The sequence below is a fragment of the Pelecanus crispus genome, chromosome 3, assembly GCF_030463565.1.
Source record: "Pelecanus crispus isolate bPelCri1 chromosome 3, bPelCri1.pri, whole genome shotgun sequence".
Lineage (NCBI taxonomy): Eukaryota > Metazoa > Chordata > Aves > Pelecaniformes > Pelecanidae > Pelecanus > Pelecanus crispus.
Genome location: NC_134645.1, coordinates 68264646 through 68408824, shown reverse-complemented (window position 1 = coordinate 68408824; position 144179 = coordinate 68264646). Strand labels below are relative to the sequence as shown.

The window sequence follows — 144179 nt, the reverse complement described above, 5'->3', positions numbered from 1 at the left end:
GTAAAGCATATCCCCTCGATCTTCTATGGAGCTTTTAAGCAATCGGCCTGAGAATAAGGTTATTTATTTATCAGCATTTATAATATATATATTGCATGTACAAGCAGATCAGAGCAGAGAAACACAAATATTCCCATGTTATGGATGGACCACCCAGAGAAATACAGAAATCTATTAATTTTGCTTATCACATAGACTTGAATTTAACAAAACATCTAATAGTGTCATGAATTTTTCTGTCATGAAGGAAGTGTTACAATCATCTAATCTGACTTCCTACATAATGCAGACTGCAGGATTTCCCCAAGCAATTCTGACTTGCATGTCCATGCATTTTAGTTCAAACTGTAAAAGTTAGTAGCAGCAATAAGAATACTTATCAGACTTAGTTTGATGCAATTACTAAATCTTAAACGGTTACCTTCTTAACACATTGCCTTTTGTGAATGGTGCTGTGCTTAGCCATGCCCCAAACTACACACCAGTCTGACTACAGACTCCGCATGACCTCTAGACAGGAAAATCTCTCTTCTGAAGCCTTAATGGAGGTGTTGTCTGAGCAAGCACAGACCCTGAGTGACATGCGCATTATTCTGTGCATGGATGAACATCTGAAAATTTGGCTCTCAGACCACACTGGGCAATCTGTGAGAGTTGAACTTGACACCTAACAGCCAGACTTACTTGTAACTTTGGTTTCACAGCAGTGGCGATTCTTGCTATACGACTGATGTGTAACCCATTAACGTTAGTTAAGTGGCCAGTTCTAGTTGGCATAGGAGACTCGTGGATACACGGTTCCTTTTCCCATGTTCCTGGTAGCAATTTTGGCTTGAGGAAAAGCTATTGTCTTCCCCTTCCCCACCACTTCTGCCTTGTGCCACTTTCTCATTTGTGCTTATGCAACTGTTTACAGGGTTATGAAATAAACTGGATGAAGCTTAGAAGTAAATGCATCTATTTTTCTGTTCTATTAAAAAAGTGATAGCCCTTCTTCAAGGGGCATTGATAGATTCAGAAAAAGTATGATAATTTGGAGTCAGTATGAAAGGAATTCCTATTTTCTGCTTTTATCACTGTAATGAAAAATTGAAAATTATTTGCATCTGAAAAAAATAATTGCAATAGGTGTACAGGCTACTTTCACTCCCTGGCACTATTTAATCAGTTTCTAATTATTCTATTTAGTTCGTGTTTGAAATGAAACTGTTTCCAAAGAAAGCGCTGAGAACACAGAATTTTGAAAATGGAACTTCCCAATTATCCTGCAATTTCTTTTCTTAGCTAAAAAAATTATTTTAATTAAATGAAAGATTATTATTTTTTAAAAACTTTTTCTGAAAATGACCCATTTGCATCATTTATATGATTATTATTATTACTTTTATTTGCCTAGACCTCATTAAGGGTAAGTAGTACCTCAAGAGGTCAGCAGGCAGTAACAAACACATATATTTGTGCACGTGCATATATATATATGTATATATAGTTAGGCTGAAGATAGCTTAACAGGTTACTCTGAGGAGGAGCTCTCACTTACTGGTCAGAGAGATAAGGATACCAAGGTTACTAACAACTCCAGAAATCATTACCAAAAAAACCCAAACCAAACCAAAAAAAAAACCCCAGCAAAAAACCCAACAACAAAAATTAACATACTATCCTTTTTAACTGAGATATAAACCTTCCTCTGGTCAAAAGACTTCCTTGTCACTGTCTGAGTGCTGCTGTAGGGTTCTGGCCAAATTCCTTGTGGCACATTTTGATTTTGGGGCTGTGATGCTCCCCAGATGGGGCTAGATGCAGCATCCCACACTTTTTTGCCTAAACCAGTTGTTTTGTGTGCTGTCCATCTTCAGGTTTGCCCCAGAGTTGGCTGCATTTTAGATGACCAGGGAAAGTGGTTCTTGTGTTCACATTTTTATTTAGCTGGACAAAACTGTTTTCTGTTTCTCTAGGACAATGCTATGTAATCTTTAAATTTTTGTGGCTACAAATGCACCTCAAAGTTAATCTTGAGTAATATTTTGCTGTCCTTTTCTTCATCTTCTCCTTTTCTTTCTTGTCCCTACCATAACTCTGTCTTTTGTTCTTATTTGAACACTTCTTGCCCCACAGGTTTCTGGCATGACAAGTCAAATTATTACCTCTCTTTGTTCCCATGTACAAGAAAACAAGGATGTTGTCCTTACTTGGGGAAGGGAGGACCAGACAACACATTTGGATAAACGCCTTGCCAGCTTTGAAATGTCTTGTAAAATTCTGTTAATGTTTCTCTGCCATGCATGAGGCTTGCATCAAGTGCCTTTTTCAACAGCATCACTGTAGACAACCATTTATCAGGTGTATATTGTATGGCAGCGCGGTGTTTGGAAATTCCATTTGCCATATGTTATTCATGATCCTTGCTCACAGCCTTCATTTGTCAGGGGATTTAGATCTCAGCTGTGTTTAGTTTTTGGGGCTTGAGAACAAGTTGACCCACAGGCAGACACCTAATGATATAATTTGTTCAGTGCAAAAGGTTTGACTGCCCTCTATCAACCTTTATGCAGACAACTCCTTTGAATACAGTAATGGATGACAATATCAAAAGCATAAATCTCGGCAAACTTCAAGGTTTCCTGGAAAACATGACTCTTAAACTTTAGGCACATAGACATTTGGCACAATGTCAGAAACTTTCTGGACTATTCATTTATCCAACTCTGGCCAAAAATAACCAAAGACTCTATGTGTCTGTTGATTTGTTTTGAAATCCATTCAAAACGGCAAAGAAGTTAAAAAGTAAGAGACCGGCAATTGAGAAACAAGACTTCTGAAGTATGAAAGATCCTTTTCTGTATCTTACAACATGTGGTGCTAACAAGCCGGGTCATGTCCCTCATACAAAATGCTTTCTGTGAACTTAGTGTCGTTAAATTAGCAAGTAGAAATGACATAGTTCAGGTTCCTTACGGTTTTAGAAAGTAGTAAAGGCCTTGCTGGAGGAGCTGCTTCAGAGGAGAACAACACGCTGATGACTGTGGGCTCACCCCCATGGGCAGGACAGCACAGCTAGGGTAATGGTTGTCTTCTTAAGCCCTGTTGACTTCAAGGGTCCCAGCTTCCTGTTTTTTTAAATCTGTCCCACTCTTAACTTTATGCCTCCTGTGTGACATCCCCTGGTTTTTTATTCTTCCTCTTCTATGTATGCTTCTTTTGCTTTCCTCTGCACTATCCCTACTAGTTGGAGGAGGAGAAACCTATCCTCCTGTTATCTACTCAGCCTCCCCTTGTCTTTCCCCTTGGCACGCAGCCTCCTCTCCTAAGCAGAGGGGGTGGTCAGGAGACACTGTAATGCTGCTCTTTCTCCTTCCGTTTTGTCTTGTCATTCATGCCTTTTGTTGCCCTGCCTGGGATGACCTGCTGCTGTGCCAAAGAACATCCTCAGCTCCAGACTGGAGATGTGCCCTTGATAGCACAAGACATGTTGTCACTGGTTGTACCTCAATGCTTCCATCACTATCAATTTTCATTTAAAATTATGAGAAAATAGGAGAAAATTAAGCTTTTGTTTGTTTGTTTGGGGTTTTTTTTGGTTTTGTCAGCACAGTCGCTTTAGGCAACGTTAGTAGCACCATAGACAGATGAAGCTGGCTGCACTGTTCCTCGTCTTTCCTGCTACATACCCAGCATCCCTTTTAACAGCTTGAAGTTTTCTTCATTAAATCCTTCTTCACTCTCATTCATGCCAGAATGCTTACATATCCCAACAGGAGTGATCAGAAAAGAAGAGCAATTATTATAATTTATGAAAAAGTCATTTGCTTTGTTACTGTTTCATGCTATTCCTCTTGTTACTGAGTAGGTGAAGGAGTTAGTTACAGTATTTTGCATCTGCAACAGCCTTTTTGATTTTTATCTACACAATGTCTACTGAAAAAAAAAAACCAACCCTTATTTCTGTTTGGACCCCTTGGATGCACTGTGTAATCCCTATAATAGCACCAATAGCAGTAATAATACAATAAAACACAGAGCAGTTTTCAAAAAAACACAGTGCACAGACTGCACAAGTCCTCACAAGGGATTTGTGACAAACTGGCTGGCAAAAGGAATGAAATCTTCTGAGTTTCAGCTGCTTTTACAGATGCAGATCTGAAAATGCAAGAAGGTCCTTCTCTGAAAGCCAAAATGCCTATGAAAGAGGCAGGAAGAGAAACTATGCTCTACTCTTGGATAGGAAATATTCTGTAGACTGCCAACATTGGAGTACGGCCTTTAGGCACCTTAAGGGAAATCACGCTTTTTTCAGTGTGACTGTTCTACATACATGAAGCAAAGGTGGACAAGGAAGGCCACCTGGCTGTGAAGAAGAGGTAATAGAGAAGAAGTAAAGACAGGAGCAGAAAGATTGGAAGGGAGATATGGAGAAAAGAGGGAAAGTGGGCAGCAAGTTTTAACTTTCAGAAGACAGGGAAGTAACTCCCAGCCTGTACGTAGCTTGGAGACTGCTATGTCTGTCTCAGAAATACATCTTCAGCACTGCTGAAGAAGAGCTTCTGTGTTCAAGAGCTTTTCTGTTTTCTCCAGCTATAGGAGCTCCTTTTCTAACAATCTAATGAAAAATACTTATTACTTCTCCCAATAAAAGGTGCTTAATTTTTTAAACAAGAAACAAAGATTATTTTAATAAACATATAATGGCGATACACATGCATGAGAGATGGCTACTCTTACTTTTCCACATCAGGTGCTTATTGCAGCTGCTACAGCTGGGTTAATAATTCATAGCTGGGCTTGTGCAGGAGTGTGACATCTTCACTAAAGAAATGGTCTGGTACATTGGGCCCAGAAGAAGCAGCATCCTGTTGCCAAACAAAAATATACATCTTGCTGTGTGGTCCCATCAGGTAATTCACTCTTTTACCAAAACATCAGGTTTTGAGGTGGGAAGATAATGAACCCATCAGCTATTGTGAGGATAAATCAGTTGTCAAATGCTTTCAACATGTAAGTAGCTAATTAAGAAAAAGCATCATTGCTGAGTTTTGACATTTGCAAATGGGAGATGTAGAGCTCCAGAATTTGGCACATCTGAAACTGCAAAACACATGTGTAGTTTGGCTTTGCTCAGAGCACAAGTTAGCCCAATCTTCTTCTCTGAATTATTTGGCAGGCCTTTTTCCCCTGCCCCCACAAGACTGTCAATTTTCAATAGTAAATCTCAGCTCTGAATACTCCATCCTAATTCTACATCCAGGCCCGATATAAATCAACTAGTTTCCTCCAGTGGACCTATGCTAGTTTCTGCCAGCTCAGCATCCGGCTCCAAGTATTTCCTCATACACATTGTTCCTTCTGGTTTGACCAGCTCTTGCTCCCCTCGCTAACTAGGCAGAGTGATAAGTTGTAGTAGGCATGCCCTGATTTCCTTATCACAAAGGAAACTCCTTCTTTTCCTTTCAGATTCCCCGTACAGTCTGGCACCCTGCCCTCATTCATCTCTGTCTCATCTCGAAACCCCCACTAAGGCACAGTATTGCCAGGCAGTTTCATATGTTATGGGGAAACCTTATCCCAGAAAACAGATGACTCTGTGGTAATTGGTTTGGGGTAAAACATTTCTCCCCCTGGCTAATCTGTCTCAGGGCAAAACCGAGGTGCACTGAGGGTGGTCCATTGCAGAGCAGTGGCTGCTAGCCCATTCTCCTGTAGAAGGCTCTGGTCTCTTCCAGAGAAAAAGGGAAAACTCACTGAGAAAGAAAAAAAAACCTATTTATTCTTATAAGTGTGAATGGGAAAACTTTAAAGTGAATCAAGATGAGACCTGAAAGGCTCTTGCAGTGTCTGTTTCATGAGAGGTATTAGAAGGTCATATTCATTCAAGATATCAAGCACTGAAAGATGGTGGAGTGACAGCTGGCAGCAGAAGGGATTGTGTCTACTGCTGCTTATGGAGACCAGGCCAGATCCTCCATCAGATCCTAGCCCCAGCAGTGCTTTCTTTGAGGGTTGACTACCTCTGCCTTCAAAGGGAAATGATGGAAGTTGCCACCTGCAACCTATAAGAAGTCAAAAGAAAAGAAAATCTTCTTCCTGAAACAACCTTTGGGAAGGCCAAAGTGAGGGGAGTGAGCACAGTGGAAGTGGAGGGATGAGAGATAAGAAGTATGGTCCTGCTCAACATTTCTGCTCTGGACTTAGTCTGGCTAATAGGCCTAAAAAACTTGGGTTGGGCCTATTTGCAATTCTAAACAAATGTTTACTCTGTCTTGTCAAGTTCATTAACTCTTCATGCATGTATCCTTATGCAGTGTACAGCCAAATCATCAGAAGCTGTTGGCTGAAGACTGATAAAATGAAGAGTGAGCTCATTTTTAACATATATCTGTCAGGAAAGTGTAAAGTTTTATTTTCACCCAGCTTTTATTTAACAGATTTGGCATCTTTGGACAATGGTCTGTAAGTTGGCACACAGCACTGCAATCAATGGACCTAAGCCGAGAAGTTCTTCTCAGTAACACAGGCTTTGGCTGTTCACTTTTCAGTGTATAGTTACCATTTTGAACTGCTGATGCCTACTGCATGGTTAACCCCATCAAACTTTGCTTTATTCTTCAAATCACTAAGATTGTTACTTTAGCTAAGAATCACAAGTCATGACAAACAGAAATACAGTAAATGTGCCATCATAAAGTAATCTGTAGAAAATCACATTAAAATATTTTAAAAGACCCAGAAACATGCAAATTTAACACCTATACATTGAATGAGTGTGCCTAGGAACAGACTGTTACATTGGAGCCTAATCAGAAAATCCTCCAAAGGAAAGATTTCATAAATCGTGCCCTACCTTAATGACCTGAATCTGGGGAGAAGTGAGCATTGGGAAGCCTTGCTTTAGTTGCTAGCCATGAAAGGAACTCAGCGCCTCATCCTGTGGAAGGATTCTGTAACAGAAGAATATTTATTTTTCTATGTCCTTATCTACATATGAATTCAGTTGGATCCTAATTGTGTGTGCTGTGGAGGGTTGAATATATTATGCAGTTAGTAGCTATTGATCCCCAACTTCAATTTTTCTTCTGATTCATACAAAACCAAATCTTCCCTTCAGAGGTCTGCTGCAGGAAGGACGCATGGTGAGGCAAATCCTGAGGGCAGTGACACACAGTAGTTTACAACCACCTTTACTAAAGCAATGAACTATTGGCAACTTCACAGAATCATAGAATCATAGAATGCTTTGGGTTGGAAGGGACCTTTAGAGATCATCTAGCCCAACCCCCCTGCAGTGAGCAGGGACAGCTTTAACTGGATCAGGTTGCTCAGAGCCCCGTCCAACCTGACCTTGAACGTTGCCAGGGATGAGGCCTCTACCACCTCTCTGGGCAACCTGTTCCAGTGCTTCACCACCCTCACTGTAAAAAATTTCTTCCTTATATCCAGTCTAAATCTCCCCTCCTTCAGTTTAAAACCATTACTCCTTGTTCTGTCACTTATGAAACATACATTTCATAACCTTCCAAGGGAAGTTTGGAGGATATTCTGTGGAGTTGAGTGATGTTTTCTCTATGTCTCTTTTGACACAGAGATGTGAGCTAGATTTTTTTTTTTTAATTGTTCTTCATCTTGTTTGAATTGGCTAATTCTGTTGGAAACTGCAAGGATCAAACCTATATTTGCTATAGAAAATGCTCTGTCTCCTGCTGTCTCTGAAGCGAAACAAGTAATAGGATACGCACACAGGCTGTGAATATTTTTTCAGCAAGGGCTGTAGGAGCTCTAGGAAATTTACTGTAGGTTCCCTCATGAAGATGACTTTCAGTGGGACATATAATAAAAAACAGAGCTTTTGTGTTCAAGCTTGCTCCTCTGCTGGGAAGTCCCTGTCTCTCTCTCCAGCTGGTGTACCCTGCTCCTCCTTCCCTCACTTTTTAGAGGACAGTAAATGCACTTTAAAACACAGTTCAGCAGGATGGAGGCAGTCTTGCCATGCAACTCAGTGGGTACCTGTCACATCTAAAGGTATCAGTGGCAGGTAAAAAGGAATATTTGGGGCTGGTGACTATAATTTTTTTATCCTCCTATTAAATCTGAGGCTGAAGTATACATATGCTCACAGGTATGTGATCAAAAACCCTCTGGAAGATTCCTATGGCATTTGTAGCATCTAGTCAAGCCCGTAAGAGAAGATCTGCAGGGAAATGAGGAGGGAGCATGTGTGATGGGGCAAATAGCTGTGATTCTTGAAATAGACCACTCCTCCCCACACAGAGAGAGAATATAACCAGTTCAAAGGTGAGTAACTATAACCAGGTCCATTTAATACCTTGGGCAAGGTGGAATTTTTCCTCATGGCCTTCCATGAGCCTCTGACTGCCCCTGTATCCTCACAATCATCCCACAAAGAGGGCAGCCACCCTGCCCTGCCAGGCAACTCAAGCACCAAGGGCTCTGCCTCCTCCAGCCACACTGAAGGGGAGGGAGCCAGGAAGATGATGTGCTGATACAGGGGAAGTAAAGGAAAACAAAGAGAGAGAAATGTGAAACCTGATCTATCTAATAACATCAAGACTGATAGTGATTTTCCACTCTATCTAGTAGGTCAAATGATCTTATAATGCAGTGTTAGAGAGAAGGAAGATGGAAATATTTTCATTTTCTCTCAGAGTCAATTTTTCCCTAGTTGGAAATTAATCACTGTAAAAGAAGTTTAAGGGGAGTCTGTCAAGGTTTATTTAGGCTTCAAAATAACTTTTTAAAACACTGGCTTTTGTTGTTGTTGCAGGTTTAGAGGTCAGAGTTTCCCTCCATAGCATTCTTCTCTTGACAAATGATCTGGGCAGCAGCCAGCCAGGTATTTTTTTATTTTAAAGCAACTTCTTGTGTGTCCTGTCATAAGCAAAACCATGCAGATACAGTGGAAAAGGTACAGCATCCACAGACAGCTCTATTAATGTCTCATGAATCAAACAAGATGTCTTACTTTTTTCAGATTTTTTTAAAAGATCATTGGTAAAGGAATCATTATATACATTCAAAAAGATCATTAAAAGATCATCTTTTAAAAGAATCTTCATCTAGCAACCTGCCATCTGATTCTGAAACAATTCACTTTTGAATTTAGGTAATGTCTTCTGAAGTTATTATTAACCCATGGGAAAACTCCAATAGAATGCCTGGATTAATGGCAGCTGGCCATTACCTGTGGATGTGCAGGTTATTGAAGTTTGTCACCTGGAAACTAGTTTTAAAATGCAAGCTGAGCCTGGAAGAATATATCTGAAGAAAGGGTGAGAAGAACTTTTCTATCTATGAAATAGTATTAATCAGTCTTTTCACTAGACTCTTTGCCCCTTTCAGACACAGAAATTCAAGAAGAAAAAGATATACCAAAACAATTAGTCTCTCTCCATCAGTGACATCTAAACTGGATTACTCAGGCAAAGTTTGGGCTCCATTATATGGCTGCTTTTAGAAGCAGCTTGGATCCGAAAATGAATGGAGTGCCTCAAGGAAGCATCAAACAGTGCAGTTTTCCCTCTGTAGCTTCATTCTTGAAGCTGAATCAGATTCTACCCCACACCCCAGAAATAGCCCCCCCAAAAAATCTGAACAATTCACCAGGAGGGCTGTTGAAATCAACAGCAGGAGCAAAGCTGGCTGCACCTCCCTGTGACTTAACCACAGTGGAAGGCAAGAACCTCACTGAGGGCCTGTGACTCTGAAATGTTATTTCTTCTTATCATACATCAGAACACATCTGTAGAGGCTTTCTGGTAGAGATGCCAGATGTTTTGGTTCCCTTTATCATCATGCATGGATTATTTCTTGTTTGTTCAAGGCTTGTTTATGGTTTTACATTTTGTTTCTTCAGTGACAACTTTAATTATTCGGTGATAGGCACTTGTTGTTCTGCTAGACACTTTTAATGTTCTGCTGTTATACTCCAAGGGAGCTTTGCAAGTTAGTAATAATAAAAATATTAATGAGTAAATAATGTTTTAACTCTAGCTATTGTTGCTGCAATTTTTTGGCACTCCTTATTTAAGGAACAGTTTCCCTTGAACATTTGCCTAAGAACTACAGATTTTGGTCCATGTCTTTTATGAATTTGGTTCACTGAAAAAGTACTGATCTCTCTTTATCCTATATACACTGGAAGATAGTAGATCTTTCCCTGGGAGGCAACTGGGGCAAATCACTATGACATTTCTTATCTGGAGGCTCAGAATCAAACTGGGACACAAAGTGCCTCCCAGCCTGCCAAAGACTCCCTTGACCACAGCACTGTGCAGCTTCATACAGGTTGATATAAAATCTGTTTTCTACAACCAACAGCCACTGTTTTATGCTGAGGGCTTAAAGTCTAATCTACCGAAATCCAGATACGCAAAAAGATGATAGCATGTGCTCCCGTGCATGTCTTGTTTGTTTTGTAAATATTCATCTATCGGTGAATTACTGACACCAGGCAAGGAGGGCTCTCTGTCTCATAGACTTCGGCAGAGTATTGCCTGTATTTGCCAAACATGCTCAGTGGGTCTGCACGGTGTACGGGTGGGCTGTTTGCCATAAAGCACTGTTACTCTGTAAGGAACACAGTTTCGCCTCTCTCTAGTTGGATGTGGGCAGGGAAGGGTGAAATGGGGAGCACGGGAAGGGTTGAAATGGAGGACCAGACTTTGAGTTCTCTGGAAACCAGGGATCACAAGCCATGAATCATGCAGTAAATACAGAGCCAAACGTTTGGATGAACAGAGCCCTTAACAATTAATTAATTGTTGACTTTAACTGCCTGTGCTGCAGATGTGCTATCATGTCTACAGAGCAGTCCCTCACCAATCTCTTTAAGTTGTTTACAAAGTAATTGGTAACTGCAAAAAAGAAAAAAAAAGTTCGTGTATGAAAGTTGCTTCCACAAATGCATGGATGCGTAGGCGTGCACACAATGAAAATAGGAGAAAGGTTGAAATCTGCATGATGTTTGGTTTTATGAGAGTTTATGAATGTCCCTTGGAAAAGATTTCATGTCTTATTCTCCCATGCTTCCTGGATTTTGATGTTTCCCATAAAAAAAGCAGAATATCCCTTCATTTACAAAATGAGTTGGATTTAACTCTATAATTTGTAAATATTTATACATATTTCCAAAGAATACATGGGCTGAACTGCATTTTTTCCTGATTACTTATATGCCTCAATATATCATCTCAGCTCCCACATCTTGTACTTGCAAAACTGAACTTTCAGATGAAAAGTCGGTACAACATGACAACAAATTGGCAGACTGTTGCAAGAGGAACAATCTAAGTGGCATGCAATTTAGACCTGAACAAATGTGATATGAAGTTATTTTCCATTACAGTTTCTCAGGTCTGTGGCTGCAAAAGAGCTTTCTGATATTAGACCCAAGTCCTACAAACACTTATGCACATGCTTAACATTTTACACTATATTCAGAGACAAAGCTGTCCCACTGCATTCAGCAGAATTACTCTTGTGCAAAGTGCCCTCAAGATAAACGCTCAAGTGATTTGAAGCTTACATGCAACACGAACTACAGAACAGTCATTTCATTTTTTAATATACATTTCTTCCATTGATATTTCCTATGCCACTACAGCATTGAGGCATGATTGCTTTTTTTAACTTGTAACACATATATGCAAATGAAAAACATTACAAACAATGGCAAGGGGAAGTTGAAACACCCAAAACTCTTTGAAAGGGAGCTGAGGCAGGTGTTCAGAATCAAAGACATCACATATGCTCAGTCCAGGATTTGCACATAAACTGTGTTACTCGAGACGATGTCTGCTTAGAGTACCGGGTAACCTCACTGTAAGATCTTAAGGCACTTAATTCCTTTTTCACTGAGTCACTCTGCAAATCCTTCTGAACAGGATAGGACATGGTAATCAAAGCATTTACTGAAATACAAAATCATTTCACTTTGATTTTTACATCATCAGCCTATGACCCTTCTTTCACTCCAGGTTTTCTATTTCACTGTTTTCGTGTGTTTTCCCTCACTCCTAATCATTGAAAGGGTATCAGTGTACATGTGCATAAATGTGCATTTCTGCTAGATTACTAACAAATGGGTAGAAATCTGAGGAGTTTTGGTATTCAACTTGAAAGGTATTCATGAGCCTGACTTAAAGGAGACATAATTTACAGAACACTCACGACATTTGGAAAGTCAGATCATATTTGCTAGTCAGTTTGGAGACATTTTAAAATAGATTAGGAACCTATATTTGTAACCACTTCAGAGAGCACCCATCATTATCTCCCTCTTTCTCCCCCTTGGTACATGTATGCAGAGGAGGGGACGTCTCATGACTCACTGCGCTCGCTCCTGCAGTTCTGGACTGCACAAAAGTTCACTGGTGTTTATAGGATGTCTGTGGTGACCCCCTCATAATGAATTTCAGACCATCTACCCAAGCCTTTTGACTATCTGTCTAATCTCACTGAATTCTTAACCTCACACTTCCTCCTACTGCATGTCCTTCTGGGAGACACTGGATATTCGGGATGAAACATTTTAAAGCCAGTGCCCACAGCCTTGTCAGTACATCCAACACAACACCCTACTTTGTTGTTTATTTTAGCATAATTCTCCACCCCCTTCACTTGCTTACAGGAAGGGCTTTTTCTTACAGATTGTAGCCCCGCACTTGAGAGAAATCTTCCTTTCATTTTCTGGGTCTTCTTTTTTTCTCACCAAAAGAAAGAGAACACTGTGTAAGAACAGTTTCAGATCCTGTTTCACTGGGATACAAGGAAAAATATACTTTTTCTGCTACTATATTCATCCTCAGAGTCAATTATTATCATTTTAAAAAGAAATAACCTCTGCATCCTTACTTCTTCACAAAAGCCAGCCTTTAGTAAGCTGACCTACCAGAAACTGGAAGCCCTAACTAATCCTTTGGTTGATTCATGATTTATCTATGCCAGGGTGAAGTGTTCCACATATTAGCTGGAGGAAATACACTTCTAGTTTGTAATCTTGATGAATAGTTACTGAATTTATTTATTTTTTAATGATCATTTTAGTCATTCATCATTATTTTGAAGACCTTTTACAAATATTGCCTTGAAACTTCCGATGAGTGATGTGTTTGTAAAAGGAAAGCTGCACAAATGGGCAAAGTTAGAAAGAAAATTCCCTCGAAGAAAAGAGCTGATGCCATCCGACTAGACAAATGAACACTAGCGCAGGACAAAACAGACTGCACATAAAATACATTAATGTTGCAGGTGGTTTTCTCTGGTCATTCTTCATATTACATGCTTATTGTGTCTTATGAAGGGTTAATGGGCTACTGCAACACCAAGCCAGTGTAGCTTCCCCCCAAACCCAAAGCCAGTGAACAGGAGGGGAGCGTATGAGAAGGGAAGGTACATGACTCTGGCTTTATGGAGGAGCACTCACATGGAAATGATTAAATGATGTCTATACCCAGGACTATTTTTTTTTTCCTTAATGGCTTATTAATAAACATTTTTAGAGCATGGACCAGTGTCACCTGATTTCAGCAGAGTACTATAAGCATCAGTAATCTGTGTGATCAACTAGCAGGTTTTTCAAACCTTTACAAAAATGCATTGTCTCACAAAGCATTGTTATTTTCCTGTAGAGAGCACAGATTTGAATTGGGTCTACTACCTGTTGCTTTTAAAGCAAATGATGCAGTGCAGAAGATGAAAATGCTGAATGACCCAGCACAATTTTTAAGTGTCTGTCAAAAAATCAAGTTTAACTTATTTCTGGATATGAAAGAGAGAGTTTCTAAGCACAGAGTGGTGGAGAGGTTCCCAAGCCATTATTTTCAGGGAACACTTTGCTGCCTGATATGTAAAAGATGGTGGTAAATAACTCTAAATCATTCTCTTGTAATCAACTCTGCAATAACAGGGAGAGAAGCTTAGACATTAGAAGGACTTTTTTCTCCTCCACCAAGAATAACGAATTGATGAAATGACCTCAGGGGCAAAGTTGTTGGGACAAGGCAGAAGGTCAGTCAAGGAGCAATTAAATGCTGTCCTGTGGGAAAACGGTAAGTGCAGTCCCAAAGAGTGAGCTAAAAAAGGGCTAAGAGTAACAGAGGTAGAGGAGGAGAACATCCCCCTGCCAGCACCATTGCATAGTCTCATGATCTTTCAGGAAGAAGCCACAGAACAGGAGGTCTATTAGGACTGTAATAAATACCGAGTTATCAGAGTAAGAGGGAATTTGGATATAAACTCCAGATGGATTTAAAACACAGGCTCATTACTCTTACCTCTCACAAACTGTGAAATAAGCCAATGCACATGAGTCCCGGACATCAGTCAGCTGTAACTGTGCACGTCTGTACACCACAAGCAGGTAGCTGCCTGCAGATGCTTGGTCTGTCTCAGTCCCTTCAATCTCAGTGACCCTGCCAAAGACAGCATCCATAATTCCAGAATTAAAAGCCATAATGTAGTGGTAGACACTGCTTCTGCTGCAAGGGAGAGGCTAAAGCAAGTCAGCTTTGTTTACACTGAATTTGCTTGCCCAGAGTTACACACCTATGCAGGGGTAAGGAATACCAGAGCTATACAGACAAAGTGCATGAGGACTCTGCAGTCTGTGCCCTCGATTACATAGCCATATCTATATTAGTAAATCAATGCTAAGGACAGTTCCTGCAGACACAAGTCCAGTCAGCCAAGCTGTTGTTACAGCTGTTCCTGGCCATTTGCAGGGGCCTGATCCAGCTAAAGCCACCCCTCTCCTCTCATCTTGGACATTACCTGGAAGACAGTGTGTCAGAGAGCACTCCCAGGTACCCTGGGGGGGATATGAGGGAGTTCAACCATCCCAGTGCTCCCTATTGTCCCCATTGCCAAAGAGTGGGTTTAGACACTTACAATCTACCTGTGGCAGGCATAGTCAGACACTGTCTAGGAGATAAGACATTATGAATCCTGGTGTGAAGGTGAGATTAACCTCAGCGAGAATGGAGAGAGTGCTCTGCCTCTCTGTGATGAGAGACATAGGGCAAGAGCAAAAACTCAGCCTGGTCTGGAGTTTGCTTGGTTCAGTTTTTTAAGAATTTTGAACCACCTGCAAATTTTTCTGACTGGTAACTCTGGTATTACAGGGCTGTCTTTGGAAAAAAAGGCTGCATCACAGCTTTACTTTAAAGCTAAGGGATAGCAGGATGGGAAGAACACCATAGCCCAGTACTACCACTCTAGATGGACGCCAAGTCTAGCTCTCTTCAGCCACCAAGTCTAGTTAGATCCACAAACCAAGATTTAGGTTAAGAGAAACTTGCTTCTCAGGCAAGGTAGTCCACTCTGTTACCCTCAGCCTAGCACAGAGGTGATGATCTAATAAATAGCAAAGCCCACCTGAGAAGAAACACATACACAGAAGCTGTGACTGGTCCTCTTGTGAGCAGCTAGCAGACCCTGAACTAACCTGTATCAAACTAGGTCAAGAGCATCCCCATTACACTGCAGTACTGATACACCTCAAAAGCTCGAGGTTTCATCAAACCAGTTAACACTTAGAAGAATGAGTATCGCTACACTTTGGATGATCAAAACCCTGACAGCATATTTATTTATGCAAATATTAACTTTCTTCCCATTTCTCCCTCCCACCCAAACCAAAACTAAAAAAACAAAAATACATGGCTTAGTGTTCCCAGCAGGCTTCTTCCTTCCCATGGAAAAGGAGAAAGTAACCTAGGTATTCTTTAATTCAACTGTTCACTAAGTTTTTCCCCTAAAAGTTCAGGGGCAGATAGGCATCTGGAGAGGTAGATGGTCACCTACATGCTGTTAAAACTGCTGCCATGTTCTCCATGGTGTAAGAAAGCACACACAAGAGAGAGTAAGAGCTAGAACCTCCCCCAAGCACAACTCTGGGGACCTACCCTCAATATCTTCCATTTTCTTTCCCCACCATTTTTCTGGTGAAGGACATGTCAGGCCCATACTACTACTACAATCCTTCTATATCAGACTACCCCACTATCACTCCCACCTATGAACTAGAAAACCCTACCTATAAAGATGCACCTTCATACTTACACACCTAAGTATACATTTGCCAATGCACCTTCACAACTCCAGCTCTTACAGATTTCTGGAATTTAAAGCCAATAAAAAAAATTGGCACAGAAAGCAGCCAACAAACAAATCCAAGCTCCCTCTATTGTCTGAAGTCCCTACAAAAGCCTAAACAAGAGTCCCTCTAAACAAAAATCCAGTCTCTCCCTACCAGCTCTTAATCCAGTTTCATCTATTTCCTTTTCCTTTTTCTAATCCTCTTTTATGCCCATCAGCTGGTCCTTTTAGTCTAACACGGCCCAGCTGCATCTGTGCCACTACTATTTAACCCCTCATTGTCCAGTTCCACACTTCAGTATGTACAGCAAAGAGGACAGAGGCAAAGACCTATGGGTGCTATAGGCAGTCTTATTTGAATTATCATTTTTTTAAAATACCCTGAAGGTATAGGCCATTTTCTCTCATATTTTAGTATTTATAGGAAGAAAAAATAACCAGTATATTTGGGCATAGATAAAAATCACCTTAGATATGAACCATGGGTGTAAGAACTGGCTGCCATTGTTTACTCACAGGCTGGTGATGCCCTCAAAAACAGGGGAACTTAATCACGGATTTGGCTGCTTGAGATTTTTCATTAATTCAGTTTGTTAGTCTCAATGTGCTATTTACTCGCTTACAAATTTCTGCCCTTCTTTGTCTATGTCACAGATTTAACAAGTAGAAAATAATCATAAGCAGTCACTAGAATATACTTGGACAATGGATTTTAGAGCTTTTCTTCTCTTCTGAGGATTCACTAGGAAATTTAGGTCCAGTTAGGCTCTTTCCTGGGAGGAACCATTTGAATGTTTGTTTGAAGCAACCCTGGATTTGACAAGTTTTAATTGTACTGTAGTCTGTCCAGACTAACAGGGAAGTAAACATTTCACATATTGCTATAAAGCATTGACCTCTTCTCATATCATTCTCGCTTTATTGTAAGGATTTTATTAGTAACTTAGCAACAGATAGTATAGCAAGCACGTTAGATACGTGTATCTGATTAAGGTAACAATTGAGTAATTAGATGAGGTGAGATGTGAGGTTTCCTGGGATGTGAGTACTAAAACTGATCCCAGATACTTAAGGGAAGTCTTAGGTAGTTACATAATTTGGTAATCTTCACCACCAAGTCACTCCACACCTGAAAGTGAATCATTTTTGGGTGCAGGGTTCATGCAATCACAATTCAGGGAGCAAATTTTCTGGGTTTTATTATTATCTCATATTGTACCTCTACTTTTGTATTTTGACAATGCTAGGGTTCCATAGCACAGTTTAAGAAACATTGAAGAAATCCAGAAATACAGTCCTGGCTCTGGAGTGTTAGTTTGAGCTCCTCATTGTGTAAAGATTCATTCATTTGCTTAACACAGGGGTTATGAAAGGTCCTTTTTGTCCACCACAACACTTCTAACTTGCAGAGTAAATCCAGGTATGAATATAAGCAGGGCTCTAATAAGATAGCCAGAGCTACTGACTGAACTGAGCTCTAACCAAAGATTGCTGTTTGGGGATTTGCATGTTTTTAACCATCAGAATACCTGAAGCCAGGTATTATAGTCATCAGATTCCAGCGCTGTTCTCAACAATCTGAGTGTTCTCAGATTATTCTGAAAGATAATCAATGCAAAAATGTGTTGCTCAGGTGTAGGTCCTGACTTGCTAATTCTTCAGCACATGGGTGTGATTTTTTCCACACGATTTTTCCCTTCTCTGCACTGTACAAAACCCCGTATAAACAAGGGAGAGCTGATCATCTTCACATGTATAACAGTGACCTTTCTATACACAAAATGCTCTCAAATGTATAATACAAAGAATTTAAGAAAGATATTTCTTAGCTAAGTTATACTTATCAGCATTTTAGTTGTAAGATAAATGTTATGTTTGTTATGTTTATCTTGTGTTCTAGATAACTAAGGAGTTATTCTAAAACCTTCAAATAAACTAAATTTAATCCCAATCAAAAAGTCACGCTTTGAGTCAGATGTGATGTCAACTTTGAAATAACAGTGTTTCATTATGAGGTATTGTTTATGTTTTATAGAGTTCATAGGATCTTTGTGAAAGCAAAAATCATGAAAGCTCCTTTCTGAAAGCATTTATGTGTATTATATTTATTTAGAGCTAAGCTTTTAGTTGCTTTCCGCTGCTCTTTTCATCAAAAAGAATAGCATGCTCTGATTTGAACAGCAAAAATATCATGTTGCCTGAAAGGCAGGCTCTAGTTTTCCATTTGGAATGAGTAGGACAAAGTCTGTTGCAAATATACTTGTGCAGAGATTTAATCAGCTCTTTCATAGTAAATTATGAAGAAAGATATTCTCAACAAAACTGAGATACAATATTAGAGTGTGATCCACCCACTCACAGCTGTCTTTTAAACCATGTTTCCTGTCTAGAAGCTACTGTTCCACTGAGTTAGCATGACTTGATTGTGAACAACCTTTTGTTATTTGCCTTTTGTGATTTGTCCTGCATTAGAAAGGAAGTGGAGATAGCAGGAGTCCGTGGAAACCATCCTGAAGCATGCAAGATCGCAGTAGCGTCACTGCCCATATGTTAATAAGAACTCACTATAAGGCAGGACTGTTACAGAACTAATGATTGCCTGACTTTCTGAAACAACCATCTCTTTAGACAAACCTCAGTGTTAGTCTGTAAAGGCAGAGAGTGCCCAAACGGTTATGTAATCTGAACAATTTAGAGCAATTTCTGAAAAATAAACCTTGAAGAGAAGGTGTCCTGGAGGTTCCTGTAAGCAGAATGCTATTACACAATATGCTGCGTAGTGTACCATGGGCCAAAAAATGCCACAAAATCAGCATCTTTTAAGGATTTTTTTTCTTGCTCCCTGTTTCCTTTTCCTTCTAGGAGCAGTAAGCCAACTACCAAGCACTGGTATTTTAACTTCTCTGGCAAGAAATGCCCCTGATGAGGAGCATAGAAACAAAAGCAAGCTCTGAAGATCTAAAAATAGGTGAATTCACTTTAGATATTTCATGAAGGTTGTGGCTGACTGGGACTTCATTCCCCAGGCTAATTCATCCTCCTCAAGAAAAACAGTGTGTTTGTTATGCTCCCTCTAACTACCACTTCCAAGAAAGTGAAAATAAAAAAGGCAACAGCATCCTCAAAGGGAGGACTATTACATATTTTTGGCACTAATCTGCTTCCAGATTGCATCTATTTTTTAAGTATTTTCAAGGTCCAAGAGTAGGGGGACTCCCAGATCCCACATTAGTTCAAAGAGTTAAAACATTCAGCAAGCTAAACTCCTTGCTTTGGCATGTCTATCAAAGTCTTTGAGCCTTTAATGTAATTGAAAACAATTGTCCCAGTGGGGAGGTCTAACACTCTGACCAGTTGCAGTTAAATGCTTGAACTGCCTGAGAAAACTAGAGGGATTATAAGAATTCAAGGGTAAACTACATGACATGGTTCTGGTGATAATAATGTTCCAGAATTTATATTTATTAATATTGCCTTCTTTTGGTCAGACTCCCACAGGAAATCCTGAGGAGTACATGTCTCTGGCATGTTTTATCTTAGTTAGTCCCATCCTTGCAGTATTGCGTGCTGATAGCAGGACAGAAGAGTACCTTTGAAAATCTCTGGTCTTTATAGAAGTTGCGGATGACAACAAACAGGACCTTCAACACTCTGGGAAGACAATCCATCTACTTTCCTTAGTTATCATTAAAATGTCTTTTAGACATAGGTCATAACTGGAAACCTATAAAGGATGTCTGTGTATTAGGCACTTCCCACAAAGCCTGGTCCCTTGCGATTAAAATTTATCACATTGTTCTTCTGGTTACAAATACTGCTGATATGTGTCATTACTGCAGAGCACTGCTCATAACATTTTGACTTTAGTCCAAACATTTTTTTAAATTCTGAGTTTCCCATAATGAACACACTCCTGAAGTTTTTAAAGACACCCATTACTTTAAAGTTTTTAAGCCTATTTTAAAGGTTGTTAACAATTTTATTTTCCTGTTAAATGTTCACTTACACTGACAAATAGCTTGATGGGAAGCTTCATGTTCCCCTTTCTGGTCCCTGGGATGTAGCAAAGAGCAATTATGGTGCATAAAATCATACAACCTTATCAGTTTATAGGGTATTTTATAAATACTCCATCTTCTTAAAAGCCCTGTCTTGACTAAGACCAGTGTTGCTAACACTGCATCTTAGTGGTGTTCTCTTTGAAAGACTTGCTGGTTTTGCTTTTTTAAAAATTTCAAACAAATTTTTAATTTGCATGTTTACTGGAGAGGAAACACAGCATAATTATTGTTTTACTCTAGCCTCCTTGCTAGAGTGAGCTTATTTGTTGTAAGCAATGCTAGATCTTTAGCCATTGGCACTGAAGTCCATTTTTTGCCAGTCTTTCTAAGAAGAAAAGGTTTACAACATCATACCACGTGTTACATTTTTGTGTATGTGCATATGCAAGCGTGTGTGCCTCTGCCCAACCCCTTGCCCTTAGCTGTTGAACCCCTTGATCAATTTTAAGAAAAACTGACCGTGCAGGAACAGCCTCACAAAAAAAAAAAAAACCAACCCAAACCCTTCAAGTTTCATGGACATAGTCTTCTAGGTAGAGAAAAGAAATTATAATACAATTTCTTCTCTCTACCTAGAATACTATTTCCATGAAATAGCCTGTTCCTGAGGAGAAGGCTGACGCCTGGCTTTGTCTCTTATGGGACACTGAAGAACCCACGTCACAACATAAATCTTTCTCTCGGCCGCTCCTGGACCTTCTTTATCTGCACAGCTGGAGCATGTAAAGAATCAGCACAAGTGTTCCCTTTGCCTGGTTTGTCCTGCTGGAGACAGAGGGGTGTATTTCAGTATTGTTTACTCTGCTGGTACCAATTTACTTAACCGCACAAGTGGTTCACAGATTTCTACACCCACACTGTGGCATTAGATGAGGTTAGGCCTGGATGCCCTTAGTGTCCAGACTTCACTAAGCTACCTCTGTCCTGAGCTCATAACTGAGGCATAAAATACTTGAGCATATGCTCAGGAATCTGCATCTGGATCAGCTGGCTTTAGGGACTCTCTGCTGATGTGTCTCAGGTGAACAACTGACACCTTGCTTCCTGGGACCTTGTCCCATGGGCCACCCTGTAAGGAGTAGCTGAGTCTGGCAATGAACAGACACAGGACAAAATAAGGACTGACACTGGAAGATAACAATCATTTCAAGAAGTATCAGTTTGCAGGTGTGAACAAAGGAATGTTACATATGTGAAAATCTGCTGTAGAAACCAAGTAAAAAAGCCCATATTTTGCGTTCAGCACTCGTCATCTTATTCTGAGAAGCACTATAGTCAATTTATTTCTTAGAAAGCTAACTTCTTGTCACTCACCTTCTCATATCTGCTACTTGCTGTCTCATCCATCTTTTCTACCTCTTGGTTTTCTTCCTTGGACCAAAAGAAGTCACAGTTCCCATCAGAAAGACATCTTGTCTTGTGCAAGCTAAGGGAGTACTGCATGGGGTGGGGTGGGGGGGGGAAGCTGAAACTGAGATCTCTACCCCATCTGTCTAATTCTTCTCACTAAACAGTATATTTGAGAAGTATAGAAAAAATGAAAAACAAAAGATGAAAGTTAAAAACCAAAAGATAAGCTGTGCTTTCAGATATCTGAGCAGATATCTGGCTCTTCTTGCATCTTTGGATTTCACAGCATCTTAAAACAAAAAAACCTTCACCTATGCTCAGGAAATTGATATATTCCCTCTCCTTGTTCCTAGATGGCACCGCAGCAGTTTCTGTAAAACTAGTGACAGAAAAAAAAAAATTTTTCCTGATGTGTGAATAGGCTGAAGCCTGATCCAAAGAACACTGAAGTGCCTCTGGCAGGACTGCCAATGCCTGCAGCGGGCTTTGGATCAAGCTCCACAGGATACTCGAAAGCATTCAAAAGGAAATTATTTTCTTCTGTCATGCCCTCCTGGCAGCAGTTCCCACAAACAGCACAGCTCGCTGCCTATTTTGACAGAAGCCCTGGAAACAGCATATATGGTATTAGAAAGCCAGATGATAGAAGGCGCTGGATTTTGCCCTTTGATACATTTCCAGTAGAAAGGTGTTGGTTCCCTTCCCCTAAATGTTTTTGGATCAATTTCATGTAGAATTAGGGGCCTTTACAGGGACAAGCAGCCCCTCTCCCTTTACACCAAAGGTGCTCCAGAGCAATGGCCATGCTGAGCTCTGTTGAGAAACACAGTGGATGGTGCCTCGAGGACAAAGGCTGTGTGATGGTAGGGTCAGGAGGTCCAAATTTCAACTCCACCCAGAAACTCCAGGGACTTACAATGACTTAGACTGGAACAGGACTGCCTCAGAGAGAGAGGAAAATAAGGTGGATGTAAAGAAGAAAGGGAAACTCAGATCCAGGCTGGGTTGCATGGGGGCCCCCAGCACATGAATACAAGAATTCCACTGGCCTTGTGATGTTTTGAAAAGTAAACTATGGAAGAAAGACCAGAAACTTCAAAGAAATTCCTGATTTGGAAATTGTCTGATGTAAAAGGTGTTAGCGTAGAGGAGGGTAGAGAAATAGCCTGTTCTCAAAGGCACTCTACAAGAGGTCAAATGTTGGTCTGGCTCATATGGCCATTTTTTCCAGTTGTACAGTATATTGTGTAAACTAAATATAATGTAAAGATGCAAAAGCTTCCAGAAATGTCATCTTACAGACATTTGCTTGGATGCAATCCATGATTATGTGAAAACATTTACTTTGAGATCTAAAAGCCATGGGTTACGTGGGTGTTCTGTACATTTTGCATTGGAACTTACACTATAGAGCCAGAAAAGACTGAGAGTTTTAATTTGAAATTACTTGTGTTGGTATACTGGCCTGTGCTGAACCCAAATCTAAATGTAGGTCAGTGTATGTGACAGAAGAAGAGGATAGTTCATGACCTATTGGAAAGGACTACCAGAAACCTTTACATGTGGCTGGGACCTCAGTCAAATCTCTGCTGCCAATCTCATGTTTGCAATTGCCCCCAACAATTGTTACTAAACAATCTCTAGACCAAGATATGGGTAGGTTTTTTGAAAAGGATGATACTTTTTGTCTGGCTTTCAAGCTGTTCTTACCAATAAGTTCTCACATGACAGGGCATGCATGACATTAGGCTCAGGTAAGGTTGTGCCCTTCAAGGGACAGGCTAGGAAAAGCCTTTTTAGAGACCACAAATGAATAGCAGAGTTATTCTATTAAATCATTACCTCGCAACTCCTGCAACAAGCACCAAAACAATCTGCAATCCAGACTTCACTGTTTCTCGGTCTTAAGCATATACTTGTGATAGGCTGGACCAAGCAGCTGTGCTGCAGGGGCAGCAGGTTGCAGGGAATGACGTACGTATGTATCAGGACTCAGTGACTCATCTGGCTTCGTTCTTGAGGCTATGGAATTTCTCATTTATAAAAGTATCTGTTTAAAATTTGCTTTATATTTAATAAAAGAAAAAAGTTAAGGAGCTATCCTCCCCGTGCAGTCAATACAGAGATGCCCTAGAGCTGACTGTACTAGTTCCAGAATTGCAAGCTGCAGAGCCACATCTTTTAAAGCTCAGCTAAATAGATCATGCCACCATGGTTAAACATACAGAGACCTCACCTAGCATGATTATACAGAATTGTACTGCTCTAGGTAATATAACTGTTGTCTTGTAGCCAGCTGGAGGTTCTACAGCACCTAGTGTAAAGGTGCCATGAAAAGTACTCAGTAGTCTTCAGCACTGGCCAAAAGCATGTCGTTGGTTCTCCTAGTGGTTCTGGACCTCAACTATTCTTAACATAATCATACCCACAGATCATCTCTGCACATCCTGAAAAGTCTGCTCCAATGAGTGAGAATAAAATGGGTTGGAAGCCAGTTTGCATCTCCCTGTACTCTTGAATGAACACCAGAGGTACTGGGGAAAGAGAGGTTATCTTCTAGCAAAATGTATTTCGTCATTATGCCCTCAGCCTGGAAACAGGCTGGATTGCTATGAAGTCACTGTACCCACCTGTGGCATGGAAGAAGTAAGAGTTTAGGGTTCTGGCAGTTTTAAAGACTTCAGATATAAACAGAATTCCCAGAACACAGATTTTCGGAGTGAAATGAGCACAATAGTAATTATTGAAAATTGAAAACAATGAAAGAAATGGGAGGATAGATTTAATTAATGCTCATAAAATATCCAGAAATCTCATTTGGATAAGGTTATGCAAGCCTTATTGCTTGTGTCAGTGCAGTTGCGTGTGGGATAAGCTGCTACACAAATTGAACCTAGGAGCTGGGTCCTGGCCCTTTGCTATCTGCATGCATGCAGCCATGAAGTTTTAGCAGAATTCAGACTCTTCCAGGCATCTGAACATAAAGCAGATTCAAAAACTGCAGTCTCAATATCCTGAAAATTCAAACACGAAAAAGGTCATATTTAATCTATTTATAGCAATAATCATCTAAAAACGTCAGGAATAAATTTTGTCTCTCTTCTAGTCAAAAGATTCTTACCATTTGTGTTAGTAAATAGGGATTCACAGAGGAACTTATTTCAACTTAAGAAAGTCAGTCACATGGCTCGGCCAGTATATACTCTTTTTTAGTATTGTTTATGCCAAAACGAGAATCAGACAATTAGGAACAGAAACTTAAGCATTTTGTGTCTTTCAACATCAGAAAACATATTTTCCAAACCCAAACCTGAGCAGCCTAAGGAATATAAAATCAATGAGCCAATCTCTTTCCTGATGTCATAGCTAGAATTTATGTTAGAGGTATGAATTTAGCCAAATAGCTTTTCTCAAGCTGATGAATAAATGAAATAGCATGTGACATAGTTGAGAACTTTACTGCATAAAAATTGATCACCTCTTCAAATGCTGGTTGTCAAGAATTCCTATTCACGTCTGTCTTTTCTCTTAAAAAAATGCCACTGCATCACAGATCTCATCAAAGGCACCTCTGCACTTACTGGCAGTGCCTGTACTGTATTACAGATAGCTGGTTTTTGGAGAAGAAAGTCAGAATTAATTAAAACCCCAAAGGCATTGCTTTAATACATTAACCACTTATCTTTGCAACACACTGGGGCAACCATTGTTTACTTCACGTCCTCAGAAACGGGTCCTGGATTTCCTCTGGAAGCTGTGTGAAGATTTAATCATAACTGTGAAAACGGGCAGCATAAGTGTGCCCTTTCATTTAGTGAATGTATTTGTGACAGGGAAGGGGAAAAAAAAAAAGAGCCCAACTGGTGCAAGTGAATGTTTTGAACTCCCATTTTACTCAGACATATATGGATTAGGTTTCTAATAGAACAGGCTAAAACCTATACTGAGACCTTTGTTTTATGTTCACTTTAACATTTTGAGCCAACATTAGCTGAGGTCGCAGCTGAAAATAAAACAGTCCTGTACTACTTCTTCATGCCCCAAGAACATTTTCACCTTTTGTACCAAAGATGCAACAGAAATCTAATCAAAATGAAAATTATTTTTTTTATGAAGTAGCAAGGGCAGGACAGCACAGGACTGCTGGCTCCTGTGGTAATTCTGTCTTATTTGGTTTGGTGTACATGCAGCTAGAGCCTCTGTTACACCAACCTGAAATCTGTTGATGTCACAGTGGCCGCAAGGTACTCCCATTTGCTGCATACTCTGGTAATGACTCCTCCTATTTCAGGAGCAGATGGCTGTTTCTCAAAATTGATATCTTCTGTGGAAAGGGTTCTACTTAGGGGGGAAAAAATTACCTCTAGAAATTAAGAAATTCATTAATATCTGAAGGGCTCACTCTCTGCAAGGAAAATGGGAAACTGAGAAATAAAATTTGATCCTTTGGACTGACACTAGCAACACTGCTGATGGACATGAATCTCAGAGGGAAGTCACTGCACCTCTGTGTCTAGTCAGTACCACTGGTAGAAGCATAGGAAACGGCAGGGGGAACTGGGTGTTATTAAAACCTTCATTAGTCGAGTGTTTGTTTAGTTTCAGTTTTCTGAAATCATGACCCCCACTTGGCTTTGAAATTGCATCTGGATCTCAGTTCTGTGTAATTTCATCACTTCTTAATGGTGCCAACCTTGTGTTTTCACTACCTGTATTGTGAAGTTTGGCATTGCTATCAAAAACCTGGTTCTAGAAATAGCTTGCAAGAAGAACAGCTTACATTAACACTAACCAAAATAATTCTTACAGTGGCAAAGAGTAATTTGTAGGCCAAATGTTTCTTTCTCTTCTCTTTGAGGCTTGGAGACCTCAAAGCATATAAGGCAATGCCATCTAGTTATCACAGCTGATATTTCCCTACAAAATACAGCAACTCAGATAACTATTAATGGTTCTAAGCTGTATTTTCTTCCTAATTTAAAAGTGGAGTAGAAAAATTACTCTTCATTTCGTAGTTTATCCTCTTAAGTGCTATTAATTAGGCATTTTTAATGTTTATTTTACAGTTATGTATAAACACTACTACTTTGTGCTTTTAATGATCTCTTTGCGGTTTCTACATTTGCATGCATTTTACAATTATAAGCTTTCATTCCTGGCATTTCTATCTGCTTCCAGACATACATTTCTATTGCCAATGCCAATAAATCTTTCTTCTTCCATTGACACCGTGGAGAGGTAGTGAATTCCTTTGAAGAGGGCCAGCCCAAGACCTATGAACCACCTCTGTTCTGTTACTTTAAGGAAGCTTTACAGGGTTATGTAGTCTTGCCCTCTGCCTAAGGTTTAGATCCACACCTAATACTCAGTGCAAAAAGGCTGCATTCGTTATCAGTCAGTGCAACCCCACTCGTGTCCACACTGGCTGATGAATGCACACATTCCCTTTCTACAGTAGCATCATTATGCCACAGAAAAAAAGAAACATGCCAGACTTCTTTCTTACTCAGTTACAGATCTAGGCTTATAGTTTATTGCAGGCCACTCAGCTACCAGTGGTCTCTGAAAGGATGACTAGGCTATAAACCAGTCAATGGATGGGAGATGAGGTTAGGGCTGGTCCCTGATCATCCACACAGCTTAATTGCTTGCTCAATCCCTAATTTTGGTTTTAGATACCTCCAGTGAGCTTTCTCCAGGGCTCTTGCCTGGCACAGTTGTGTCAGCTCTTCACTTCAAGGACCACTCCTAAATGCCTCAGGATATACCACACCTGCCCTCCCTTTTGTGCTCTAAAGCACCAGTCAGGTGGCCATCACAACATTTTGGACTCCTGAAATGAAAAAGCATATGAAAAAGGACATTTCTATGACCAGCTGGGTTAGCTCAGTTGGTTAGAGCATGGTGCTAATAATGCCAAGTTCACAGGTTCAATCCCTGCTTACTGCAGGGGGGTTGGGCTCGATGATCCCTCAAGGTCCCTTCCAACCCAAAGCATTCTATGATTCTATGATTTTAAGGCCATAGGGGACACATAGAACTGTTATGTTTTGTGGATGTGGTCCATCTAATCCAGAGCAAGCAAGCAAGCCCTGAGCAGGGCAGACACAAGTTTGTGCATACTGCTTGGATTCTTGATCTTCTTACTTAGCAACGTAAACGTAGCCTGCAGACTATACAATTCAGTGCTGAAGCTCTCACCTTGGATATTTGCAGCATTAAGAATTCTAAGATTTTTTTTGGTACCCCATGAGAAAACCTTTTCTTTCCTTCCACTATTTTTTCCAAATAGAAATGCTCCCTATCTATATACTTAGCACTCTTCTACTCCAAACCCTTGATTTCCATGACTCTGATGGATCATGTTTTTCTCAACTCCTTCCTGAGCTTCTGTCTTATCAGGCTTCAGTGCAGGTCATTAGTACCTAATGAATTTTATAGGTATTCTGGAGAATGTTTCTAATATGTTACAAAGATTCTGATAAGGTCTTTATTCATTATCCATCCTAAAGCGTGACTCTCCGGGGGTGAAACCACTTCTCAAGGTTGTTAGGTTGTTTAATGCGCAAGTATTTATTTCTTAAAGGTCAATAAGAGCAAGCTGGCTAGCTTGTAAAGAAGTAACATAATTGCACCCATTGTTTAAAACCTGATGCAATACTGATTGCAGTCAATAAAAAGATGGAAAGCTCCAGTCTTCTTTCAGTGAAGATTTCTAAGAACAATTACGGGTGCATGGAGCTTCACATAAAATAATAAATGCTCTCTTTTCAGAGAGATTTTCACTTCCTTGTGTTACATGCTGTACAGAATGGACTGAAGCAGTCAAACGAGTCAAATGACAATGGGTGATTTTTCCCTATGTATTTTTTTTCAGTGGGGCAGCACCACTTACTTTTGACCCTATCCAACAAGCTCTCTCAGTGACTTTTTTTTGTTTTTTAAATGATCTGAAGCTTGAAGCTGTGAATTGGGGGAAAATATAGTTAGTAACAAAGAGTCTCTAACTGATTTTAGTTGGGAAAGGAAAAGTTTTTCAGAGTTTGTTCTAGTGAGACATCTAGCTGCTTTTGTGTGCTAGTATCAGTGTGAAGCAGAAAGAAAATGGTTGCATCCAAAGCTGAAAATTTCAGATGCAATTAGGAATAATTAAATTTTTATTTATCAGTAAGAGTAAACTAAACAATCACATTCCTGTTGGGGGCCATTTAAGTCTAACATATGCCTAAATTCAAATGCACAGGTTCCAGCAAAAATAATCAGATTATTCTCGTCCTTAAGAGTTAAGTGCTTTTCTGGAGTAGGATCTGTGTAAGAGAAAAAGGGCCAAGTCTACCCAGCTGCAAGCCTAGCAAGCTTACGCCAGGTTTGAATCTGCTCCAGGAAAGATAAATGGCTGCGTATCCATAATTTACAGGACTATAAATATCAAGAACGCTGCTGATGTCATACTGGAGGGCGCAGTCCTCCATCAGGTAACATTTCCGTTAGCTATGAGATGAGTGCCTTTTAGAAAAGGACTACAGGACTGAGCTGTCACAGCTTATTTTAAAATTTTCTCTTTAAAACCACGTATGTCCCAGTTAATATCAGTTTTCCCATTGATGTTCTTTAGTTTATTTTAGCGGTGCTTTTTTATTACATGGTGTGACTGTACCAGCTTTAGCATTCAGAAGATTAAATGCTGTCTCTCCTGTTATCCACATGGGTCTTTGCACTGGACCCTTTATTGAGATTGCTAAGGGCTAAATTTTGGCCTGACCCATTTAGTTGTTGGGCTCATAACAGAAGCACGGCACCTGGAGGGGAAGACAGGCACAAGAAGGGTAAGGGGGCAAGTAATATTTTGAGCTCATTCATGGTCTGAAGTTACTAAATCTTACTTAGTTAATGACTGCTTTGGTTCCGGTTCTTGGCAAGTTCAAACTGTGCCTCCAAAAGAGAACGTAAGAGGTCAAAAATCCAGACATTACTTCTTCATTATAAGGATGAAGTTTTAAAAAGTCCAGGGCTTTTATTCTGAAATTTATTATGCATTTTTTTATTTTGGCAGGTCTGAGATAAACCAGCAAACATACTAATGAAGACAAGAACTGTCCTGAGGAAATACCTCCTATTAGTTAATAAGCAGACACAGTGGCCTGGATTAGGAAGGAACATGACAACATTGTTGAAAATGAAGATGTGTATCCTAAGTGAAGCCAATGGGTTCACAGAAGCCAGGGCTGTATAACCTGCTGCTGCACATCAGGATTCCAGAAGAGGAAATGAACATTACACATGGTGAGAGCAATAATACACCAGGGTGAGATAAAGTTACTTCTTAACTGAATTTCATCTTAGAAATTTTAAAGTAGCATTTCCGTACTGAGAGAGACTCCAGAAGATTGGCTGTCCAATGCAATGCTGCCTTCCAAATGGAAAGATGATTGTCAGCTCTCTGGTTCGCTAACTTTTATCTTTGCTGATAAATGAACGTCAAGTGGTCAGTTGTTGACAAAAGCCCTCTTTTTAATTGGATATGTGAACTGGACCTTACATAACCTGGCAACGTACTATCATCCCTGGACCTTGTCACTCAGATAAAACCATCTTGGCTCCTTCAGGAATGTGGGTGTTCAGTGCCTACATTTTTGCTGCTTGGAGGGGAAGATCACAGACGTATATGCTCTGATATAAAGAGAGAAAATCTTCCAAAGTTTTGGGTCAGTAGGGATTTGCCCAAAATAGGCAATAACCGAGGAAACCATATTTGAACCCAACTAGATAAAGTTGCATAGCTCCCACGTTGTCCCATTGGAACTGATTTGTCCATAGGTCTGGAGGAAGATCTGACCAAGGACACTGAGAGCTGTTTGTAAGAGACCAGGGAAAGGCCAAGAAGCCCCTTAGCTGAGGAATGCTGCTGTCACTCAGTCTCTCCATGGGCCTCCTGGGGAAAAGAAGTTCAAGATGTCACTAAAGAGACTGTGCCAACAGCTGCCCAATCCTTCTTCACTTGTGGTGGGTCCACTAGTAGAAGGAACTTGCCAGCATTATGTCTTTTTTGAACAGAGCTCCGAGATATATTCTAAGAGAATCTCAACTGCTGTGAAAGCTAGAGTTCATGAACTGCATATTTTTCCTTCCTTTTTGTTTTGTCTTCTAGATTTCTTTGTAGCTGTTGATTTATCTCTAGCTGGGAAATCTCCCAGTTTTTTTAAATACTTAATTTTTGTTGTGGAATTGCTGCAGGTCTGTATGAGGGTCAGTCAAAGTCCCCATCACAACAGATAATACTGCAGAGACTCCTCCTTCAGCCTCAGAACAGCTTCAGCTGTTCCCTACAGAGATGACATTTCCAACCTAGTCCCAAGTCCTTGCCATCACCCCTCTGCTCAGTGCTACACAGGAGGTGGCAGGCTGCCCACTGAGCTCTCCTCACCCAGAACTACTTAGGACAGCCAAAATAAAACTGGTAGTTTCACACATATGTCATTGCTAACTTAGCCCATTTCATGGGAATTGCTCACACAAGATGGACCACCAGAAGACCTGAAAGAAGCATACCTTCTGGCAGAAGAATGGTGATGAGCAGCTGGGGGACAGCAAGGGCAGATCCCATCTCCCTTAACATAGCTGGAACTGGAAAGGACCTACGTCCATGGCTGAATTTTCCCTCCATTTGAAACAATCCTACACATTCACTAGAGAGAACTCAGCCTGCCTCTCACTCACAACATGCTGTTGCCTACTCACACCTCATCATGACGTTTTTGAGCTCCTTGGTCCTCTATCTGTAAGACATACTTCACAAGTTAAGAAGGACTGAGATAGGGCCTGTTTTATGGTTTGTGTTAATAGTCCATGGAGTTCTGAAAAGACAGCTTCTGGGAAAGAAAAGTTACCAAATTCGGCTCATCAAGAGGGCTCTCCTGGTGTATGTTGTGTAATACCACTGCTTGATGTGGTTCCAGGAGGCAAAATCATCATAACCAGAACAGAGTTCAAAGAACGATAATTGGCTTGGTCTTGATTTGATAGCTGCATTGCTTAATTCCTAATTTATTTTGATGTTAGCTTTAATGGCCCACACTGAGTGATAGTCTGGGGCTTCTTTGCTAGCTGATAATGGATTTAAGTTGTTGGGGTTTTCTTTTTGGTTTTTGTTTGTTTTTTTTTTTAAATCTATTTTGTTATATTTCAATTTGTTTAACATAATAAAGTTATTCATAAAGTTAAATCATTTCTGTCATTGAACAAAATGGTCCAGAACCTTTAAAGAACTGAGTAGATTTCATCCAGCCAACTTAAAAGCTTATATTTAAATCTTACTTCATAACCTCATTTAAATCACATGTTCTTACATGTTCTGTTGCTTGAAAGTTGTGTCCTTTGAAACTTTCCTTTTTATGCTTCCATGCAGGAAATACGATAAACTTGTTTACTTCATTTGTCAGTTTTGTGTTTCTGAATTTCTTAATCAAATCTGTTATCTTCTTTAAGTATCCAATTCTTGCCCAAGTTATGTGCAGAGAGGGGAATGGTTTTACTTGCCGTACTTGCAGCACTGGAAAGCAAGACAAGAAAAGAGCAAGCAGAGGTGCTGGCTTCTGAGAACTAGAGGAAAAAGAAGACATTAAATGGGCATTTTATTTTGGAGACAATCCTGCAGGATGAGAAAGCCAAATATTTTTAGGATCATGGGATAATTCAGGTTGGAACAGACCTCCAGAGGTCAAATGTTTCAGCTTTTCCAGTCCAGTGATGCATCACAGTCAAATACTTGCTTATCACTTACTGCTTTTTCTGGCCTTTTATTTTCTTAGTTAACTCTATCTTCTATCACTTTTTAATTTGAACTGGCCTTAGCAAGTCATTAGCATTTGCATAACAGGAGTACATTTTATTTATCAATGAATTGGAAGCAGCTAATTAGAAACAAACAATCTATAGGCTGAAGATCTGCTGAAATCAGCAGTAAGGCTAATCTTTTAAATGTGCTTGTGAATGGGACCCCAAGACATGTGGAAGCCTCTCTCTTGAGCAGTGTGTAGTTTTTCAAATTCTTCAGAGAATTTGAATTGAACAGAGGGGAAGAGGGTGGTAGGACTCAGACAGTAACAAGGCCAGATGAAGAAGGGCAACAACAGCTTTTCACAGCTCCAGTTTGAAGGGGAGGGAAGGCTGGAAATCCCCAGGCTCTCTTCAAGCAGAAACAGTTAGGTTTAGAAGAAGTAGACGATAACTGGTTGAGAAATATGCAATTTCAGAATGTTTTTATCATGCCGTCATTCTCTAGCAGTGAATGTATCCGCTTATGGCCCTGAAGAAGGAGGCATTTTTTACTATGGAAATGCTGGTAGCGTTATCCATAACTTTTGTTCTTTGGAAAAGGCAAGAAACACTACGTGTAGCTTTAAAAAAGCCAGCCTTATTTGCTAATGCCTGGTTTTCATAAAGTATAGATGTCTTTTCCAGGGTCTATTTTAGTGCTATCATTTCTTCTGCTGTAATGCCTCTGGTGAGTTTTCAGAGGTGAATACCAAAGTTGTCTCCATTTTCATGAAAGTGGCAGGGAGCGAGTACAACTCTAGTGTAAATTAAGTTACCGAGCTTACTATTGACCAATGCTAGGAAGAAACCTCCTGGCAAGTCTGTGCTCAAGCAGTCCACGAGCAGATGAAAGGTACCAGAAGTGTTCAACAACTTGCACTGACCCTCAGCTAGTTAGTGAAGCAAGACTGTCAAGCAAAACTGGGCAAACTGCACCCCCATGATTTTGTTTTGTATTGTGTAGGTCAGCCTTGGTGTTTCTGTTTATGTGGCTGCCAGCCAAAAGTGTTTAAAAGGCCTTTTCAGACTGTGGCAAGGAAAAATATTCCCTTCCCTGCCTGAACTTGTGAGTCTAACAGACTCACCCTTTCTGTCTAGATGGCAGAAATTTGGGATTAGGACTGCCCGTTTCCTTACTATTTGCACAGTTTATATCACAAATACATATTAATTAATGCCTAGGACTCTACACACAGAACCAGTCCAAATTTAATAATGGTTGTAACAGGATTTTAACAGTCATTAACTGTAAGTATCTATTTCTACTATAAGTTTTCTTTCCCATGCAAAACACATACATGTGGATGCATTTTTAAGTAGTTGGGAACTATTCAAAACAAGAGTTATTTTGAGGGTTAGGAAATAGCTTGTCTTGCGGTTGCCAAGTGATTTTGGAATAACTCTTTGCATGATGGAGTGGAGGGAAAAATGGAGATAAAAACATCAGTCCTTCAGTTCAAGGAGACTAGATGCTTAAAAGAAAAACAAAAAAAAAAGAAAGAAAACATTTCACCTGCTTATGCTTCTGCATCCAGATCCCCCTTTATTTTCCATTCTGAAGCTGGGCAGAGGAGCTCCAGCCACATTCTCCTGAGTGTGCCCCTCAGCAGGCTAGACAAAAAAGGCAGGCACCCCTTCTCCTGTATTTTCCCCTCCTCCACCTTGAGCAGGTTTGCAAGAGAGAAGGAACATGTTCAATGATGGGCATGTGGAAATGTCATAAGTCACATTTAGATAAGCTTATAAATGTATGAAGTAGCTCTCTGGGCCAGACATAGGGTTGAGGTGAAACATCTGGGCAAAAAACTAGGGACCTTCAGCTGGTGTAAATCAGATATCGTGATAAATCCCAGCTGAGACTCCAGTGCCAGGACTCATCTCCACAGTCTGTAAAGTTCCTGACTTATATTTAGGGTATTATAAAATGTTCATAAATAGCTGCAATATGTGACCACCGAGTAACAGTGAAATGCAGCCCTCCCTTTGACTTATTTTCTGCTTTCTTTGTATTTTAAAACAGGAAATAAAGGATCCTTTCCTTTACCTTCAGCACACTTTGCTCTTTCTCCACAGGATCATTAGCTATCAAATTGATCACAGGGGCAACTGAGAGATGGAAACTCTTAGGATGGGCAGAGCCATCTATGCTGAACACTTGCTGTATCCAGCCTTGCACAAAATGAATGTTGCATACAGATACCTAAGTTTTTATAAGGCTTGATGCTGTTTTAACTTAATATCTTGGACTAAATTAGGGGGTAAAACAACAAAAATAACCCATCACCCTTCCTTTCCTTTCTTCTTTCTCTTGAAAACCAACAGGCATTTTTGAGACAAGGTACGATAAAACTTGTGCTTTAGTGGTGCTTACCTGAGTCCAGGACAATATGTTAGAACTTCCCCAGAATAATATTTTCTTCTTAAAGCACCTAAAAATACAAAAGACTGGACTTTAATAGTTATAAATATTACGGTATAAAATTGTTAAAACTCAAAGTCATGCCATCTGCAAGTCTTTTGCTTTCCAGATATTATTATGCAATTATTATGCAATCTGAACCAAATCTTGGTGACTTCTTATGTCCCAAAATTATCTTTTTCCCCCCAAACATAAAAATATACTTTCTGAAGGTGGATGATACATTTAGGATTGTTAAGCCAAGGAAGCCTGTGGACAGGTTAATTTTAAAATACATATTCAGGCAGTCAGATTTTCAGAGAAATTGGTTTTGAAAATACTCTCTTTTACTCCCCAAAGTTATCCAGAAAATTAAGGTCAGGGATAAAGTTTATCAGTATAAAGTTTCCGAAGGTTTTCAAAGGAAAAAGTGAAGAATAGGAAGGAGAAAGAGTATGGGACTGGAAGAAGAACAAGCAAGCAAGCCTTTTAAAATTGTGCTTGAGTGTAAGGTGGATGGCCAATACTTGGTCAAACAAAGCAGTCATCTCTACTCCTTCTTGATATCAGGGCACATAGTTTATGGTGAAATCAACACCTTTGCTTTGCCATTAATGGGAAACAGCTTACGTGGATGTTGCTGCAGAGCCAAAAGTCAGGGAGAAGAGACATATTCTAATTCTGCAAGCACGTAGGAACAGGCATGTAAGGCCTCAAAAGAAATCTCACTGAGTCCTTTCACCTGGCATTGTCAGGCCAGGGGAGATGCTACGCTGTAGGAAGCCCACTGCATGGCATTTCGTGTTATCAAAACCAGGCCCCACGTGTGAAATCTGACCTGTGGCAGACAGAGCCCTGGCAGAAATTGTGGGGACAGTCAGTGTGGGGTCTCAGGCCCAGCGTGCTGCTTACACAGTGAAGCACTCCTAGCCCTAGCAGCTGCAGCCTATTTTCACAAACATCTGACAAGTTTCTTTGGCTCCCTGCCAGCTTGAGCTGCACCCAACACTTCCAGTGTCCTTCCCCTAGCTCCACAATCCTTCGTAGCTCCTGCTCCAGACTTAGACATGTACCAAACGAAGCTCCTTTCCTCCCCTCAATGTGCCGACATCCCACCCCAATTAATTAACCCAACAGTGGCTTCATCTCTACGAAGCTGTGACTTCCCACACCCTATCCTCCTCATTCAGCTTAAAGACATCAGCACATTCCTGACTTCATCACTTGTTAACTCCCTTTTGCTAATGGCCAGTGCATACTCTCTCGCTGGCCTGCTCTGATTTGATATGACTTGAACTCTCACGCAAAAAGTCTTGAAGGCTGCTTATGTGCTCGATTGCTATTATGGCACATAAAAATGTCTAAAGTTGGTGTTTTAGTGCTGCTTCTGTATCCAGAATTTCAGACCTTCTCAGACTGTGTTGCCATGCTGTCCACCTTGCAAGCACCTCATAACGAGCAGCAAAGCCTGAGTGAGAGCAAGGCCTCTGCTGTTTTGTGTTTGATTAGCAAAGATTAATCCCTTGGCAAAGTGCCAGAGGATTTAATGAGTCTGGTAACAGCATCATTATACAAAAACGTCAAGTGAAAAGTTTTCTTCGGTAGCTATTCCAAAAACAGAAGAAAACATGCAATGTAGCAGAATGATGTGTCTCCAAACACATTTTTAGGTATGCTACCAAACTCTAGAAATTATGATAGTTTAAAAAAAAAAAAGTGGAAATTAACTCTTTATTTATATTTTAGAATGATATAAAGCATTTCAAGAATCAAAGGGATCTCCAGAGATCATCTGCAATAGTCCCCTGCCTAAGTACAGGTTCAATTACATCTGTTTCATTCCAGACATTTGCTTGTTCAACAGGTCCTGAAAAACCATCACTGATGAGGATCCTCCAGTCTTCTTTTGACGGAAGTCTCCCTTTTTCTTGAAATAGATTGCAAAGTGTTTAACATTGCATTCAATAGAGAGATTTTAAGCTGTTTGCTCAAAGAAGCTAGTGTGGAGGTAGACAGAGAGCGGTAATAGCTGCTAGAAAAGAAGTCTGGATGACAGGAAGCTAGGAAACTGTAAAACCATCGAACATTGAGAAAATCAAGGTAATAATATTCTACAAAATGTCAGGCATATCCAGCTTGGAAATTCAGAGGAAGGACCCAAATGTCTAGCTGTTCGTTTGACTCCAAACCTCTTTGATTAAAAGTACTTAAATGATCAGACAACAACAAGCATTCCCATAAGATTTCTTTTAGCAATCTTCACATTCATAATAAATATATAATAAAAAATACTTCGCTTGAAGTAATCAAAACTAAAGTTCCTGGATTCAGGAATGTTTTAAGGTAAAAAATGAGTTCTTGGTCCTTTTCACACTACACAAAAATATTCCAATCATTTCTTGAACTGGTGCAATGTATACATGACATTATTCTAGCTGATTTTTTTCACCTGTTCACAGGAAAATCTAAAGAAGTCAGTATTTGTTTCTAAATCAATAACCTCGAGTTAGCACAGCTACACAGCCCTATAGTCATTGAAGGCTGTACTTAAGAAAATGTTTGCTTATCTCATTTTCTCTTCTTATAGAACTAATTATATTCACACTTGAAAGTCACTAATTATATTCACACTTGAAAGTCACTTCAAAATCAATTGAATAGATGGCATTTTAAAGCAGATGCTAGAGCTTAATAGATTTTAATAGATATTTTAGTACATGACCTGCTCATCTCCAAGCCAAATGGTCCACACTACTCCAGTGCTTTTCATCACTCCCTATGTTTGAAGGACTCTTCATTTCATACAGCATCACTCACTGTATTTCCCAGCTCTCAATATTTATTGCAATTTTGCAGGTATTTATCACATCAATGTGACCAGACTGAGTCGGTACTGTTATTAGCCTTCCCTTCTGCTGTGGGCTCTCTAGGCTGCTTGGAGGGGAACAAACTGACTCTGAAGAGGGTCACCTCAAACCTTTACCTTTCTTTCCTTTAAGCCTTAGTTTCTGCCAAAGGCTGGATTGGAAGGAGGAAGAAACACATATGGGAAAGCTAGCAGTCCTGCGTGCTGGTTGCTAAGAAGCCTTCAGACGGTTGTAAATTAGAGCAGCCTCTGTCTGTTATATTTTACAGCAATGTTCCTTTGAGCAAGCCAAAACCTGAAGATGAGAAGGTGCAACCCCTCACTTTGGGTTGTGAATAGAGGGGCATCACAGAGCTTTAGCCCAAAGATCCTGAGAAATTTTTCCCCCCTTCTTTTAAGACAAGAGATTGCCAGGACAAAGCTGTGAGGGCTGAGTGGTCGAATATTTACACCTTTCAGCCCAAAATTTCCTCAGTTTCTAGCATGTGCTGTGACATTTCTCAGAAATGATTGTACTCATGGTGCCACCAGTTGTGACAGGAACTAGGACTGCAGGAAGAGGTCAGAAGCTGCCATGCAATTTGGGGAAAGCTTCTGAAATGCAGTTTGTGGAAAGCTTCTGAAATGGAAAAGGTATGTCGAGACTGAGGTCCACTTCTCAGTTCCTAAACACTAGTTGTCAGGTGTTGAACACAGATCCAGTTTGGTTTATGCTCCAGGCAGCCAAGGCATTTATCCCTCCAGCCATCCCCCTTTTGAACTGCTGGAAGATTCAATTTTGCATGTAGTTGCTAAAACCATATTTTTCATGTGATACTGCAGAGAGCACCAGTCAGAAAGCTTTTAATGACGAGCGTTTCACATCTGTAGAGTGAAAATGAAGCCCATACCCTCAAAATGCTTACTTACACTCTAGGCAGATTTTGCCCTATGAATAGTCCTTCACATTTATACTTCATTCTGCTTCCTTTGAAACCAACAGGAAAACTTCTAACTAAATGAGAGTTGCACACTGTTCATAACTTTTGTGCTTTCTGTCAGAAACAATTGGGCTCAACAGTAAGAAAAACTTTCAACATACCTGTAACTTATACATTTGCTAGGAAGCAAAAGCTGAGTTTGACTTCCAATGGTCAGTATGTTGCCTCTTCATTGTAAAATGTAAGTAACAATAACATAAACCAGCCCTGTTTAAACTCTTGTTTATAAAATTCAAGTAGTATCACATTTTTTTTAATAGCTGGCCTAGAATAAGCATTAAAGTAGCTTTCATACAACCCATAATGCCAAAAAATAAATGCAATTCTGCACATTCTTTCCTGAGAGCATCCACAAATGACGTGCAAGGCATACACATTGGCTGGAGGCCATAAGCAAAAGCATTGTGTTAAAACTTTGCATGACATCAAGCCAAAAAACTACTTAGCATTTGTATCTCAGATCTCAACTGAATTATGAATTAAATAACCAAATCAAAACAAAAAGCATAAAGCACACTACATCGTGCAACTTTGGTTATACACACACACACACGCACGCGCGTGTAAGTGGTGTGGATCTGTGGTGATTGATGTAACCTCAGTGTGCATGTGTGTGTGTGCGCATGTGTGTGCGCACACACATGCAAATGCAAGACATAGAGAAAAAGAGAACTATTTGGAGAATATATTCAGAATAAAGCACACTCCCTTTGCCAACAGGTGGATGATATCCCAGATGGGCTCCCTCTGGTGTTGAGAAGATAATATATTTCCCCATTCAACCTTATTTCTTTGTGTCCATCAATAAGCGTGTTAAAAAGTGCCAAATGCAATCATGGTATTATTATGGCAGAGTCCTTACTTCACATAGGCCCTTATGGATGGGATAGTATAGCTTTTCTATTATTTCTCATCCAGTGTTCATGAATACTATATAGGGCATATGCATATATACACACATATATATGTATATATAAATCTGTGCACCTTATTACACTCAAACAGCACATACAGATCACTTCTAACCCTGAGAGCCACTGAAAGGTCATACTGTGAAACTTGTCACCCATAAGTCAGCAATGTAACAATTTTATGATAGTTAAAGACGAGAAACCGAATGCCCAGAGAGTGGCAGGCCTCACAACAGCCAGGATTTGATTCTCGAATGTGTGGAGCATTTTTATAATGCCTCTTAAGCTCAAATCATGCCAAGACTCTTGCTGAGACCTGTGCACTTGTGCAAGTCCAGCCTAGGAACCATGTGTGGCACCCTGGCAAGTGGGGGAATACACAATTATCTATTTAACTGCTAGATTCTTGATTTTTGAAACATAGGACCCACCATTACTTAGGAGCATTGTGGCACAGGCAATGGGTGGAATCGTTTTTGCCATGAACATTAACTAGGCACTTTAATCTTCTTCCACCTTATTTCCCACCCATTTACCACCTTCTGCTACACCTAAGGCAGTAGTCCTGTAGGCTACCCCGTCCTGCGCTGCACAACTATCATTCAATGTGAGAGCGCAAGTACCATCCTTTACAGTGTTTTCTGGATGGTAAATGCTTAACTTTGTCACCTGGATGCCCTTTTGACATAAGTCTGTTTGTTTTTTGATGCAATCCCTTCCTTGGAAAAACATCCCCTCCCTTTTTGTCCTGAGATGCCAGGAGGTGGAAGCAGGGTGACCCCAGCTTGGCTTGCTGGAAGAGCATGACCCCCTTGCAGCCACAGCACATCTCTCCCCGGCTGAAGTTCGCAGCAGAGATGGGACACTTTTTGCAGAATGAAACAGAAGGGAGGAGACAACAAGAAATCCACATTTCCAGTGGATGTTCACAGATGTTTACTGACAGCAGAGGAGTAAGGAGACCACCCTCAGCTCCCAGCCCAAGAGGGAGCATGCCCTCATGGTCCTAGACCTCTGCTCCTGCTCCCAGCTTCCCCAACTTCCCCTCTCCTTTTCCCCAGTTCCTGCGAGCCCTCCCTCTCCATTTCATTCCTCCCTTCCAGCCCGTGGCTCATTCATTGCCACCCACGCCCTGGCTCCTGCCTCCTCCGTCCTCACACCCTGCACTGATACGTGTTAGCAATACAACGCTTGGGCCAGATCCCAGGCCTGGTAAAAGCAGAGAAAAACTCACATTCACTCTAGTGGCCTTCTTGGACCGGGTCCTGAATGCACAAAAGCAAAGCTGGTGTTAATTTTCCCTTTCCCTCGGACAGTGCTGTTAGAGTTGGCACGTTCTCCTTCGACCAGTGAAACAAGAAGCGGGGGGTGGGAGCTGGGGGAGCAGGAGCAGGGGAAGAACAGAAAGCATACGTAAAAGGAGGAATGATTGCACACATGTGCTCTGAATTCTTCAGCCCAGATTAATGTTTTCCTGTGAATTTAATAGGCTGCTTTCTGGTTTCAGCCAGATGACCAGTTACATTTCAGGACAGCTATAAAGTTGAATCTAAATGAAATATTTGGACAACGGGAGCCAATGCCTGTGAACTATTCCAGAAAATTATTAAATAAACAAAAAACACTGGAACTTCTAACTGCAGAGCATAATAATTATTATTGTTCATTCACATGTAGTACTAATTCCTACTGCATAAAATTGACTGACAAAAAAACCAAAACCATCCCATTGTAACTTCAAAAAGTAAGTTGTCCTTGCATCTCTGTCACATGGATGGCAACACAGCATTTCTCAATGAATAATCTAGCATCATTAGTTGGAACATCCACAGGGTTTCATCGCAAATTAGCTAAATTTAAACTTTCTTGTTATTTAAATGTCCTTCATCCCCAGCACCAATCTGTTGTCAAGTAGCACTGAAAGAAAAAACTATGCTAATGGTTAGAGTGGTAGGACTATATTTGAGACCCAAAGGTGACAATAGGCTTTTCACTGCTGTCTTCACCTGAATGCAGATTTAGTCCTTTTCAACAAGCTGTCTGCTCAGTTATGCTGGCAGATTGGCTCTGGTGTAGCCTATTTATCTTCATGGAAGTGTCAGCGTGATCCACCTATGGGCCAGGTTCTCCCCCTTCCTCCCCACCCCTGTCTAGGCTGAACTTAAATAGCTACTGAGAATTCATCATCTGCAAAGGAAAACTCCCAGTTGGCATCAACCCAGCACAGCTCCCTCCTAGGCCAGCTACTCTCCTTGCTCTGCATGGAAGAGAACACATGGCACAGGGCATTTTCTCATGCCTTGCCAATTCTTCACTGGCTTGTGGCATAATCCACTGTGGAAAACTTCCCTGATCCAACTCACAGTCTGTCCTGGCCTCATGAGCTAGCAGGACTAAGCAACACAAGACAGCAATGTGGAAAGCAGCTCTTCCTGCCTGGGGACAACTATGCACAGGAGTAAAGAGGTCTGAATGCCTACTCCTGCATCTGTTATGAAACATCCTATCTACCCTGCACACTAGGTCCCCAGAGGTCTAGCAACCAGGGCAAGGCAACTGATCCCTGACAGCTCTTTTGTCCCCCCTCTGGCCTTCACAAGACTGTGGCTTTTTAAATCAGGAAAATAGACCAGGAGAAGAGGTAGTGCCATAAAGGGTTATGGAGTTATGTTTCACCATTTAAATATTCTCCTTGCTGCTTGTCTTCCACTAAGTTTTTTGAAAACCTGTCTTCAATTTCCAGGCCCGCCTCTCCCAGTGGAAGGTGCAGCAGTGCCTATAGCAGAAACCAGTTCAGGGATCAAGCATGCATGCTTTGTTCTTTCCCCTGGTCTTTGATCTTTGATTCTCTCTTTCTTCAGATTCATCAAGAGCTTCCCATCCAAAGACTCTTAAAGAATTAAGTCTCAAGAAATACTCAGGAAACTCTTCTCAGTACCAGTTCAGTTTCTGTTACAAGAATGACCAGCACAGGCTCAAAACTTTCTGGTCTTTCCTTCACCTCAGCTGAGGACAGAAGGAAAGGAGCCTTCCCACAGAGGAGATTAGCCAGCTCAGTCACCAGGCAGTGGAGGGCTAGATAAATCCCAGATTTCCCGGATTGCAGGAAAAAAAGGGCAGAGTATTCATGATCAAAGGGGACAAGGCTCAGGAGAGAAGTTATTGGTGTACAAGATGCTGGCAGCAGCCATATCCATAGCTGAAGAGCAGAGGCCAGGGAGCATAACAATAACTAGCCAATGAAATCATTATATGTAACCATAAAATTAAAATATTATGCGTAATCAGATCAGAAAGCATCATCTCAAGTAAATATGGTTCAGTGTCTTGTGGACATTGCCCTAGAAAGGGTAAAGTTACACAATACCATCAGAGAGAACAATTAAAAAGGCAAATTGTGGGTACTTGCTGTGCCTTATCATCCCAATCTAGCTCTGCCATCTTTACATGCTTCCCTGGGTCTGGACAGTGTTTGACAGAGCATCCTCGGGAAAGTGGTCATCACAACAAAGACACATCTTGTAATATCATGAAAGCACCTTTCAGAAACAGATCTCAGGTCCCTTTATCAACTGTAATTCATACATTCATAACACCAGAAGTATGATATCTGAATTCACTTTGGCTTCTCTTACTTGCTGAATGCTCTTTGCAAATAAAATATTTTGGTTTAATTCAGTTGACAACAATGGCAAATGTGGGTCCTCTGCAATTCTGTGTAACAGGCCATTTCTCATTTAAAAATTTACCCAGTGATCCTTAAAAGCATCTAGTGAGAGTTACGTTTCCACAGGTACTGGAAAATCATATGCCTGTGGTTCAAATGACAGCAAATGTAAACAGTATTTGGAATGATAACAAATTATGATCTATTTCTCAGAAAACCTTCATATGACTGTTCAGACCCCATTTCTGCTCAGGAGGCAAGCTGACTGAAAATAGCTCTAAGTGATATATATGTGCCTAATTACCGCCCCATTCTCTGAGCTGACTCTTGATGGAAATCTAGGGTTACAAAGGCTCAGCAAGGATGAGAGCCAATGGCTGGGAATTGAAGCTCAGCAAATCTAAACTGAAGTACGATGGAAATTTTCTAACAGATGGGGTAACTGACCATAAGAACAGTTCATGGGGAGTTGTGATGAATTCTCTCCACCACTCACAATTCTTAAATCAGGACTGGATGTTTTTCCAGTAGACAGACCAAACAAGAATTAAGTCAGAGAAAGCTAATGGCCTGGGTTGTAGCAGAGGTCAGACAAGAGGATACCAAAGGCCTCTCTCGGCCTTATAGTCTTTGAGTCTCCTAAATAAAAAGTTCAGGGTTTGCAAATCATAGCATAAATCCTATTCTATTTCAGGCTGCTTTCAAACTTGGGCAATGAAAGAAGAGGGAAAATAAACAGACGCTGCAAGACAGAATCATCTGAGTGATGAACAAAAAGCCCTATCCATGCATCAAGTGTGGCAGAACATCTTCCCAGGGGTCTGTCTTATCAGTGATCTGGTTTACTTTGGCCTATTTGTCAGTGGCAGAAAAAGAAAACAGCCCCAAATCTTGATAACTATATAGGACTGATTGTATCATGCAGTGATAATGAATTTGAATAGCTCTATTAGAATAGCAGTGTGGCCTGAAATATCCCTCCCCTTTTCATGGATGGGGGCTTTTCTGGGTTGCCCCTTATCTAATAGGAGGGTGTTTTTCCAGGGCACAAATTCTTTAAAAGCAGAGAAGTGTTAAGGGATTCCTTCCTTGCTTGACAGGGGTTCCCTCCCCTCAGTCATGCTGATTTGATGGCTGGGGTGGCTGAACTCCAAACCAGACCTGAGGAATGGTCTGATTTTTTAAATAAGTAAGAAAAGAGACATTTTTCTCTGTTGTTTTGAACACAGGCACTATGACAAATCTGGCTGGGAGCACAGCCACCCAAACAGTTGACTCATCAGAGTGGAGCAGACTGTGAACTCCGGCACTGCAGGGAGAAGGAAGGGAAGGGGCAGCAAAGATGAAGAGGGTGGTGAGGATCTCTTCAAGTGGGTCCACCACCACAGGGTTTGGCATGCGGAAGAACCACATCCCAGGTTGCAAAATGCACTGCTTTATAAGGGTTCCCTCAGAGGAGGAAGCCTTAAAAGCTGATGGCTCATGGCCTGTTTCATTTGTTGGTGTTTTCTTGTCATAAATTCCCCCCCATGCATTTTCCAAATGAGAAGGGCTTGCTCACAAATGTTAAAAAGGCTGGGAGAAGATGTGGATGTTTCACCCCGCTCCCTGACAACCCCTGTTATTCTGCCCCTTGTGTTCCCATCTCCACACCACCAGCATGCACAGCGAGGAACTGTGACATTTATGGGGGTGTTTGGGAGGGGAGCTCTTGGAGGACAGTTTTCTGAACATCCCTTATGTACCTGCTGGAGGATGGGAGAAGGGAGAAGGAAGAAGGATATGGAATTTTACACAACTCAGAACTGTATTTTTGGGATCCTTTTCACTATTTCATCCCCGAACATCTTCCTTGAGCAGTGAGACGTTTAGTAGATTGGTGCCACAAACTAACAGGCTGGGTGTACCTCTGAAAGTCTAGTAAAGATCAAAATTAAACCCATTGATTGCAACAAAAAGTTTTGCATGAGTAATCCCCAAAGAAATTCAGGATGCAAGCTGTGTCTTTCTGTCAGATATTGTATAAAATTGCTATAAAAGTCCTCAACTAGACAAGCTAAGATGGAACGATGGGACAGAAAGACACTGGATGAAAGAAAGCCTATTCTTACACTGATTTTGAGAGCAGAAGTGTAATGCAGCTATGCATGATTTACTCATGATCACATTGCAAATGTCTGGGCATTAGAATGTGAACCTATATTCCTTAAATGCCAGTGCAGTGCCAGAACCACAGCACTCACATTCAGGAAACTTTCTAGGAATGGTAGATTGACCTCATTACATTTTCATCGCAAAAATGACAACTTACAACCTGCTAATGGCACCAAGCCTTCAGACATGTCCACATGATGTGAACAGTTCCAGTTCACATCAAACCCTTGAAATATTGCCATGGTCTTTGGTAGGAGCAGGTACAAGCAAATAGTCTGGTATCCCGTGTCTAATGGTGCCCTGTCTCTTAGGTGTCTGAAGAAGGATTAAAACCACCTATCAGATAACTAGTCAATTATCCATCTTTCCTGTGTCCCAAAGGGGGTTTATTCTATGCTGTAAAATATGAGGTTGGATTACTATTATCATGATCTTCGTTTGCATAGTTACAGATGTTGCTGATGGTCATAAAATTATCTAGTTCTTTTAAGAGTCAAGCCACAATATATTATCTTGATGACCACTTATGGCAGTGAAATCCACAGATTAGGTAAATGCTGGGAAAAGTGGGGATTTCCTTTTATAGGGACAAAATTTACTACCTTTTAATTTTATTGGGCAGGGGTATACCTCTCACAGTTTAGATTACATGAAAAGGTATGTCTCATTTCTCTGCTGGATCAAAAATCGTTTCAGAAACCATAAATGCAGTTTGATATTTACCAGACCAAAACCCACACTAATTTGCCAAAGTACAAACCAGAATGAGACTTACAGCTCCTCACACGCTGGTGGCCTCCTGGAATGGGTTTGCGTCTCTGACACCACAGCCCCCCTGCCCTCTCCCCCTTCACCGCCATCTCCCCCGCCTCCAACCTTTTGCTTGTCAGCACTAAGCTCTGTCCAATTATTCACCTTTTCAAAAGTGATTTATTTTCAGGATAACCTAATAATGTCAAAACCAACACTGTTATGCTCTATCACCCACCAGGATGGGCCGGAGAGAGAAGGGGGCAACCGTATTGATTCACTTTGCCTTGCACTTTTTACCTGACGGTCTGATGAATTGTACGGCCAACAACTTAGGAATCATTTGGTCAGGTTATCATAAACAACTCCCTTCTACTCCTTCACACTTCCTAATAACACTGCTCTATAGCAGTTGCAGCACTGTTCCCTACCTCCTGTTTCAGAGGTAATTATTTTTTCATGCAACTCTGTGTCTGCTAGTAAGGCATTAGACAAGCTGACTAACTGTGCCACTGAAGTAATTAGGTGGAGTTTGTCAGATTGTTTGTTTGTCTTCCAAAGGCTTTGTTAACAAAAATGAGAGCCCTCTTGGCAAATTCTTTCATCTTACAAGGGACTGGTTGACTCTCAGCTCTAAGATGGGCAAACTAGGAGTTTCACCTCCCAAAGAGGTGTTTTGGGAAAATCAAGGACTTGCAGAGACATGGTGCTTTCTCTGCTCCTGTTTTCTTCCTTGGAAGGAATAATTTCCACCGCTGGCACAATCTCCATCCATCCCTACCACATGCGTTACCTGGCTGATACTGGCAGAACCTAACTCAAGGCTGTTTACTACTCCTCTTTTTTTTTTGGCCGGTGCCCACCCAGTTGTTGAGGGGCGAGGTGTAGCACAAATGGTGCAGCTCATGCTCCCTCTGCTCATTTCCCAGGTCAAACGTGGCACATGGAGGAAAACCGTGCTCTCCCCCTGCTCATGGCTGTGCTAAATCCAGGCAAGACTCTGCACAAAGATATGTGTTGCTTTAAAAAAAAAAGTGTAACTGCAGCTGAAAGAGGGCTGGGAGTACTTAGTAATGTTACATTCAGTTATATATACAAGCAAAATCCCATGAACTCTTGTTCCATGACTGTGTTAATTCCTTCTTCCGTGCAAGAGCCAATTCACACAGTGGCAAGAGTGTCCTTAAGGCTGCATGGATATAAGGGCTTGCAGCTCCTGGAGAACATGGAGAGATCCCTGTGCTCTGTTTTAAGTAGGAGTCAGCAGATGACTTGGGATAATCTAATTTGTGCAAAGAATATATTTCATTTACATTTTGCTCTCAGAAAAAGAGAAAGCGCAGTAAACAACATCTTATCTATACCCATATATTCAGCTCAATTCCATGGAGTTTTGCCATTGACTCAACTGGAACAAGATCAGTCCTTAATCATTAAAAAAACACATTTTTACTCTTGTTCTCCTGCACTTTATGCAATATATTATGTCAGAATGGAAGAGACTTTTTAAAGAAGTGAACAAGCATTCTGGCATATTCTGCAGGATTTTGGATGACAAATTTCTAGTGCAATAAATTGCCCACTCTATAGCAAAGTGTTACATGCCACCATTTTGTAAAAATTTCTTTTATGGGATCTTTTTTTCAGTCACAGACAAAAGAATATTTATTTCCTGACATTCTCGGTATATTATTTTTTATGTAAAGGATTGGAAGGACAAAAAAGTCAGCTATTCTATTTGTTTCCTTCATGAGGAAAATTTAAAAAGACAAAGTTTATTAAATAAAATTCAATTGCAATCCAGTTATAGGGACCTGAAATGAGTCCTTGTTATTTTATCCTTGCACTTAGCTTCATTAAACTTACATAAAAGGTAGGATTATCTATTTTACATAAATAAATAATCTTAACTGTTTTCTTCAATTATCATCCTGGAGGTATTGCCCATATTATGCATTATAAGGCTAAATGAGGAAATGAGCACCTAAAATGTCACTTTAAGAGGGTGCTTATTTTCAGTCCTTTCTGAAGAACTCCTTCTCATATATCTCATATGACAATTAACAAAGCTCGTTATATTGCAATATATTAATATAAAGCAATTTGCTGATTATCATGTAAAGTGTATGAACAGCCAGAGAGCACAAATAAAAACCAAAAACAGAATGGGAAAAAGTGTCGAACCAAGAAGTTCCTGATCAAATTCCAAACACTGATCCACTTCTTATTGCCAATGCGTTTCCCTAAACAAGTGATGAGGAACCATCGCAAATGAAATGTTTCTGCCTTTTTGTTTCAACATGAATGATACCGAAAACTGCTTTTTAATTAACCATTTTACCTGGGACTGGATGCTGATGCACTCACTTACACCCTACCACTGAAAGATGCTTCTTAACTTTATTAGGCCTTTGTATTAAGTATGAGCCTATTTGAAAACGTGTCACCAGTCTGATCATCATGAACACTTTGGGTTGGGTTAAATTACTCTCTTTCTCTTTCTTTGTTGAACTGTGAGCAGAGGTATCTGCCCAGCAGCCTGTTAACCTGACATAAATTATCAGATGAGGCTACCACAATGGGAGGAGGAAGCTGAGGAAATGTGTGGGTTAGCAATCACCAAGCCTATTAAACTGCTCAGAAATCCCACCCTTCAGATTCACAATTTCTCATGTTTTGGCTTGACCAAAAGGCAGGTTGGTGAAGCAAGAGGATCTGTGGGGGTGTGAAAGGGATGACCCTGGAAACAAAATATTGGTTTTACATCGCAGGGTATCCGTTACAGCAGAATTTCCTCTGGCGCCAGCAGGTATTTGAGTAGGCATCTGGATGGATCCCAAAGGGGGAAAGGAAATGGAGAAGGAAGTTTTTAGAGGGGATCAAGATGTTAAGCCTTAAGACTGTTTGAATGACCCACAATGACTACTTTGCAAGGTTTTATCTGTGTGATGACTTCTGGTGGTGGCGGGGGTTAAGGTTGATTTTTTTTTCTCTTCTTCCTTTTCTTTTTTGTGTTGGTGGGGAGTTCCAGCCAAAAGTGCAGAAGGGCACTAGTAAAGGAATGCAAAGTCCATCCCTGATCACTGATGAGGAAAATCATCTGATCCATAGCAGCCTCCTTTTCTCTGCACTGAGCACACTGGTCATACAGATCCTGAGAACTCTCTGCTGCATTCCCAGTGCTCTTGAAAACACTGTTAGTGGTTTTGGTAACTGCAATCACAAAATATCACAGGCTGGACTGATAGAGTTTTACCCTGAAAGCAAATTTTGGCACTTATTTGTTCCCCTTGGGCTTGGGAAAGAAAATCTTCCTTGGGGGTCTGAAGGCTGATTCATTAAATCTGAGCTGTCTGCTGAAGTGCTCAGTAAAAGTGACTCTGATTTATTTGGATTTGTCACTATAAAGGTCTCTGGAGACAGCTATTTATCCTATGGGATTCTTGACAAATTGGCCGAGTGGTCTGGGAAGTCCAGAGGGAGGATGGTCTTCTCTGACCCCTCACATGGCCAGAGAACAGGTAATCACTCCCCCGATCACAAACATGCACAGAAATCACATCATTGCCAGGACTTCTCTACCCACCCAGGAGCTGGTCATCTGTGCCTTAGACAAGGACTCAAATCTATGCTTGATCTCACTGAAAGGCAAGTCTGAGCCAAAAGTATAGTCTATAGCTATAGGAATAAGCGGGTAACAGAGAGCTCATGGGACAAATTTATGCTGATGAGGGTACATCCTGCTGAACTGGAGCCTGGCAAAGGTGTTTGTAATACTGTAAGATCAACTTTATCAGTATATTTTAACTCCCTCCCAGCAATGCGGACTAGTCAGACATCCCTCTAACTGCAAAAGAGAAGAGATTGAGCATAACAAAAAGCAGAGGAGGGAATCTGCTGCTGTTTTCTTACGATCCCACTTGTGTGACTTTCCCCATGCCATAGTATATAAGGTGGTGTAGTGTCTAGTGTCAGTTCTTCCCTTTAATTATCCGCTAGTCTGCCTAAGAGCTGTATAAACACATTACAGTCACTTGCAAGTAATAGATACTGCAACTGCATCCATCTTTCCCTTTTAACTCTTTCTGTCCGTCCTGCCTTTAGTGCTCCTCTGAATTTTATCAAACAGTTCAATAACGTGCACACTGGCCCAGTTTCTTTGGAGCTGACTTAAGTACTGATCCATTTATAGTTGTCACAGGGAAATAAGTACCTTCAGAGCATGATTAAGGCCACTTAAGATCTGCATTGCCTCTCAGATGTAGATGGAATAAATTCAGGATGCCATGTCCAGAAGTATCGTTTCAAATGACTGGAATGGAGGTGCTAAGAAAAATACAACTAAAGGGAAGTGCAGGAGAAACCTGGGAGAATGCCAGCCCACCTTGGAGTTACCTTGCCGTTACTTAGAGATTTTATCCTCTCGCCACACAGTTCTCCTCCCCGTTCACACCAGTGCGGTGAAAGAGCATTTTGGCTGATGCCCGTATAGTAGTGCAGGCCTGAAAAGTTCAAACTGGAGGAAACCAAGTTCAGTGGCAGCTGAAAGAAAGTATGGGGGGGATTAAACACAGCACGAGCGGGGATTCTGTGGCAGGGACTGTTGTTTGCAAGAGGTGCATGAGGATGAGCTGGTCTCAACCTGTTTAACAGCAGAGGACTCGGGCCCCAAATGAATCATTCCAGAATGTGTTCAACATAAAAATGGTGTGAAAGTAGCTAAAGTTCATGTTACAACCTCCGAAAGAAACACTATAGACTTTTAAAAGGTACTGGGGGTGGGGGTGAGTACTGGAAAGGTAACAGCAATGGTCTCTTGGTGGTTGGATGACTTCAACCCAGGGGTTTTGCCTGGCAATCTGTCTTGCTAAAAGTCAGGGTAAGATAAACTGTACTCTGTCTCTGATTTCTGCAAGAAAGAAAACAATTGAACGACTGGTCATTCATCACTGAACCACCCTCCCCCCTCTCCAACACCTTGTATAGGGTTGTATATCCTGGAGCTGTTTAGCTTTCCTCATCCATTCTTAAAAGGAAAACAAAGAATTTCAAGTAGCAAGATACGTATTTTACAACTTTCCTGTAATAAGGATAGTTCAGAATTGGAAGGGACAGATCAATAAAGAAATTACTTGGCTGTTGTTACAGTTGCTATATTCAACACATGTATCAGTACATGCTACTTATGTTAAAGTAAGTTTAATATCAAAGGGCCTTCTTTTTTAGCCCTGCTTCTACATAAATACACTTACCTATTCATAAAAAAAAAGTATTCATTTTTGTGTACCGAGGAGCTCAAACTCAGCTCCGTTGCAGCTTACAGAGTTACAAATCTGCGCTTTTACCACTCATTTGTGGAAAATGGAGACTATTATTTGAGCAGTTCCTTTAACAGTTTGAGTTAAATCAGCTATTTAAATTGCTGAGAAACAACCTTACATGGAACAAGCTACAAAAATTACAAATCTGCTGCGAGACAAGCAGACTGAAAAGGGGACAGGTTGCATACAGAGATGGGAAACAAAAGCAGTTGGGATATATATGGTCGTAGGAAAAAGCAGTAGCTTGGGTGAGAAGAAACAGCTAGGCTTGCTCTGATGAGCTGAGTGTATGCTCTGCTATCAGGGAAGCAAATGAAGCTGTACGCCTCCTCCTAACAAATCCGGCTACGTGCTGCTTGTGGTACAAAGCACTCTGCTTCAGGTGCTGAGCCTGCCTGGCTGCTTCCCACAGCCCAACGAAGAGATGCTTCAGAGCACGTTATCCTGCACACGGCTACCGCACAGGTAAGTACCAAGGGAGCGTTAGAAAGCAGTGAGGTGGAGCGGGGGGAACTCAAAAAGAAGACACTGAAAGAAGATGGGCTTACAAGCTGACTTCTCTGCAGCCCCATTGCACCCTGAGAGTCTGCATTGGCTCTTGATTCAAGGAAGTAAGACCCTTCGTGGAAGAGACAATTAGTTACAAAAAGGCATAAAGAAGCCTAGTAATGGATTTAAACTCTCCTAAGGGAATCCTGTGTTTTTACTGAGGAAGGATTACAGGAAACCAAAGTAACACTTTATTTTTCTTCACAGAGAGCTTGGGGACTTTGGAGTAATTTAGTCAATGGTGATTTGCTACTTGTGCTATAGTGGATAGTACTCGTGGTCTGTTTATTAAACTTTCAGCTTGTCACTCATCACTAACATGATCAAAACTCATTGTTTTTCTTCCTATAAAAGCAACTTTTCTGTCTTTCAGAATTACTACGAGGTTGAGGGACGAGTGCTTTCATCTAAAATCAAAGTCAGGCAAGTATCCATTTTGTAAGACATGTGAACGTAAAAATGTGCCAATGTAAACATCAGGTATCTGAGTGAAAAATGTTAATTGGCATTTCAAGAAATGGGGAGACATCACAAAGATATTTTAGGCTTTCAACATATTTGTAGTATTCTAACATCAATCATTTTCTTGCACCTAACTATCAGGTTATTTATCTTAGCTACCCTCAGTATCCATTACCATAGTGCCTAAGCCCCTCACAATGTTTCTGTAGGGCAGGGAAGTGTTCTTATCCCTTTTTCACCACTGAGGAACTGGAGCAGAAAGGAACCCCCTTTTGTGGTCACCTAGAAAGCCGGTAACATAGCAGAAAATCAACCCGCATACCCTGGGTCTCTGGCTAGCACCTTAATCAAAGAGTCTGTCTCTTTTACAATTAGCCCAGTTTGCACTTCATTAGTTTGCACCATAAATTGTAGAAGCAGGGCTGTGTTACACATATCACTGAGCCATTAGCTATAAGACTAATTCCACCGACACTTGGAAACACAGGAACAACCTAGGGCTTGCATCCCAAAAAGGGCTCTGGCTACACACTGCCAAGGAGAGGTGAAAGACTACAGTGAGCCAGGGCATGGGGAGAGGAGAAATAGAAAGATGGCATAGTGTATTGCCATGGGTGCTGCACAGGGCAGTTCACAAAGGCTTTACCTGGAATTGCTTGTTCTTCAGGACAGAACATGACTCTCATCCTGGGAAGCCCAAGCTGGCCCCAGACATCCTGTGTGCATTGGCACCCTATGGAAGTTTGCATCATGAGTCCCCTCAAAGCCCTTGTGCTCAAACAGATTGGCTAAGTAGCCCCTTGGTGAGGGTTTTGCATACATGGAAAGTCTTTCTGAGGAACCCGTCCGCAGTGTTGAGCGAAAACTGGTGGTTGCTATGTCACACATATATGTCATCTTTTCCACTCTGTGGAAATTACAGTCAATACAGCTCATAGTGACCACATGTACATCTTTGTTCAGTCCTTACAGAGTACCGATCAAGGTATTTCTGCCACCAAATTTTGGTATATGGTAAATGGCATGGTATATGCTGTCTGGTAAATTTGCTATATAATCAAGATGGTCTGCATGACAAAGAAAGATCTACCTTATTTTGGTGCAAAATTTAGCTAATAGAGATCTATTTTGCAGGGTAAAACAAGATGAAATTATATGGAGATTGAAAAAAGGCATCAAAATGAGAGTCCTTCAGCTAGCCACAAAATCCTTTGTTACTGTTTTCAACCAGGAGGTTCTGGATAACATAGCTCTCTTCACACCACCCTCAGCCATCATCAGGTCTTAAAACATAAGCAGATACATACCTGAGTCCCATACCACTCTTGCTAAAAAAACAGGCTGCTTTCATGGTTGGTCCCTTGGAACAGAGGCCTTATCTTGCCGGCAGTTTTTAAAAACTTGGCTTTTCTGCTTTTGATGGACTCAGAGCAGCTATTAGGCATTGTTTTCTATTTCCCCTCACCGAACTGTACAAGCATGCAGGTCCTGCTAGTCCTGGCTAGACGAAGATCTGAAGGCTTGTCTCTCTGTTTTCCTCCTTTAACCAGCTTTCCTTGTGGGCTAGTCACACCCCTGGTTAAGAACCGAATACTAGGCAGTCTGAGCATCGCCCCAGCTCTGTACGCACAAAGGAAAGCGGAGGAGTAGGGAGGGAAAAGAGAGCAAGACTGCCTTCACAGTGCATGCTTGGGGCTTTTTCTCCCCTCGCTTCTGTAGTTTCAGTTCTTTGGTATTTTCTCAGTCTCATGGGACTCCACTGCAACCCACATTTATGGTCTTCTTTTTATGCTATCCCCTGGTTCATTTTTAAAACTATTTATTTCCTCCAAATTACTTAAATAGACTTTTATTATGTGCTTTTGCAATACCACTTTCTAAAACAACACCATTTTCTATATGTATTATGAACGCTGATACGCACCATAAAACCAAAGGACTGCGCTGTGGCAAAGTGCCATGACCCCACTTTGGGGATGTTCCAGGAGCTCTCAGAGTCACAGTCTGTGAGGTATGTATAAGGCCCGTCAGAGTCAAAAGAAATGCACAGTGACTGTGGTTTTTCTATGTCACTTGAGTAGGATGTGTAATCTGCTTTCTCCTTTGCCTTGCCAGCTAACGTTCCCATTTAAGACTCATCCGCAACACATACTATCTTCAACTAACTACCGTGCTGCGTGAATCCCTATGTGCAATCGCACATGTCGATAACTGAATATTACCAGTTTGCCATTTTATTACAGCAGTATTTTTGGCCTAAATGTTTTTTCCAGCTATGTATGGTCACTCCTTTTGATGTCACTGCAGTCAGGCATTTGTATTTAAAGGTTTAATGTAGCCACCTATCAGAGCTGGTAAAATGCAAAGCCCCATGACAGATGGAGTGCAGGGAGTCCAACAGCACAAACTGTGGCCAACTCGATCTGTAATAGCATAAAGCAGCCCACAAAGAGTCTGGGTCCCAGCATGTGATGTTTCATTTGGATGGAAATGGAGGATGTAGGCCAACCTACTGCATTTAATGATGGATGCTGTGGGAACCCGATGTTCAGAAGCTGTGAGTGCTTTAAGTGAATAAGAACTTCAGAAAATCTGTGTCTACATGCATGTATATCATGCCATAAACCGCACAAGTAATAAAAGCTCACCAGAATAGTTGACATTCTTCCTGCCACTCCCCTACAAAGTGTTCTTCTTTTCCACATTTCCCTCTGAAGCAAAAATCTTTTATTTCCAAAAACTTTATCCAATGTGCTAATTATTGGAAGGCAAAAGAGAACTTATTTCTTATCGACAAATTTCATCATGTCTTAAAGCCACAAAAATGCAAAGGATTAGCCAACAAAGAAACATCACAGAAAGAGATATTCAAAACAAAACAGTTATGTCTGCACTTTAATCCTTCAGTGATAATTTTGCATAAGATATATTGGCTTTTTTGCATATTTCTCTTTTGACCACTTCATAAAAGAGTCTGCAGTTTACAATGTCAGCTATCTAGTAATATTTCAGAGATGCATCCTGGAAGCAGCGGATAGCAATAGTCCCTGCAACAGAGATGGAAGAGGATGCCTCTCCTCACTCTCTGTGAGTCTCCTTTTGTATAGGAATAAATGTGCATTATAAAACAAACATGACTCAGCCACTTAGGTTTGCTTCCTACAAGCATCCAGCAAAAGGCAATTCACTTGCATGTCTGTGAAAAGTTAATTGAAAGTTTGGTCTCAGCGCTCATGTCAAGGATTAGCTGTCTTGTTCCTGCTTCGATAGCTTCTACAGCTTACACGCTTCTTGCTTCTGCTGTACTCAGCTTCTAGCTGATAGAACCTTTGCAGGACATTGCTTAATACAGCAGCAGTACCAGAAACCCTCACTAGAGACCTGGCATAGGAGGGGGAAGTGAGTCACACCAGGATTTGATGCATCCTTCATGATTAGGACACTGCCCTTGTTGTCAGTATCTCTCTTAGGCGTTAGGATATTTAATCATGACTTCATTTCTACAGAGGCAGCTTTTGCCATTCTTGCTCATACAGTCTGTTTTGCTCTGTGAGCAGCCCTGCTGATTTTTATGAAGCTACTCAAGGGAAAAGACACCAGATGGCATAAGTCAGGGTGGTAGAAATCACCCAGTTATTACATGTACAGGTACTCCAGGTACAAGAGCACTACTTATACGTGTCACAGATTTTGTCATCCATGTGAGAAAAAGGATTAAAATATAAAATCTGGAATGAAAAGTTTTGGGTTTCATAAAATATTTTTTCCAATATCCACTAAAGAATTTTTTTTGGATTTCCATTTCACAGAGTTTCAATGTTTTGGGATTTGTGACATTTCAAGGTTTAAAAAGTCACATGAAATGGAACTATGGCTGCTGCATAACTTTCTACATGAATTTTCTTGAAACTGCAATTTTCTTTTAAATTTTCTAATCTGTAATCAGTAAGACTGAAATTTTTCCATTCTAGGTATCAGCAAAACTTACAGATATTTCTAAATGAGAACAGAAGGAAATATTGTCGGGTTTTTTCCCCACAATAAACTATTCCAGAAAACATTTTCTCAAAAAGCTGTGATTTCTCAGGGCTTTGAAGCAAGACATTGGGATTTCTTGGGGAGGGCTAGTGATGCTGGTATCACACACAAATATGCCTCGGGCCAATTCTCCAGGACAGCCTTTTTACTGTCTTGGCAGTGACATCATCTTTTCTCTTTGCCTATTGCTTTATGTTATTTATCACAATGTCTTTTACCTTTCAAACCAAAAGTGTGACCAGAAACAGATACACAGCACTGGAAAGGAGCCGTGGGAGGGTTTCAGTGCCCTGGCTCTTCCAAAAAGCACCTCACTGTTACAAACAACTTTGATCCATTTCCCCAGCACTGTCCATCCTCTATAACAGACAAGACAGAATCCTATCACAAAAATATCACAGGATTATTATATTATTAGTAGCATTAGTATTATATTATCAGTATTAGTTAGTATTATTTATATATAATAGTATATTTTTAGTATTATTTCATTTAAGGTATGTAAAAGTATGCTTCTGAAGTCCCTCCACCATTTTACTTAGTTTCCAGAAGAGACCAAGAGTGAGCAGGAAAAATCTCAGTGCAGCCAGATTTTTTTTAAAAAATTGCAACTTGAAAACACTAATCTGGTTGTACTTTTATTCCTGATTATTCTCAAATCTGACTGAACACGATTCATGATCAGCTGGCTGCCTGTGAGTGACTTCCTTGGTTATTCTCCAAATATAGGAAAACACCTGTATTATATTGGGTGAGAGTTTTAAAACCAGCTACTGATTATGTTTTCCTCAGCTGTGGACGATCTGAGGTTTTCCTTTGGTGATTGGTCAATGCACAGGGAAAATATGGTGCCTCAATAAATGACACAGAACATCAAACTCCCCTCCCCACAAAACCATGCCATGCCACGCAAAATCATGAGGCACTTGCAGAAATCTTGGCCTGAAGTTCCAAAGCTGTTCTCAAATTACATTGTTATTCCAGCCCAGGGGAGGGAAGGTTGGAGGCATAAAAAGTGGGGCTTTTTTTTCCAGGGGGAAATCTGTAACCTGCCATAGACCAGCATAAGCCTGTGTGTGACATGTCCCCTATCTGACACTCTTCAGACCAGGCACCCCGAATCTCTGGCCCCAGCACCCCTGGCATGTCCTAAATGACCTTATGGCTTAGTTGGTCTCAATTAGAAGTGAGAGATGCACTTTCCTGTGTAGCCAGAGCAATGCAGAGGAGAAAGTCACCTACAGGGCAAATCCACAGATTTGTACTGATGTTCCCCACACCAGTATTTCAACTTCCTTTTTAAAATACGAATGAAGGACTGAATGTACGGGAAAGGCCAAAAGGACTTTAGCTCCATCTGTCTTTCCCAGCCAGTTATTAACCCAGTGGCTGGTCTGTGGTCCCAGTTGTTTAACCGGAGAAGTAAGTGGCCACACCATTGCCGCGGTGGCTGCAGCCATCCCAGCTTTACCCTTCCCACAGGACTGGGTTGCTCTCCACCCCGTTGGTCTCTACCCTAAACTGGGGTTGCAATTCAGAACGAAAGTCAGGAGCACTGGGCAAGGCAATTCAGGTGAGGGGAGAGGGATTGAAACCGGAAGCCAGATTAGGGGTACTAGCCCTGGGCTTGCCAGGGGGGACATAAGGAGCAGGAAGGTTGGAAAAGGTGAGGTTCAACTCCTGTAACAAACAAATAAGGAACCAGGAGTTACCTGGAGATGAGAGGAAACAGTTTTTTAGGTCTGCCCATGCTGGCCCCTTTGGAGAGGGAAAAAGGGACAATTACATTGTTAAAAAAGTGTGTAATAGTCTGTATGCATAAAGGACTCAAAGCACATTATACTACACATATGTGAGTCTATATCACACACACACAATAATCTCCACAAAATTGATACAAAAAGGTGTCCTGTGTCTCCACAAAAGTGTGTGGTCTGTATTAGATCAATTTTACTGGCTCTGAGGACTCAGAAATGTAAGTCAGTAACAGCTACGAACGTGTGGCAATTCTAAAGGCTCATAACAAATGTGTATGCATACCTTGATTTTCAGAACACACATGTAGCAGCATACTAAAGGCGTTTTAAGAAGCCAGATCATTCCTTCTGCTTTTTACAACAAATTTTTAGAAATTAGTAAAATGAAGTTAAAAATAAGTGATAGAAAAGATGTGAGTATATACTTTTTTTGTTGTTTTGTTCTTCTGAGAGTTTCTGATGCTGAAATTTTGATGGGATTTTGTATTCTCTGGCCATTCATGCTCTCTGGTCATTCGTGCTTAGATACACAAGCAACTTCAACTTGGTTTTCTGTCATCCTTGCTCCAGTAAGAGTCTTATAGCTCATTTCTAACATCAATCACTTGGACTATAAATCTCTGCAGTGGATATGGCCACTTAAATCTCCACCTGCACAAACAACAATCAAGCCTAGAAAATAAGGAGGCTCATAAATCTCTGTGCTGGTGATTAGTAATATTTTGGAACTGCAACAAGGATGTTATAAAGAAAAAAGAAAAAAAAAAGCTAAGCTAATTCATTAATTAGGACTGATATGCTGACAGTTTATACACAGAGAAAACACAAACAGGGCACAGTTAACATAACATGACGTTAGAGGTTAGTGAATTCCCAAGAGCCCAGGGCATGGAGATATGATATCTTAATGTACTGATCCTATTGTGAGTGGGAAGGTGTTATCTTCCACCCAAATGGTAAAGAGCTGGTTTAAAGTTTAGATCTGCCCTTTTTCTTCTGGTTTATGTGAGCCAAGGAATCAAGATGGATCAAGAGATAAGAAAGACTTCCTTGCTAGTTATCAAAAATGACACTCTACCTCCTACTGAAACTTTAATCTGCAGACAGTACATAGCGCTTGGCAGACATACCAGTTTGGGCCTCCACAATTTTTGTTTGTTTGCTTGTTTTTTGTTTAGTGCATGCAGAAAACATGATCTGGTGCTCACACAGATAAGTAAAAGACTTTCCTGTGGCTCCAGTGACCTTTGATTAACTCCAAAGCCACTGCGTGCCATGATGACATCTCAGGCTGTACATTTTTGTCCAAAGCTATGTGAATCCTCAGGTAAGCAGCTGAATAAGTGGAGTTGTTCCTGCAATCAGATCAGTCACTGTGTCCAGAAACGTCCCACGTGCAGATCATGCCCTGTCCTTCAGTCCCCCATGTTCAAAACCCAGGCTGCTGGGGGACCTGCGAGGTTTTCGGAAGCATGTGAGGAGGGAAGCAGCTACGGGAACAAGTTCATGCTTCACAGGCCTCTTCAGGCTCCACATGTGGGTTTAGGAGAAGATTTTATATGGAGAGGAAGAAGAGCTAGGCCGAAGTTAACTGCTTTTAAAAGCCTGCTCTGCAGAAACTGAATACACATGTGAATAAAGATTGTAACTGCAGCGTACGTCTGCTCATTCAAACTACGCAGCAACGCGCTCATTCACACTAGTGACAAAACGATTGGGAATGTTTGGCTTCAGTGGTTGCAGAGTACGGCCTGATGCCCTTACTCTCAGCGCTGGCACAGAAGGGGCCTTATTGCCTCTTTATTCAGGCAAAACTCCCTGACTTTTGAGCATGCATGAATCAGGAGACAAAGCACTCCACGGGTACAGCAGAATGGAACACTGACATCTGCTCTGCAACAACACGCCGAGAAAAGGGGGGTTTTCTGTGCAATCTCAACTGTCCAATTACACCCCCCCCCCCTTGTCCTTCATTTCAGTGCTCAGCCTAGCTGCCCCATCTGCAGCCACACTGACCCTCCCAGGTGGCACGGTGCTCTCCCTTGGCTCGGTGGGGCTCCACGGACCGCCGGGATGTCGGCCTCCTGGCACACCTGAGAATAGGGCAGCCTCTGGGACGCTTACAGCTGGGGGGCCTCAAAGAGTGAGAGGGGACCAGGACCTGTCGGAGGTGACCCAGGAGGGCTGGAAGAAGTCAGACCCTCCTGCTTCCAGCCCCTGAGCTGTGACGGCAAGGTCCACACTGCCGGCTGGGCGGCGGAGCGCTCCCTTCCTGGAATACACTAGTAGCTGGACAGGATGCATTCGCAAATACAATCATCCACAAATCTCCCCCAGATTAGGTTACAGGACAGCGTTTCGACAGCACGCATTACAAAGCTCCCTGGAAGGCTTGGCTGGTGGATGTGCTGCTCTCTCTCTGCTCATGACCCATTTTGGCTTTCATCAAGAATCATGACACCAGCTGCCTGGGTCATCTAGGAGGCAGGGAGGGGGAGAGCAACCCTGGGCTGGAAAGGGAAGTGGGGAAGGAGAAGAGGAGGAGGAGGAGGAGGAGGAGGAGGAGGAAGGGGGAGGATAGAAAGACAGAGGGGAGAGCGAGAGAGAGCAAGTTGCTTTCCTCCAGTGGTGAAGATTTGAATCCCAGTTCCGAGCGCTCGGCAAAAGCTTGCCGGGATACCTCATTCCCAGTCCTGTGCAAAGGTCTGTGATTGGGGATGTGGTGTGCTCAGCGGGCAGGGCCCCTCCCCTGGGCTGGATCCGCCTCTCTTATCCCCCAGATAAATTACTAGTGTCCTCACTAAATTCCTCGGCTTTCTCTCTCTCTCTCTCTCCCCTCTCTCACACAAGCTCACTCCCTCCCTCAAACACGGGCAAAGCGGGGTTGGGGGACGGGAGGGCAGGGATCCTCTCTGGACTGGTGTTGCGCCTTAGTACTGGGGGGGGAGGGAAGGGGACGAAAATACTGGCACCCCTTCTCTCCTCCGCCGCCTTGAAGTAGGTTCGAGGAGCTGCCCTTCCTCCCCCCCCTCCCCCTTTCCCGCTGGTCCTTTGGCATCTTCCAGACCATGTCCACTGGGTCCCTCAGTGATGTGGAAGATCTGCAGGAGGTGGAGATGCTGGAGTGCGATGGCCTGAAAATGGATACTAACAAAGAGTTTGGGGCGTCCACCGAGAGCAACGAGGAGGGATCCAATGGCGAGAATGGCTCCCCTCAGAAGGGGAGAGGGGCCTCGGGCAAGAGGAAAAAAGCTCCCCCCAAGAAGAGCCCTTTAAATGGAGTGAGCCAGGAGGGAAAGCAGGTCCAGAGAAACGCTGCCAACGCCAGGGAGAGGGCGAGGATGAGGGTCCTTAGCAAAGCCTTCTCCAGGCTTAAGACCACCCTGCCCTGGGTGCCCCCAGACACCAAGCTTTCCAAACTGGACACCTTGAGGCTGGCCTCCAGCTACATCGCTCACCTGAGGCAGATCCTGGCCAATGACAAGTACGAAAACGGCTACATCCACCCAGTCAACCTGGTAAGTCACGGCCCGCCGGGGCCAGGCACCCTGCATGCGTGTGCATGGGGAGAGGTTGCCGAAGAGCTGGGATGGGACGTGCGCGGGGAGAAACCTTCGCTGTGCTTCTCGCAGAGAGTCTGGTGCCAGTGGGGTGGCAAGGGGTACTATGCGAGGGGACAGGCTCCCAGCCGCCCTCCCGCCCTGTGCCTGAAGAGCTGAGCGTCCAGGGCCCCATCCGCTGCTCCTGGCAATCCCCTCCAGGGGACAGGCTGGCCACAAATAGGCAGGGACAGGCTTTACTGCCCCAAAAAGTGCCTGAGAAACCTCAGCGGGTTGATGGAAGCTTTCTACCTGCAAGCGGGCAGGTATAGGAATTTGGGTAGACAAAGGTACATTTTACGAAGGACCCAAGCCAAGGACTCAGGATTTATTCTTATCCCTCCTCTCTATCCTAACATTTCCTGCCATAATAATCCTCAAGCCCTAGCTTTTTAAAGACAGAGCTCTTGGGGCTCTGCGCTCAGCCGCTTGGATTTTCTGGGTCCAGGATGTTTCTCCTATCTGTGTAAACTGGCAAAGGAGAAATAAATACCAGTGCGGACTCCCCAGGGGGGGTGTCTGCCCCAGGCACACTCCACAAAGCCACCCTGGGCTGCACGGCATCCTTCCTGCTGCTCCCACCACCCACAAAAAGTTTTCCTGAGCAGCTGGGTGTCTCTCCACCATACCGGGCCACCAGGCACATCCAGTTGCCAGCTCTAAAAATATGTGCAACTGATGCAAACTGGGGGTGGTCAAGGTCTGCCTGGGCTCTTTTTAGACATACAGCCTTTACATTGCCCGCCTCTGTGGTCCCCACCGGATTAAAAGGATGGAAGAGGGGATCTGGGGACGTTTCACAGGGGTCTGGTTCTGCCTTTTGAGTTCTGGACTCTGCGGGGAAGTACATTACCCGCTGTGTCATCTGATAAGGGCCTGGGAGAGATTTTTTTGGCTAAAACCAAAATCCTCAGCACAACAACATGGGAAAAAAAAAATACAGTCAAACAAAACCAACACCCAGTCCAGATATAACCCCCCCCGCCCCCGCACAGAGGCACACCAAAACGTGCCCCCCGAGCCACGGGAGGCCGGGGCGGGCGGCCGGGCTGCTCCTGGCCCGGGGCAGCGGGACGGGAGGGCAGGGATCCCCTCGGGACCGGCGGGGCGTGGGGCGGCTCCCGCGGGGAAGAGCCCCCACGCCGCCCACGAGCAAAGCGGGGGCGGCGCGGCTGCGGCGGGGTGCCCGGGGCGGCCGCGCCCGGGGGACGCGGGTGTGCCGGAGCCGCCGCGGCTCCCTCCTCCCTCTCCCTGCCCGCCTCCCTCCCCCCCGCCGCGGCTGAGAGGGGCTCCGCCGGCCCGGGGGAGCCCGCCGCGGCCGGGGGGCCAGGCGGCCTGAGCCGCCGCCGAAAGGCAGAAGGGTCCCGGCCGAAGCCAGCGGCCGCTGCGCCGGCCCCAGCCCCGCTGGGCGCTGCCGGGAGCGGGCTCAGGCGCCGGATGGCGGCCCCCGTCCCCCGGGGCGCTGCCGAGCTGGACCCGCTAGCGAAATAAGCGTTGCGATGTGCATTTTATTCCCGTATGTAACCCCCTTCCCACCCGTGTCTTTTCCTGGCTACAGACTTGGCCTTTTATGGTAGCCGGCAAACCCGAGAGTGACCTGAAAGAAGTGGTGAACACAAACCGCTTGTGCGGCCCGACGGCATCCTGAGCCCCGGCGGCCGGGCCAGCAGCGTCCCGGCGCGGCCGGGGAGCGGGCGGCGGGGCGGGCAGGGACACGCCGCGGCCCCGCCGCTGCCCCGGGGCCCGGGCAGAGCGACGGGGAGAGCCGCTCTCCCGGCGCAGAGGAGACCGAGCGTGCCCTAGCAAAGACTCCACCCCGAGAGATCCCGACTCTATTTAACTTTATTAAATGCGTGTACAGTCGAGTGCCCTGCACCAACAGCCTTGCTGGTTCAAGCGCTACTAGGGAAAAGACAGCGAGCAAAGAAAACTCACCACGCGTGTATCTGCTGTCTGAGACCTGGGAAATATGTAGATGCCTAGAAAAACCGACTTTGACAGTCATCTCTATGAAGTAATTCACCCCAAAGATATATAGATATATTTTCTTCAAGCAGGTTTTGCTCTGTTTTCTGTGAATAAACCTTCCTTTCCACTGAACACGGAGCGGTGTAATGTTGGTTTCCGACTCTCGGGCTCGCCGGGGGAAGGACCGCGCCTCCGCCGGCGCTCCGCGACGCGGGCAGCCCGCCTCTCCGCCCCGGGCCCCGGCCGGGCCGCTTCCCTTCCCCGCAGCGGGAGCAGACCCCTCGGCGAGGGGGCGGCCGGGCCCGCAGCCCGTCCCCGCCGCGGGAGCCCGGCCCCGCACCGCCCCGCACCGCTCCGCGGGGACGGCACCGGTCAGCTCCTGATGAAGTGCAGTCGGACGGAGGATTCCCCTCTGGCCCCGCTCCTCGGTGCCGGGAATTTTTAACTTAAACATCTCCCCCCTATCGATCAGCGCGCCCGTGGGAGATGAGGCCGCGATAAACAGGAGTGCGGGCCGCTCCCCCGGCCCCGGCAGCGGCCGCCGGCAGCTGATGCGCCAGATCCCACCGCGCTGTTTAATGTTTCAGGGTTATGACCGCACTGTTTACAAGACGTCTTCGGTTATTTATACTGTTATTATTAGCAGAGGGGCTTTAAATTTCCGCTTCACTTGCTCTTTCAATAGCGTCCCTCCGTTCCGTTTGATACCTGGCTACTTTTCTGCAGGGAAGCAGCAGAGCCGGCAGCGCGGGGGCCGCGGCCCCTCCGGGAGCTGCCTCCCCCCGGGAGCTGCCTCCCCCCCCGGGAGCTGCCCCCTCCCCGGGGGCTGCCTTCCCCCGGGAGCTGCCTCCCCCCGGGAGCTGCCTGCCCCCGGGAGCTGCCTCCCCCCGGGCACCCTCCGCAGCCGGGCGCTGAGCCGCCCCGGGCAGCCCTGCGAGCTGGGTGATGGCTCTTCTCATGCCCCCCCTTCCCCCCGAGATAACTGGGTGAGGTAGCGCGTCCTCCAGGCGACCCAAATTCACCAGTCGGGTTCATGCGTGGGCTAGGTTTAACTAAAGCAGCTCGCTGGGAGCCGAGGGCTGTGCAAGCATCTCGGCCCTCATTATGGAAAGGGCCAGGGCCTGCTGTATCATCCTAATGGTTTTGAAGGGGAGGGCTGTTTGATTTCACTTTTTTCACAGCTTTATCTCCATCCCACACAATTAAAAGCAGACCTCCTCGCCTGCCCTAACCACACACACCCTCGCTGTCGTGAGCGGGGCTGCGCCCGTCCAGACACGCCGTTGCACGCGCGGCCTGGGCTGACTTTACTGCCAAACACGGCACCTTGAACAGCCAGAGCTCTTGCTGAAGAGATGAGCAATGCTGGTAAGCATGGCTGGAAGGGCTGATCTCTGCACTGCAGGCATGGGGAAATTCAGTGGGAATTGCTCTTCTCTTAAAGGGAGACAGAACAGAGCCCTCCGACCTTAAGCTAAGTACAAATGACTCGTACAGCAAACATGCAAATACCGTTTTAACCACTGAATTTACCCACTGGATTGAAATTAACCGTTGGATTTAACCGCTCAAAATCTCGACTTAAATCCATACTAACTAATGCTGCTCAAGACTCTCAGAAAGGTGCTGTTTTCCTTCTAGAAAGCAGAAATTGATAGGCATCTGAGCTGTGCGTAAAGTTAAGAGTTAAATTCTGAATATTCTCACACAGGCTTCTTTGCCACCCTGCTTTGCAATACTTACTCATTGCACTCAGCATCCTTCCCACTCTTTTGAGCTAGCCACGTTCACTCTTCATTTGCCCCCTGGAACACAGCATGGGGAAAGAGAAGGGAGAAATGCAATAGTCCCCCGTGAAATGCGAGGAACACAGCCGTAACCACGTGCCAAAAGCTGCAATGTAAGCGGAACGGTAAGAGGAGGTTGTAGACACCGTTACTTCTCATGCCGCTGCTATTCACTTTATCTCGCAGTCTGGATTGCAAGCCTCGTGGGGACTAAACTATTCCTGAAGCATCCTCTTCCTCAGTCCTTGCCTCTGAGCAACAGTTCAGCAACAAACAAAAAGGCAAAAAGCAACAAGCAACAAACAAAAGCAACCAGCAGTACACAGAAAGGTAAATAACGGCTTTACTCTGACTGTAAAACCATTAGTGGCTTTATCTCCATTTTGAAGACAACGAACGTCTTTTGCAGAGGCTGGGAACCCTTGGTCTACTGACTCCTTGTGCAAGGGCACAGCCCTGACAGCACTGGCGGTTGGCTTCAAAAGCCCAAGTTTCTTAGATGAATTAAGAGTCCTACCGTGTATCTCAGGAGAACAATGAGTGAAATCATTCTTCCCCTTTGCCGAGTGCAATTTTACAGAAAAATATTTGCAAACAGAAAATGTATGTTTAGTCTGACTGAAGCAATTAATGATTTTGAAGGGAATTCGCGGATGTGCTAAGGGAAAAAAGGGAACCGGTTTAAATATTGATGTCAATGATTTTAAAGAAAATATTTTGTTTGCTTTCTCGCTTTTCTGTACAAAGTGATGCATTTTAATATTTACAGAAATATAGTTATACCTCTCGTCCATGTGGAAACAAAGCTCACTTGATTTATCTTTCTGTATCTACATGGATGTAGATGCAGCTGCTTGAGTGTCTGTATACATTCCCTCCTAATAACGTTTGAACTCATTGCCTGATTTCAACTGAATTTGACAGAGGTCTCAAAGATAACTAAATTGCTACAATTTTTTTTTTTTTTTGAGAACAGGCAGCTGAGTAGAGAAAAGAAAAAATCTTTAAATTCTGCAACTAAAGGAAAGGTTTCAATGTGAACTCAGCCCTTATCAGATACCAGAGCATACAGAGCAGAGTGCCAGCTGTAGATGAAGCTTCAAACGCTGCCTGAACCACAGGATACAAGTTCATAGAAAACCTGCTTATGGACCTATGTGTTTTAAGATAAGAACTCTCTAAAAATAGTTTAGTCCCATCTCATTTTAATACTATTCTTTTTTTTTTTTTTTGAAGGAAACCCAGTTCCACCCAACTAATTCACGACCATTTTTCAGTTCAGCTAGGTACTAGAAAAATCCTTTATTCGCAGAGCTGCACTCAGTGCTCGGGCTCCTAGGTTTGGTGCTCATGTACAGCTTAGCAGCAGTTCTCACCGTCCGTCAGGTCTTTAAGAGAAAGCATTTTTCCATCTCTTACAGAAAATACATTTTAGGCTTATCTTACCCTCTCGCTGGGATGGAAATCTGGCAGCCTGAAACATCAACATAGCAAGAAAGCCACTTTGCAGACACCTGCACAATGCCTTGCTGTCCTGGGCACTGACTGGGGCAGCGAGGCCACAGTGATGGTCATGTCCCCAAGCTGCAAGGTGCACAAGGACAACATATGATAGATAGCTTATTTTTTGAAGTGCCTCCAAGGTCGAAATTCCCAGCTTACCTTGGAAATTAAAAGACAGAAAATCTGTGTGGTTTCTTCTGTAGGGAAGCTGGTTTGAATCACGGATATAATGACAGAATCACAAGCACAGGTTTGTTTGAAGCATTTGTATTGGTAACCCCATAGTTGTGTCTGCCTGGAAAAACATGCTTCCCTGTAAATTAATCGCATATATTTTTCAAAAGGTAATCTTTCCCAAGACACCACTGTCATTGCCATTTGTTATTATTTGTAGTAAAAAAAAAAATGCAGAAGACACTAGCTAATTGCAGGTAATAAGCTGTCTAAAAGAGAATAAAACTCACATATATCTGGTGTACAAGTGAAGGGTATAATGTGATAAAAGTGCAAGGTATTTCTAATTTCTGTCTGGATATCTGAATGTAGATTATCGCTCATAGTCTCCCAAAAGGGACAGGATTTCAAAAGAAATTTCAATGACATCAAAATGAAATTCGATTTCAATGTGTCACGAATGCAAGTCTGTGAATCCTGCTGATTATGTCAATTTACTATGAACGAGTGACTTTACACAGTTTGATTTAGTAACAGTTAGGATTTACTTGTAGCAAATCGCAGAATTTGATTATAATATTTTTAATAGCACTCAATCATCAATGATTAATAAAGTGATTAGACAAAATTGATCAAAACAGTGACTTAGTTACAGATTCAAAGATGGCAAGGTTCACTCTATTACTACATGGAAGCGCATAAAAGAAAATTAAATCACACTGAGTTAGAATGATTCATAAAGGGATTGCGTATATAGGGAATAAGGGGGACCCTCCCATTGAGTCGCGAGGTTCAGAATGGACCCCCTTGCTTTCTAAACTCCTTCTCAGAGAGGAGCCGAGGTGCGGCTGGGCCCACTCTTACTCTCAGTCTTGGTCAACGGTTTAGGAGAGTAATGCTATAAGAATAATGCAGCAATATAAAACTCCTTTTAAAATTAAATCATACATCTACAGACTACTTAAATTGATTCACGCATGCACACTCACAAATATGAATGCATATATGAAAATGGTATACCTGTTAAAAATTCCCCTCGAGTTTAGTGAAATACTCATGTCTAATGTCTTCGCATTTCTCAACGGGCGAGAGCAGAGCCTCGAGGAGTGAAGAATTTCAGCAGCCCAGGCTCCGTTGTCGATCTCCGGCAATGGAGTTCTGGTGGCAGCAGACTTTCGGAATCTGCTAGTTTTCGCTGACTCTGGGAGATGTTTTGATCAGAGGGAGATGCTGGTGCGGCCCGCGGCAGTCCGGGAGAGCTCCAAGGGCCTCACTTAGGACTGCCGTTTATAGGATTGTGAGATGATTGACTTTAATCACCAGTAAATTTCCATCCGAGCCACAATTCGGGTCGGCTTGTTGTTGGAATTCCAGCAGCGATGATACCACTCTGTTTCAAGGCTGTCTGGGGTAACTGTTTGTTCTTGTTCCCCTCATTAGCCATGATATGAGGATCTTGATAAGGACAGGGCCGCTCTCTGCTTCAGCCACGTAGGAGTTTCTGGTACAAATAAGGGGCGCTTAACTGACCAACTCGCTACACAAAAGCTGTGGCCTGGAACCCCTGAGATTGTAAAGCATCTGAAGTGAAAAGAAAAAACAGAACAGAAAAATAGGGGGGGGGGTGTACCACCACACAATGAAATTGAAATTTGCGGCAGCAAACAACAGAGTATTCTGTAATTTCCATGTATATACGCACCTAGAAATACCTCCAAACAGAATTTGTCCCAAGAAGCAGCGATTCAAATTGTCCCTATTCATTGCTAGCCATGTAGCACTGACTGTTCCCGTATTAAGGCTGTGCTGCCAAATGTAGGCCCACGGGGTAAATACAACCTTTTGCTCGCTATTCAGCCATGGACTGCTTCATGCTCTGCAGCCCAGCGCGCTTTATGGATGGGAAGTGGCACAACCAGCAATAATGGCTTTTTTTGTCTCTAATGCTGCAAAGCTACTGGTGCGTTATGGCTTGGTGAATTTCTGCAACCCTGAGAAGATGTCATAGGTCTGACTTAAAACTTACACTTGGGGAGGGGTGGGAAAAAAACATGTTGGGGAAAAAAAATGTGACGGGAAAAAGGCTTTGTGAGGACTGCTGCCGGCAGACTCCAAACCCAGCAAACTTCTGTAAGTAACTGATCTTGCTTCAGTTCACTTAAGACACTGGTGTATCTGAGCTAGCTGTATAAAAGCAACTTTCAGTAGGCCTAGGCATGTAGTCATCGCATTTCCGAAATGTGGTGTGGATATACCCTAGGGTCACAACAGTCCTGTGATGACGCATTTTCTTGCCTTAGGGTTTTGCCCTTAAACTGAAACTTGTAAACAGATGAAATGCATTTTCAAGCCAATGCGCATGTGCGCACACAGCTACACCGTCCCTGCACGGGGAGTGGAAAGATCCAAACCTCCTTGCAAGGGAAAAAAAAGATCATAACAAAAGCAGGAGAATAAAAACCAATGCAAATCCCTTCTTCACTTAAATTCTAAGAGGCCATTTTCCTTAAGCAAGGAGAAAAACCCCAACCCTTATTTACATCTCAGGCTGCTGTGTAAACTATGAGACCATATCCGACTATAAATACGGATTATTTACACGCTCGAGTTTTCTCTCAGCTGTTTACATGCTGTTTAAGAAACGGGGATCAGGAACACTAGGGAAAAAAAGGGAAGGGTACAGCTACACAGCCAGGAGACAAGAGGAAAGGGGGAAAAGGCACAAAATAATTCCTCTTCCTCTGACTACTACCGCTCAGTCCTTGTGAAAGGACGGGCTGGGGAAGGGACAAACAATCAGCAGCTCCATCACAGCCGGGTGGAGCGAGACCACCGGGGAGATGGAAACCGGGAGGTTGAGAGCTGCAGCTGCCCTCTCTGGGAGGAACATCTGCGAAATCCTGCGCGGCAGCAGCAGGGGAGGAGGAGCGGGCACAGGCGGCCAGCGTTCCCAGGGATGGGCTCACGCAGATAACCGTCCCACTGGAGGGCTGCCCAGGCTGCTGCAGCGGCACTTCCCTCCCCCGTCAGGGACGAGGCAAAGACCATTGTGTGGGACAAGCAATCCAAGTGTCAGTGTGGCCTCTTGCTTCAGCATCCTGTTTCTTGTGATGCTTTTTGATGGACGAGCTGACCAGAATGGGAGCATTTCTTCCTCACCGATAACACGTTGTTTTGTTCTTGCATAGGGGCTTTTATACCGCTGGCACCTCAGAGTCAATGCAGAAATTAAACAGAAGACGGCAGTTACCTTGGAGCATTTGCCGTCACCTCATGACCAAATGTTTTTCTCTAGGAGGTCGCTATCATTATACAGATGAAGAGGCGTGGAGCTGAGAGCTGACTGGCTGAAGGTACACACGTAAGATTGCTATAGCTTAGGGCGCCAGCTCTTCTGGTGCACAAGCTTACGAGCTGTTCTCCTAGGCATGCTGAAATCACCAGGGATCTTTGCTCTTTGAATTTAGTGTGAAGATAGGAATGAGAAGGGTGTGGGGAAGGATCCTCTCTCTCAGGCTGTATTTCTAGGCGTCACATCCACACGTACCCATGTTTTATTCCACTCTCACCAAAGGCTAAGAACAGTTCCTGGCACATGCTATTCCCAAATCATGCTTGGACACTTTCTGGGAGAAAGTTAGTCAGGCCAAAGGCATGCCAAAGACCCTGCTAACAACTAAGCACTCTTAAAAATAAGCCTTGTCCCTGTTTTATTTATCAGTGCCACTGCAGCCTTAGAAGCTAGAGCGATAAAGGTGCTTGATGCCTTTGTCTCACCCCAGCCTCGTGCTCTTCTCGCTTGTTTTCTAGATCAACCTGCTATGTTCTTTTATGGGCCAAAAATTCTTCACGGGGAGCCTCTTCACTATTTGTATCTCATAACTAATATATATTAAGACTAGAGGTCACTAGAAGCAAGAGGCCAAGTTCAAGAACAAACATAACACGAGATTTAAATATTATATCCTAAATTATGACATTGAAAACCCCTGTTCGTTTGTTGCCCAACTCTACTAAGCTCTGCAGTACCTTTTCTACCCGAGTCATGAGTTCCCTGACGCCAAAGTTTGACATAGGCCCTCAGGGTCTCTCTTTCTTGCCATTGCCAAGCAGCATCATGTTAACCTCACGCCAAGATCTGGAACTGAGATATTCCCCTACTTAAGTCTACAGGAAGGCTTCAGTCAGTAAGTGCTGTCAGTGCATGCCTATCATCGTTCCGCTGGGGTAGGAAGCAAGCTGGCAGAGTGAGCCAAGGCCAGCACCCCCAGATTGCTTGGCTATAGCTACACGTAGCGCAGCAGGGAGGCTGCTGAGGAGCCAATGTTACTATCTTCCCGTAAACTTTTCTCTCTGATTTGCCTCACACTCGGTCTTCTGATTCTACTACTTTCACCATGTTTCTCTATTACTGCCAACAAAGGTCGGTATGCATAGTCTGTAAATACCGTTCAGTTGTAGAGGCTGAAAGTACAGATATGTATTAAATTATTGTAAAGTTTATTAAAGAAAAAACTCATCCTGGTCTTTTATTTTTTTTATATTCACTGCCATTTTCTTCATATGCTTATATTATATTCAGTAGTGTATCTAGCTATACATATATTACACAATATATACATACACACACAATGTTATATACACTGTATGAAAATATGGCATAAATATTTACATATTATATAATATCTATATTTATTTTTTTATATAAATACAAATATATAAAATAATATATTATAAAATTAAACAGAAAGTTTGACTATTGTGGAGCTGGTTTAAGTGCCACTTACGGCAGAGGGGTAACAGTTTACAGTGCTGGCATGAGTTACCGCACTGTACATCATCAGAGAAGTGTGAGAAGGCACAGTCGAGTTCACAGTTTCACCTGATAAACTAAGCCCTGGAGCAAATGATTCCCTCCCTGACTGATCTCCTGCCACAGGTTTAAGCTCGTTCCCTGCTGGCTGCCAGCTTGGAAGATGTCTCGTAATTAACCTGCAGTATCACATGCGTGTAGCTGACAACCGTTCCACAGAATGTCATTTCTATGGAATGTGCGAGATACGGGTTGCTCCTAGGTACCTCCTCTTCAAACACAAATACTTCAATAGTCTTCTGCAGAGAGCCCATAGCACTTAAGACGCAGCTATGTAAAACTCTTCGTCTAGCCTTCACCATGGGCTGCCTCAAGGGGCTGTCCATCTTTCTTCTCTCCCCCCTACACTTTCCCACAGTCTACCTTGCACTGGATCTTACCTGATTGAAAATGAATCCTGTAAAAATAGAAAAATCCAGATAACCAAGCATTTGCTTCAGTTTGATGAGTGATTTTTTTACCGAAACCTGCAGTTACAGCTGAATAACAACGTAATGAAATTGCATCTTTGTTCACTCTCACTGCTGTAATTACAGAACAAAAATATGTGCAGTGTCCTAAACTTTGGTGATCCTTATCTCTACTGCGCTAGTACTGGTGGTTCCAAGCAGCCCATGATTCCATGCTGCAGAATGTCCAAGCACGGGACACAGCCTCCCCACACCTCCATCTCCTCTTTACTTCCCAAACAACGGATTGAGAAACAAAAGTAAGGGAACATGAAACCACATAGTAAGGAAGCGACAGTGTCAGAAATGGCCTCTGTGCCTTCCCTGTTTGATGTCAGTATGGCATCTGGTACGTTACAACAAGCAATAGCAAGAGGCAGATGAGGACACAGTTCCTGCAGGTGGGAAATCCTTAGCATCTCAGTCGTACTATAAGACAAAGTCACAGAGCCAAGTCAGAGTTGCATGGAGGGATGGAGACCAGGAGGGGGAGAACATAAGGACAGGATAACCAGGTTTGTAACTATGTAGGTGTAGAATAAAATTGCAGGCACAACTGATAAACTTAGATGTCAGATTAGGTAGGTGCGCAATCACCTTATTTGCATTCCATGTTAATGTGATCATAACTACTTGCATACATTTGCACTTTTTCCAAACACATTATTTAAAGATGCAGTCTTCAGAACATGTCCTAGTTGAAATTGGAAAAGCTCAAGCTGACAAAGCAGCCAAAACTTTGAAATGGTAAGCGTTCATCTCTTCAGCAGTAAAAATTTTTTTCTTAATGTCCAGTGATGACTGCACATTTCTGTGGAACACCTGCTAGAAAAAGTTATATCCTGAAAAGAGCAAGCATACAGAGGTAGACAATGGATGTGTATTTGCTAGCAGACATTTTGTGTCGAATTTATGTAGAGCTTTATGAGTATGCTAAAAAAACAGCAGCTCAGTCAGAATTCAAGCAAAATCAGGGGGTATAAAGCTTTTCTTCATAACTTGCGTATGTGATCAGCTATTCAGAAAAAAAAAAAAAATCAGCATCTGTTGTGATACAGCTATATAGAACCTTGAAAGAACTGTCAGGGAGAAGACATCGTAATAATCTACCCCACATTGGCAGCGTTAATTGTAATGACTCAGAGCCTTTAGGCTGAAGCCCATAAAGAATTAAAACAGCCTTAAGGCGCTCCATAAAAATGCTGGCGATCCCGTGCAGAGTTACTGAACTGTGGTAACGGTTGCTCTAAATTCAGAATCCCTGTTTCCAAAAGCACGCCTCGCTCGACCATCTTCACCTAGATGCGGTGGATCCGTTTCTGTAACAAGTCGCAGGGTGGCAGCGCTGCCGCGCACTGCTGCGAAGCCAGCCTGCTAACAGGGAAACAAAACCGGCTTTAGCAAGCAGTGCTGTCACTAATGTACTCGCAGCTGATTTGAAGTGAGAATCTGAAATAATTATTCTTGACAAGTGAACCTCGTAATGCATTTCAAGGATTAAAGTGAATCTAGCAGAGGAAAACATCCCAACTCTAAAGACTTCAAAATTTAAATTTCATACTGTTCCCTCTATCCTAATTAAAGCTATTCTCCTATCACTTCAGATGCAGAAAGTACATAATTACAGAACCTCAATTTCAAAAAATTGTCAATCCAGTAAATACTTTGCACTACATACATATAAATATGTATATATATACTTTTCATATGAAGACTGATGTGTCTTTATAAACCTAAAGTCAACCTGACAACTTTATTTCATTCTTCAATCTGGGTGCTGGGTCCTTAATTGGCCACACTGCAGCCAAACTCATTTGTTTCTGGGTTCCCAAGTGAAGCAAAAGAAACAGCTCTTCCAAGAGAAAATGTAAGTATAGCTGAAAGGCAGTTCATCACAGGCTCAACTCCCTACAGACAGCATAGGTGGGACAGTGCCAAATTTGGAGGACTGTCCTGGACAGAGAGAACCGGTACCATCCCAGCCACCCCCACTGTGTCCTCGTGTCCCCTTCCGTCTCTCCTCAAAGCGTGCACCACGTGCCCACTTTGCAAAAATGAAACAAGCTGTGTATTGGGAAAGTGCAAAGCAGCAGTCTTAGCCATTTTAACATTAAAACTATGAAAAAATGCTGAGGGCCACACAGTCCTCAGGGGACTTGGGAATATTTGAGGCTTCTCAGTCACCTGCTCATATCTTTGTTTCACTTGGGGTCAGTAGTCTGCTCACACACCAAGGTAGCACCGTTTACTGCTGTGGACACTCCCTTCAGTACCAACCACCGTTGCTTTAAATTTAAAAAAAAAAAGTCTTGAAAGCATTTGTACAACAAGAGGCAGTGACCAGAAGCCTGCTGCAGCGCAACATGCATGCACACAGCAGCAACAGTGGCAGCATGTTGTTGCTTTGAGCCCTAGCTAACGATTGCTGGATTGCACCCAAGAGCGCTGCTGACCGCCCGGTTCAGAGAGGGTGCGTGGAGCAGCCAAGCCAGCCACCAAGGCGCAGGTAGCAAGCTAAAGAGGTCTGAGGGCGAGGAGCCTCACGGAAGCGCCAGGTACGTGCCAAGAGCGTTCACACCACCCGATCTGCAAACTGGTTCAGACCTCCTGCTGCCTTGCTGGCAAAGGTGCTACCTCAGACAACATGGTCGGGATCAAGCCTGTACCAGTTGGCCAAAAGCCGTGTTACCACGGGCCCACCGGCACCAGGCGTGCAGGCAGGGGCTTCCAGGCTGGCCCACGGCCAGCCCTGGCCGCTGCACAGCCGGAAAAAAAAAAAAAAAAAAAAGTCACCAGAGAAATTCTCCGCCTGCTGCGCGGCCTCGGCAGCTCCCCAGGGAGCGCTGAAGCAAGGCGGCTGCTCAGGGGCGTTTCACCAAGATAAAGCCTCGCCGCGCCCGGCCTGGGGCGCTGAGCCAGCGCCAACACCGCCGGAGGCGGCCGCCAGCGCCGGGGAGCGAGGGCTGGGGCGGTAACTGCCCGGCTGGGCCACGGCGGGGCGGCCCGGAGCCGGCGGCCGGGAGCCGCCCGCCCGCCTTCCCCGCCCCGGGCGCTGCCGCCGCCCGCCGCGCCTCAGGGGGCGGCAGACGAAAGCGGAAGTGCGCTGCTAGCGCGGCCCCCCCCTTCCTCCCCTCCCGCCGCCGTGACTTCCGGCTGCCGCTCTAGCCGGCGCCGCGTCTATGCCCGCGGCGCTGGGGGATGTTTATTGTCGCGGGGAGTCGGCCCAGGACCCGCACCGCCGCCGGGCGCCAGCGGCGGGGCGCCTAGCAACCGGCACCCCGCTCCGCCCCGCCCCGACCGCCAACCGCTCGCCCGCCCGCACGGTAACGGCTGCCGCCCGCCGACGGGCCGCGCTCTTCCTCCTTCTCCTCCTCGCCGCCGCCTCGGCGGGCCCGGCCCGGCGGGACCTGCAGCCCCGGCCCGGGGGGACGCGGCCCCGCCGCCCGCCGGCGCCGGGGCGGCCGTTGCTCCCCCCCCCGCCGGCTCCCGCCGTCCCTTCCCGGCTGAGGTGAGGGAGGCGGCGCGGGGCCTCCCCCCGCTCCTCGCCGCGGCCCTGCCGGCTCCTCCCGCCGCGGTGCCGTTCCCCCCTGGGGCGGGCGGGCGGTGAGCGGCTGGGGCCGCCGTGTCCGGGAGGGGAAGGGAAGGGAAGGGAAGGGAAAGGGGGCAGAGCATCCTCCCGGGGAAACGGCCTCTGTTTCCTGGAAACCCGGCCAGGCGTCCCCAAGGGGCACCGGCTGCTCCGCGCCCGAGTCCCCGACATAGCGTGCCCGGCCCCGGGGGCTGTGTCACAGCCGCGGCCCCTGCAGCGGCGGCCGGCGCCGCGCCGGCTAACGTAGCGCAGGCGGAGGCCGGCGTGGCTAGGCCGCTTTGTGCCAGCGCTTTGTTTCTCCTGTGCTGGCCGGAGAAGTTTTCGGCTGGGGTTGAAGGGAGGGGGGGGGGGAAATATTTGTTAACCTGAGTGTTGTAGCACTGGTAGGGGTAGGGCTTTGAGTGAGATTCCCAGCTGTGTGAATAGGAAGAGTACTTCTGTTTCCTCGGTGGAGATGCGCAGATGGTAAACGTTTGTCTGGGAGGGGGGATGAGAGGCTTACCTGTTATGTTAAAATATTTGGTAACAGCAAAACATATTTTTATTTTTATTGCAATGTTTTATCAAGTTGGAATGGCCTCCTAACGTGTTCGAATTTTTATGATACTTGTGACAATTTTCCACATATCATAAAGACCTAAAGGATTGTTCTTAATGCCTGGGATTCGACTGTTTCTGGATCTTATAAGGGAAAAATGGCACAAAATTGGATGCAAGTGATTCTCGCTTTGAATGTGAACGAATCTTTTTGATGAGAAAGATTTGAGGAAAATGGCCTGTTATGAATTAATTGAAGAATACACTTCCTGGTCCTGTTCTATAAGGTGGTTGGCTTTATTCCTGCAACTGGATTTGTGTTGAAAGACCCCAGGTCCATGGGGATACAGTAGGCTTATCCAAGAGATTTGACAGCAGGATTGGGCATTTGTGTCCTACTTGCTTATGGTATAGCTGGTATCATCATTCTGTTCATTAGTCTGATTAGACAAATCCATACTTTAACACTGGCTTTATGCATATTTGTAAATTTTCTCCTTCTCTATGATATATTTGTTTCAGTGTTGTAGGAAATAGTCATGACTCTGCAAATCTCGAAAGGTGAAATACTAGCTTCAGGATGGCCTTTCGCTTTAGGGACAATTTAACTTGCCCCTGGAGACAACAGAAAATAAAAGTACACTTTGCTGTCTCTGTGACCAAGACGAAGAAAACAACTAAGGAAGTTGTTTGGATCAGAAGATTTTCTGTACAGACAGTAGTAGCTATCTTGCTCTCACTTCTGGGGAGTCATCCACCTACCACCGGGACTGTATTGTATCTAAGAATTCAAGCAGATTTCAGAGGTCTGTTTACCTCTAGCCTTTCATATGGACCTCTTTCCTGACGGGCTGAACACAAATTTTAAAAAATGCACCTTCAGTGGGAGGATGTGATCGACTCTCTCCCTGTTCCTGATGGGCTTTATTTTGTACATTCTCTGTTCTCATATGGAAACAGCGTGGAAGTTCATGTTAACGTCTTCAAAAATGGTTTTCAAGCCATAGGTTGATGAATGCCTGCTGGCGCGGTAGTGACAGCTATCCCTTCAGCTGGGCTGTTGGGGGGTCAGTCAGTTGGTGAACTGCTTTAGAGCAAGGTTAAAAATAACCAGTAGAAGTTGCTTATACTTGTGCTGCTGGTGAAAAAGGTGTTTGTTAAACTGTTCTGACAGTAACATAACCGTTGTTAGATACCCCCCATCTACTTTGATAGCCCTGAGTTTCTTGAATCGAAGGTAGCCATAAGCTTAAAATAATACTTTGTTTATATACCCCATCCCAAGTGCCTTTCCTCTCTCTTTGATGATGGTGGTGTTGTTGGTTTGGTTTGGAACTTTTTGAAGACAGAGCGCGCTGGCTTTTTTTAGCTTGTTAAGATTTCAGTGCGGGGTGTTTGTTTTCATGTGTGTTTATATAGTACCTAAAATAGTATGGCCGTGGTCCTAACTGGGGATGTATGGGTAATGCTTTGTTTAAGAACTTGGGTGCTCATTCCTTCCTCCAAAGTATTTCTTATTCTGGGAAGTTTCTGTAGTTTCAGTGTAGAAACTTTACAGTGTCAAATGTCCTTGAGTTAGCTTTTGTTTTTGTTTTTATTTTTATGTTCATTATCATGCTTTACCTGTTTACCTTTTTTTTTTCCCCTTCCTCTTTTTTTTCTTCTTAGGGTAATATTTCAGAGCTATCCCTGAAATCTACATTGAAAAGAAAGAACAAACTTTAAAAATTTCCTTGATAAAATAGAATAATGCAAATTTGTACAGAGACATATTTAAGCTTTTTTTGTCTGTCGGGGTAGATTGTGTTACGCTGGTGCAAGAGAACATGAAATCAAAGTTGGCTAGTTTCTCACACTGGAGAAAGCTGAATGAAGTACACAATTTAAAAGAAATGCTGCACATATAGACAAGTAAATGATTTATTTTCAATTTTAGCCTATTATTCAATTAGCATTAACTGGCAAAACATAATTTTAGAAATGAGATTTAAGCTGCCAAAATTCTAAGGTTCAAATGAGAGAACCTTTGGGCAAAACTGATCAACACCACCTAAGCTGAGCTCAATAAAATCGACTTAGGCATTTGCAGATCCAGAACTGGAAAGAGCTAGGTGTTTGGTTTCTACTCAGTCCCTCTGTTCTGCAAGCATAACTGCATAAATATGGAATAGTAACAGGCTTATATGTAAGGCTGTTGCTTGATCTCAAAATGTCGTTGTAGAAGCATGGGAGCATTATTCTCCCCGTTTTGCAGATAGGAGACAGAAATGCAGAAATTCAGGTTTTGGGAAATAACATAATGGGTCAGGGCTACGCAGCAGGGATACAGTAGCGTGTGTCAATAGCGCACAAGACGAGAAAACTGGGAAAGAGGATGTTGTTTAGGACTCCCGTGTTCCAACTAGTCATGCTACTGGAGATATGTATAATAAGAACATAATCTGTCTTTTTTATTATTATTTTTTAAAAAGAACATTGTTACACCTTTTTTATAAACATGTTCTTCAGATTTCTTTTTTCTATGTAGCGCATGTATTATTTTTTTAGAACATTTAGCTTGCTTCTGTTCACATGGTTCCTATGAATTCAGATTTCTTTGAGACATCCCAAAGAAAGGTAGCAAGACATCTTTTCTCTAGATTTTTTTATTTGTTGTCAGTACAGTGTGAGACATTAAGGGGAACGCTTAAGGCAGAGGTTGTAATAGGTTATGCTCGCTCACTGCTTGCACAGAAGTATCCAAGTCTAGAAACTTTTTGGCTTACCCAGTATTTCTAAACCATGCCTTAGAAGAGGTTAACATTGTATTTGTACATTAAATGGGAATGGGTGTATTCAAAATTGTTGACACTTAGATTCAGGGTCTCAAAGAACAGGGGCAGTATTTAGCAGCAGTGAATAAAAGAGTTTTCTCAATACAAATTGAGAAAAAAACTTGGTAATTAATATTTGAAATGCTCAATATTTGAGTGAAAAATTTAACAATAGAATAAAGGCAGTTTTCAGTATTTTTACACTGGATTCAGATACTGCTTTTATAACAAATTATGTCCCTTTTTAACTGAATGTCAGAAAACATAGTCTAGAATATTAGCTGCAGCTCAAATTAAATTTCAAATTAAAAAGCTCCTCCCTAAATATCTGTTTTCTTGAACTTTCAGGACATGGCTACTGAAAGTGGGGGCACATTACTGTAATGTTGTTATTTTTTCTCCCATTAAAATCTATGCAAGTAGATTATGCTTCTAACCAGGATACACCATAACTGCTGAAAACATCCTTACTGACAGCTCCACGGCATATTAATGTTCTTTTTTCCTGTAGATCCCACTTCAATGATAGATCTTTTCCTTTCAAATTGTAATTTTCCCCTCTTTCAAACACTTCTTCCTTTGTCCTGAATGAGCATGTGTCTCTCTTCTCCCCAGATCTGTTTAAGACAAGCCATCAGAGTTTTATGGGGACATTATTGTACAGTATTATGGTTTGCTGAGAGGTTAGCAACCTTTCAAGGGTGTTATGCATAACGGTGTTATTCTTTCAGAATGTAGAGATTGAGGATGCCAGTAGAAACTTGCTGATAATTGGGAGACACGCTGATTGGAGGTATCTTGTTTTCTTATACGGCAGTCATTCCTGGCTTCCAGTAAGTAGACTCACCAAGAGCCAGGAGTTGGAGCCAGGGTGGAAAACAAATGCCTCTCTGAAGATGCCACGGGTTCCAGCTCCTTGCTCTGTGCTGGCCCTGCCTGCATGCCGTTCAAAATCTGCACATGTGCTATCTTTGGATCCGGTGCCATAAATTGCTAACCCAATCTGTAGTAGTCCATCAAAACCAGATGGGATAAGTCATTTCTAACTTTGAGGATTCATATAATTTTTGGTTTAAAAAAAAAAAAAAAAAAAAGGATCTGGGAATACTAATTAGTTACTGTTTGTTCTCTTCTTCTTTGCCTGCTTTCCCCCACACACATAGCCTTTGGTTTTTCTGGTTTTCTCTTGCTGTTTCTTCATCTCCTTTCTGTTATCACCCATCTTGCCTTTTCTTATATTGGACAAGCCAGCAATTACAGAATATTTCTTTCAGCTGGGAACAAGTTGCATGGTAGAAGCAGCAACCACCACAGCAGTTGACCCAATACATTATGCACCTCTGCTTTGTAGCTTATTACTTCTATATTGTCAGTGAGTTGTAGTCAAAGATGTACCTTGAGTGAGTTCTTGAGTAGAGACTATGGCGTGATGTTTAGGAAGTCATAGTCAGATGAAAATACTGATGATAATAATGTTAATTTTGTATCTTGAAAATTTCTGATATAGAACGTAAGGCCAAACATTTACAGTGATAGAAATGCATTACAGTCTGTTATAGATGTTGTTCTTGAGGCACGGTCGCCTGCTTCTTCCATGGCAGTGACCATGTAGAGTATTTCATATATCTGACTATTTTTCTTTTATTTTGCTCTTTGCTTTCTGTTGTGTTCATTTTGGATTAAATACTACTAAAATTTTAGATGAATAGATGAAGATAATATTGCCTCTTATCTCTTAGGCTGTGCTCTGCTTAAGCTACTTCTCCTGGAATAAAACTAAGATTTTCACATTCTTCTACAATGAAAAATTCCTTAATGAACTACAGTATTTTGATATAAGTCCTTTTCACTGTATACCAATGTTCTTGCTCTTTTCCCCTCTCCTTTCCCCAAATACTTCACCTGAGATCTATTTGAGATATCCGCTCTCTTGCTTTGGTATGCTTAGAGAATGGATGTTGGGCGGTCTCGGGCTGGGCTGAGCGGTAGCCCAACTCCCTGTCTTATGGTGCTCCGCCCCCAGTTGAGACGTGTGTTAGGAGTGTCACCTTCGGTGTGCATGGGCAGGCTGGATGCTTCCTGGCTGCCTTAGGTTTGCTGTGCACGCACTGAGCAACCATTCTGTGCCTTCACAGTTACTCGTGCTTTTCCTCAGAAACACTCGCTTTTACTCGCCATGTAGAATACATTCATTCTGTGCAGTTCCTGTGGGCAGTGCGGAAGGGGATGAGAGGCCACTGCGGCTCAGCCCAGGCTGTTGTTGCCACCAGGACATTTTGTATTGTTCACATTATGCTATTATATTGGGAGAGATAGGCCAAGACTGCTGGATGAAGATGGGAAACCTGTGGTAGCAGGCTGTCTATGGGCTGCAGTTTGTGTAACCCGTGTTAGTTCAAAGTTATTCAGCAGGCTCATCCATTCCAGCACAAACGTCAGGCTGTTCAGAATTATCAACTTCAGCAGTCAGAGAAGTGCATTTTCCGGAGGTGTCTAATGACATCCTTGAATGAGCTGAGGAAAGATTATCCACTGGAGCTATGGAAAAAGTTTCAGTAATCTTTACTGTGTTCTAACATAGTTGGTAAGAGTTGTAACTGACAGTTTTAAATATATTTTTTTAATATATGTATATATGTATACACATTTTATTTCTGTTAAGTCTGGCAACATGTCTTCAAATGCATAACCTCCTTTCTAGCATACAGCATGCAGACACCCCCTCCCCCCTCCCCACACACAGTTAACTTAAATGAGTCAGAGTGTAGTCACCTCTGCTTCTTCTCTCATTTAAGGGACAGATGTATACAATGGCATTAATAGGCAATTTTCTACTGGGTATGTTAAATTTCATCATTTTCCTTTCTCAGGATGTGATCTTCATGGTGAGCTGGTGGGAAAACTGAGCTGTAAATCACCCCAATGGATGCAGACAGTGATGTTGCATTGGACATTTTAATCACAAATGTAGTGTGTGTTTTTAGAACAAGATGTCATTTAAACTTGAGGAAGATCGCATTAGAGGGAGCAAATGTGATATACAAGCGTGATGTTGGGGTAAGACATTCAACATACCTCAAGTAATCTGTTTTTATGAATGTTCCTTAAGCTAAACATTCTTGTGTCTGATATCTGTGTATGGTGGATAGAGAAGAACATAGTTTTGTTTCTGTATTTCTGTCTTGATAGGCATTTAGTCTGTCATACACTAAATGTACAGTAAGGGGCAGGGCTAAATATTGTCTCAGAAGACTGTAGCTAGTGATGTGAATATTGGGTATAAGGTGTGTGATGAGACCTCTTACACCTCAGGGTAATAACGTTGATGGTTTCGTCAAGAAAATATATCCCGATAAGGAGTCGGCAATGTGGGAGTCACTGTAATAAGAAAAAAACTAGCACAATACTCATGGCTTTCAGCTTTTTATTCAGAGGATAATACCTTCATTTAATCTGTTTTGTGAACACTGAATCACTGGCTGAGATATTCCGTGCTTATTTTGCTCTCCTCGGGAGCTGATATTTTTTTAATTACTGAAAGAGATGAAGGAACACTTCAAGGCTATCAGAAATAAAGGATTATTAGTGTAACAGTTGGGGTTGGTTGGTTGGTTGATTTTTGGTGGGTTTTTTTAGTATGAAATTGAACTACCACTAATTCCCAATTCTTCCACTTTTATTTTTCTTTTTAGAAAGTATTAATGAAGCTTAGGAAGCCTAGGATTACGGCCACAATTTGGTCCTCAGGAAAAGTTATTTGCACAGGAGCCACAAGGTGAGATCACAAAGATTCTTTCTCTAGCTGTAAATTCTTGTGTATTGTAAAATATAATGTTGTAAATGAAGAAGATGGCAAGAGACCATTAGTCTGCCACTGTTAGGATTCACTCGCACTGTATCACACGTAGATCCTTGCCAAGCTATGTGTTTGGGAGGAAGTTTTCTATGTGAAGTGTCTGCCTGAGACTGAGTTGAAATCTTAGGCAACCTCAGTTCAGCCTTCTGTGAGAGCATCAGGGAAAACTACTTGATGAAGAAAATCCTAGATATTTCTTTTGAGAACTCTTTAAGGAGTCTATGTTTTTAGCCAGAACTTGAACCTTGGGAAGGGATGATCTTTTTTGAGGGATATTTCTTACTATTTCACAAAAACCCACCTGAATTTAATCAAGTTATACAGTGGTGAGGGACTGGAAAGAAGCAAAAGCAAACTCTCAGTTCAGATACATCTGAGACTCGCTAAACTCTTAACAGCTGAATTCCTTTAAGATATGTCTGCATTGTGGAGTAAGGTTAAGGTACAATAGTAAATTTGCATACTTTCTGTATATGATCTCTGTCTCAAAATGGAAGATGATTGTTCAGGATGTTAACTCCAGACTACCCGTGATCATACTTGTCTCTAAAGAGTATTTAGTGTCGTGTATGATCAAAATATGTCTCCAACATCAGCTGGAGCCGAGTGCCAAGGTATTCTTCAAACAGGGCATAAAGAACTCCATTTGAATATCTAGATAGTTAAAATGTAAATGTATACAGCACGATAAAATGAAGGCTGTCCATGTGATCGTGGTTCATGCATTACATGATTTAACTGTTCCTTTTGTAGTCTGAGTAGCTATTGTGGTATGTGTGCATGCAAATATACACTCTATTTCTGTTAATGCTAGATTCTTTTCTTCCTTCTTTATAGTGAAGAAGAAGCTAAATTTGGTGCCAGACGATTAGCTCGTAGTCTACAGAAACTAGGTTTTCAGGTAATTTAATGAAAAAGCACTTGTATGACTTAAAAAATGGACTGCCAACATTGCTTTACTAAAAAACAAAAATGAGGGAGCATAACAATTTAGCAGTAAACAATATTTTCACTCAGATGCCCCTTTTGTGTCGGCATACATTTTCCAGATGCTGGTTAAAGAGAAACTGTTTTATTTTGTGGATTTGAGTTTTGTTTGGCAGCTCAGAGTAGTGCTTCTTCACTGGCTAATGAACAACAAAATTTGTTTAATAAATGAACCACCCACAGACGTTTCTTGGATAGAATTTACAACATCTTGAAAGATTTATTCAGAAGAAGTGCTGAAGAGTATAAACCTAACTGTCATTTGAACATAATTTTCCCTCGTTTCTGATGGAATAGCAGATACGTGTCCATCTTGTTAAGGGCAAGTTTGAGCCTCTTTAAGTGGGAGGAAAAGGTGATTCTGTGCTGCCAGGCTGCATAGCAGGAAATAAGCCAAATAAAATCCTTAGGACATGAAACACCTCTTTTTTTCTGGGTTTGGATTAACATTGCCAGTCAAAAACACCACTTGCATGTCATAGTAAAGGTTGAAAAACAGCAGTGTGAATTACTTAAAATGACATGGTTTAGTACTCCAAAACTTCCTGGTAGTCCGTTGCGCTGTTTACCCACAGTTTCAGTTTACAGACAGGCAATTAAATAGACACAGTGGCTGTCCTTTGGCAGGGAGAGGCTCCCTTTGATTGTAGTACATAAAGGCAGTGGTGGCAGGCTGTCCTGGTAATGCTGCATCAGACCCAAGCAGAAGTTAGACACTTTTACTGTTATGAATGCATATATTAGACCCAGCCTCTTAAAGTTGGAACGGAGCATTAAATCAGTGAGGTAAACAGTGCTTCCAGGGTGGATGCACCAAGTTTATAATAAAGCGAGCAGTTTAAGTAGAATATATTTTGAAGATTAAATTGATAGTTGACCTTTTATAAGGATAAGTTTCTCTTACTGGTAGTATACTTCTAAAAAGTTTTGACTGGGGAATGGTCACATTAAGTTTAGGCAATCTCAGAAAAAGAACAAAAGTTTATTCAGTGATATTGCCAACACTGACTTCTCAGCAGTGCATTTGTTTAGTTTAGGAGTTGTCTGTTGGCTATTTTATTGTCATCTAATAACTGAAAGCCAGTAGTTTGAGCTGGGTTTCAGAAAGTAACGGAGTAGAAAAACAGCTTGCCGTAGTGGCCACTGGAGATTTGAAACAAAACAATTTTCACCTTTTTTCTTATTCTTAGCTTTAATAAAAATGGTGTATATCAACAAGGCATTAAGGAAGTTTTCAATTGCATAAGATTCTTGTAACAATGAAACTTAAGCTTTTTCTCTGCTTATTTTGATGTTTCATGAGCTATTTAATTTAGTTTCTTTTCAGTTTGGAGGTGTTTAGTACAGCAATGTGAGTTATTTCTGTGTCTCATTCTTAAACTACTATAACCATATAATACAACTGTGAAGTATCTAGTTTAACAGTTACTGTACCATAGAAGGATAAAGTAAACAATCTGAGTCCATAAAGTATTGTTTAGATTCCTATTAGAAATGTATCGATCACAAGGTTTTAGTTTTGAAATCTCATCTAAATACTCTAATTAGTATTCTTTAACTTGTTTTGCAACCCATACATCTGCCTCACTGTAAACTGAATTTCTAATGTCTTTTTTTCCTCTCTTTTGAAAAGGTAATTTTCACAGATTTTAAAGTTGTGAATGTTTTAGCAGTGTGCAACATGCCCTTTGAGATCAGATTGCCAGAATTCACGAAGAATAACAGACCTCATGCGAGGTACGGTAGGATTTTAAAGAATTACATTCTTGGTATATTTCTTAAGCTTTTCTTTTTCAGTTCTAGATCTATCATTTTTACCTTTTATTTTGTTTTCTAGTTATGAACCAGAACTTCATCCTGCCGTGTGTTACAGAATAAAAACTCTCAGAGCTACCTTACAGATTTTTTCCACAGGCAGTATCACAGTTACAGGTATTTTGATGTCAAAAATAAATATTTAACTTCTTGGGAATATTTAACTTTAGGACCAGTAGGTTTAGGAAAGGAAGATGTTTAAAACAGTCAAAAGATACATTGAAGGGATTTTGTTTCGCAGTGCTAGCACCTAGTTTCATTTTGAGTGAAAGTGCCAGAAGAGTTGTAGAGAAATGTTTTTATTGGTAGGCTCAAAAATTACTTTGATTGAATGTACGTCGTCTGTTTTTTACAAAAAAAAAAGTGAGATAAGACTTGAGAATGCAGGTATTTCTTGTTTATGTAAATATTTGAATTTTCTTCCTTTTTTTCATCTTCATAGTACTGTAAACTACACTGCATGTAGCATTAACATCACTTTCATAAATACATGCTTCCAAACTGGAGATTTACGGAAACATATAGGATAGCATAGCATTTTGTCATAAATGAAGTTGACCAATATTTGCAGTTCTTCGGACTTGTACTCTCTTCCATTAAAGCTCAGCTGAGAGGACCACCACCTGAATCACAGGCATCAATGATTTTTCCCATGTGATCAGACACGTGATTGTCCTGGGTCTTGGAGATGCCATGCCATGTTTTTTCCTCTCTTCCTAATTTTAGTTTTCCATTCTTTGTTATGTTTGCTTGTGATGTGTCCACCACAGATTTCCAGATACGAGAAGTCAGTTTTTTTAGAGAATACCCGTTAAAATGCTACAGAACCAAAAAAACATTGCTTTATATCGCTTTAGTGGGAATTCTGTCTTGCGGTTGTTAGAGCTGCTGGTATCAGAAGTTGGGTAGGGATTTATATTTTCACATCTTAAAGCCTAGGTATTTGTTAAGGAATTACGGGGAACGTTTCTCACAAGAGACGGGGAGAAGTGTTTTTTAGAGAAGACAAACTCCATCAGATTGGTAATCTGAAAATACAGGGCTAAAAAATATTTCAAGATTGCAGTATATGTTTTGAACAGAGCAACTGGTCTAGCCAAAACTAGAAACTAAATTTAAATTAAGAAGCTTGAGTATCACTGCAGTAATAAAAGGCTGTCACCGTGTCTTGTCAGCCTCCTAATGAGATTTAGCCTTTCTGTAAGATTATTATTACTCCATATATGGGACAAAATCACTTTCATATTTCCAGAACTGTCCTTCCAAATATGAAGGCAAATATGGTAAACATAAAAATCTTACTTACTTCTGGTTCACTTGTTACAGTGAGTTTGAAATATGTCCGACCTCTGTTGGTTTTGAAGACTTCTGTTTTGCCTAGGCCTTTCTTCTAGGGGAAAAAAAGATGTTCACAGTCTTGCACTTCTTGTTCTAAAAATGGTTTAAATTACTTTTCAACCTTACTCTGTTCCCTCTCAAGTGCATTCAGATGAGGTTCCTTTTGACCATTCATGTTTCTGTAGTACTAGCACTTGTCATGCCACTAACTCAATTTTATTTGAGATACATAATTAGAAATGTTATAAAAAAACAGGAAGGTGGGGTTGTTTTTAGTGGGACAGTATAAAAAGGTTTAGAGTTACATTGAGATAAGAAAATCAAAAGAACTGATATGTAATAGGAAGAAGTAGTAATTTTTCTTCCTCCAAAATGAGCGATGAGGGGGTTGGGTTTGGGGTTTGTTTTGTTTTGGGGTTCTTTTCTTCTCTTATACTCCCTGCAATGACAATCCAGTTTTTACATCTCTTCAACCCTACAGGGAGTAGCATTTCTTACAAGAATTATTTGCCTACTCACACTCTTGCTTTCTGAAGGCTTTCTCTAGAACTTGCATTTCTATAATGGCAGACAAATTTAAGGAAGGTGCAGTATCTGCCCAGAAGGCAGGTGTCTTTCACCAGGCTTGTTTTAGGTGAGTGCTTAACTCAACTTGACAAGTTTGAAAATACAGGAAGGATCCTATTCCATTCCATTTTCTTTCTGACTGAGCACATAAATTAAAACAATATTTCCAGAATTACTTAAGTAATTTATAACTTATTTGTGGTTTTGGGGAACCATTTTGAACAGTTCTCTATACTTGGAAGAAACTTTTGAAGTCTAAAGTGATGTAAAAAAACCCTGAGTTCACAGGCATCAAAGCACGTGAGAAATTGCTATTTTCATTTATCTGCATCACCAAAGTTCTATCCAGGATTAATTTCTTCTGGCATGTTACTGCTCACTTATCTGCAGTCTTAATTGTTCATTGCATAAAATGGTCTAGTACCATTAGAAAGCATTACTAGTTCATTCTTCCTTTTCTTTCTCTAAATGCTCATAGATCATGTTAGATAACCTTCAGATGCTTCATCCTGAGAAAATAACCGTTCCCTGGCTTGCAGGTTTTGTCCTGAGATCAACGGTGGAGCTATTTGCAAAATCCAGACTAGAAAGTAATAATTTTCAAACATAAATAATCTTGCTTGAAACATACTTGCGTTAAATCCAGCATTATTTAGCAGTAGTTTTTGTTGGTAGGTTTTTAAAAAAAGAGATAAAAGTGGCTAGGCTTTGAGTAATAGAAATTCCTAGAAGATTAGCATAAGTAAAAGTATTTCTTTTACCTCTGCCACTCAGCCTCTGCTGCCTTCTCTGGGCTGACTGTTTAAGCCAGTAAATCAAAAAGCACCCAAGTTGTTATGAAACAACTAGGTTAGTCTAGCCATTGAGCAGTGTAGAACATCTTGCAGATTTCACGCGAGAGTCTTGTCTTGTAAGTAAAAGTGATAAGAGGAAGACCTTCTTAAGTTGGGAGTAATGGGGGAGAAATTATTTTTGTCTGCAATACAAAGTTGTGGTAGCTGCAAATACTAAGGTTATTTTAAAGATACTATTGTTTTAATTTCTGATTCCCTGACTTTTCTCTTCCTACTGCTTTTTTTTTTTTTTCTCTTAATATGTCTCAGGGCCAAACGTAAAGGCTGTTGCCAGTGCTGTGGAACAGATTTACCCATTCGTGTTCGAAAGCAGGAAATAAATTTTATAATTCACCACTTGATGGTTAGGTTCCCTAACCAAGCACCTTTAAAGACTGCTGCACATTGGACTAAAAGCAAAAAGGAAAACTGGACCAACCATAGCAGAGGAATACAGACTCTTTTACTTGCTCATGGCCACAGTATAAACTCCAGTTCTTTTGGATTTTACTCTTAACAGTGCTGTATTGTAAAAACAGAAGTTTACAAGATATGAAATTGCTGCTTTTAAAAAGACATTCTATTTATTTTTGCAGTAATTTCTGTGTATTCATAAGCAAAGCTGTCACGATGTGCACTACCTTTAAAACTTTTTTTTTTTTTAGTTTGAGCTTGTGTTTTATTTGTGAATAGTCTTTTACATTTTTGTATGCTGAATATTGGGCACCAAAGAAGCTGTAAAAGTTATCTTTTTCACCTTATGAATGTGCACAAATAAAAGTTTGGAAAATATTTCTCTTCATACCTGTTCTGTTATATTCCTTTCCCTTTTTCTATTAAAGTTAAAATTGTATAGTTGCAAATTAATTTGAAACAATGTAAGAATAGTCTTTTGCTGATACCTTCTGTTTCTATTTGTAGTATGTGTAAAACTTTGTGCGTGGGTTAGATTGAAATCTATAGTAGTTACGTATGTTTATCCGAGGATGAAATTTGGTTTGTTCCCAGTTCTCTTAACTACGTGCCAGACTTCAAGTATTTTCTTGCTGTTACATGAAGAGAAGACATTTCTAAATATAAAGGTCTACAGCAAGTGTTTTCCTATAGATGATGAGGAAATCTTATCAACTAAAGAAGCTACTGTAGAAAAAACAACTGCCTTGTCCACCTACTGGATGCAAAAGGAGAAAAGTTACTATGTGAGCTTCAGCTTTCAGGAAAGTGTTGTTGTGCTTCAACTCGAGAAGATGGTATGGTCACGCTAATCCATCCCAAGCTTATTGCTGAATGATTAACACAGACCTTTTCTACACTCTTCTTACTGTATAATATTTTCATGACAGGAGCTGCCAACAAGCAATGAAGCTTGATTCTGGCATGTATTATTATTGGTATTAATCTTGGACTTGGAAGCCAGTAGATGTTTCTCTCAATAAGTGCACATTTGGAGCAGAAGAGAGGTGAATGCTTAGAAGTAACTGCAAATGCTACTTTTAAAAAGATACAATAAATATGTATAAATGTATGTATGTCTTTTTTCCCTATCTCACTGGAGAGAAATGTAACACTACTATTGTGTCCTGCAGGTAATATACAGTCTTAGTGGGCGCTAAAAATAGTAGACCATGAGTTGTTACTGTACAAAAAGTCACAGTTGCGAAAGAAAGGTGGAAGAACATCCTGAAAGAGCAAATGCCTGGCATAATGTATTTAATCTGTCTGAGGGGATGGTATAGAAGTTGGGGCTCTCCGTGGTGACTTCATGCAGGAATTACAGAAAGGAAGGAATAGTATGGGAAATGCTCGATCAAACCCTTCAGAACAGAAAGAAAGAAGCAACAATTTGCCACAAGCCTTAAGTGATATATTCATAAAAACCCTTTTAAGCTCAGTGTAGGTAGGAAAGAGAGGACTTATAACCATGAAATTACTAAGTTGAGTTCAACAGTCACAGGATTCATGATATGCAAGAGCGATATGCAAGCTTTCCAGTTTGTACAGAAAAGACTATGGACCTCAGCACTTCTGATACTAATGAGGATTTTGTGCGGTCATAGAGAGGAATGGACAAACTACCATTAGGGAACACTAGTGTATTGTTATTACAATTCAAAAAAAGAAAAAGCAGAAGGTATTTGAACAATGAGCAAAATTGTAATGGGTTTTCCAGGAACAAAGTGTAGTCCTAAACTGATGAATGAGGATTTGGCCATTATAACTACAATAGCTGTCTTAGATTAGCCTTGCCTCTTTTTCTTTTGGATCAAATTACAAAGCACTTGAATGCCACCAGTGAAATTCTGGAGCTTTTATCAAGCATCTGTGTCTCCTAAATTTATCTATGGAGAAAGAAGAACATTCTGCTTTTTTCTTAGCACTGTCACATAGTATGAAATCTGCCTGTTAGAACAAAAATGAAAGGTAATTATAAGCTGCAATGTATTAAAATGGGAACTGTTTCTTTTGAAGTGCTGCCTAGATCCATGCTAGCAGTTTGAGGCCTTCGTAACAATCCATAAGGGAGCCGAAAAGCACGCTACTGAACTTGCAGGGTAGTATTGAGAAAGAGAATAATAGCAAATAAAAGATTCCTTGAAATGAGGGCTCACCTATCCTAGCTCCGAGGGAGCCTCAAACCGTTTGTGACAAATAGGCTTTAAAACCTTTGATGATGAAAGGCATTTGGCAGTGTACGCTTACACTCAGGGATATCACGCAATTTCCCATCACTGCTCTAAATCAGTAGGTCCCCGCCTCAGCCTGGAATAAGCCTTGCTGCTGCTTATTGCTGCATGTGTGCGTACACCCCCCCCACTTCCCCATCCTTGGGAGTTAGGCTTTGTTTCCTTTGCCGTGTTGTGCTGCCTCCACCTAGGCTCTCGCTGTCGACCCCTGCGGCCCTGGTGCAGACCCTAGGGCAGGCAGCGTGCCCCAGCATGCTGGCTCTTGCCTCCAGTGTGAGGAGTGGTGCTCTGGATTAAATTTACCTGTCAATCAATCAGCTCTTCCTCAATGGCTGTGTTTTCTAGAGCACTGTTCGTCTGTCCCCGCATTCTCCAGGTGGATCCCATGCAAAAACTCTGCACAGTGCTCAGCTGTGGCACTAGCAGCGCCATAAAAAGTTTATTACACATTCCTTAGAGAGAAGGGCTGGTTCTATTTATACACCCTGCTAAGGGCTCCTTTTTGCAGTAGAATGATAACTCTGACTCATTACTAGCTTGTGAGTTGTCATAGCCACTAGATCTTTTCCTGCGGTTTCTAGCTCCATTTTATCATTCTCTGACTTGCAATTAGTATTACCAGAGAAATTTGCACTTACGCTTTCAGATTTGTATCTTGCTTTTTTCAGACCCTTCTCATGGATTTGCGAAGCTCTGAATTCCGACCCAGCCTCTCCCAGTTTAGTATTGCCTGCAAATTTAATAAGCATATTCTGTTCTGTAATCCAGTCCATTAATGAAGATACTGAATAATTTTAGATCTGGGACAATTTTTTTTGTGGAGTGCTTCAGAGATCAAGGGATGTGATTTGTAAAATGTGTCCCTTTTTTCCCTTGTGTTTTAATAGTTGATGAGGTTATGACTGCCAGTTCTGTGTCATCAGATGTGCAGGCTTTGTTATAAAAGATCAGTACAATTAGGGATACATTTATAGGGCTATACAGGGCTAAGTCTGTAGGACTACGATTAAGACTGTAGCTATAATGATTTTAAAAGCCCTTGACTACAGCATCATCACCTTTTGGAGGTATCTGAAGCTATTATGGTCTCTGCAGTTAAACCAGTGTTGGAACTATGCCTTCTTCAGAAAGAAGATATTTTTACTTATTTGTTTCTGCACTAAATAGGTGTGCATAGGGAAAGTTTAGAAGAGCTCGCAATGAACCCAAAACCTGTAAGGTGGGGAGACAATTTCTGTGGTATTTTCTGAGTTAAATTTATTTTTGTAAGAACACTGGCAAAATTTGTTACAGCAGAGGCTTGTTTGGGAAGCTGCAATGCTGAGAAAGATTTTGCAGCAGTCCCTTTCACTAAATGTGATGTAATAGAAATTGGAAGCTGGTAGGGGCATGGATTGCATGTGCAAAAGTCTGCTGTCTGGAGGCAACTATCAGAAAACGGTACCAACCACAGCAAATGGGGATGCTATTGGAAATGCGGATAATCTGCTACCTGGTAAAGTCACAGATCAGGAAAGGGATGAATTTCCTGCAATACAGTCTTACTAAAAATACATTATATTACTTGGTTTAATCTCAGGCACTTGTTAGTTAAGAATGATGTTAACAAACTAACAGCATATTTGGGAGACTACGCAGAGTCACCTTAATATTTCTTGTTCTGAAGCTGATTTAGTAGAATGCATGATACTGATAACCATCTTCCAGCCTAAACATGAAGCAGGTGGAGAGATTTGGGTAGACATCAATGCTAAAAAACTGCGGAAGGTACTAACATGCAGAAACGCAGAAAATGGTGGGCTCAGACAGTTTTTTGACAAGATCATTTTACAAGTGTTCAGAACTGACAGTGGAATTTGTAGGTTTTATGGAAAGAAAATATCACTCTTGATCTAAGAAAAAAGCTTTACAGTATTAGGAGGTCCAGCCCGCAGCCCTTTGATGGGACTTGAGAAGTTCTTGTAGATCTTTTGCTTTTCTTCAACAAATGCTCGCCAGGCTTCCAGGCTTGACATGTACTCATTAGGCAACACATGGCAACGACCATGTATCCCACATTTTGTTATTCTTTCCATTTCAGTAATAGAATGTGTTGTTTTCTCTAGCAAGAAGGCATTGATATTTTTCAAAACTGCTTTGCTTGAGCATACTATGGTGAAAAAAAATGAAATTCAGGCTGTGTATCACAATGTGATCCCAAAAGTGCAAAAATCAGGATGCTGAACTGAGCATTCCAAATTAAAAAAAAAACCTCTAAAAAACCCAAACAAACAAAAAAACCCACCAAATCTTTGTAGGTTTTGGCCACGTTCTGGTTCTTGAATTCCTCATATCTCCAAGTTAAGAGTGAAAATTTAAGGTAAAAAATTCAACCTTCTATGCATGAAACACCTATGCTTAAAAACTTCAGCTGCTCCTTTCTCCCCACTGCCAGTCAATCTCTGACTTCACCTCCCCTTGCATTTCGTGTGCCTTCCTCATCCATGGCTTCTCTCCCACCGCTCCAAACCCAGCTCTCCAGCTCTCCCCGTTTCACACTGCTGTGAAACTTCTGCGTGGCTGAGCTCTGATGCATTTTGCATCCTTTTTCTGACTATTTGTAGAAGTTACAGGAATACTCTTACTTTTGCCTATTCCTGCTGCTGCAGTGCGGAGTGAACTGTTACTGCTGAGGTCAGGGGAGCGTGAGGAGACTCTTTGCGATGGGCTCTCTCCCATGCAGGGGCAGAGACCTCTTCTCCTACCCTCTTGTGGTCTGTCTTGGAACTGCAGACTGCAAACAAAATTCTAAGTAGGTCTTCAATTTTTATTGAAAAATTGAAAGTAATAGAAACCAAAGGTTTCCATGTCTGTGGAAAAGCTGGAAGCACCTGAGAGCCAGGGTGGAATTTTAGCTTGGGATCGGAACCTGCCCGTTCCCTGTAGGGAATGAGAGCAAAAGGCTTTTGAGCTTACTGCTTCTGGTGGGGCCTTCGGTCTCAGTCACCTGCAGCTCAGGTGCACAGCTCCACTGTCTGTCCATGTGTCCTGGGTGTGTTTGGTCTCTCATTGCTTTAGACTACGTCAGAAGGGCTCACATGGATGCTTATGAGAAGATTTTACTTAATCTTTGGTACATTGTGTACGCCCAAAATTGCATCTTGCCTAGCCTTATGCATACTATTGTAAGCACCCCTGAAAGCAGCCCGGCCTCGTGGCACCCATGAGGTTATTGTGAGGGCTGCTGGCTCTAGGATCAGGACAGAAAAAATAAGGCAGCCATAAGCTGACCAGCTAGCCAGTGGCCTAGGAATTCAGAGTTTCGCTTGTTTTACGTGACATGGGATCTGCATAGTTAAAAATCCTGCATTGTGATAACTACTTACCTGACCTTTGTACCAAAAGTCCAATAGGGTTTTGATACTGGTTCCCTTAAAACTTACAATGCAGGAAAGTTGTGGTACGGATTTGGCCAGTACATTCCCAACCTGAGGTAGCTAAATTTCCAGTGACTTCTGCAAATCATGTCCTTGGCTTCAATAGTTTCTTTTCAGGTTTTGTACACATGCTCACTGTCTGAATAGACTTGCTCCTATAAATTTACGATGTCAGTATCTAGAAGTGTGACCATGTGAGAATCTGATCAGAACTGATCCACTCTGCTCAGAGGTAAAACTCTACCTAGATCAGTAAGTTACTATTCCTTCAGTGCAGGACACAGTCAGGTGGTTTTAGTGCTATGAGACAGCAAATAAAGTGGGATCATGTGCTGAGTTCAAAGTAGTATCTGCACTCCAGCTGACAGTGTCAGTCTTGCTTCCTCAATTAAATGCTGGAAGAAATGCCGCTGTGTGGCTGCTGAGGCAGCCAGAACGCTTTTAAAGCATGCTTTTTTTTTTAAACAAAGAACCATTTATTTATCTACTAATAAATATTTATCTACTGATCATTCTAAGAAAATCTATTAACCTTCTAACAGAAAAAGACCTGCATTCTTTTATGGGAGCCATATAGATAACCCTTTGTAGAGGCTTGTTGAGTACTTCAGGATACACTTGCTATGCAATAACCAAGAATTTGATGTAATTAATGATTTGCAGTGATTATGGTTTCTGAACTCCCTTTGTGCTGCCCTGTACCACACAGCTCTCGCTTTCTGAATCCAAAAGTCAAAGTCTAGTGTGCCCTGTGTTGAGAAATAAAATTATTTTGGCATCAGCTCTTGCACCTCCAGCTTCCAACTTTCCTGGGACTGGGAAGCCAAAGAAACCTTATCTCCTCTTCTGTAAGGCCATCCTCAACCTAGACTAATTGATTATGCAAATGTTCCCCCATTAAACAACTTGACTATGTTTTCTGAGGAGTATTTCTTAGGTCACTGAATCCTGGCTGTCCCAGGAAGCTGTATGTAAAGTTCCTTTTATAAGCTGAGCACTCTGTGTTGTAAATAATTAAGTTCTGATAAACAAGATCCTTTTTCAAGTCTTGTTAAACTGAAGCCTAAAATAATTCGTAAACAGTTCATACCTGGTTGTTCTGCACTAACATCATCCTTTACACTCCACAGTTGTCCATTTTTGCTCCATAGTGTCGTCTTCCCTAATGTACTGACAGAGTTGTTAACCCTTTTCAGCCCCTTTTTTGCTAGGCTAAACAGACTTATCTTTGGTGGGCTCCTCCTGTGAAACTGTTCCTTCTCCTTGGCACCCCAGCCGTTCTTTGCACCTCTTCCAGTCTGAATTCTTATTGAATATGGATAACTAGAATTGTGCACAATATTCCAACTTCCATTCACCTCCTGTACGTAAGAGGTGAGTAACCTCAGGGGAAGTGAGGGATGGTGGTTTGAAACAGACAGAGCCTAGATTTCCAGTAAGTTATAAACTACAACAATCTTTAATGTTGGCTGTAAACAGCCACTGAAAGAAGCTCTACTAAGAAATGAAAGAGAGAATATCTTGTGTATAATAGAGATACCATGTGTCCCATCAGAGTGTCAGCATCGCTGAACTTTTTTTTTTTTTTTTTTTTTTTTTTTGTGTCTTTTAATCAGTCTTTTGCTGAAGGCTGCTTTGATTGCCCCGGGTCTAGTAGAGCTGCTCTTTCTCTCTCTTGGCAAGTTCCACCGGCACCAGTTTCTCTCTGCGCTGGCTCATCCAGCACAAGGGGGTCCTCACGTATTTCCTGGAGAAGCAAAAAAAAAAAAAAAAAAGAAAAAAAGAAAAAAAGAAAAACAAACAAAAAACCCCAACCACCACAAAGGTTTGCCATCGAACACAGCTGGCGGAGCGCTCTCCCTGCTACATACGCGCCCCGAAGGGCACGGCTGTCCGGCCGGGGAGCACCCGCACACCCGCCCCGGGGGGCTCCGGCGGCGCTTCCCCGCCTGACCGCGCGGGGGCGGCCCCGACGCACGCTGCCTCCGGGGCGGCTCCGCCGGCTCCCACCGGCGGCCCCGCCTGCGGCCCCGGACCCGGCTCCCCGCTCCGGCCCCGGCCACGGCTCCCCTCTCCGGCCCCGGCCACGGCTCCCCTCTCCGGCCCCGGACCCGGCTCCCCGCTCCGGCCCTGGCCCCGGCTCCCCCCTCCGGCCCCGGCTCCCCGCTCTGGCCCCGGCACCACAATCAGCTCCGGGCTCTCTGCGCTGGGAGAATTGCTCTTTCCCAGCCCCTAAACGAACTCCTTCAAGCCCGGGCTGAGTTGCAGCTCAAAACCTAGAAAAACCTATTCTCTGGTAATGTAAAAAACCCAAATACAGGCTGACCCGTCGCACTAGGCTCTTCGCGCATTAATTACTTCCACTGTCAAAAAGCATGCGTCTTATATCCAGTTTGAATATTTCTACTGGGGCCTCCCATAGACTTAGACTGGATAGAAAGAAGAAATTTTTTACAACGAGGGTGGTGAAGCACTGGAACAGGTTGCCCAGAGAGGTGGTAGATGCCCCATCCCTGGCAACATTCAAGGTGAGGTTGGACGGGGCTCTGAGCACCCTGATCCAGTTAAAGCTGTCCCTGCTCACTGCAGGGGGGTTGGGCTAGGTGACCTCTAAAGGTCCCTTCCAACCCAAAGCATTCTGTGATTCTATGATTCTTTCTCTGGGTGTCGTTTCTCTTGCCGACAGACAGCAGCCTGCTGGCAGGCTCTCAGCAGGGAGAGAGCGAAGGAGTCCGTGTTGCCCCGTCCAGCCTGGCTGTGCGGATGAACCGGGGGATGCTGCCTCGCCCGTAGCAGCATGCCATCAGCTGTGGCGAGGCCTGACTCTCACCCCGAGCCATCAGCCCTGCAAAAATTTTGTTGACTAAATTGTTTTCCCTATCATTTCTTTATCCTTTTATTCATTATGCTGATGACTTTTGAGATGAGTCCAAAAAAGCAAGTAGCTGCCTTAGAGCAGCGCTTTGAACAGGAGGGTGCTGCATTTTAAAAAACAGGGCTGCTTAGTTTGTTCTATGATTTTTATAGCCAAAAACAACTGAAAAGAATGGGAGGCAGTAGCAAATTGATATTTTGCCAGTTGCAAAAGTGCTCGGGAGCCAGGTCTGGCTGCAGGCGCTCCTCACAGGGGTGCTGGAAACCACCATCCCCACCATCCCTTTAGGGCCAGTCCTTCAGCACCAAGAAAGTGATTGCTTGGCCACTGAGATCAACATGTACAAGCTCAAGCCTTGAATTTTTCCAGAAAAAAACAACGCTGTTTCCTTTCTTTTTAGCATGTGGCATTGGAAGGCTTTGTCCCTCTGGCACCTGCAGGATGCAGTCACATGCTCAGTACTTACTGTTTAGCTAGTTCCATGGATATTTGCTCCAAAGAGCATCCTTTCGTCTCTGGTATAAACACAATAACAAAAACCAGGGATGCTAGGCTCATGATTGTGTAAATGAAGCACACCCAGGACAAGCCAATGAGCTCTACAAAGGAAGAAAACATATCTCTTTTAATTTTCAAATATTACAAATTTTTTCTGTTGCCATATTTTTAAAGGCACAGGGGAAGTTAGAAAGAAGCTAGGCTGTTATTCTTAGCTCTCTTATTTGTGCCTGGCCATAATTTAAAAAAGAAGAGTTGTTTTGCTTTTTCTAATACTCCTCATGAAAGAAAATTGATCAGCCTGTATTGACCTGTTTAGCATGAAGCTATTGATTTATTTTGCTTGCGGTCACTCTAAATGAAAACCGTTGAGTAGCCACTGTTACTGGTTTGTGCAAAGGCACCGGGGGTCACAAGCACCTTGAATTTCTACCCATGTCTGGTTTTGTTGCATGTTCTTTCATGGAGCAAAACCAAGCATTTTTTCAACACTGTTGCAGTTGTCTCCAGCTAATCCTCACCGCCTGTCAATTCCCAGCATTTCCACTGCAAGTCATGGGTCCTGCACCAGAAAGGGATCCAAGAGTGAGCTCCTAATGGGGCCAGCCAAGAGCTAGCTGTTTTTTGAGCCTACAGTCCATGGACAGGCAGGTCCTCAGGCTGAGGAATGCACTCTGCAGCCCCTGGAAAGTAAAGCATATACAAACCCAACAGGCTGCTGCAGCCCCCTTAGCCCTTTTCCCTGCTGAAACTAAGCCAGACAGTTGAGACATTTGTCAGTTGTATCATGAGCTAAAAATTGCAGCTGAAGCTGCTAATCCAGCCGGTGTCTTCTGCATCAGATACCTAAGTGCAAGTGCTGCTGGCCACCGTGACTTCCACGTGTATTCATTTGAAGACAGAATTTCCAATTCTGCCTTTCTGCCGTAACTAGGAATGCGTATTTGCTTGTAGTTACACTTTCATAAATCCAGATTAGACCCAGCTAAGCCAACAGAGTTATTGTGGCTTTGCATTCATTGAAACTGAGACCAGAGTAACAGCTAGGTGTGCATTATCAAGTAATGCTGCGCAACAGGAGGGGGCCTTCAGTTGATGCTGAGGACCTGAGGCCTGCACTGTCTGTTTTCGGTGACATTTCCTGGGGAATAGGTCTAGTCTGGTCCAAGGACTGAGCAAGTGTTGGCAGCTGGAGTGCATTCACTCTGCATTTGCTGGTTTGGTTTTGTCCAAAAGCTTGTGCAGTTCAGGACTACCCTGTGATGGGAACCAAAGTGCAGTGAGTGGAGGCAACTAGATGATTTGCTTCTGAAGAGGACCCTTGATCTAATTAAAGTGCTACTGTGGACACACTGAGTGTGGCCTGGCATATTTTTTCCTAGTTTTAATCAAGACAGTACTCAGGGTTTTTTCTCTTTCTTTTTTTTAAAGAAAAGAAACACCAATGTGAAACTCATTTTAGTCACAGAAAACACTCATTTTCAAATCCGTCTCAAAATGCATCTAACAGGATGAAAACCACCTCAACTTTTTGTGGGTTGACTGCCTGCCTCTGGTGGGAAGTAATGTAGAGTTAAAGGAAACATGGAACTTCTGTTCCCTTACATATTTTGATTTTCAGCACATATTTTCCTCAGAATAAGACTGACAAATAAAATTTGCAGAACTTCTTATGAGCTAAAATTAGAAAAAAGTATTTGCCAATCAATGAATTTCAACATCAGCATTTAACCTTTTCCCTTGTTTATCATCACACTGTAAGTTACTATACTGTAGTCTACTTTCTTGCATTAGAACATTAAACATTTTTACCTGACAAAGACATCTTTTTCTAAAGGAAATTTTCTCGAAGCCAGGGCATTCCTGTGAAAAGGAATGATTTCAATGGGATTGTCTTTAAAAATGTTTGATTAGAAAAGCTGTGCTCTGTTCTAGAGCAGAACTTCCATTGACTTCAGAAGATGCAGGACTAAATCCTAAACATTATGTATTTTCAACCTAGTAAGGCAATGGTGTTTTTAAGAGCTGGGGTTCACAACCTATAGAGTTGATGTGCAAGATGCTCTGATAGCCAGCACCATGAAGCTGTAATTACTAGCACAAACTTAAGAAAGATGTGGTGGAAATGGTGTGGTTATACTAACAAACAGCACCTAAATGGAGATCTGAATTTGGCTCCTGGGGCATCACGGCTGTGATTTTAGCAATGCTGTTTGTATAGGAAAGATTCATTTTGCCCACTAGGAGAATATCAACTTGGAAGGACACAGAGAAATCTTACCAGTTACAGTCAAAAATGTCAAGGAGATGAGGAGATTTATACCCCAGTTCATGCTAGATGTCAAAGCCATGGCACGTCCTCTGATCCCACCAGGGAAAATTTCACTCAGGACCAGCCAGGACACTGAAATAGAAGTAAAAAAAAAAAAAAAAAAAAAAAAAGATGTTGTCTTTGAAAGGATGGCTTTTCTTGCTGTAAATTTAGATAGTCCATGAATTCAGGTGAGACTACCTGAAAGAACAAGGTGATTTTCAGGGGCGTTAGGTTTGTGTGGGCCCAAGCCCCAGAGGACCACCCATGCTCTGCAAGCAGTGTGTGCAGCAGTCAGCATCACCCCAGGGCATCATCCCTGCCCAGGGCATCACCCCTGCCCGGCACCCTGCGAGCGAGTGGTGGGTGGCACTGATGGGCAGTGCCAGCACACACGGAACAGGGGAAGTGAGCTCTGACTGCACATCTGTGCATGAAAGGGAACTCTGACTAAATAATTCTCAAGTGACGTAATGCTAATGGAAGCGGGGCAGCAAACCAAAGTAATCTTCAGCCTCGGAGCGGCACTGTGTGTTTATGTCACTTTATAAATCAACCTGCCACACTGACGCAGGTTTGCTATTCCAGCTCTCTGCTCCATATAAATGAGATTGCTGAGGTATAAATGAAGAAAGCAGGCCTGATTTTTGCCTCCTTCATATCACACCACACCACACCACAGGTGATCTAAATGCTGGAGTTGCTAGCCCACAAAAACAAATTCAGACATGAATTGCTGTCTTTGTAACCACCTTGATAGCAAGAGAAAAAAAAAAAAAAAGAAACAAAACCTCACCACATTTCTGCATCATTCCTGGTTATTAGAAAACAAAAAAAATACCCCTCCACCCTCCTTTTGTTCATAAGCAAGATGTGTTAGCAAGAGGTTGCTGCGTGGGGAGGTTGTGGGTTAGCAGATGATCAGCACAAGAGCAAAGAGGTGCCCGTGGATGAACTGTGTCTTCAGATCCTTGGACACAGCCGTTATAAATTGTTCCTTGTTTCTGCAAAATGACAGATGGGAGTTTCCTCAGGACATTTGCACTGGGCGGTCTTAAAGTTACTTTTAAAAATAGGGTCCTGTGTGCACAAGTGTGTGTCATGCTGCAAAATCCTGTCGGATTCTTGTAGGATTCCTGTGTGACAATACTGGTAAAGGTAGAAAAGAAAAAAGTGCTGTGGACAGAGACTGGAAAGGACCAACTGAAAGGGGGAAAAAAAAACCCTGTACCTTGAGTCAACAGAGCGGATTTGAGCAAACCCTAGATTTCTTTGTACCACAGATTTCAATTCAATAATGTTTTCTGGAGCTGACCCAGAATTTTGTTTGTTTTATTTTAAGGAAAAATATAAAGAGCTTCACTTCCACAGTGGGAGTAACCTGACAGAGTGGTGATTTTATTCTGGAGAATCAAGACCACATTGTGTAATGGCCTAACACTGTTATGCATAGTCAAGTGGCACACAGTGATAACACAGCCGCTGCACCTAACAACAGCTGTAGAGAGGCTTTTTTTCTTTTTTTTCTGACTTGGATGACAGCAAAGTTTAATACGCTTGCTGCTGACAAGACAAACGTTGCTCTGAAGACATGCCCTGGCCATATTCTGTGGGGTGTCTACACACGAGGGGGGAGCAAAGAAGAGGAGAACTGGCTTCTCAAGCAGGTGTTTTTCCCTGCCAGGCCAGCTAGCCCTGCACCTCAGCGAAACCAGGCCTGGCAATGCATGGGGAGCTCAGGATTGTATTTTGCCCCTCCTCAGCATCAGGGCTGTTGAAACCAGTATTGTTAGTCACGGCCGATAACACATGTCACGACAGAGAGCGCTAGCTGAAAGGCAAAGCAGCAAGTAAGCAAGATGCAAAGGAGCCCTTCTGAGTGGTGCGTGCACAGCCTGTGGAGTTCGTCTCCATAGGATGGCTGAGCAGCCAGCAGCCGAGCTTGGCTGGAAAAATGGTTATACACCAAGACTGGCAAAGGAGATATTCATAGTCACGTTAGACAGGATTAAAATAAAGTTTGAAAGAATTCAAACCCGCTTTCTGCTGGGCATAAACCAACCTCCAGGAATAAACTTCTTCTGTGGGTACTTTGGTCTGTATTTGCTGCTTCTAGAATCTTTGTGCGTTCAAGCAACTTGCAGTGGCTGCTCAGAGAGGCACTGAGCGAGGAGGATCAAGTCCCATGCATGGACACAGCAGCCCCACCAGGCTGGGCGAGCCCCGAGCTCGATGAGCTTCAGCAGCGTGACGGGCACTGGGTGACGGCTCATGCCACAGCTGAAATGTGTGGCACTGCAGCAGCTCCAATACCGTGCATTTGTCCAAGGACAGACTGGCACTTTCAGGCTAACTACAATTTGTCTGGAAGTTGGAAACATATTGCTTTCCTGCTAAGAAACCAAAATACTTGAGGATCTGCATCAGCTGCAATAGTGGTTAGCTGCTCTTATTTCAACCAGTCGCTTAGTTCACACAGATCCCACGGACACGCCAGATCTGTTCTTCATGTCTGCTAATGGTAGCTACTTCCTCTGGCATGGCCCTGACCTCTGCTTAGCTGGCAAGGAGTGGATAGGCTTATTCCCCACGGAGAAAGAGCAGTTGTAGAAATCTGACACTTATTACAGTCTGTTTATTCCTTCCCCGAGCTGAGGCAGCGATAAAGATCGATTCTTTGCTCTTAGCACCTCTCTGGGACTGTTTTTACTATTTGTACCTTTGCCAAAAAGCAGCAGCTGCTGTAGGTATGACGGGTATGTGGTTTTCTCTTGGGGAGCCAGTAACTAGGTTTGGGCTCCCATTCATAATGACTGCTGCTATGTTGTGCGCTGTGTGCACACAGCGCTGCAGAAATTTGACCTGCACGCTCCCAAAGTCACTGCAAAGTCAGCTATGTGCTCTGCCTTCACCAGCCTAAGCAGTGGCATTTTAAAAGGGAAATCAGCCTGTCCTTGAAAAGAAGATCAAAGTAACACCCCCACCACCTCTGCATCTGCGTGTAGTCTGACGTTATTTCGAAAGGATGCTGTGATAGTAACCACGTTGCATACACCCGATAGTTTTCAGTGTTTGCTCCGGCCACCCTTGGCTGGTGTTTGTGGAATGCATGGGAAAAGAACTGGTGCTCTCCAGGTCAGATGTGGGTAAGAGATGAGACTAAGGGCTCAGCGTGAGCCTCTGTGCTGGATTCAACAACTGCGGGATTTGTTCATGCAGTGGCTGCAGGTAGTAACTCACCTTTGCTGACCTGCAGTGCATTGTATGTTGACAGCAGTTAAGAAAAATTGTACAGTTGAATGGCCTTTTATTATGGTACAATCCGGAGAAAAGAACACCCACTGCAAATGCAGAAGAAAATACTGCATTGGATCAGAAATCTTAACTGTTTCATTAAATATCACAGAAACTCAATGCCCTGACGTTCCTTGCCCAAGTAGGAAGAACAGAGGATTCAGGTATACAAACAAGCCCTTGACCAGGATGGCGACATTCACCTCTAAACAAAGTCACAGGGGCTGTAAAGACAGAAAACAGAATAATAATGGAAGATTTCAGCTGCTCCCATTAAGGCTGAATAAATTGCATAATGGAGCACAGTGCTGAGACTACATTTTAGGTACCATAGATGCTGGTTTCTTTTAGCACTTTGCCTGATACTTGATGAGAGAAAAAGAAGCAAATCTTGCTTCAGTGTTGAGCAGGGGTAGTTCAAGTTGTAACTGTCACAAAGATGCTTGTTATATTGGTTATAACATTTCAAATTCAATATTCTTGTAGAAATGGAAGAGCCAAGAGCCTACCACATTTTGTTTCAAAAGGAGAACAATATTAGAATAAGCCTGCTTTCTATATATAAATTAAAGGGACAATCAGGGTAAATGCTTCAGTGGTGTTATGGAGAATGTCTAAATTATCTGATTAGAGGCTTAAAATACACATAAAACCAAATAAGATGAAAAGAAATAGCTTAGAACAGATAAACAACTGAATGAAGAAAGCTGTTAGAAATAGAAATATGCCTTCCATAAAGGTGTGCGCTGTGTCCAAACAAAGAAAAGACAGTGTAATTGCTGAAAAGTTACTTGCAGAACCGTCATCAGGCGGCCAAGTGTTTTGAGAGTCTGCTGACTGGGAGGGTGAGAGGCCAGGGACGGAGAAGGTGACACATGCCAGCATTGAAGAAAATGTTCCATGGGGATACAGGAAGGGGCCACCCTGGTAGAATTCCATACCGAGCTGCTGGCTGGAGCTAGGATATAGCTAAGTAATCCCAGCTGGAAGAAGGAAAGGAGGGTATTGTACAGTGTCTTGAGGAAAAGTTGTCTAGTTTTTGCTGAGAAAAGCCATGTGTCTCTGAAAGAGTTAAGGAACATGGGGATCGAAACGAGTGAGCCACTCTGCTTTTCAGTTTCAAAGGGCTTTGATGAAGCATCATGGGATAGAAGAGAAGGTATTCATACAGATCAATAACTGTTTATAATAGGAAACGAAGGACAAGGCCAGTTTTCACAGTGGAAGGAGATTACTAGATCTGCTTAGTATGTTTCCAGATCTCTCAGGAAAGGGAGGTAAATGCACGTGCAAAACTTACAGATGATACAAAATTATTCGGGGTAATAAAAATGAAGAAGAATCATGAAGAATTGCGAAAGGATCTCAAAGTATTGAGTACTTTGGAAAAATGGCCCATAGAATTCCTTATCAACACATGCAAAGGAACACGTAGGGAGAAAACCAGCCAGCAGCACCCACACCAACACACCAGCACTGCCGAGGGCAGAAGGGCTGGAGTCTCCGTGGGCAGTTCAGGGACAGCACCAGCTTCCACGAGGCAGAGGTTGTGGGTGCAAACAGAGGCCCGGCAATTATTAGGAAGGGAGCACTGAACGTGCCACTGAGCATGCCAGTTGTGACTCTCTATTTGTCACGTCGCATGCAGATTTGGTCAACTCAGAACTAGATGAGCCACGGAGAAAGGTGTGTAATGGGCTCTGCAAAGAGCAGTTAAACGGATGAGGACTCTTCAGATTAGAAAACGTACAGCGGAGGGAAACAGAGTTGAAGTGGAGGTGAACAGAGGAGAGGTTTTCATTACATTTTTAAAGACACAAACCAAGAGAATCTAAGTGAAGTTACCAGGGACAGCAGTTAGGCGAGGTAGGAGAATGTGCTTTTTCAGACAATGCATATTTCAACTATGGAACTCGCTTTCACAGGATGCTTCAGGTGTGAAAGATATTAGTGGGTTAAAATGATTAAATGCTGCATGTTAAAACATTATTTCTATATGTGTGGAAAAAGATCCTTCAAGAACTATTGTTCACAAGAGTAAAAATAAATTCCCAATGTTTTTCTTGAAGTTCCCTGAAGTTCTGCCTGATAGGCAGAAAGACACGCTGTGCAAGCTGCATGGGCTTTTTCTGATGTATTTATCCTCAGCATCTGCTGCTGCCTCTTGTTGGAGGCAGGGCAACAGACTGATTGAGTGGCCCTTTTGTTTGAGCTATCATGGCCAACTTAATGAGCTTTATATTTGGGCCATAAGCAAAGAGATATCTCAAACCCTCATATGATTTCTTACTTACTTACTTTACAGCTATGCAATAAATAAAAAATAATTAAAAAACAGACTTACATCAGACATGCAGAAATATCTGAGAGTATCTGAGAAATACTGTGAGCTTGAGGGTACTCAACATTCAAATAAGGTACATGAATGAAAAATGTCCTTGTTTTGACCTTATTCCTGTCAGGAGGCAGAAGCAAACTGGAAGCTGCTCAGCAGCTCTCATTAATGCAATATTATATTCCCTTGGTATTCATTTACTGCTTAGCATTTTTTCCTTTCCTATACATGTATTGTGTGAGATCAAGTTCTTTATGGTGAGATTTAGGAAGCGGACGTTGCAATACTTGAAAGAATTAAAGTTTCTGAGGTATAAACTCTGGAAAGAGATTAAGCAGACTTACAGCTTAGGAGGGAAGTAGGCAGAAGTATGTAAGACTTTGAAAGGGAGGACTAGGTTGTTAGCAACACAAGGTCCAAGGGAAGATAAGGAAGGGATTATCCCACCAGTAAGGCTGTCAGATCATCTAAGAATTTGTAACAAATGATCAGTGTTGGGGGAGGATGCAAGCAAGCCACTGAGAAGCTACCACAAGAGGAAGGAAGTCAAAGGACATGGCTAATGACTGGTTTTGCCAAGACCAGATTTTTTTCCAGGCTTATGAAACCCCACAGGTTTTTCATTTACCTGGTTTTTGGCTCTGCTGGGTATTAACACAAAGAGCCAGATGGCCAACTGCTTCTCACAAAAGGCCAGCTTCAGCGCTCGTTTGCCTTGATTTCAAAGGGCACATTGCAGGGGATGGCACAAGCCCTCGCGGTGTGCGTGGTGATGAGGTGTGCACTTGTGAGGGCACGCAGCCCTGGGGCAGAGCTGGGATTTGGGGCGGGGGGGGCCTGCTCCTGTTACACACCAGCACTGCTCCCAGCACCCACACAATGCAACCCCTGCAAAGGCTTTCGCAGCAGCTCCCGTGAAGGAGATCTGGGGGGCTGGCAAAAGTGCGGGATGCTTAGACTGGAAAGAAGAGAGGGTGAGAAGAAGTTTGTCCTTTTCCAAAGCGGGCAAAAGAGAGGTGACACACAAAAAGCAGACTGAAACTCTGCCCGTGGTTTTGTGCAAGAGGCCAAAGCAGGCGGTCATGACTGGCGTTAAAAATCAATGACTTTGCTTAATGAGAGCCATTTGTCTCTCTGGCTCTGCCCCATAATATGAGACTGAAGTGGCTGCTCTAAATTAATAACTGGCAAATATGGAGTAAATGAACAGCTATATTGCTTTGGAGAGCGTATAAGCTGCCAGCAGAATTCCAGCCTGCCAAAGGTCAAGTCAAACGCTGTGTGTGCACGTTAAAAGGAGTGGAATTGCTCTATTGCTGAGAGATAGGGGAGTCAGGAGAAGCCTCAGCTAATCTCATGCCTCTGGCTTCATCCTGATCTCTGCAGGCAAAGGTAATATGTACATCATTCTACGGCTTCCGAGGCGCTTCTCTCCGAGCAGCTTTATGACTACTGGTTGCAAGATACCTGATGCCACTGATGATCCAAAAGGAGCTGATGTGGTGTGGCAAATCTTAAATTCTTTTTCTTTTCTTCTGGTACACTACATTTCTGTTTCTAATGGTTAATCTTTTAGGCTGACTCCTTGAAGTAACATATGCTAGGACAAGTGGGATTTAATCCTTTTATCTCTGAGGCTGTATCAGAGTACATAAAAATTGTTCTCCAGTGTTTGTACTACTTGCATCACTGTCTAATAGACAGGCTGAACACTCACATGTGCTTTTTTAAGGAACCTTGCAGTAGACCATGGAAATCACCCTCACTCGCACCTCCTCCAGTTTACATTAGAGCAGCAGGAGGGTTTTGGGGGAAGAGACTGTGAGAGCAACACATTACCTCCTTCCCCTGTTTTCTGGGCCACTTGAGAAGGAGGGAAGTGAGAAATACTTCATCTCTGATTTTCCCCAGCCATCCTTCCTCCCCAACCTTCTCACCACTGTGAGCCTGCATTTTAACAATTTTTTTCTTTTTTTACTATTCGAATTTTCATCTCCATGAACTTGAAAAAAATGCAATGCCTGGTACAGGTTTTCCTGTTTCATGCAAGCTGTTCAATATCTTCTTAAATCTATTTTCAGTGATCTTCAATTACCATCCATTTTCAGTTTGAAAGAATAGTCACAAGCAAGAAGAACTTTCTTATAGACAGTGATTCCCAGCTGAAGGATCACTGAGCAAGAAGTGATAGATGTATAGGGATCTAGAAATGGTAGAATTGTCTTAATGTGATTTGTGGCCCATCTTGCCCTATAACAGTGGTCAGCAGCAAATACATCAGTAGGATGCATCAGAGCTTTACTGTAGGCAGGTATGTAATAGTCTGTACCTCTTTTCAGGTCCCCTAATAGAAGTTGATTTGAACTGATGTATGAGATTACAATTCTGTTTGCAACTCGATTTCACAACCACTGTCTCTCTCTCTCTCATACTTTGTTATGTAGACACTCAAACTGTCCCATCAAGACAGAACAACTTGCAGGGCAAGCAGAAAGGAAAAAAGAGAGAGAAAAAGAAAAAATAGAACAAGCTTTCAAGGGAGAATCACATACTGCCATCCAAAAAAAGACCTTTTAATTAAAACCTGAAATGTTTATTCCTGTTTGTAGGTGTTTATTTGTTCAGAATATTGAATCCAGGATAATCCTCTGAGGCATTTGCAGAGGAATGACTGCAGAAGCCAGAGGCTCAAATTCATGAGGAAGTTGTGCATGAATTAGTTCAGATTATCACATATTTCTCTTTGAAAAAGTATGGAGAGGAGAAATTACCCAGCTGGGTGGGGTAAATGAGCCTGTTTTTCCAGTATCCAAGAGCTAATGTTGGGCATTGAGGGGGTGCAAAACAGAAAGGAGCTGTTGGGACACAGTAATTGGGGACAATTTAAAGCTTTGCTCTTGCAAAATAGAGATTTCTGTGTATGCTTTACAAAACTCCCAATGGAAAGGACAAACAGCCTTTTACAACAGTGACTTACTGAGAGGCCTGCAGTGCTCCATTTTTTTAAGTCCTCACTGGTCACTGCTGCTCATGCTTTGCTTTGGTTGCCGCTGGAGGGACGCAGCCAGGAGGAAGGTGTGAAGGCTCTGGGTCCGCCTGCCACAAAGTGTCTTTTAGTTCTCCTTCTTTCATAAAAGTTTTCTGCACTTAGGGTTGATTTTCAAAGGCAACAAAAGCTGGGTGCCCTCCTGTGTTTAAGAAAATTTTCCTGGCTTTCTTCCCAGAGTTCAATGTGACACAGAAACTCAGATGCCATGGGGAGAAACAGTCTCCTGACTTCATGCACTGACTTAACATTGGGCCATGCCCTCTGCAATTTGGCTGCCAGTCTACACCTTCCTCAGCAGTGCCAGTAAGTTCTGTGATTGCACATTTTTACCTTTCTGGCATAATTATTTTCTCATACTTTATAATACATGTTTTAGTTTGATGATCTTTATGAGTGAAATAAAATACTGTCTTTGCACTTGAAGTCCTACTGACAGTTCTAGTTTTTGCACAAAGCTGGCCCAAGATCAGCTTGCCTCTAAAAAATTCCTCCCAACCCTCTCTCCCAAAGGAAACTTGATTTTATGAAGCTTGACATATGCCCTATAAATTTTTTCATAGATTTCACAGTTATCTTCTCTCCCAGAATATGGTCAAGGGAACGAATGTAAAGTCTTTCATTGTCTTTGATACGCTTATCAAAGGGCACTATTATTTACTGAATGCCTAAATGCAACACTTGACCTACAAAGTAAGAAGGGCAAATGTGGCTAATGATAGGCAGCCTTGATTATCATATGAAAGCTTGTGGGAGATGGTATGCTAGACTCACTTGACAGTGCACCACTTTACAGAAGATAATGTCCCTGTGGAACAAAAGAGGATTGTTAGGCCCAATTACCAGTTAGAATCACAGCAATATTCATCTCTAGATTTTTTATAAAGTGGGTCTGGAGGTAAAATGCTTCATTTTGGCCAGTGGCTACTATCTGAGTCGAACTTTAAAACTATGCCTATTTTTAAGCACAGGAACCATTCCTCTTAAGCAGTGCCTTTGTGTCAACAGGTTTATTAAAATACAACTATTAGTAGAGAGATATTTATATAATTCAGAGCACCAATATCAGAATATTGACTCAAATTGCTGTTTAAGTGGAGCATAGTATGCCAAAACACACGTAGTGCCCTACTTTTTCTAGGTAGTTCTTGGAGGGCCAAATTTTGTGCTCAGCAATAGCAGATTGAACCACCATTGTTGCAGAGACAGAGGAATATTGGCTGGGGCATGGTGTTGTCACTCCCTCTTTTCACAGTACCAAGGGCTCTGTCTTTCAGAAGGCAAAGCCTGATGTGCCAAGACTTTCTCTCACTCACATACTTAAAAGTAAAGTTATGAACAGGAACACAGATGTCAGTGAAAATGATGTCCCAGATTTCAGGTGTGCACCTCAGCGTATAGTTTAAGTTCAGTCTTAGGGCTGAATAAGGCTATTCTGCTCTTTACAAAACGGAGTCCTAAAATAATTAAGAAGCTCCTACTGACATGGCCATGTCTTATTGCTGCAAAAGCATTTTTTTCCTTATTATGACCTTTTTCAGACCTAAAAAAGCCTCCCAACCTTGTAGGTTCTATCAAGTTAGATAAGATTAACCTATTTGGCCGGTATTTTAGAGAACACCGCCTGCAATTTGAAATCCTATAATTCAGCATCCAACTATCAAAAAATATCTTAAATTGGCTTGCACTTCACTATTACCAGTCAGCCTGTGAAAATGCAAACCAATTCCTGGGTTAGCTGGAGTGTTAACAAGGGGCTTCAGATAAACCTTGTCTGGGGCAAGGAAATAGGGAGAAGTGCGCAATTAAAAATCTTTGTTTTATTTTTCATTTTGGCATGCCTTGTCTTTCTACTGCAGCTTGGTAGTACAGACGCTGTGAAATAAAGGCCATATGAGGCACCATTTGAATAGTACAGGGATAATGAACTAGATAAATACTAGGAGTGTCATATTGAAACCACATGGATGCATGCATTAAAAGATGATTCAGTACAGATGAACAGTGCTAGGAATCTTGTCATAAAACAAAGAATCCAAGATCATTTTTTAATTAACTAAAATAGGACTTTCTGTACTGATCCTCAGTGAAACATGCACATTTCCAAGGTTTATTATCCTGGTTCAGATCCAACAAAGCGTTTAAGCACTTGCTTATTTTTAAGCACTTGATTTAATCCCCACCACTATCTCTTTTTCCAGAGTAAACCACAAAACAACGTAAAATTGATGCTGCTCATTTCTGTGAAATTTAAGGCCAGGCCACAGCTGCTCTGCAAAATGCAGAAGCTCAAAATAAAACATTGCAAACAAATGTCATGGAAGGCAATGTTGAGCATGAATGCCTGTTAACATCAAATTCATGTGCACTATAAATTAATACAATAATACAGTTTTGTAAAAGCCTGAAATATTGCTCTAACATCAAAGATACTGATGTGAATTCTAGACACCCCTATCTTTTACCAGTGCTTTCCAAGCTAGTGCAAGGCCATACAGCTTACAATATTTCAAAGCACAGAACAACCAACTAAATCCATGGAGGGTCAGAATTTCCACACTGACAGTTCTCTTTCCCACAAGATTTTCCAGTTGCTGGTAGAGCATTTGGTGGCCAAGATTAAGTCCAAGAGCATTTTGGGGCAGAGAAAAAGCAGTCCTATGCAATCTGGATCATAAGGGTGGCAAGAGATATGACCTCTATGATCAAGTCCCTGGCCTGTTCAGTGTCATATGTGAAACCAGCTGTTCTGGGTTTTGTTACAGATACATTTAGTGACTGAGGTGAAAGACACAGAAAAGGTTCTGTGTTTAACCATGCTAATGAATCATGCTTTAACTCAGGTAGTCAATTAATCTGAGAATCACAACAGCAAAGTCAAGGGGACTGAACTTGTCTCCAGTGTAATTCTCTGGGCGTTAGGGGAATGTTCCAGCTCTGGATTTTGGCTTGCTTAACCCAATAAAACACATAAAGAAAGACCACCATAAACCACATAAGATTACATAAGAAGCACAGTGATGGATTGAAAGAGAGACTTATTTCCTTCCTCACCTCCATGGATTTCACTTTTCTTGTGAACCCTGGAGCTTTCTTACATCCTCCTTGATCCTTCTTGCCTGATCCTTCTTCCATCTTCCCCACTGTCCCCAGCATGGGTTTAAAGCTGCATTTAAATGACTTCAACAACTCACAATAAGATGTAGAAAAAACAAGTGGGTTTTTTACATGGGAATAGAGTAGAATAGAATAGCATAGAATAGAACAGAACAGAACAGAACAGAACAGAATAGAATAGAATAGAATAGTTTAGTTGGAAGGGATCTACAATGATCATCTAGTCCAACTGTCTGACCACTTCAGGGCTGACCAAATGTTAAAGCATGTTATATGTGGAATGCTATTACACAGTCTAATTTAGCTTCCTGATCACCCTAAACTCCCTCAATAGCCAGTGAGGAAAGGAGGACTGCACCAAAGGAGAGGTCAGAGAGCTGGGGGTCTGGGAGCCCCCTTAGGTGGAGAGAATATTTCCCTTTGTCGATTGTCTGAGGAATCTGGCTCCCACATCAGTTAAATTTCCAAACATGTTGAAACATCTGTTCCATTTTAGGTATAAATTAGCTCAGTTTTAAAGCATCCATTCAAGCTGATATAAATTTAACTCCGATATATTCAATATGACAAATCTGCCCAGGCTTAAACTAGAAATGGACATCTCTTATCCCAAACTAGTTTTTCATCAGTAAAAATTTGCTCCTAAGATTTGCCCTCACTAGGGCCTTGCCTTCACTGACTTCCCTGCATGGGTTTTGTTCCTCACGGGGCCAATAACCCACACAGACAGCTCCCACAGCAGCGAGATGGTGCGTCTCAGCAGGGCTAGCTGGAGAGCATAGTCACTGCCCCTTTTTGGGGGAACCCAGGCTGGGGGACTTGAAGGTGCAATCCCAGGACCCTCCCGTGGGAGGAATTTCTTCAGTGTGAAACTAGAAATCCAAGGGCAGCCTGGTGGTCTGCCATCCTTCCCTGTGCCAAGATCATATGGGTGCTTAAACCTGGGGCCCAAGCATCCACATTAAAGCTGAATGGAAAGCAGACAAAAAAACAGTCTTTAGCAACAGGTAACTCAGAAGGGAAGCCATTTCCCTTCTGAGCCTTGGCTGTGAGACCAGGTTTCCTGATGAAGAAAGTGACTGTAGTGACCACAGGCTGCTGGTTTGTTAACCTGTGTAGATGCATGTGGGGATTTGTCCATCCCTCTCTTGTGCCTGCCCCAACAGCCTTGAATCTGCCTGCTAACTTCAGCCAGGCAGTTGTATGTACCTCTGCACCCACCCACACACCACAGGGAGATGTTAGGGGTCCCCAAATGCAGGAGGAGCTTCAGTCCGAGGTGGCTGTGAGTCAGCAGCTGGGAGTCCATCAGGGAGACATCCTGGGGGGAACTGCTGTTCCCAAAAGCTCCCCTCATTTTGTGGGTCCTGTGCTTGCCCCTGCCTAGTATATGGTCCTCAGACATGCTTCGAATCCACTGCAGGTCTGGACTTCACAGCCCTGGACACTGGCGAGGTGCTCCCACAGCCAGCTGGTCCCCTGGTTTGTGGGTAATGTGCTCAATTCAGAATTTAAAAGGAAACACTGCTGTGAATGGAGTGATGAGCATGCAATTTTTTTCCAGTTTTCCAATCCGAAATATTCACCTGATGGCTGAGTCTAGCAGATGGCGACAGAGGGCATAATATCCCAGTCTGAGAAGGCTTCCCATGGGTATTTAATTCCACTATTTAACAGGTTTTAATCAATACCAAAGTACTACCAGTCCTACGAGCACCCACTCATGGGAGCTGTGCTTCAATAGGACTGTAACTGCTGTGTGGAGAAACAGGGTTTGCACTAAGTTCTAAAACCTTCCTCCAAGACCCTATTATGCACTTACTTGTTGACCACAGATATGTTAAAAATATTTTTTAGATTTTATATGTACATGGATGGGTACATGTGGTCTTTTTTGTGCCAAGCCCTGAAACCCAGAAGACATTTCTCCAGCTGCAGACACTGATCTGCCTCAGGTGTGTTGTGGCCACAGCTGTGTGTGTGCCAAGTGGGCTCTGAGCGCTTGGGGCTGGGGCATCCCTGCAGCTCTGAGAAACCCCCTGGAAGAGGAGGCTGTGATGGCCTCCAAGAGCTCTGAGAGTTTGGCCCTTGGCTTTGGAGTGCCACACAAAGCTGGCGGCTGCTCTAGGACATGCAGTAATAGAACATCTTCAGTTCCAGGTTGGCAGAGACATGAATACCTTCGGACTTTATGCATCTAAATGGTTTTGAGAATGATTCACATCATTAAACTGCCCCTCAATCCCACTTGTAGGTGCTTTTTTTGATTTGCATCTGCACTCTCAGCATCAACTGCTGTGACATCGATTGAACTGATGTGATTTACACCAGCAGATTATCTCAAAGTTCATTGGCCAACTGCCTAAACACCTATGCAGTCATACAGAAACATATTTAAAGGAGTGACAGAGGAGGAAGAGCTCTTTTGTGCAAGGCACCAATGCCGTATGTGCAGTCCAAATGCACACATTCAACACCACCCTCTCAATAAAAGTGTTCTCCACTCCACAGCAAAAAATGCCTGTGATGTGCATGCATCCCCTTGAACTGCACTCCCACAATACGTGTAAAGACATAATGCCCAAGTCCTGTTTTGCTCACTTGCTTTTTACTTGCTAGAACAAATTCAGACTGGGAAAACAGGTGCTCTGTTGGGAGCAGACTGAGTTTGCATTACTTGCTTCTCAGCTTAGGACTTGTTGGAACCCCTCTGATTTTTTGTTCAATAAAGAGTACTGCCTCCAGACCACACTGCATCCCTGTATTGATGTGTATGGTGCTACTGTCTCTCTTTCAGCTACTTATTGGCAAGATCACCCAGTGAGACCTCCTCACTCAGGTGATATGTAGGAAAATATGGAGGGAAGTTGTCCCTATTTAGTCTCTGATCCTAAATGGTGCAAAAGGAGATGATCAGGGCAGAGAAACAGATCTTTGGTAATGGGTGCCATCTGACACCTGAATCTGAATTTTGTTTGTCAGGTCCGTGAGGAAAGCAGAAGGGCTCTGAGCACCCATTCTGTTTCAGAAAGGCTAGAGCTGCCCTACAGTTGTTAACCAAGAGAACTCTCTTGCACATGCTTCATCCAACCCCAAAAGTCCCGCATTTACAGCCATTTTGGAAAATAAGTCTGATACTCCAGGAGTCTGGCTTTCCTGGTTCCTGCAACTCAACATCTACCACACAACAGTGATGAGTGAAGGAGGTGACATCTCTTTATAAGAAAGGACCACTATTTTTTGCCCCTCAAGTGGTTTGAACAGAGCATCTGGCAAATTAGATGTTCTGCAACTATTTCAGTTAACTCTGTGTCATTTAGTAAGTGGTCATGCATGGTCGTGGCCCTGACTAGAATTTCTCTGTGTGTCCTTTGTGTTAAATTAATTTTCAGGGTCACACTGAGCTTTTAGCTTGGATGACGAATTGGTCATCTACCCCCACACTGCACATATCTCATTAGCCTGCACGCACTGCTCCTTGTGCAAGGCATAGCAGCATTTCTGCAAGGCTCAGATTTCTCCTGTCCCCCCCTCCACATACAGCAGGTTTGAATGCCTCTCTTTGCAAACATGCACTGAAAACAATGAAGACCCCCTCTCGTACTCCTCACCCTTCATGCAGCAGCCAGAGAAAGGTTTCTCTTAGGCTCTGCAGGCATCTTTCCCGGGTGAGAATGGTTGATCCTCATTTGACCTTTCTGATATATAGACAAACGTAACTCAAGACAAAGATGGGTGTCAGGTAAGTGCCCTTAGCTAATAACTGCCTTGAAATGCCTCTGCAAACACCCCTGGAGAGACAGCATGTGTTGTTCTGCGATGTGATACAACACTGATTTGTTGCATCTACAAAACGTCCTCATAATTGTGTGAAATTGAGTGTGAACAAGCAGTTGAATCGCAGTTCATCAAACATAATTAATCTGAAACAGAGCAGCAGAAATACTCCTTTTATCTTGCCTAAGGGTTGATGATATAAATACAGAGCACCCCAGAATCAAAAAAGTGACTAAGCAGATGCTTGCTAGTCTGGAATTCTTTTATAATGCAAAAATGGCTTTTATTTCTCACTGTCTATTTTTGAGTGCTCATCACTGTGCTGCCTGGGTGCTTTGATAAATGGCAATAAATATATTTAGCATATGTTTAGTTCATTAAAAAAGCCATCTACTTCATGTAATTTGGAGACAAAAGAGAAATCATGGAAAAATACAACATTTATAAATGTCTGCTATTCAAATCTGGACTGTAACTAGCTCTTTGACCAGAGTCCCAAAAAAGGAAGGGGGAAAAAAAGGACAAAGTAAGTAAAAAAAAAGATGATAGAGCTCAGGTTGTGTGATCTGCCCTATGAAGAGTGTGCCATTTTCCTAATGGTGCTACATAGACTCTCCTTTATCCCCACAGAACATAATGCAGTATAGACTCAAAATGAAGTGGGTCTTTTGTTCCAGAAATGGCCTTGTGAAGTGGAGGGAAAAGAACAAGATCCTCTCTGCCTGCTCTTTGTCCAAAAGAGGCTGATTTGATCTGTAGGTTACAGACACATCTCCAGCACTGCCTTCACCTTAGCCAGCAGGACAGGCAGACGCTGCACAGAGTATGAGATTTTTATGTGGAACATATAGCGGTGTGGGGGTTACAGTGCTTCTGTCCCCAGGTGCCCGGGCATCCCCTGGCCACAGCAGCCAGTGAGTGCAGCCTTGATGCCTCCCTTCCGTTGCAGAGCAGACAGTGGCTAATGGCCTGGTGCAGACCACAGACCAGATTTAGAGATGAATAACATAAACATGTTACAACTGTTTACCTTATATAAGCAGAGGGGCTCTTTTTTTCTTTGCACTAAGAAAGGCATAAGAAATATGAGGATAAGAAAGCTAGGCTTTTAAAATACATTCAAGGATTTGGACTCCAAGCAGTAGATGTCGAAGGCTGCTATAAGACACATTATAACCTTGCATCCCAAGCCAGACTATTTAATCACAATAGATCCTTTGCAGATTCCAACAATCTCTTGATTCTCTGACCCTTGCATTTTCTATACATTGTCAATTTTAACTGAAGAGTGCACATTTAAAGGCACGGAAGTGTCTTGAAAGTACTTATCTGCAATTTGAAATACCTGTATCTCTCCTAGACCTGGCCTTCATTTGCTGCGCAAACGCATCTGTCAGTTTAAATTTCCTCACCGTGTATCATACGTGATTTCAACATGCTGGAGCTGATACGGTGCCTGTTCTTTCCCATTTGCTGTTTGAGAACGCTTGTGCTTTTAGTCAAGAAAGAGGTCAGCAAACAAGCATGGGCCTCAAAGACATCTCAGATTAGCCTGGCAAACACACCCCAGTTTCTGTAGCCCTCAAGGAAGTAGATGTTGTTATCATTAACTTCACATTAGGCCAACTCAAATGACTAGGAACCCATTTACAGCCAGGTCAGCAGGAAAGCAGCTTTCAACAGGAGGCCAAGCCTGAACGTGTGCCCCTGCCTTGAGGGTCATTAAATGTGTGTTTGAAACACCCAAGTAAAAGCTCAAGTAACATTTTCTTTTCAGGGCTGCACCCCTGGTTTTGAACCTATGTCACTGAAAGCAGAATCCAGCCCCAAGATGGCCTGCAAGGGAGGGAATAATGCTACAATAACACAGTCAAGCTCACTGCCCTGGCAATGAATGCTTATCTCACGCTGCTCTCTCAGTGAGTAATGTTTAAAATAAATAAATACTGCAGGGGAGTTGCTGTTAGTGCAATTGTTGGGTTGTATTCTTGTGGCAAGCTTTTTATCATAATAGTGCAGCGGGAGTACAGTGTGTTTGCAAGGCAAGTTTGAGCCAGGGCACAAAAGCACATAAAGTCTGTTAATAAATAATGGACTCTGTGCATGTGGGTTTTGCAGTGTGGCTTAAAAAATCAGCCCTTTCAAAGTACAATAATATGCAAGCGTTGTTGAAACAAAACAAAACAAAATAAAATGGAGAAATTTAATTGCTAGTCCCTGGGAATGGCAGACATGTTCTCCTCTGGAGAAAGTGGGAACCATGCAAGTGTGATGGCAGCTGCAGCAGTACCTCGGTTGTACAGTGACACGCCTTTGCATTCTTCCACTTGTGCTGTAAAGCACAGGTGGGGGCAATGATACTACAGTTTGCTCATGAACTATGATACCTTGAATGTCTTTCCTATATCTGAAGACTATTATACAATCAGGGGTCCAGATCCTCAGCGGGACTCAGGCATGCTGGCATTTCATGGATTTGATGGCATCATACCATACGGAGGTCTAGGGCTTATCATTATTTTGGGTTTATGAGTTAGCAGCAGGAAATGCCTACATTTTAGCCTTCCCAATGTAAGGACGCAATAGACTAGGAAGAAGATAGATAGCCAGGGGCCCCATAATTTCGCTGTACCAAGCTCACAGCAGTTCTTCACTGAAGAGAAGCAGTTAATTTCACTGAATTGAAGGGAGATTAGGCCATTGACTTTAATGGGCAGGAGCTCTTCCTAAAAAGCACATTCCAGGCCCACCAGGACAGTCTGTGACAATACCAGCTCATATTAGCAGAAAACACTGCTTTGCCCAACTTGGGAACTGCCTGATCACAAGCTGGACAGGTCATCCCAGCACTTAATCCATTTGTAAGTAAATCATTACAAAGAGTTAGAAAAATGGAACACTTACTTGGTCCAAGACCTATGGAAAATGCAGCAACATAAACAAGCAGACTGGCCAGTGAGAGCCATTTCAGGAAAACGGGAACCTCCCCACTTTCCATGTGGGACCCTGTTGTGCTTTTGCCTCCTGCCAGGGCAGTCCTGTTCAGTTCTCCTGTCCTGGCAACATCTGGGCTTCTCTGCATATCAAATGACAATATTTCTGGTGAAGCCATGCTAGCAAAGAGGTCCTTGAGACTCCCATTGGTGGCACCAGTGAGGTTTCCTGGTCTCTGGAGAAAGAAATCCTCTGGAGATTGGCTTCTACAGACAGTGGTGAAATTCACATGTATGTTACGGTTCACTAAGCCCATAGTGACCAAAGATACTGCCATAACAGAAGAGCCAATACACAGAAAAGTTTTACTTCCAACTTGATCCACAAAAACCGTGGCTGGGACTGTGCTGACCACTTTAACAACTCCAACTCCAGTAGAAGCCAAACTGGCAGCTTCGTTGCTCTGGAACCCAACTGACTTCAACACAGTTGATGCATAAAACAAAATGTTGGGTTGCCCAGTTGTTTGCACAAAAAAGACTAGAGTGAGTCCTACCAACATTCGCGCCCTCATGTTGTTTTTTGAACGAAACAGGTCCAAGAAACTATACTGATGTTCATCTTTCAGGGAAGACTTGATCGCAGTAAGTTCTTTAGTAGCATCTGATGTTTCCCGTAGCCTCTCCAGTACTTTTTTTGCAGCTTCATCGTTATTCTTCATGACAAGAAACCGAGGACTTGGAGGAAGGAAATACATGGCAATAGCCTGCAAAGCACCTAATGGAATCACAAGGCCAAACATGTACTTCCAGCCATGAGATATGCTGGCAAATGCATAATTTGAAATATAGGCAAACAGAATGCCTGTCACAATCATGAGTTCATTTAATGATATGAGGAGGCCTCTTCTGTGCTGTGGGGCGATCTCAGCAATATACACACATGTTGCAATTGATGATAATGATATGGAAATACCTATGGCAATCCGTCCCACAATAAGTATCCCATATGATTCATAGGGCAATAAAATCAGACTCCCCAGCACAAGTAAAGAAGATGCAATAATAATAGCAAGTCTCCTTCCAAATTGGTCTATCAGGAATCCACCAGTAAAGGATGCAAATAAGGCCCCAAAAAGCAGGGAACTTACAACGATTTCCTGCTCTTTGCAAGAGAGTGCTAATATGCTGCTCATCTGAAGAAGAGCTCCAGAGATAAGGCCCAACTCGTAACCCATCAGAAGTCCACTTATGGCAGCAACAGCAGAAGATAGAAAAGTAAATGTTCCACAGCCTGAAATAAGAGAAAAAACACAAAAACTTGAAAGTGTGACTTCTGCAACATTCTGACAACTAATAATAACTTTATTTGATATACCAGTCCAAAAAATCTTTTTGTAACTTTTCGGCAAAGCACTTAGGTGCATACAAACCCAGCAGCAATGGTGACATAAAAGGCTATTTTTGAAAAGAAAAGAAAAAAAAATCATATAAACCCCCTTTAATGCTTTTGGGTACCTTATCTTCCTGATCATAAGTCAATAAGGTTTTGTTCAGGCCCTAAATAATTAAACCTTCTGCCTCAGAATATCATTGCAAAAGGCAACACTTACAATATAACCTTTTGGTGAGAAACAAATTTTTGCCTCAAGATGTTCTCAGTATTTTTCCTGTACTGAATTGAGGAAGTCTTGTCCACCCAACTAGTGTGCCATGGGCAAGGAAAGCAATAATAAACATAAACCAAATGGAGATTATATGTCCACTTTAAAACAAACTCATTTTATACAACTGCGATTCATTGTTTATTGTTACAAGATAGATTTGACTGATCAAATTCTACTAACTGTGAAGCCTTTTGCACCCTAAACTTTGAGGAATATATCAGTTTGTTATTGTTGGTCTTGTTCTTTCTCCCAGCACGATTTTCCTCTCATCATGATGTTGGCTGCCACACAACTAGGAAAAGAATAAATTGACTTCTGATTTTCTGGTTAGTTGGAGAGATAGGACATGTCTGAGGAGAGGTAGCTTTTGCAGCATGACAGAGTCCGTATTTCAGTTAAGTCTCCTGGAACAAGTACTTTCCAGCTTGGCTGGAAAGTGGTGTATGGTCTAATTGAAAATGATACATAGACTTTGTTTATTTTTAGCTTATTTTTCTAAGGCATTAAGGCTCTTTGATCACGCTGACTGCCTGGAGTTCCTTGCCAATAACTTTTGAGCGCATTGGTGAGGATCAGTCCCATTTGACAGAGGATACTACTTTTCTAAAGCAAATGGTGGAAAGAGAGAAGGAGAGCAACCCTAGCAGTATGTCTGCACTACTAAAATAAACAGTGCCAGAGCCCAGGCCCGGACCCTGGCATGTGGCCATGTATCTTACTAAATTGCTGGCATGGTCCCTGGCGTGGTTCTGCCCCAAGCCACCTCGTGCTCTCCTAACAATTCCCAGAGGCAGGAGGCAGTCTGGCTGCCGGCGAGCCCACCATCACACCCTGCAGCCACTCCACAGGAGTCTGGGTTATTTTGGAGGGTAGCAGAGTGTAATTGTGTGAATATAAGCTGTGCCTCTGGGGTCAGGGGAGATGTGTAAGCCCATTAAGTCTATTAAGATAAGTATCGCCTGCTAGCTCTCTTACCTGGCTCTCCATTTGCTCCCTTTGAGCCAAGCAGAAGCCAAGCGGCAGCAGCCCCGAGCTGCTGAGTGCACCCAGCGCACCTCAGCCCACTCTGCCTCTGGGCTCCGGTGGCTGGCAAACCAGAGAAAGACAAGAGATGGGCAAAACCCACACGGTTTTGTTATGATGGGATGTGAGGGCACTGGGGAAATGGGAGTATTGTGAGAAGTCTTTCAGAAGGTGGGGGTGGATGGTTGATTTATTGTGATGGAGGTGGGACAGCTTGAAGAAAATGTCAGAAACAAATTTGCAAAATGCTCTGGTGATGAAACAATCTTTTTTTGTATTGTTGTTATCCATGTCTGTATCATGTCTAAAGCTTTTTCTTCCTTTATGTCAGCAGTATCCGAGAACATTGCACTTATTTTAAACTGAGGTTAGTGCATGGGTTAGGGCAAGGTCCTGCTGTACTTCCTTCACACGCTGAACAGCGCTTCAGTGGAAGTACTACTGACTCCAATTAAGCTGCTTTGTGCTATATGTGCTCCATCCTCCAATGCACTCATGCAATATACGTTTTATCATAGCAAAACCTAATTTTTCCCTCTCCTTTATACTTTTGACTTGCCTGCTTGCTGTATATTACTAGATCTGGAAAATATACAATTTTAATGAATCCTGGCTGGAAATCAGGGCTGGTAACAGCACAGCATTGTGCTGAATGAATGAGCTTGGGTATCAGAAGCTACACTGCTAATTTGATCATGGTGCTCTGCCCAAACTACTGCTCAGTGCTGGTATTTGTACTTTCTTGGATATCTCTGTATGTTATGTCATTGAGCCATATAGATTTAACCTAAGATTTTGCTTTAATGTATATATTATGAAGCCAAGACACCATTATGGTCATCCAGTCTGACACTCATGAACAGCTCATGTTTAACTCATGTTTAATTAAACTCATGTTTAAATGGCATTTGATTTGAACTAGGCCGTTTAAAATATTCAGCTTTGATTTTAAAATTGCTAGTGGTTGAAAGCCAATTACTTTAAGTCATAAGTTGTCCCAATGGTTAATTACTTTCACTGTAAATTATCTGTAAATTATTTCTAGGCTTAATTTCTGCAGCTTCAGTTTCCAGCCATCAGATCCCATTCTCTATTTGCCTGCACTTAGCTGTGTTCACTAAGTACAAAATGATAGCCTGTCATTGAGTCATCCCACAGACCTCTCCTTGATAAGCTACTTAGCCTGTGAGGCTTTACAAGTTTGCCAGTCCCATAAGTAATCAAAGCCCTGTTCTCTGAACTCTATCCAGATTATCAACTTCTTCAATAAATTGCGAGCTGGGCCCAGTGCTCCTGCAGTGGATGCACAGTGCCAGATAGGAACTTGACATAATTGTCCCACTCTGGTGGACATTTCCCCCTCTACTACTCTAAGGATTGTCACAGCCATGTACAGGAGCTCATCTTCTGCTGGTTATTCTCCAGGACAACCAACTTCTTTTCTGACTGGGTTCTTTCCAAGGCATTGCCTTTCCTTTAAATATGGCCTGCCTTCTCACATCCTAGCTAGGAATGCAAATCACTTTACATTTGTCTGTATTAAAACACATAGGATGGATTCGACTTACCTAACTGTGAGAGATCTACAGCATCTCTAGATTTCTTCTGTAACCACTTGTGAAAAATAGGCACTTCTAGATGTCTGAAGTAGGTCAGATGCCTATTTCTCTCCATTGCCTATAAAAGGAATCTGTGTGGCTTGCTCAGATACAGATGTCTAAAGTTAGCAGAGAGGAACCCCAGACAGCACATTCCTTCAGTCAGTAGGCCAAGCCAGCAACATATCCCATTTATTAATCACCCGTCACCTTTATCACCCGCAAATAATCCATTACTATCTTCTTCCAGGCAACTGAGAAAAAACGGTAAGTAACAGAGGGACAAAAACTGAGTTTAAGGCTCTCCAGCAGAAACACAGCAGCGTGGGCAGCATCTCCTACTGATACTTTGAGGTCTGTGTCCTGCACAGCTTTTAATTCTTTAAATGTGCAACTGTCAGTTTTGTATGGTTCCAGTTTCTGATTCAAAATGAGAGTGCCAAGTCAAATATCTTGATGGAGTCCACCATCAGCACTGTTCTTTACAATCCAGCCTGTGCTCTCCTCAGCCTGTGGTCCTCAGATCAGAGCAACCGAGGTGATTATTTATTTTTAATCCAAGAGGCTGTACAAGCTGGGTGTGGAGCTTGGACACCTGGGAAGTTGCTAGGGAAGCACTCAAGCCCATATATTTCTTGCTTCTCCAAGCACAGCAGCTTGACCAATGTCTTAATGTTTCTTTGGTTTGTTTTTACTGGGTCAACTGGTATCCTTGTTCATATGTCCAGTGACATATGCCCACAGTCGGATAGAAATAGTGGAGGGCTGTAACTAAAGCAGACCCCTGAATGAAAAGCAGATTCTGATGCAATGCAGAGGGAGACACATTGTCTTTTTGCATTAGCAGCAGCAAACTCAGTAGTTAACTCAGTGTCTCTTGTCCCTCACATGCACTATTCTGCTGAGAAATATCTTCATATCACTATGAGGTTTTGTTATAGCTGCTGTACCTAAGACTTGCCTGCTCAGAACTGCCTGCTGAGTTGAACCCTGAAACCTCTGCTCAGTTTTCCTTCATGGTGTTCCTCCAGACAAAATTCCCTCTGACTTCAGCATATGTTTTGCTTTAACATTTCTAGATAAAGCATGTTGCAGTAGTTGTACTCACAATCCTTTTAAGTGCCACTTTTAATGAAGTTGCTGGCAGTTCTTAGGCATTCCTTTTTTTAAAAAAAGCCTCTTAAAATGTATATTCCTCTTATTTTTATGAGATGCCTGCGAAATACATGGCAGTGTGCCATCCAGGGGAATAAAATATTTTAATGATAGCTTCCAGAGAAATTTCTCCTTCTGCCTGCAGCAAACACGATGGCTAACGAGTGTGTGGCTGGTATGTGACAAGTGATTGGAAAGTCTATTCTCTAGTTTCCCCATGTAAACAAAATGGTTTCTCACAACTGTTACTCAGGTCAAAAGCAGCACTACTTGGCAAACAAACTTGTCTTTAAGAACGTTTGCTGGAAATGTTTATGCTTGGTTCTTGAAAAGGAGACCAAGTGCAGTTGTAGTATAGCACAGTGGACTGCTGATGAGACTGGATGCGGCCAAGTAGTGAGGGTGTGCCCCTTTACTTATTTTCAAGCACATACTTGCGAAAATACAGTCCTTCCAAAGGCAAAATATTTGGTCTGTGCATGTATTTTATCGGCATTACGGATAAATGATCTGTGCCAGGGAAGATCTGCAAGCAGGCTGAGCTGGGAAACACCACTCTTCCCCCACTTCATGTGCAGGAGAGCTATGGGAAAGGTGCCTGGGAGCCCTTTCCACCTCACCTTGGCAGTGAGACACTCCACGTTAGTCCACATACTGAGATTTTTGTGATGTAGTTTTTCTTCCCTTTCTCGCAAGAGAACATGCAGTGTGCGTACAGAAAACTAGTGGAATGGAGTGGGATGGGAGGGAGAGTTTACTTGTTTATGAGACCTGTGCAAATCGATCTATTTTGGTAGGAGGGGACTCAACAGTCTCTTCCAACATGGTGCTTTCTTCTATTGACTTTGATATAATCTGAGGTGAGAAATGTCTCGATCTGGGAGGGCAGGGAAGTATTTTACTGGAAGGTCAAATACATGTTCTTTAAATCCTTGGGGATTCTTTGATCTATTTAGACATTTGGAAGGTGAAATCAAGTTCTGTCAACCCTTGGTTAGTAAGCACAGGTTAGAAAATCATGATGAGTTGAGTGCATTGCATAGATATGAATCTACAGCATGGAATCTCCCTTTTTCAATAGAAAAAGGCATCTACTTTTATCCATGATAAATCTTAAAACTACAGCATAGGTATCTGAAAATTTTAAGCTGTCTTTAACAACATATTTTTTCTCCATCTGTGTGCTGTCTGATATAGAAAAAGTTTGCCTTTACAGGGAAATAGTGTTTAAAATTCCCCAAATTGTCTTTAGAGGAGCATTTTGCTAAAGAGTATAGCTTGCAGATCACATGGTTTTATAGGATAAATATTTAATGGCATGTGTTGGGAATTGTTTCATAATTGAATCATGGTTTTGTTTCTTGTAAAAGGTGATTATCCCGTTTTTATGCCATCATGATCTTTGCTGCACTGCCACAGTCATCTTCTCTGTCTCATCCAGTTGTCTGGTGTAAAGAGATACACATATATTATGCAGTTGATCTGTTCTAATGCCTGAGGTTTCTTTAGATCCAGTAGCTGGTCAGTATATGCATTTCTCCTATTAGCTAGGATACATCTGATCTAACCGTCCATCTAGAAGTCTGGCATGGGATCTAAAACAGTTACCCAATAAGACCCTATGGGATGACACAAATGGTGGTTTTGGGACAAAGTTATGGTGCAAGCAGAGCTGAAGAATCTCAGAAAATATTAAATTTACCCAAAAATAGTGTCAGGGCCATGTGGGATCATGACCATTTGACAAATGTGACTCCTCCTTCCCAAGTGTGAAAGGCAAAACAAAACCAACTATTTTGTAAATGGAACTAAAAAAGAAGCAGAAGGAAGCTAATGTATCACACATTTTCACACATCTAAGTTCCTGTGATGTTGGGAAGCATTGTATACTTTGTACAGCATAAGCCCCATGAATGTATTGTGTGAGTAACATTTGAATTTCATGAACAAAAGCCCCCTGGCACTGATGGAAAGACAGGGAATGCAGATCCTGGACAGACCCACCCTTGCCATCGCTCCATCTCTCAGTGCTCGGCCATCTATTTTCATTATGTCAACAGGCAGCCTGGCCCTTCATTACATTAAATGGGATTTGGGTTTTGTTTTGTTATTTTCCAGTAAGAAACAACATGTTCTTTTAATTCCTAGCTAGGTATATATAAATTCCTCAGGTTACTGCTTTAATTTCTGAGGGTAAGGCCAAGTGTATAATTTCCGCATACTCTTCTAGCCATAGTCCTTGTGCTGCAGTAACTTTGCTGTCTGTTTATTGTAACTGCTGTGCTTCCCTTTGATAAGGTTATCCTATAGCCATCTGCATTGCTCCCCCCATACCCTAAGGTAATGTTAAATAGGTCTGCACACTGACTGGCTTTCTGTTCTTGATTAACTGCTGCTTCCTCTGCTTCCAGGTATCAGTAGATGTTGCTGGACTGATCGCTATTACACTCCAGCAAAGCATTTGTGCCCGTGGTGTCTGAACATACATGGGTTAGTCAGTTCATTCATTTTTAATTGAACAAAACCTGCTCAGGACATAGTCATTTCTGGCTTACAGTCGTGATTTCCTCTTTGAGCAAAGCTGTCTTGTGGGTGAGAAATGTCACAATTGTGGGTTATTTCCCCCTTGATCTTATACTCAGTGAAAGAGACTCAAGATGCAAAACCATGCTGTAACTTAGAAAAACTGGCTGGGTAAGACAGCAAAGGCGAGGAGCTATGAAATTCAGCTTCAGCACTCAAATGTCTTTGCATGAGAAATTATACAGTTGATTTTTCAGGGTTGAAACAGGGTCAGCACAGAAACCCTGTTTCTTCATGAAATGCCAGGGAGAAAAGACAGGTCCCCCTACCCTGTAGTTTCCTTCTGCATGAGCAGGTGCAATGCTTGCCTGGCTTCCCTCCACTTCACTGAAAAAGGCTGAATTGCTCCCAAGCATGCAAGGACCGCAACACCGTTGTTATCTTAGATGGCAGTGAGTTCTCCTATTTTTCAGGTGACTGATCTCCATAAAGGAAAGGGATTTATACAACAGACAGCACATGCACGAACAGTAGGACCGAGGCCTTTTGGGAAAAGTATCACATAAACCTTCATTCAAAATTCAAGCTGGCATTTCCCTTCCTTACTCACATTTTCCCCTCTCGCACTTTTAGAAATCGAGACGGCGTGCCCCGAGAGTCCCTTGGCTTTGCGGGGCTGTTTTGCCCCAGCCCCGAGCATTAGCTACGTGGGCACGCTGCTGCTGGCTAACAGCTGGCATTCAGCTCCTGCCGCTGATTACCTGCTGCAGCCGGGAGCTCGCGGAGGTGGCGGCGGCCGCTGCGGTGGCTGCCCCGGCTGCTCTCCTCATCTTCCCCTGCTCTCATCGTCTGGCTCTGCTGGTCGAGGTCCTCCGTGCTCTGCCCAGGTACCATTGCCACCCTCCTTGCACCTTGGGTCAGGAGCACTTCACAGGGCAGCGAGTCTTCCCCGGCCGCTGAGGAAAGCGCAGGTTATTTTCCTCATGGCAACAAGTTGCTGAAGCTGGCTGAAACCAAATGCAAACCACAAAGTGGTTTGTGAACAACTTTGTTGCTATTTCAGAAGGCTTTGCCCTTTGCAGTGACACAGGCTGTTGCTATTCTTGGGAGCCTATTGCAGGCGAGGGGAGGGCCGTCTGTCGGAAGTATTGCTTTTGCCTTTTAACAAATAGTTGGAGACATCAGACGTCCACACGCAGCTCAATGCACATTCCTTACCCATTAGCTTAAAGGGTCTCTCTCTCTCTCTTTTCCCCTCCTCTCTCTTGTGTTCATATGCACAGGTTTTTAACAGAGAAGGCGCACGGAAGGGGAGGATTTGAAGTGTTTGCTGTGTCAGCTAAAGTTAGGGCACCGAGCACACACACGCGGCATCGCTTCGTTCTGTGAATTGCAAGCGAGTTGTGGCGAGAAATAGCAGAGAGGGAAAAAAACCCATGGCAGCCCTTTGCAGTCTGCAACAGTACGAGTCAGGATTTTTCACGGCATAGATGCACATGCTATTTTACCAGCAAATGAAAGGGAAGTCACCCTTTCTCCCATGACAATTATTTGTGGGAAAACTGAGACTGTCTTGGTTATATTGAGTCAAAGGCTTGATTTTGAGAGCTGCTAGGAGTCAATCCATCCCTCCTAGCTTCGGTGGAAGCAGTGGTCAGAGGCTGGACCGCAGTGGCAGGGAAGGCTACAGCGGGTGCAAGCGAGCTGCCTACAGGGGCTGCCTGCCCCGTCCTGGTCCTGGTCCTGGTCCTGGTCCTGGTCCTGGTCCTGGTCCTGGTGAGGGAGCCTCCGAGTGCTCTCAGCAGACCCGCTGGCCTGAGTGAGGCAAGTTGTCCAAGCTATTCCCAGTGGGAATTGCTGTTGTATAATTTGGCAGAGCTGCAGGCTTCTTGTTTGTGCTCTTTTTCTCTTTCATTTCTTGCTGTTTTGTCTTGGTTGTTTTGGTTTTAATACACTAATGCCTGCAGACAGAGTGGGAGGGAAGGCAGAGGTGGAAAGTTGGTAGCTTTTGCAGTATTTCCAAGACAGAGGATTCCTAAAAATCTTTTCCTTAAGTAGAGTAGGCATGATAGACCCTTTATCAGGTGTTTGCTTAACAAGAAAATTTGACAAAAGACACTGTAACTGCCTGTCTGACAGCTGCATCACTGTCAGCTTCAGAAGCTGGAGTGTCAGGGGTGCCACGGGGCCACCATTTCCAGTAGGGAGCTTGGTTTTGGCAGTGCCTTTGGCGTGGAGTTAAATGAGTCAAGCCTAGCTCTGCTCTCTTGTGTAACATTCTTCATGAAAAATGTCCACCTGTCAGGGCGGTACGGGACGCTATCAGGGCTGTTAACAATTTCTTGCCACATCCAGAGAGGTGATATTTCCTCATGGGGTATGTGAAAAAAGTAATGTCAACTTTTGGGGAAAAATGAGAGGCTGTTTAGGCTGGGGAAGGAGAGGAAATTTTGTCAAAGATTGAACTCAGCTGTGACAAGATTTCTCTGTTATAATGTGGTATGTAACTGACCTCCTTTAACAGCCCCACACCTCGTATAACCCACAGCCCTGCTCAAGCGCCTGCTCTCTGGAAACTCAGCTAACTCCATAGCTACACACTTTTTCCCACCTCCCAGATGCCTTTATATGTAATGATCCTGGAGGAGTCAGAGAACTGCTGAGACACCCACGGCAGCTTGCCAGGGAGCAAAGCCATCCTCCCAGACCTGTGGCCCTTGAGGATGCTCTGGAGTTGACCCCTCCTGCCCAAAGCTGCTGCCTGCGGAGGGCTGGCCCTGAGGCAGTGATCCCCACTGCCTCCTGAGGAGCCGAGAGAAAAAGAGAATTCAGTTCAGCATTCAGTTGAAGGTCAGGTCCAGCTTCACAGAGAATTGATGAGAAGTTCTCTGGGCTCCTGGCAAGGTCTGGAAGAAAGGGGGGATGTTTTTAAGGGGAAATGCCCAGTGGGAAATGAGGCAGAGGTGTGCTGAACAGCCAGAACAGATGATGGGCTTCCCCCATTCCATGCTCTCTTTGCACCAGGGTTATTCAGATAGTCTCAATTTTTAAGTTTGTACATGTGGAGTTACAGAAGGTTTCACATAGAAAATCTGTCCCATCCTTAGGTAATCAGCTATGCAAGAATTGACTACTTAATTTTACTATTAGCTTTTGCCATCCGGCTGACAGGAGGCTGCTTTGCTGACATAGGGACTGCTGTGTGAAGTTATTGAGACAAGTCTGCAGCACAGCCTTGGTGGGACTGGAGTTATCCATCGCTCCTTCTTGCATTTGTGAAGACTTTCTGCAGCCTGTCTTTGTCCCCTCATTCCCCATTCATTCCCCTCATTTCCCCTCATTCATTGGAAGTTCCACCCAAAACTGATTCTGCACATCTCTGTGAAGATGGCCTGGGTAGGCATCACCTATCCCGTCACACCTGTAGAGTGTCCTTCTTCAGCTGCAAGCTGAATCGGCCTCGTCAGCTATAGGGTATTACTAATTTTGACAGAAGTGAGAGGTGTAATGCGATTGCAGCCCTTTCTGTTCAAAACCTTCCCTCTAAATGTAGTCCTTCAACTAAATACACTGATTATGAGTAGCTGCTGGCACCTACATACTTCGGGAGAACTGAAAAGCTTGTCAGGAACTGCACCCTTCCCCTGAACAAGAAGCATACTACCCCCAGGAGTAAGTAATAAAAAGTAAAGGCTGCTTTTCACCAAGTTCCTAAATCTTGCGATTTTAAGAGATGAATGTTAACTGAATACACCAATGAATTCCATTCTTCTTTTTTTTAATAGAAGGAAAAGGATATTTTAGACAAACAGTGGGATTTCTTTTAACTGTGTTTAAACCTGGAGTTCAGTGCTACCTACATTCCCCTCAGAAGCCAGAGCCCAGCCTGATTTTTAAACATTTACGCACTTGTTTACTCAGAAATCCAGCAGACTAATCTTCTCCGGAAAATAAAGGCCAAATAACCCATTTTTCCTTCCTAGTTCTGCCTTTATTTCATGGTATCTATGCCAGCTGCAACACAACAATGGCTTAACTTTGCCCCATGTGGTAACCTCCGGAGGTACCTAGTTTTCATGCATGGTAAAGCAGCCAGTACACAGCATAATGGCCAGACAAAAAATAAAGAAAGACGTTGTTACTCTGGAGACTTGTGTTTGGGCTACCCAGAGGGCAGTGTGCCCTTGCCATGCTGAGCTGCTGGTCTGCAGAGGTACCAGGGAGCTTCCTGGGCTTCGACCTGCTCACTAAGTTAGACCCCACGCCAAGAACACTGTATCAGGGTCATAAATATTTCTTCACATAAGACCTTAGGGAAAAATTTCCCCGTAAGTAAAAATGTGAAATATTTTATCCTGAGATCTGCTGCTTGGCATGGCATTGGTACGAGGGATGTTTTGCGGCATCATCGGTAGCCAGCTCATAGTGAAAAGCCACAGCTCAGCAGGTGAGAGAATCTGTTTTCACAATTGTGGCTGAAAAGCTGAGGCATCGATGCTATTGGCGTTAACTGGCATTAACTGGCATCCCAGAAAAGGAAGGAACTGGAAAAAGGCCGGTTCCAGCCAATGAAAGCAAACAGAGGGAGGGAAAGCAAACAGCCAGTGCTGGTTCTGCAGCCAAGGCAATTGTAAAGGGATCTCATGAAATGCAGCAACTGTGAAACACTTGCTGGTGGCCATGGGGTCCTGGTCCCAGAGCCCTGTATCTGTTTCCCAGCAGAAATAAAGAGGCAAGCAAAAAGCAAAACTCCAGTACAACAGACATAAACAGAATAAGGAGGGGGAAAAGGGAATGTGCTTCGCTACTTTTGAATTCTCTATTGTTTTCCTGTTACTGCCTTGCCTGTGTATGCTGTTAAAACAACCGCTTGGCTCGTGCTGTGTGCCCAAGAGCGAGAGATGTCAGTCAGAGCAGGGGCAGGGGAGCTGCTGGAGGGTTTGCAGGGTGGGAAAGGATTGCACCCTCTCTGCCCCTCTCACTGCCGCCTGGGAAGGGAGTCCTGCTGAAATGGGGGGGTGGGGAGAGATGTTCCAGAAAGCAATAAAATCCCGAACACTGGGATAGGCAAACAACTTAATGACGCTCCAAAGAGTACAAGCCCCAGCTCCATAACTGTGCCATTTGAGGCGGGGCAGAAGGTCACGCGCTTCAGGAGAAAGAAGAGTGGAAAAGATAAAAAAGCCAAAAGCAGAAGATGGTCAGGAGGCAAGCCAAGGGTATGAGTGTAACACGGTCATGAGATTCCCCTGTCGGTTTTGTCCACAAGACAAAATCATCTTTTCTGATATTGGCAAGAAATCATCTTTTCTGATATTTTCTCAACTCCTTGCTTTCAAAACTGACCAAACAGTTTATAATTAGGGGCACGATTAGGCTAAAAAAAGATATTCACAATGAATTGCTGAATGATCTGCCTGGAAAAATCTGTGAGGCTGAGGCGGGCATTTCTTATAAAATCGGTGGTCATGATTTGTATTTTTCTGCATTTCCAGCAATCTAATAACTCAAATTCAGGACTGTGGAGAAACAGGAAAGTTGGTGTTAAGCCAATAGGAATGAATCAAGAGCTGAAGGGCTTTCTGAATCACTTTTCTTTGGCCATTTTTATTAGTGTCGGAATAAAGAAGGTCATCTTATTTCCCTGTAGATTTTATGACTCTCAGAAAGACGATAGTGGAACTCTCCCAATCATCTATTCTAAAATATGGAAATAAAGCTTTTCAGCAAAACTTTGGAGATGATTTTCTTGATATATCGCTGAAGTTATGTTGCCTACATCTGTGATCACTGAGCTTTGCTCTCAGAACTAATAGTTTACTGTTTGCAAAAGAGGTTCATAAGATAGCCAGCACAGGACAGTGTGAGGGAGGCTGGAAGGATGAGAGAAAGAAAAATACATGGAAAGAAAAGAAAGAAACAAAGCAAAAACCCCAAGAAAAACATACCATTTATTCCAGGAAAAAAGTACCAATCTAAAAAAGCACAAGTAGCCTTTCCCATTAGTGGTGACGCATTGACACCCACACACAAGGGGAAAAATGTGCCAAAATTCCAGTCACAGAGAAATGAAAACTAGATGAAAAAGACAGAAAGCGCTATCTCAAGAAAGTGAAATGATCCATCCTTGAGAAACTGTGAATATAGAGAAGATAATTGTTATTACTGTTGTGCAGCAAATGAATTGCAATTCAGGAGTCAGCTTTGCAAAGCAGCTTTTTATAAATGTAAGATAAATTTCATAAATGAAATATTTAGGCTATGGCATTTGCCTCATTTTGCAAATGAATAAGCTCTAAATACATCAATAAATTGGTAATATTAATTAAATAAATAATATAGTCTGATGTCACATAGCAAGTACATGAAAGAACTGAGAACACAAAATTCTTCATTCTGAGTCCTGTGATTTACTTAGTAAGTCATTCCCTTTGCACTTTATTCTTACTCTTTGAGAAGCACTGATTTATACTAACGTATTTTTATCTGACTTTAAAAAAGTCTTTTAGAAAATTTCTTGACCTCTTTTGATAAAACAAATAATAGATACAGTCCAGTGCTCATTGCACTTCACAACTCCTTCCAGGGCCTGAAAAACACCTATTGACTCACTGCACAACTACTTCTTACTGCTGCTCTTCCATTAGCATCTTCTTTAAAAGTACTCTTTAAAAGTCCAATGTGGCCAGCGTCAGCAACTTTAAGAATTTTGTTTTGGCAAAAGCTTAAAATCAAACTGCAGTTAAGAATGGGAGTTTGGAAAGTACAATACAAAAAGAATTGAGCTCAGAAAATACAATAAAAAAATTAATTTCATTTCAGATTTTTACTTTCATGGCAGTGTAGCCTTTCCATCAAATGAAAGGAAAGGTCTTCTAGCTTCTGGGTAACCTGAAGGGTCACTTGTAATAGCCACTGAATAACACATCTGTGTTTTGCTATCACACACTGTTCTTCCCTGTTTGCTTCAGATATTTCACATGTACTTTTTTTACCAAACTATAGAAACAGCAGCCCCATCATTTGAAAGCTGTCCATCTGCAATAAAATCATGAGGCAGTGATAAATGAAACCCAGAAAGTTTAGTAAAAATACCTGTACAAATTTTATCCAGTTCATTATCTTGGGGGAAATGGCAAACCAGTTTCTCTACTCGGACTGAAATTTTTATGGGCTTGATTTCTTTCTTACCTGTTTTTGATATAATTTTCTGGAATCGGTGGAGAAAATTCAGTATGAACCAACAAGAACTGTATCAGAGCTACATTTCAAACGTCTTTATTAGTATCCAGTACACTGCTTTCTGTGATCGGAGTAATTTCAACCAGCTACTTCACTGGCAAAGGCTGAACTTGAGCCTGAACTCGGAGGAAGCATCTCAGAAAGACGGTGTGGGAGGAACAGCGAGCGCATGGCCCTGATTTCTCGCTTTGCTTCCACCATAAGTGCGCTGTCACCTACGTGGTGCGGTGCCTGCCGGCACGCAGCCCCAGGGCAAGGGCTGGGCCTGGGGCAGCCAATTAGTAAGGTCACCCACTGCCTGAAATCAGGCGGTTTTTAGGAATTTCCAAACAAAGTGCCAAAAATGGAAGCCGTTTAGATCACTACACAGTGGAAAAAGGGTTTTGATCTCTCCTCATGTGATGAATTGTTAAAAATGTGTAAGCTGAAATTCCTTTTGCCTGTTCCAATTAAGGAAAGGGATGTACATTGCTAAGAAAAACGTGAGCTGCTGAAATGTTTTGTCTTTTGTTGCTGGGAAACATTTTCTCCAGCATGGAATATGGCAGTCACACAGGAAATGCAGTCATTTTCATGGTTTTAATTATTTCCACTGAGAAAGTGTTTTGTTTTCTCCTGAAAATCTTGTTGTTGCAAAAATAAACAACTAAATGTCATTAATGCTGTGCTTCGACTTCTTGCTGATTTTTGACCACAGCTGGCAACCTGAAAGGAGTTTTACATGCATTCATTAATACCAAATGTCTGGATAAAGCTTTCCAAAGCCCATCAAAATTTTCAAATTGTTGCAGGTAAGTAGGAAATGAAACCAGCCCCCAACACACAGGCCATTTCATATTCACCCAGTGGGCACGAAGAAATAAGCAGCGTACAGTCCTGCGATGTGATGAAAGCTTTGAGTCATCCATTCCCAGAACACTCTGCACGTTGGTTTGTTAACAGGTAGCAAAGATGGTCTTCAATGAACCCACCCAGGAGTACTGAGGGAGCTGGCAGAGGAGCTCGCCAAGCCACTTTCCATCATCTATCAGCAGTCCTGGTTAACAGGGGAGGTCCCTGATGACTGGAGGCTTGCCAATGTGATGCCCATCTACAAGAAGGGTCAGAAGGAGGACCCGGGGAACTACAGGCCTGTCAGCCTGACCTCGGTGCCGGGGAAGATTATGGAGAGGTTCATCTTGAGGGAACTCAACAGGCAAGTGCAGGTCAACCAGGGGATCAGGCCCAGCCAGCATGGGTTCATGAAAGGCATGACGACAAGCACCCCGAAACAAAATACATAGCACAAAGCAGTGGGCAACTTTATGAATACCTAGTGCCACTTACTGGGTGTCCATTGAGGGGCTACCTTTGGGAGACCAACGGCCCTCACGTTCTCCACCCTCTGGTGATAGGGATGAACAACAGCAGACTCGGGGTGGGATTCAGAAGAGGCGTGGAGGGAAATACCATTATGGGCTCTTCCCCTCCGCTCGGACTCCATGGTTAAATGTGCTACAGCAACATCACGTACCTCCTTTATGTTAATAAAGGTATCATAATCTTCACCATAACATAAATCCATGGGAACTGTGGGCTCACAGAAGCAGGTTTCGTATTGTTGATTTGGGTTTCTGAGCATAGACAAGCAAAACTGAGCAGGGCTCAGTTTTGGGGCCAGCCTTGTTTAATATCTTTATCGATGATCTGGATGAGGGGATTGAGTGCACCCTCAGTAAGTTTGCAGATGACACCAAACTGGGTGGGAGTGTCAATCTGCTGGAGGGTAGGATGGCCCTGCAGAGGGATCTGGACAGGCTGGACCGATGGGCCAAGGCCAACTGTATGAGGTTTAACAAGGCCAAGTGCCGGGTCCTGCACTTCGGTCACAACAACCCCATGCAATGCTACAGGCTTGGGGAAGAGTGGCTGGAAAGCTGCCTGGCCAAAAAGGACCTGGGGGTGTTGGTAGACAGCCGGCTGAACATGAGCCAGCAGTGTGCCCAGGTGGCCAAGAAGGCCAACAGCATCCTGGCTTGTATCAGGAATAGTGTGGCCAGCAGGAGCAGGGAGGTGATTGTTCCCCTGTACTCGGCACTGGTGAGGCCGCACCTGGAATACTGTGTCCAGTTTTTGGCCCCTCAATACAAGAAAGACATTGAGGTGCTGGAGCATGTTCAGAGAAGGGCAATAAAGCTGGTGAAGGGTCTAGAGTACAGGCCTTATGAGGAGTGGCTGAGGGAACTAGGATTTTTTAGTCTGGAGAAGAGGAGGCTGAGGGGAGACCTTATCGCTCTCTACAGCTACCTGAAAGGAGGCTGTAGTGAGGTGGGTGTTGGTCTCTTCTCCCATGTAGTTAGCGATAGGACGAGAGGAAATGGGCTCAAGCTGCGCCAGGGGAGGTTTAGGTTGGAAATTAGGAAAAATTTCTTTATGGAAAGGGTGGTCAAGAATTGGAACAGGCTGCCCAGAGAGGTGGTGGAGTCACCATCCCTGGAAGCGTTCAAAAAACGGGTAGATGTGGCACTTTGGGACATGGTTTAGTCTAGTCTACCCTTGATTGGTTTAGAGTGGACTGGGTAGTGTAGGTTAATGGTTGGACTGGATGATCTTAAAGGTCTTTTCCAACCTAAACGATTCTATGATTCTGTGATAATACATCTGGATTTGTCCAGGGGAAATTTGGTTTGAGACCATCATTGCCCTTCACAGCAGGAGACACTGAAAGCTCAGCAGGTGGAGTGATGGGTCTGATATCACCCAAGACAACATACAAGAGGCCATTTGGAAGAAACAGAGGGTTTCTGCTCCAGAATCCTTCCCTGCCTAGGACTCACCAAAATCCTGTTTTTTGAAATACAGGTGTAAGGAAAATAATACGCTGGCAGTGCTTCAACAGGGAGGTGCCAGCAAGGTTTCGTTTCCCCACTGTGCCAGCCCCGTGGGCCATGTATGTACTTTGCTGGCAGAGACTGTGAAGGAAACTGTTTGTTCACTTCCCACTTTAAAAAAGAGATGTTTTCTCCCAGTCGCTGTGAGGAGGGAGCGAAGGCCATTTGGCCACCAACTCTCCGGTCCCTGGCACTGTCTGATGTAGCCCCCGAAGGCAGGTTGTGCCTGTGCAGGCAGTAGCTGCTTTGTTACTTGGCACGGGTCGGTTGACTGTGCACCCATGGGACCCCCAGGGACCTCCTTTGGGAGGAAACCCTCAGCAGGGCTGTGGCCTCAGAGCAGATCCCCAACATACACCTTCCGAAAGCACTTGGTGCTGGCTGCAGGCTGCTGCAGTTCAGCTTTTGCTCTTCAGTCATCTGCATTTTTATTTGCTTTTTTAAAAGCCCAAGGTACTTATCACCTCTGGCAAAGCTGATTTAGTGATCTCCAGGGTAGAAGCAAACCCTCTCCTGTAGCTTTCTGTGTAGTTTACCTGTGTGATTTTTACAAAGGACTTTCCTGAGCCACTGAGGACTGCACCCTGGGGGCTGACACCGCCTCCCTCCCTGCTGCTGGCACAGGCAGACACAGCCTTGCCAGAAGGCAGCTGCCACCCGTCGCCAAGATCCCTGCCATCCCAGCGTAGCTGCTTGGCTGAATTCATTCTGTGAAGGAAGAGACGTGAGCATCAGGACTTGGACCTTTCCGAAGATTACAGAAGTCCTGGTGCACTCATTTGGCTTTTCCATGGCTTGGGCTGCCAGCCTATGAGCAACTCCATTCAGCAGACACCCTTCTCCCTCACTTCTCATTCAGATTCAGACTCCGTGCTGCTCAGTTTGGCTTAAACATCTCCATTTCAGACTAATCACTGAAGCATTAGTCGTTTAAATTCACACTGATGAAATAAGCATTGGCAAAGGCCAAGGGGCTGTCAGTGATACAAAATGTGCTGTGCAGGGGACGCACAGTGCCCTGAAGAGCTGCCGTGCTGCCTCTGAGCCGGAATGCCCCCAAGGAAGGGATGTCTGAGACTGGGTTCACAGCAAATAGGGTGCACACAACACTTTAGCCTTCTAATACAGCTTCTAACTTCATCAAGTCTTGTCAAAGAAATGTGGGTGAAGCACAGTTTTGTAGTTAGCTGTCATGAAGTTTAGCTCTCAGTAAGGGCTTTCCTACCGTGGACATAGCGCACAAGAAAGCTTTTTGCGCATGTGGAGTCAATAAGCAGGAGTTACTGACTTGGCTGGAGGTTATTTTTATACCACAAAAAGTAATCAGAAACTCCAGAGCAGCACTAGGGCGGCTGCTTAGTTGCAGCTACTTTTATGAGAGCAAGGGAAATTGTTAGTCTTTTACTGGCTTCTCTGGGAAAGTGAAAGACCCATTTTCCTTCTCCATCCTCATCACAGACAGATCACACCAATCTCGCTGACTTTCTAGGAAGCTGGTGAGGAGTTTTGGCACTGCCTTCAACTTCTCTCCTGCTAGAAAGGGAACTTCAAACATTTCCGTCATGCACCGCCATGTCTTCTCCTCTCCCTCAGCCCACCCAAGGGGGCAGAGCTGTTACAGCAGCAAGGAGGGAAACTCAGACCTTCTGTTCCCTTCTGAAGAAAGTCCCAGTTCGCTGCAAGACATCTGACTTTTACACAGCTCTCCCTGTGGTTTAGAGTTTTTGTGACTTACAACATATTTAGACATGTATATCCATATTTATCGTTGTAGGGTTTGGCTCTCTTGCAAATTCTAAAAGCAAATACACTTGGGCCAGCTCTCAAACTCTTGGACATGTGCCACTGAAATCAGAGGCAACATGTTAAAGTGCCTAATTCCTGGAGTCTTATGATCACCACATCTACACAACCCATCCTCTCAGTTGTAAAAACGTGAAAGCCTGAGTTAGTTTAGCTTCATTCATAGAAACTCAAGAATGAGAATATGAATGTAAACAACTCAGCAATGCTTTTTGTTTTTAAAAGCCATGTTTTCTAAGCCAGTCTTTTGATTTTGATTTTCCAAAAGGTATATGAAGTGTTTAACATTTCATCTTTAGCTTGAACATACATGACGTTAAAATTGAGGAGGAGAAGTGGTTTTATGGGTGGAAGAGATTTAATCCTTCAGGATTATGACCGAAAGATAGTTGGAACCGTCCAGCCCTTGCGCTATTGACATGGATGGGGCAGCAGCAGGCACATACCCCAAGGACAGTGCTCGGTTGTGCAGCGCCTTTGCAACACTCCTCTGACAATCCAGTTTTCAATTTGCCAGTGAGAAGGGAGGGCCTGAGCACAGCCTGAAACCAGTTCATTCATCTGAAATCCTCCCTGCCGAGCCACACCTGTGCCGGTGGCAAGCAGAGCAGTGAGGGTTGGGGGACACAACTGTAGCAGTGTCCCCCTGAGCTGATCTCCTGCCTGTTTCAGTTTGGAGGCGTTGGGAGCTTGGGGCAAGAGCAGAGCCACCTTCCTCATCAAAGTCTCAGCCTCGTCTTTGTCAGCTCCGGCTTCCTCCCAGATAACGAGTAACGAGTAACATGGAGCAGGTGGGAATTGGAGGGAGCTTCTTGGAGAGAAAGTAGCGGAGCTACACTGCACTCCATTGCTCTGCACGGTAACTGCAGCTGGCCCAGTGCAATGCATGGACTTGCACCCAACACATGGGCTCCGCAGCCTGCTGGAGCTGCCTGGGCTGCAATCGCAGCAGCACTGAGGCAATTTACTCTCAGATTTGGTGTGGCTGCTTTCAGAGACTTCCCACACCACTCCACCCCTCCAGCTTTGTTTCTAAGTGACTGGGGGGTCAAATTGAGGTTTGATCGCTGTAGGTTGCCATGAGTTCAGAGAGGAGAGACCTCTGAGCAGCCCGCAGGGCCAAGGACCACCCTGGCTCCCTGCGGACATGGTTCCTGCCTAGGCAGCACCGCTCTGTGAAAGAGGAAGGTGGGGAACAACTCACAGCTGTCTCAGCAACAGCTTGTGTTGTGCCCCCTGCTTTGGCCCCCTTAACTGAGCAGGGAAAGGAAGCAAACAGCTTTTCCTGTTTAGGCTGAGTGTCCTGATGATAAGACAGGTTTGTCTCGGTGAATCTTGTATATATGGTCTTCATGCTGAGTATCAGGTAGGTTTATTTCATGCACAAGGGCACCTAGAAACACTGTTACAAAAGGCAGTTATGCGAAAGCTGGGAAATCCCAGAAATTGAGAATATTCGTGCTTCTGTAACTCAGCTCTTTTGTGCATATGCACAGTACATTATTTAATATCTTTATTGCATACAGTTTCTTTCGCACGCCCTCACCTTCTTCCATACACAGAGCAGATAATGTTTAGTTAACAATCATTTGGAAGTCTGTGTTACATCAGAGCTCAGACTGCAAAACCACAGCCTTTGCTGCTACCCTTATAACCTACAGTGCTAGTCAGTATTTTGATTTTGTTTGGTTTGTTCCAGCCTATGGTCCTAACCTTGGAAATGGAGATAATCCGTCACGGAGATATGGTTAACAGTTTCCCTATAAAATGCTGGATGGTACTGTAATATATAAAAATTTCATAAGCCTGAATGAATCCACCTTCACAACATGCCAATAAGATGAGTGGATAGCATTATCTCTGCGTTGGGGTTGAGGAACTGGGATGTATCATTTCAAGTCCAAAAACATCCCTTAAATTCAGATGCCTTGTCTGAAAAACAGGATCTGTCCTTGTCATTTAGTATTAAACAAGTCTTAATACATATAAAGGCAGTTACCATTGACTTTGTTCACACTTGGGAGTCTTGAACACAGCTGAAAATAAAGCTTCAGGATCTCAGATCATGCAAAGAGAAAAAATAAGTCTGACAGCATTCTCTGTAGGCCATCTAGTCCATCTTCCTGCCCTAAGAAAAGGTCAGCTCTATCAGTCTTCCCTGGGTACCCTATTGCTAAATTGTTCCTGTCTAACCTGTTCTTAAAAATCCCTAAAACCAGAGATTTCACTGTCTTCCAAGGCAGCTCTTTTCCAGTGCCTAATTATGCTTGTTGTTAGAATGGTGTTTAGACTAAACCTCCTGTACTACAACTAGTCCATCTTTCCTTGCTTTGTCCACAGGGAACATGAAGAACTATATATTCCTCTGCTTTTTGAAGATGTTGGATATCTGCTGCTGGCCCCCGGAGTCCTCGCTGGCTCACACCTCTCTTTGGGGAACCCTGCTGAGAATGGGACATGAAACACCAGTAGAGGCCTCAGGGGTGCTGAGTAAGGCAGAAAAATTTCTTTGTGCCTCTTATGTGTTACTTCTTCTGCTTATATGTCCCAGATGTGATCCTCACATTTCTTCACAACAGTGTCAATGTTATTGATCATGAATAACTTGGGGTATGCTACAACCCCAGTTCCTTCTCTGCAGAGTTATTATCCATCCAGCAAGGTCCCATTTTGTAATTTTGTAATCAATTACTCTTACTTAAATGTAGACCTTTGTGGTCTTCCTAACTGAATTATTTCCCACATTTTTTCAACTCACTACACTGATTTGTTAGTCTTCTGCTCTCCTGTGTGCCAGCAGCTCCCCTCCCAGCTGGGTGTTGTTTTGTGGTCTCCCACACAAATTTAACACATACATCTGCTGATGGCATGAGTGATAGAGCAGAAAGCACAAAGGAGAAGCAGACCCAGGACGGACCACTGTGGAAGCAACAGCAGATTTTCTTCCAACTTGACAATTATTTGTTAATAATTCTTAATAAAAGTATATTTCATACTGTAATTCTTTTCCATGCATTTCAGAAACAAGGCATCTACAAATGAACAAACTACTGTGGAAAGTCTGGTGTAAGTGACTTTCCCAGCATCAGGTACCAACCCTGTGTCACAGGGTTGGAGCTCGACTTCCATCTACCTCCAAGATGGGGCACATTTTTGGCCCCTGTTCAGTTCAGAGCTGCCTGAGGTGGCTGTATTGGGGCGGCTCTGCTGGAGAAGGGCAAGGTGCAGCCTCTTAGGCACCAGGAGCTGGGAAGGAAGGGCACACTCACTGAGGATAGCACCTAGAGACTTCAGCTTTTAAGCTTTAGCATGCCTGTACATGCCCTAACTCCTGATTCAGCCAAACCTAGACAGGTTTTTGCAGCAAGAAGAAAGTATATGTTCTTGGCACAAAGGTTACCCTTGCTAAATTTCAAGCGATTGGTATGAGGCAGAATGGGGGCATAATTACGACAGTAATGTTTCTGAAAGTAAATACATTTCTGAGCACTGGCAAAAGCACATTTTTCTCCTAGCATTGTTTGTGGAAAGAACACTGTTAGCACTGAGCTTTGCTGCAAGCAGATTTTAAATGCAGTGGACCTGCTGATCACAATGGCTGTTCCTGGAGTGAGGTTTTCAAAGCCAGGGCAAAGGCAAGTCAGGGACTGGACAAGCTGGGTGTTGTACCTGGCTGCCGTTCTGTCCAGGAAACATGAAAAGGACATGGGCAGGCAACTAGAGAACCCAGGACAGGATGCTCAGCTAGAAGAAAAGGTGGCAGGAATTAGTCAGTGCTCAAAATGCCTCAAAAAAGAAAGGCACAGTTGTACAGTTACAGCCAAGAGGCATTTTTTTATAGCCATGGACAACTACTGAGATTGCTTCATACATTTATGAATAGAGGGAAAAAGGCAATCCCTAACTCTTCGGTTAAGTGTATTAACCAGGTTGGTATGTATTTAGTCAAAAGGAGCACTGCCTGTTGCCAGCTGCAGCGTGGGTACTCACAGCAGCTATTGATATTCACTGCAGGACAGCTCTTACTTTTTACAGCTTTTACTTTATTTTCCCTTAATTTCAACCAAAGCTGTTGAAGTTTAGTAACACGACAAGCACCCCGAAACAAAATACATAGCACAAAGCAGTGGGCAACTTTATGAATACCTAGTGCCACTTACTGGGTGTCCATTGAGGGGCTACCTTTGGGAGACCAACGGCCCTCACGTTCTCCACCCTCTGGTGATAGGGATGAACAACAGCAGACTCGGGGTGGGATTCAGAAGAGGCGTGGAGGGAAATACCATTATGGGCTCTTCCCCTCCGCTCGGACTCCATGATTAAATGTGCTACAGCAACATCACGTACCTCCTTTATGTTAATAAAGGTATCATAATCTTCACCATAACATAAATCCATGGGAACTGTGGGCTCACAGAAGCAGGTTTCGTATTGTTGATTTGGGTTTCTGAGCATAGACAAGCAAAACTGAGCAGGGCTCAGTTTTGGGGCCAGCCTTGTTTAATATCTTTATCGATGATCTGGATGAGGGGATTGAGTGCACCCTCAGTAAGTTTGCAGATGACACCAAACTGGGTGGGAGTGTCGATCTGCTGGAGGGTAGGATGGCCCTGCAGAGGGATCTGGACAGGCTGGACCGATGGGCCAAGGCCAACTGTATGAGGTTTAACAAGGCCAAGTGCCGGGTCCTGCACTTCGGTCACAACAACCCCATGCAATGCTACAGGCTTGGGGAAGAGTGGCTGGAAAGCTGCCTGGCCAAAAAGGACCTGGGGGTGTTGGTAGACAGCCGGCTGAACATGAGCCAGCAGTGTGCCCAGGTGGCCAAGCCGGCCAACAGCATCCTGGGTTGTATCAGGAATAGTGTGGCCAGCAGGAGCAGGGAGGTGATTGTTCCCCTGTACTCGGCACTGGTGAGGCTGCACCTGGAATACTGTGTCCAGTTTTGGGCCCCTCAATACAAGAAAGACATTGAGGTGCTGGAGCGTGTTCAGAGAAGGGCAACAAAGCTGGTGAAGGGTCTGGAGTACAGGCCTTATGAGGAGCGGCTGAGGGAACTGGGGTTGTTTAGCCTAGAGAAGAGGAGGCTGAGGGGAGACCTTATCGCTCTCTACAACTACCTGAAAGGAGGTTGTAGT

General features: G+C 42.9%; 3 protein-coding genes across 6 annotated transcripts; 2 read left to right on the top strand and 1 right to left on the bottom strand.

Moving 5' to 3' along the window:
- Positions 1-61254: 61254 nt before the first annotated feature.
- TCF21 (transcription factor 21) lies at positions 61255-63433 on the top strand. Its single transcript, XM_075708299.1, has 2 exons — positions 61255-61704; positions 63344-63433. Exons 1-2 carry the CDS (start codon positions 61255-61257, stop codon positions 63431-63433), a joined length of 540 nt encoding a protein of 179 aa, XP_075564414.1.
- A 12390-nt stretch (positions 63434-75823) lies between these two features.
- TBPL1 (TATA-box binding protein like 1) lies at positions 75824-89666 on the top strand. 4 transcript variants are annotated; one of them, XM_075706993.1, is made up of 7 exons: positions 75824-75862; positions 82349-82535; positions 83171-83253; positions 84172-84235; positions 85955-86058; positions 86159-86253; positions 89145-89666. In XM_075706993.1, the coding sequence occupies exons 2-7, from the start codon at positions 82401-82403 to the stop codon at positions 89213-89215; spliced, it is 552 nt and encodes a 183-aa protein (XP_075563108.1). In that variant the 5' UTR covers positions 75824-75862; positions 82349-82400; the 3' UTR covers positions 89216-89666. The 4 variants fall into 4 exon arrangements, with proteins under 4 accessions (XP_075563108.1, XP_075563111.1, XP_075563110.1 ...); XM_075706996.1 differs by lacking the exon at positions 89145-89666 and adding an exon at positions 88520-89124; XM_075706995.1 differs by lacking the exon at positions 75824-75862 and adding an exon at positions 76025-76047.
- A 6958-nt stretch (positions 89667-96624) lies between these two features.
- Positions 96625-128020, bottom strand: SLC2A12 (solute carrier family 2 member 12). Its single transcript, XM_075708122.1, has 5 exons — positions 127888-128020; positions 119132-120454; positions 100629-100751; positions 98316-98448; positions 96625-96721 (listed from the first exon to the last, which is right to left on the bottom strand). The coding sequence occupies exons 1-5, from the start codon at positions 128018-128020 to the stop codon at positions 96625-96627; spliced, it is 1809 nt and encodes a 602-aa protein (XP_075564237.1).
- Positions 128021-144179: the final 16159 nt, after the last annotated feature.

Coding starts and splice junctions, on each gene's coding strand:
- TBPL1 (XM_075706993.1), top strand. CDS start 82,401: ATGGATGCAGACAGTGATGTTGCATTGGACATTTTAATCACAAATGTA. Junction 84,236..85,954: donor TACAGAAACTAGGTTTTCAG/GTAATTTAATGA, acceptor TCTTTTGAAAAG/GTAATTTTCACAGATTTTAA. Junction 86,059..86,158: donor AATAACAGACCTCATGCGAG/GTACGGTAGGAT, acceptor TTTGTTTTCTAG/TTATGAACCAGAACTTCATC.
- TCF21 (XM_075708299.1), top strand. CDS start 61,255: ATGTCCACTGGGTCCCTCAGTGATGTGGAAGATCTGCAGGAGGTGGAG. Junction 61,705..63,343: donor ACATCCACCCAGTCAACCTG/GTAAGTCACGGC, acceptor TCCTGGCTACAG/ACTTGGCCTTTTATGGTAGC.
- SLC2A12 (XM_075708122.1), bottom strand. CDS start 128,020: ATGGTACCTGGGCAGAGCACGGAGGACCTCGACCAGCAGAGCCAGACG. Junction 100,752..119,131: donor TTCCATAGGTCTTGGACCAA/GTAAGTGTTCCA, acceptor CTTCTATTTCAG/TGTCCTGGCTGGTCCTGAGT. Junction 96,722..98,315: donor TCCATGGAACTAGCTAAACA/GTAAGTACTGAG, acceptor TTGCTTCTCCAG/GAAATACGTGAGGACCCCCT.